Source organism: Salmo salar, chromosome ssa10 (assembly GCF_905237065.1).
Source record: "Salmo salar chromosome ssa10, Ssal_v3.1, whole genome shotgun sequence".
Classification (NCBI taxonomy): Eukaryota; Metazoa; Chordata; class Actinopteri; order Salmoniformes; family Salmonidae; genus Salmo; species Salmo salar.
In genome coordinates, this window is record NC_059451.1 from 74,917,988 (window position 1) to 75,026,149 (window position 108,162).

A 108,162-nucleotide genomic window follows, 5' to 3' on the forward strand; every position below is an offset into this window, starting at 1 on the left:
TGTGTGTGTGTGTGTGTGTGTGTGTGTGTGTGTGTGTGTGTGTGTGTGTGTGTGTGTGTGTGTGTGTGTGTGTGTGTGTGTGTGTGTGTGTAAGAAAAAAAGAAAGTAATTGAGCTGCAGTTCCGAGGTAGAGACACTGACTATTCATAGTATGTTAAAGAATTCTAGTGAAGTAACCCTTTTGGACCACATTATTTGCCACATTGAAGAACTCCGGGTTAAGTGAATTATCACTTCTATCTCTAATCGGCATCATAGGATACATTAATGCTCCTTAGATGCCAGGTCAGGGTTTCACACATTTTCTGTCATGGTCTATGAACCCCCTGAAGTAGCCTTGATCACCCCCTGGCCACCCCATGTATTAAACTCTAGTTCTGCCACTGTGTACAGTGCCTTCGGAAAGTATTCAGACCTCCAGACTTTTTCCACATTTTGTTACGTTACAGCCTTATTCTAAAATTGAATCGTTTTTTTCCCCCCCGCATCAATCTACACAAAATACCCCATCAAAACAAATCAAAAACAGGTTCTTAGAAATGTTTGATTTATAAAAAATGTAAAACTGAAATATCACATTTACATAAGTATTCAGACACTTTACTCAGTACTTTGTTGAAGCACCTTTGGCAGCGATTACAGCATCGAGTCTTCTTGGGTATGACGCTACAAGCTTGGCACAACTGTATTTGGGGAGTTTCTCCCACTCTACTCTGCAGATCCTCTCAAGCTCTGTCAGGATGGATGAGGAGCGTTGCTGCACAGCTATTTTCAATTCTCTCCAGAGATGTTCGATCGGGTTAAAGTCCGGGCACAGGCTGGGCCACTCAAGGACATTCAAAAACTTGTCTCGAAACAACTCCTGCATTGTCTTGGCTGTGTGCTTAGGGTCGTTGTCCTGTTGGAAGGTGAACCTTCGCGCCAGTCTGAGGTCCTGAGCGCTCTGGAGCAGGTTTTCATCAAGGATCTCTCTGTACTTTGCTCCATTCATCTTTGCCTCCATCCTGACTAGTCTCCCAGTCCCTGCCACTTAAAAACATCCCAACAGCATGATGCTGCCACCACCATGCTTCACCGTAGGGATGGTGCCAGGTTTCTTCCAGACGTGACGCTTGGCATTCAGGCCAAAGAGTTCAATCTTGGTTTCATCACACCATAGAATCCTGAGAGTGTTTAGGTGCCTTTTGGCAAACTCCACGTGGGCTGTCATGTGCCTTTTACTGAGGAGTGGCTTCCGTCTGGCCACTCTACCATAAAGGCCTGATTGGTGGAGCGCTGCATAGATGGTTGTCCTTCTGTAAGGTTCTCCCATCTCCACAGAGGAACTTTAGAGCTCTTTAGAGCTCTGTCAGAATGCATTCAGTTGTACAACTGACTAGGTATCTCCTTTCCTTTCTGTCACTAACAAATACAGTCATGGTTGTAACTCTACAATTCACTCGAGAAGAAAGTTCACCCTGGGAAATATGCAAAATCAAGTTCATTTGAACACTTTAAGAGTTGAATGGGGAAGACTACAACAGAGTTCAATCTTTGACACTTTCAAAAGTGTTATTTTTAACTCCAGTTCATTCGGACTCATATGTTCACCGAAAAGTGTATACATTTAACACTTTGAGAGTTAAATGTACATCATTGATTTTGCTGTGCGTGGATCAGCAGACCATTCCACGGTCTTGTGACCATAACGTACGTGTAGGTATGTTTAGATCGTTGGTTAGATGGTTTACTGATTTTTGTACACCTACATCCTTGTCTAGGTGGAGGGAGTCTGGAAGGGCATCAAGGAATCTTTGGGTCGTCAAACAATTTATAGCGCGGCTTTGATCATCTTTGGTTGGGATCTAAGCAAATCATTTATTTTGCGATTGCAAACATAATAAGATGGTGGTCCCATAGTCCAACTTTATAAGGAGAAACATTAACTATAGATCGACAATATCTATTCCACGGGACAAAACTACACTGAACAAAAATATAAACTCAACATGTAAAGTGTTGGTCCGTGTTCCATGAGCTGAAATAAAAAATGTTCCATATGCACAAAAATAAAATCTTTCTCAAATGTTGTGCACAAATTTGTTTATCCCTGTTTGAGAGCATTTCTCCTTTGACAAGATAATCCACCTAGCAGGTGTGGAATATCAATAAGCTGATTAAACAGCATGATCATTAAACAGGTGTAATAAAAGGCCCCTTTAAAATGTGCAGTTTTGTCACACAACACAATGCCACAGATGTCTCAAGTTTTGAGGGAGCATGCAATTTGCAGGCTGACAGCTGCCTCCAAAGTTGTTTTAGAGAATTTGTCCGTACGTCCAACCGGCCTCACAACCGCAGACTGCATGTTGTGTTTATATTTTTGTTCAGTATAGATCCAGGATATGATTGTGGCAATGCGTAGGTCCCGAGACATGTTGGACAAAACCCACTAAGTCGATGATGGCTCCGAAAGCCTTTTGGAGTGGGTCTGTCATGAGATCTCCTGTGACTCTGAGGTCTGACAGGAACTCGGTGAGGAACGCTGTATACGGCCCAGGAGGCCTGTAACAGTAGCTATAAAAAAGTGATTGAGTAAGTTGCATAGATTTCATGACTAGAACCTCAAAATATGAAAATGCAGTCAGTTTTTTGGTCCTAAATGTTAGCAACACCTGCATTTGCGGGATATGGTCACTAGTATAACCAGGAGGAGAGGCCTCATTTAACACAGTAAATTCATCAGGCTCAAGCCATGTTTCAGTCAGGCCAATCACATCAAGTTTATGATCAGTGATTAGTTCATTGACTATAACTGCCTTGGAAGTGAGGGATCTAACATTAATTAGTCATATTTTGAGATGTGAGGTATCACAATCTATTTCAATAATGACAGGAATGGAGGTCTTTATTCCAGTGAGATTGCTAAGGAGAACACCGTCATGTTTAGTTTTTATATAGGTCCACACTTCTCAGTGTTAAATTAACACACTGCTTACCGTAAATTCCTGACTATAAGCCGCAACTTTTTTCCCAGATTTGAACCTCGCGGCTTAAACAATGACGCGGCTAATATATGGATTATTCCCGCTTTCAATTTTTTTTTATCCAAAAAAACACATTCTGTGACGTGCTCAGTTTTTTGGCGGCATGAAGCTTTCATTAGACCAATGAAATTGCCAAACGGGTTAAGGTCAAACAACTTTTTGGTTTACTGTTTAGATTAAATCGAGCGCTCTCAAACTTCCCATCATTCTGATTACGGTAGTCATTTTGTCACCCTCATCATGGCAAAGACACGGAGAAATGCATATGATAAAGCTTTCAAGTTGAAGGCGATTGATCTGGCTGTTGGAAAAGGAAATGGAGCTGCTGCACGGGAGCTTGGTCTTAATGAGTCGATGATAAGACGTTGGAAACAGCAGTGTGAGGAATTGACTCAGTGCAAAAAGACAACTAAAGCTTACTGCTAATTTTTTATTTTTTGTTACAAGCCGTGTTTCGTTAAAGCCTATTTATTTTTGTTACAAGCCGTGTTTCGTTAAAGCCTATTTATTTTTGTTACAAGCCGTGTTTTGTTAAAGCCTGTGTAAAGTTAATTTGTTTCAATGTACCGGTAGGCACCTGCGGCTTATAGACATGTGCAGCTTATTTATGTTCAAAATAATACTTTTTTTAAAATTCAGTGGGTGCGGCTTATATTCAGGTGCGCTTAATAGTCCGGAAATTACAGTAGTTGTAAAGCCTTATCTGGAAATTTCCCAGAGTACCATGCCTTTCTGTTGAATTGTAGTTACCAGTAACCCTGAAGAACGCCTAGTGATGCCAAGACATTGGTGTTTTACCCAATAAATTACTGGGAGTTGATTTATATAGAGTGTGCGACTCACTTTATTTTTCTAGCTTACAGTTTATTCGCCATTAGTCAGCACCTGTACACTAAATAATTTTCTCCGGGTGTGCGCCAGCTCATGCTTTTTATTAGAATTGTAGTTACCACCCATGATGGTGTGCGTTTAGGGACAGAGACATGGTTGTTGCAATAAATAAAAGGTTGTCCTGTGTCTGTCACAAAGTGAGATTAGTAGTCAATAAAGCCTTATTTTGAGGGCCTAGTTGTACCCTAATACAGTGGTCTGAAACTCATTGTTTTCAGGCCTGCAAGTCACATTATGATGGCTTGCAAAGTGATGTATAATTCCTATTGGAATCCAGCCAGAGTGGGGATATTGAGAAGTGTGTAATTGCAGACTGCAATTAGGGGCATTTCTGATACCTGCGTTTCTTGATTGATTCTCCAATTGGTCCATGGCTGTTGTTGACAACTGTAGCATTGTAGCTAAACCTAACCCTTTCCCTAAGCTTAACCTCATTCTCCTAACCTGCCAAGCTAATTCACCTAACCTGCCACATGAATTATCCTAACCTGCGATGTAAACAAGTCTGTGTTGAGAAACCATCAGTCTTATAACACTAGAACTGACCAATGTCAGGCCCAAATGGCCTTTCCTGATTTTTCACAAGTTTAAGGACAATACATTGAGAATGAGGATTCAGGATGGGAATGGACCGGATGAAACGAAGGGCTGCAGATGAAGGATCCTGGGAGTGGACACTGTAGAATTTGGCTTGGAGTTGCAGGTAGACACAGGCTGTGGTAGTTAGGCTACCGTGGTGATGGCAATCCCCTCAGGAGATCCTTGGAAGAACCTTAGAGATAGTATATAGAAGGAGAGATGCAAAACTTGATAAGGCTAGCACTGCAGCGTTGTGCAACGTGACATGCACTGATGAACAAAGAGGAGGAATGTTGGTTTGGTCAGGTTTAAGTAGGGTGGCAGTGGTGATTAAGGAGAGTGAGGACAGGTGTGGAGGCTGGTCTGCAATGAGTTACAGCTGATGCTTGGGCAGCAGGTAGCCTAGCAGTTAGAGCTTTGGGCCAGTAACCGAAATACCGCAGATTTGTATACCCTAGCCGACACGGTGAAAAGGCACTTCACCCTAATTTCCTCCAGGGTACTACTGTAAATCAGGGTCACACAGAGTGTTTCTTGGAGGTCTTAAACAAATCTACTTTGAAACAAAAGTATACACCTCACACACATGGTTATGAGTTTAAAAAAGAAGACACCTGTACCATGTCAGATATAGAGTTGAAATGTATTACATTTTGAGTTTGCATCCCAATATTACACTTCATATACCTCACAGAAGACTGACATATAACAAAACCATTTGACATAGAAACACCAGATTTTCAGCAGGTTTAAAAAAAATAATGTTTATTAATTATGAAAAATATTAATAACATTCCACCAGTGAGGCCATTACAGAGCGATTGGGTGATTTGACTGCAGGAAAGGGGTAGACTACCTGTCAAGTCTAGACACAGCACAGAGGTTACCAGTAACAAAATGTTTTAGAAAACTGAGAACAACGAGTGGCATACATCAACACCGTTACTCATTTGGCTGTAAATATGAATGTCACTCTCATCACTCATCACCCCCCCCCTCTCTTTTGCGCTCAGAACAGTCTCAGTTAGTCGGGGCAAAGACTCTACAAGGTGTTGAAAGCATTCCACAGGGATGCTGGCCCATGTTGACTCCAATGCTTCCCACAGTTGTGACAAGTTGGCTGGATGTCCTTTTGGTGGTGGACCATTCTTGATACACACGGGAAACTGTTGACGTGATAAACTTAGCAGCATTCCAGTTCTTGACACAAACCGGTGCACCAGGCACCTACTACCATACCCCGTTCAAAGGTACTTCAATATTTTTTTCTTGCCCATTCACCCTCTGAATGGTACACATACACAATCCATGTCTCAATTGTCTCAAGGCTTAAAAATCCTTCTTTAACCTGTCTTCTCCCCTTCATCTACACTGATTGAAGTGGATTTAACAAGTGACATCAATAAGGGGTCATAGCTTTCACCTGGATTCACCTGGTCAGTCTATGTCACAGAAAGAGCAGGTGTCCTTAATGTTTTGTGCACTCAGTGTATAGCTGTGCTACATTACATGGGCCTCATGAGCCTGACAATGGCTTATCCCGCTGTCTGCTGGAGAATGGGATGAGAAAAGCTTTCACATACACAAGCCCCTCCCACATTGACTGTCACTCAGGTATAAGTCCTTCCCATCCCTCCTATAAAGCCTCTCACTTGGCTGTGTACATTCAGACTAATAGGTAACTCTATAGCCTTGAAAAAGACACCTAGCCAACTGGATAGATAGATTGATTGTATGCAACTGGGAGCCATTGGGATACATATTACTCTTTTTCCTCACAACCTCCAGGTGAAGTAAAATTGTTTTGAGACTGAGGTAAGTCAGCTCTGTCATTTGAACTTGTGAATGTATCTTTTGTTACTGACTTGTATTAGGTAAAACTTTTTCTTTTTGTTTGCTGAAGTCAAGGCAGGAATGTATAGACAGGGGTGCTGTCTTTGTTGTCCAAGATAAGCAGTTGTTTTTGTGTGTGTATACAGTGGTGCAACTTTCTTACTATATTGTTCTTACTGAAGAAAATAGCCCAGTCTCATCCATTTAGAATGTATGGTATTCCTGAATACAGAGGAATTCTAGCCAATACTTAGAACAGTTTTTGTCCAGCTATTACATTAGGCAAAATGTAACCCTGAAATAAAGGAATGGCCAGGGGCTGGAGGGAACCTGCCTTTTGGACCCTCTTATGTAAGCATGGTATAATCCAGGTATACTTTTGGAGCCAGGAGATTGTCTCAACTACTTGTGGGGAAAGGTGAGAATTGTACTGTTCTGAAAATCATGCTAATTCATTCCATTGCTATTCACAGGTTCTAGCCAATATGAAAGTGGCTCTTCAAACCACCATCTGCTTGTGTGTTCTAGCCACAATTTTACCTCTGGTGAAAAGCACCAAAGTTGGCCTCAACTCCAACTTGAAAAAGAGGTAAGCTGATTGACGAAAGACGAACAGTGGCCACCATCTAATTCAAGAGTGTACAGGATTATTGGATAGGGTGTGTGCGCTGTCTTTATGTCTAGGGAGAACTGGGTTAGTTCTGCATTAACCATGCCTTCTCGTTTGGTAGATTTAGAGGCTGGCTACCGAGTCGCATGAGAGCAGCTCTCCACAGCAGCTCTGCCTTCGACTCAGGGATCCTCAGTGGACCAGGGCAGAGAGAGGAGACAGACTCCTCTGTATTTAATTCCAGGTAATCATTTTAGATTTAAATAATGGTCACTGTCGCTTGTTTTACTGCTATAAATGTCACATTCGACAGGTTTTTGGTCAAGCCCATTTACATTTCAGTCAATCTTTAGAAATCTTCGTAAATCTCTGATTTCCTTTGATCTCTTTCAGGTCCAGAAGATCCATTGTGACCTCAGCGAAAAGACCTGGCTGTTCTCTGGGAACATGCTCCCTGCAAAATCTGGTCCATCGGCTGCACATCCTCAACAACAGGTTAAAGGTCAATAGAGCCCCGGAGGATAAGATCAGCTCGCAGGGTTACGGTCGCCGCCGCCGTAGGTCTCCATGGTCTCTCCCACAGCTCTATGCTTTGCTAACTCTCCAAGCAGGGAGAGTGAGATTAGGCTGGAGCAGCGAGAGCAGCTAAGGACTCCATCTACAGGCCACCCTGCTCAGACAAACTTGAGTCAGGCAGAGAAGAGGAGTGTCAATCTTGTGAATGCCAGGTGCTTTTTTTATGTCTGGCTGAATGAGATACTACTGAGGTCCTATTCCTGAGCATTCCCTTCCTGTGTTGGGGATAGGATGGACAAAGTCAATGGAGCAGGAAATGAATTTCATGCCACTTTGGATGAAAGAAAGCAGCGAAAGAGGGAAACGATAAGTGTCTGGATTTTTTCAGTCCAACATTTCTAGTGTTAATTCAGGTCATAAATTAACTCTTAAGTGTTAAATGAACACTCATTGGTGTAAAACACCAAGTGTTGATTTTAATAACCAGAGTTAAACCAAAACCACGCCCATTATTATCATACTTCCTAGCATGCTCTATTGCAAGTTGATTTTTAATTGTTTGTTTCAATAGCTATGTTTTTGCATGTACATTAATTAATCTTATGCTTCTCAAATATAAATAGCATAAATTTTTCTAATTCAATCTGTTACTTACTTGGTCTTATTGCACCTGTTACTGAAATGGTTGTTCCTTCATATGTTTATCTTCCCAACCCAGCTGTCATTCTTAATTCAGGTTGCAGGTGAATAAAAATTCCAAATGCTGGATATTCCCACTAGCTGGATTCCAATTGGAATTACACGGAACCCAAACTGGCTGTGCGTGTGCGCCATTGTACATAAATGTATTTATGGCAAGCTAGCTAGCTTGCACTTGCTAGCTAATTTGTCCTTTTTAGCTAGCTTGCTGTTGCTAGCTAATTTGTCCTGGGATATAAACATTGAGCTATTTTACCTGAAATGCACAAGGTCCTCTACTCCACCAATTAATTCACACAGACGGTCAACCAAATCGTTTCTAGTCATCTCTCCTCCTTCCATGCTTTTCCTTCTCTTGACTTTATATTGCGATTGGCAACTTTCATAAATTAGGTGCATTACAGCCACTGACTTCGTTCATCTTTCAGTCACCCACGTGGGTATAACCAATGAGGAGATGGCACGTGGGTACCTGCTTCAGTAAACCAATGAGATGGGAGAGGTAGGACTTGCGGTGCGATCTGCGTCAGAAATAGAACTGACTTCTATTTTAGCCCTTGGCAACGCAGACGCTCGTTGGCGCGCGAGCAGTGTGGGTGCAATAATTGAATAACAGTTTTATAAATGTATTTTGCAGCGCACGTGACACGAGCGGTGTAGTCAGCCTGTTAATGTCAACTACTGTAAAAGAGTGGCCTCTCTTACCCTGGGATTTGGGCTGGGACTGGAGCCTAACAGGAAAAGAGGACCAATATAAATGCTATTGACTGACAAATTCAACATATACCACCAATATCAGTTCAAAACTAAATCAATGGTGGTGAGAGAAGCGTTGTACCAGAAATACTGTATTTGGGACTACAAAGATCTACAATGTTTGGTTATCAAGGCCTTGGATTCTGTATTTTGTGCTCATTGATACTGTACTTGAACTTGAGTTTGTGTACATATCGAGAGAAGTGCAATTTAAATACAAGTACATAGTGCATTCGGAAAGTATTCAGACCCCTTAACTTTTTCCAAAATGTTTTAAGTTACAGCCTTATTCTAAAATGGTTTAAATTGTTTCCCCATGTCACGGGCTGGCTCGAGGAACAACAGGAGAGGTAGAGTCAGGCGCAGGAGACAGAGAGAGTTCGTGACCACCCTTCTTTATTTGAAGCACTGTACGTGGTCGACAAGGTATAGGGGCGCAGCCCAGAACGATTCTGCGGTGGTGTACACAAAATAAAAGAAACCACTGGCAGAAGGAAAAACTAAATACACGTTCTTACGAACACACAAAACCCGGACAAGCAACACAATCACGTACAACCACATACATCCTACGCTAACCTAAATAACCCCCCCTTACTAATGACTAACCCAAAACAGGTGTGTGCCTACCTAGACCTAACCAAACGAAAGTGAAACAAAAAGGGATCGATGGTAGCTAGTAGGCCGGCGACGACGACCGCCGAGCTCCGCCCGGCCGAGGAGGGGCGCCACCATCCGTCACTGTCGTGACACCCCACAATCAATCTACACACAATACCCCATAACGACAAAGCAAAAACAGGTTTTTAGAATTTTTTGCAAATGTATTAAAAATAAAAAATGGAAATATAACATTTACATAATTATTCAAACCCTTTACTTTGTTGAAGCACATTTGGCAGCGATTACAGCCTTGAGTCTTCTTGGGTATGACGCTACAAGGTTGGCACAGCTATTTTCAGGTCTCTCCAGAGATGTTCGATTGGATTCAAATCTGTGCTCTGGCTGGGCCACTCAAGGACGTTCAGAGTATTGTCCCGAAGCCATTCCTGCATTGTCTTGGCTGTGTGCTTAGGGTCGTTGTCTCCAGTCTGAGGTCCTCAGCACTCTAGAGCAGGTTTTCATCAAGGATCTCTGTACTTTGCTCCGTTCATCTTTCTCTCAATCCTGACTAATCTCCCAGTCCCTGCCGCTGAAAAACATCCCCACAGCATGATGCTGCTGCCACCACCATGCTTCACCATAGGGATGGTGACAGGTTTCCTCCAGACATGACGCTTGGCATACAGGTTAAGAGATCAATCTTGGTTTCATCAGGCCAGATAATCTTGTTGCTCATGGTCTGAGTCCTTTAGGTGCATTTTGGCAAACTCCAAGCGGGCTGTCATGTGCCTTTTACTCAAGAGTGGCTTCCGTCTGGCCACTCTAACATAAAGGCCTGATTGGTGGAGTGCTGCAGAGATGGTTGTCCTTCTGGAAGGTTCTCCCATCTCCACAGAGGAACTCTGGAGTTCTGTCAGAGTGACCATCGGGTTCTTGGTCACCTCCCAGACCAATGCCCTTCTTCCCCGATTGCTCAGTTTGGCTGGGCGGCCAGCTCTAGGAAGAGTCTTATTGGATCCACAGAATTTTTTTGGTACCCTTCTCCACAGGTGGACTCCAGTCAAGTTGTAGAAACATCTCAAGGATGATCAATGGAAACAGAATGCTCTTGAGCTTAATTTTGAGTCTCATAGCAAAGGGTCTGAATACTTATGTCAATAAGGTATTTCTGTCGGGGGTTTTTAAAACCTGTTTTCACTTTGTCATTATGGGGTATTGTGTGTAGATTGATGAGGGGGAAAAAATATTTCATACATTTTAGAATAAGGCTGTAACGTAAGAAAATGTGGAAAAAGTCAAGGGCTCTGAATACTTTCGGAATGCACTGTACATTACATATCTCATATGGCATTATTTTGAGGCCTAGTTTTACCCTAGTACATATGCCTGACACTCCTTGTTTACAGGCTACACCAGGCCGCCAAGCAACATTATTTTGGCTTGCAAAGTGATGTGAAATTTCAATCGGAATCCAGCTAGAGTTAAGCTATCCCAACCAATAGACTCGTCATTTACCTGCAACCTGAATTTAGAATTACTATCAGAATTAAAAACATTGAGAAAGGTAACTACCCAACTGGAACAAACGTTTCAGTAACAGGTGCAATAAATCTAACTAACTGATTGTATTAGTTTCAGAAAAATGTATGTTATTTATCTGTTGTCATGACGTTGGCCTCTTTGAGTACAGGGAGGACAGTTGACCCCCTCCCCCTTGCACCATCCCCCAACCTACCTCCCCCCACCCAGGCCCTGTGTGAAAGGGTTGTAAAACTCTAAGAGGAGAATCTCTTGCCACATGTCCCATAGAGAGACACAGGAAATTCTTCCAACTGACAGAATTGGGGAACCGAATGACATTTAGGTTCTGGAGAAGGTATGAAAGATTGGTGAAGAATCCAGCTACGAACTGGTCCGCTTGGTACAATTTTGTGATACTCAGAAGAGACAATATAGCCATATTACCATAAAAATGTTTATATAATAGCCTCAGCGATGAGACTTGCATCCACATGGTTGTATAGAATGTATTAATAAGGATAAAGCTATTTGTAATACATTGAGATGCTATGTACTGATGTTAATGTGATAGAATTGTATTTCTGTACCAAGCTTAACTCAGTCATCGGCACGCCCCTAGGGACACAGACAGGACCAGGCGTCATGTGACATGTTCACTATAAAACTATACCCTGATCTACTTTCTTCAGACCAGGCCTCCACTCCATTGCGAGTTGGCTAATAGGTTTTACCATCCAATTCCTCTACTGAAAGTGAACTATACCACGTGGTTAACTTTTAGACTATTGATACCGACAGAATAAGAACAAGTCTTTGATATTAATTAATAGTCTGCAGCTAGAAATTATATCATTGAATGCGAAGACCAACGAAACATCCATTCTATGACGACATTAATGAATGTCGCTTTGAAAGATCCATTCTAACCGAGAGGAGAGAGAGAGAGAGAGAGAGAGAGAGAGAGAGAGAGAGAGAGAGAGAGAGAGAGAGAACTCGCCAACAGAACGACTCTTCAACAAGGATCCCGACGACACACTGAGCGTAAATATATATTGATTGCAATTGTTCCCAAATGAGTGAGCTTTCATGTGCAAAGGATTAGCATATCAATTGTTAATATTAATGAACTCTGTGTGCATCCTCAGCTGAACATTTTATGACCCATTGTTCTACAAGACACCAGCCACGCCTGTTTAGACCACTAGGGCACATTACTCTACCAATTCTTTGTGACGATAATTACTGTTTGTATACTTTCTGTGAATTACTTAGTTTAGTAAATAAATGATTTTAAGACAATTGATGTATGGATGACTCTTAGTAAAGACTGGGTTCGTGCAGATACAACAATTTACCACGTTTGGAATGAGACTGGACGCGAGGTAAAATACACCATTTAAACCAGAAGATAATCGGCCTATACTATAATAGAATAGAATATATAATGTTGTAATATAGGAAAGTTATATTAGGAAAATTATAACTTTGTAATCTGAATATTTTCCTTGGTGCCCCGATCTCCTAGTTAATTACAATTAAACGATTAATCAGTTGAATCGCGTGATAATAATTACAGGGAGTTAATTGATAAACATGTCTTCAGTTTAATGGTACCCCAAAGACACGACAATGTGTATAGCATATGACTTATCATTAACCATGTACATGCAAAAACTGAAAATTAAATAAATCCTAAAAAATATAGCTCCCTGAATGCTGGGAAATATGATAATGATGGGTGTGGTTTTGATAGGAACATTTTACTCCCCACAGCGTAAAACTGACACAATCGCACTCTAACATTAAACCTTGGTTATTAACACCAACAGTGGGGTTCTTTTACACCAATGAAAAGTTCATTTTTACACTTACAGAGATAATTGAACACGTGAATTAACACTAGAAATGTTACACTGAAAAATCAACACTAGGTAATACTGGCCAATTTTCTGTGTATGATATGAATTAGAGTATAAATGCTTTGTAACTTGTATGATTAGCAGTTCTGCAATGTAGTACTGCAGTTTAATGTGTCAATAGCTACTTAGCCATGTATCATGTTTATGTGAAGCTAAGCAACATGGTCAAACATTAAAATATCCGTACACCTAAAGTCATTCGTTTTTTTCCCTTTGCTTCAGCGGTGGTAAACAGACTGTGATGATCCTGCTCTTTGGAGAGTGGCGACATTTGTTTGGCTGACAATCTAAACATGGTTACTGAAAACGCAAGTGAAGAGAACGGGTCAATTAGGCTGCGTTTACACAGGCAACCCAATTCTGATATTTTTTTCACTAATTGGTATTTTGACCAATCAGATCAGCTCTAAAAAAAAAGATCTGATGTGAAAAGATCTGAACCAATCAAATACCAGTCAAAGAACCAATTAATGGGAAAAAAAATATTAGAATTGGGCTGCCTGTGTAAACGCAGCCTTTTTGTTTGGCAGTTCTCAGAAGATTTGGGTTAGGAGCCAGTGGAATTGTGGTGCTACTTTGTGTTATGTAGCTATCTGACAGTAAAGCATGAGGAAAGGCAGCTTGCAAGGGAGATTTTGAGAAGCGTTCTACTGCCATCTATCTTCCTCTGTGACTACTTACAGTAATGTAATTGCGCTTCTTCAGCCATCCTCATGTTCCTGTGTGTTTTGTGAAAAAACCTTGACCCCCATCAATCCACCATCCATCTTTGCTTTTAAAAAAAACAAGTTCTTAGAGACAATCACAATAAGTTCTTGGAGATGGCATGCATTTACTTAATCTGCACTGATTGATTATTAATATGGTTTAAAGATCCCGCACAGTCATCCTGATTTCTATGTAAAATAGCCTTTTGAGTGACCAAAACATCCCCCATAATATTTTTCCCAATACAAATGCTATGAATTTGAGAAAATGTAAGTTCTCTCTCATGTCTAACTATCAGGAAGTCTGAAAAGACAGGCTGAGTGGGAGGGGAGCTCACCTTGACTGACAGTTCTTTGAAACACCTATGTCGAAGAGCAACATGGACACAGTGAGGTCATCTCAAGCACATTGAAATTGTATGCAAAATCCACATCACATCATGGTTTCACAAATTATTTGTGTTGGTTTATGCAATTGTTTGGTTATTATAAAAGCATCAACATAGACAAAATATTGGCTGTTTAAAGTAGCTAGCTTGTCCAAATGGAATTGTCAGCCATGTTTAATCTTGGACTTTTTCAGTAAGAATTGGACAGGATGAGGTCTGGGTACTATATAGACTGCCAGACAATATTCATAAACAATGACTATCAGTGATATCAATAACTTTTATACTTCCTCCATTTGGCATCCAAAAATGTACTTCAGAATATCAGCAATTAGAATTACAGATTTTTCCTATTCATTTAAGGCAAGGATACTTATAGGTCTCCCCTTTCAGCTGTGTCTGGTGAGTTGACATATCTGAGTTTTGAGCGACCCTTCCCCCTCCTTTGTTCCATGCTGGCTGAAGACCAAGCTAACCAGTAACTCACCAGAGACAGCTGAAAGGGGAGACCTATAAGTATCCTTGCCTTAAATGAATAGGAAAAATCTGTAATTCTAATTGCTGATATTCTGAAGTACATTTTTGGAACCAGTAGACTAGCTACCTAGCTATGTAAACCGCGCCCTTCTGTGAACACAGTGCGGCAGATAGCCTCGTGGTTAGAGCGTTGAGCCACTAACTGAAAAGTTGCTGGAGGTTAACCCACTGTTCCCCGGGTGCTGAAGACATGGACGTGGCAGCCCCCCGCACCTCTTTGATTCAGAGGGGTTGGGTTAAATGCGGAAGACACATTTCAGTTGTACAACTGACTACGTTTTCCCCTACAACACGCCTTCTGGTTACAAGACGGTACTTATTTAAATTATGTATGAGAATAAGACGGTACCATTTGTGAACTAAAATGAGACGCTTTATGTGATGTCACATAAAGCCCCTATAATCCCGCCTCCTGAATTCATATTTTTAACATGGGGAGGGGACCAGTAACTTTAAGATCAAACTTGATCAATGTACCAGCAATAGTCATTTTTCATACTTTGGTCATCCTACTTTAATCTGGTTTCATCCAAATATTATCCAATTTAAAGAAAAACATGATTTTGACTATGCAGGACTTTTACCAGTTTATTCGAATTTGGCTAAGTAGAACATTTTTTACTTTAAATCTTATTTTGGGACTTTCAAATAGAGACGTGACAGATAGAGACTGTGATTTTAGTCAGTCAACATAGAACAGCATGGTCACCATATGCCATTATGTTATGAAATGATTACCATTTTATTGAGATTTTTATATTACCCATTGACAATTCAGTGGAGGCTGCTGAGGGGAGGACGGCTCATAATAACGGACGGAATGATGCAAATTGAATGTATTTGATAGCATTCTACCCATTCCGCTCCAGCCGTTACCATGAGCCCGTCCTCCCCAATTAAGGTGCCACCAACCTCCTGTGATTGACATACTCCCTTCTATTTATTTTTAACAGATCTGGGTTGAAATACTATTTACAAATGTTCTAATACTTTTAGCGATTGCCTAAGCCTGCCTGGAGTCCCAGATGGGAAGACTATTCTATTGGTTCCATTGCACCAGGCAAGCTCAAACTATCCCAGCTAAAGTATTTGAAATTATTTCAAATAGTATTTGAACCCAGGTCTGATTTTTTCAAACCTAGTTAGCACATTAGTTGAGAAGGATGTAATTACAGACTGCAATTAGGGGCGTTTTCTGCATTTCTTAATTTCAGGTTACACCCATTGATGCTCGCCATTGGTCCGTGGTCATTGCTTTCGCGTCAGGGACAACAGTTGTTGACAACTGTATCATTGTAGCTACGCCTAACCCTTTTCCTAACCTTAACCTCATTCTCCTAACCCGCCATCCTAATTCACCTGCAACATTAATTATCCTAACCTGCCACATTCATTATCCTACAAAAATCATCAGAGAAACCATCACTCTCAAAACATCGGAACTGACCAATGGCAAGCACCAAAGGATGTTTCCTAATACCAAGGAACGACCACATCAAGAAATGCCCCGAATTGCGGTCTGTAATTACGCCATATTGCATTAGTTTGGGATGACACTAATTTGGGAAAACAATAACTAGCACATTTCAGACAGGAAATGCCACATATTTGTTTAACAATTTATAAGAAGATTAGGCTACAATACATGCAGTACATTAGTCTTGGCGTTAGGACATTAATCTTGTCCTTCGAGCCTGCTCACTGGCAGAGCATACATCATGTAAGATAATAATAATTACAGTCAGTGAACAATGTATGCTATACCAATGCCCCTGACCGAAACAAAAGCAGATCCCAAGCAGGTTTCGACACACAATCAGATTCAGTGAAAATGGGTCTACTGACTAGAAAAATACTAGAAAATACATACACAGAGTCAAGGTATTGGCCTAAAACTGAATTTTCCACACAATATCATCACTTCATGTTTTTAGAACTAGGTTTCCATAACCAAGGAATGATTGAATTAAAGTCCCACATGTTGTAATTAAATTATGTGAATATATGTTCAAGCTATTTCAGGGCCTGTTTCGAAACGTGTTATTGCTTTATGCATTCTCACATTCTTACAGGAATGATCCTCCAAAATGTCAAATGTTCTTTATTCAATATTTTATGGCACCTTGTTTAGTACTGCCTGGGACCCCACCACATGCAGTAACATAGGTAACATAAATATGGGAGGGGCCCAGTGGCTAAACCCTACAGTACACAGGTAGGTTTACTGAGTAGTCTCTTTACATAATTTTTGTAATTACAAAAAGCAAATGTTTGCCTGTTGTAAAAAAACTTCTGATTTAATAAACTAAATAAGTAGCTAAATGATTAAAACATGTTTTTTTAAGTATACAAATCTGATCATAACAAAATTGGACAGTTCTCGAAATATTCTCCCATACCGGAAATGCAGCTTCCCAAACATTGTTGTGTAGCTAGCGTTAGCCTAGCTACTTGCCTTGAGTGGGGCTCTGTCATGAATGAAATTGAAGCATTATTCCACGAGAAGGAAACTTGTAAACTGTCTGAGGGTAAGAATTGAGTTACTTAATATTTAACGTTAATAATGCTAGCGCAAATACCTACAGCTGCTCACTAATGTTTGACAGTTCTAAATGTTAGCCGACAGCTGGCTAGAAGTGCTAACGTTACCTAGCTAACGTTTATCAGTCAAAGAGATAAGTTTGACAACACTAGCTTACTACTGTCGGATGTCAATCGTTTGTTTCGTAAGTAGTTGAATGAACTTTGCTACTGCACAACCTATTAACATCAACCACCACGGAGGGCTAGCAATGCTAATAGCTAGCTAGTTGTCTTTTTATGTGTTTACGACTTCGTTAGCTAGCAAGCTGCATAATGCCATATTCTCAAATGTCTTTGTTTAAAAGGGATGTGCAAATGGTATTCCATCTGCTGTGTACACAACATTGTTACTGGATCAGATGTTGACCTCTGATTTATACATATGGATTGTTGAACTGTCACCGTAATCATTACACAAAACAGTTGCCAAACGAACTAAAATGTCAGTTTCTATTGGACAGGTTCCGCAAACAGGCTGGTACCTACCTGCATCTGTCTAATAGAAACGCCAGTTTTGCAATTGTTTGGAGAAATGATTACAAACGGAAACGCAATCGAGAGTTTATATTGGACAAATTCAGGGGTGTATTCATTCCGCTTAAACAGAAGCAACCGAAACGGGGAGGGACTTACCTGAATGTGTCCAATAGAAACTCTATCTTTGCTGTTTGCTTCCGTATGGTTCTTAAACGGTCAACAGTTTCTGTATTGAATAGACCCCAGTTAGGGCACTCCCCTTTCGATCCATTTTCTCTGTTTGCTTCCTTTTGATTCTTAAACTGTAAATGGTTTCTGTAATGAATACACCCCTGTTACAGCAAGGCTGTTTCACTTTAAACTATGTGGCCTGAGAAGTCAGGCCCTGGATGCTCTCATCAGTAGTGTTGAAGATTGGACACAATGGCACTCTAAAGGACACTAACAAAAAGTGAGTACAACGTACGCCTAATTAGTCAATGGGCACGAAGTAGGGCTTAATAGCCTATGTCCACAATTAGACCAAAGCATTTTATTCGAACAAATACTATATTTTTCTTTCTGTGCTTTCATATCCCCTTTTTCTGTCTCTCCCTGCAGGGCAGCATGTCTTCAGGTCATCGGCTGCGAGATGTAGAGCAACAGCACCCCCTGCTGGACAGGGAGGAGGCTGCAGCGGGTTCCGCAGTAGGGGAGGCGGAACGGGTGTGGTTCATCCAGGACGGCTGTGGCATGGTCTGTGCCTTCATCACCTGGTTCCTCGTGCTCTACGCCGACTTCGTGGTCACCTTTGTCATGCTGCTGCCCTCCAAGAGCTTCTGGTACGCTGTGGTCAACGGCGTGGTCTTCAACTGCCTGGCCGTGCTGGCACTCAGCTCGCACCTGCGCACCATGCTCACCGACCCGGTGAGTGAACTGACCACTGCAGGGCCGCGCTCATTAGGGCCCACCGTAGCAAAGAAGCGAGGATGCGTTGTAATGTTGGGTGACTTGAAAAAGCGAGTGACTTTGAATGGAGGGCAAGACGGACCATACAAGCAGTAAAATAAACAGTCAGAAAGAATATCATAATAGAGCACTCTGATGTTCATGGGCACATTATAGGAACCATGTGTTGTCCTATTAGCAATGAAAGAACTGACTTACGAGGAGTTTCCTTGAAGTTTTGAAGGAGTCTGTCCAAACATGTCAGTCTGCCTGTGTCCATTCTGTCCATCCTTGTCTGTTTTTAGGGAGCTGTGCCCAAAGGCAACGCCACCAAGAAATACATGGAGAGCCTGAAGCTGAAACCAGGAGAAGTCATCTATAAGTGTCCCAAATGCTGCAGCATCAAACCTGAGCGAGCCCACCACTGCAGGTGAGAAAGAAATGTGTTGTGTGCTTTCTGTATTATGCTTTATGGTATCTAGGGCCAGGGTTTTCCTGGTTGAGTAACTAGGCAAAATTCTCTATTTAGGCCAATATGCCGGGTCCTGTTCATTAGTCCACGCCGTAGTAAAACTTTTGCAATGGAAAACAAAAAGGAACATTTCATATTGGAGCAGTCCAAGTAGTCCCTGTCAGTTTCAGTACATTTTCTTCCGTTTGGTGCCTAATGACCATGGTTTTGTTTCCTTCTCCTGTAGTATTTGTAAGCGCTGCATCCGTAAGATGGATCACCACTGTCCATGGGTAAACAACTGTGTCGGAGAGAACAACCAGCGCTTCTTTGTCCTCTTCACTGTGAGTTCCATCTCAGATCCACATTGTTTAAGTCCAGGTGCACAATGGAAATGGCAAAATGCATTTCTAGTACATCAGTCCAATTAATCAACTAATAGGGCAAAATTATGTAGTTTTTTTGCGACTGACATCGCTATTGTGTAGTTTTGCATGGAAACAATGGGTTTGACAAAACGATTGGGCTAACTGTCATCTTTATTTGTGGCATCTTTTCACCTTGCTTATCATAAAAGCCCGTAAACCAACCAGTCCCTGTTAACTGATTGCTACAAGGAAACATTGGTGCTGCTGTGCTTTTTAACTCTCGCCAGATAGGAGAAATCCAATTTATTATAAGGATAGGCTGTGATCATATAGGCTGTGGTCGTCAGGTGGCTTTTTGTTGTGTCTTTATGCCTATGGCTATTGTCAATGCACAATGAATTGAAATGAATGTTTTACCATCAATACTACAGTTAAGTCATAATTCCTACTTTTTTTTTCTTTTTTTTTCCCCCCCCACAGATGTATATAGCGATGATCTCCACCCACGCTCTCACCCTGAGTGGGTACCAGTTTGTAACATGTGTCAAAGTCCAGTGGAGTGGTGAGTGTCATTATATGAGTCGTTGTCTAAATATACTGTTCCTTTTTAAATACAACTACATTGACTTCAATGTGCCCTGTTTAACGACACAATCTGGGACTTTCCTTGCCAAAATACTGTACCCATCATAAGTATTTTGTTGCATAACAAAGTGGGATTGAAATTGATTTAATTGTGATTACTTTGTCACTGATCTATATAAAATACACCATAATGTCAAGGTTAAAAGACAATTTATATAAATGTTTACAAATTTATAAAAAAATAAATAACTCAAATGTCATGGGTGTACAAGTATTCAACCCCTTTCTTATGGCAAGCCTAAATAAATTTAGGAGCACAAATTTGCTTAACAAATCACACAATGTGCCCTCCGAGTGGCGCAGCGGTCTGAGGCGTCACTACAGACCCGAGTTCGATCCCAGGCTGTGTCACAACCAACCGTGACCAGGAGTCCCATAGGGCGGCGTAAAATTGGCCCAGCGTCGTCTGGGTTAGAGGACTGTTTGGCCGGGGGGGCTTTACTTGGCTCTTAGCGACTCCTTGTGGCGGGGACATTGGTGCAGCTGGCTTCCGCATTAAGCAGGCGGGTGTTAAGAAGCGTTGCATGACTTGGCCTTCTCATCTCCCGAGCCCGTTGGGGAGTTCCAGCAATGAGAGAAGTTCGTAATTAAAACATTTAAAATAATTATCAAACAATAAGTTGCATTGACTCACTCTGTGTGCAATAATAGGGTTTAACATGATTTTTGAATGACTACTTCATCTCTGTATACCACACACACAATTATATGTACGGTCCCTCAGTCGAGTAGTGAATTTCAGGCACAGATTCAACCACAAAGAACAGGGAGCCTTTCCAATGCTTCGCAAAGAAGTGCAACATAAAAAGCACACACTGAATATCCCTTTGAGCATGGTGAAGTTACTAATTAGGCTTTGGATGTTGTATCAACACACCTAGTCACTACAAAGATACAGGCGTCCTTCCTAACTGAGTTGCCGGAGAGGAAGGACATTTCAACATCACCGAAGGTGATTTTAAAACAGTTAGAATTTATTGGCTGTGATAGGAGAAAACTGAGGATGGCTCAACAATATTATAGTGACTTCACCATACTAACCTCATTGACAGAGTGAAAAGAAGGAAGCCTGTACAGAATAAAAATATTACAAAACATGCATCCTGTTTACAACAAGGCACTAAAGTAATATGGCAAAAAATGTGGCCAAGAAATTCACTTTTTGTCCTAAATACAAGCGTTAAGTTCGGGGAAAGTCCAACACATCAAAGAGGAGCGCACACTATATTTTCAAGCATGGTGGTGGCTGCATCATGTTATGGGTATGCTTGTCATCAGCAAGTACTGTGAAGTTTTTTTTCAGGATAAAAAGAATCAGAATGGAGCTAAGCACAGGCAAAATCCTAGAGGAAAACCTGGTTCAGTCTGATTTACACCAGAAACTGGGAGACCAGTTAAACTTTCCGCAAGACAACCTAAAACACAAGGCTAAATTTACACTGGAGTTTCTTACCAAGACAAGGAATGTTCCTGAGAGGCCTAGTTACAGTTTTGACTTAATTCTACTTGACAATCTATGGCAATACTTGAAAATGGCTGTCTAGCAATGTACAAACAGCCAACTTTACAGAGTTTGAATAATTTTGAAAAGAATCATGGGCAAGTATTGCACAATCCAGGTGTGCAAAGCTCTTAAGCCTTGTTCACACTGCAGGCCTTAATGCTCAAATCAGTTTTGTTTATCAAATCTGTTTTGGAATACTGACTGTCCAAACAGCAAGTTACAAGTGACAATCAGATTTGTGTGTGTTCAGACAGCAGTCATTTGCTGACATGGCTATGCTAGTTTTCATACTAAAGATGCGTACTATTGTTTGTACAGATGAACGTGGCATTCGGAATTTGCGCCGAAGGATGAACCAGACTTGTGGAGGTCTACAACTTCCAACTTCAACTGTATTCATGTATGTATGTACAGTTGAAGTCGGAAGTTGACATACACTTAGGTTGGAGTCATTAAAACTCCAACTCCGAAAATGTCTTAACAAACTATGGTTTTGGCAAGTCGGTTAGGACATCTACTTTATGCATGAGACAGGTATTTTTCCAACAATTGTTTACAGACAGATTATTTCACTTATAATTCACTGTATCACAATTCCAGTGGGTCAGAGGTTTACATACACTAAGTTGACTGTGCCTTTAAACAGCTTGGAAAATTCCAGAAAATGATGTCATGGCTTTAGAAGCTTCTGATAGGCTAATTGACATCATTTGAGTCAATTGGAGGTGTACCTGTGGATGTATTTCAAGGCCTACCTTCAAACTCAGTGCCTCTTTGCTTGACATCATGGGAAAATCAAAAGAAATCAGCCAAGACCTTAGGAAAAAAATGGTAGACCTCCACAAGTCTGGTTCATCCTTGGGAGCAATTTCCAAATGCCTGAAGGTACCACATTCATCTGTACAAACAATAGTACGCAAGTATATACACCATGGGACCACGCAGCTGTCATACCGCTCAGGAAGAAGACGCGTTCTGTCTCCTAGAGAACAACAGCAAAGGACCTTGTTAAGTTTCTAGAGGAAACGGGTACAAAAGTATCTATATCCACAGTAAAACGAGTCCTATATCGACATAACCTGAAGGCCGCTCAGCAAGGAAGAATCCACTGCTCCAAAACCGCCATAAAAAAGCCAGACTATGGTTTGCAGCTGCACATGGGGACGAAGATTGTACTTTTTGGAGAAATGTCCTCTAGTCTGATGAAACAAAAATAGATCTGTTTGGCCATAATGACCATCGTTATGTTTGGAGGAAAAAGGGTGATGCTTGCAAGCCGAAGAACACCATCCCAACCATGAAGCATGGGGGTGGCAGCATCATGTTGTGGGGGTGCTTTGCTGCAGGAGGGTCTGGTGCACTTCACAAAATAGATAGCATCATGAGGAATTGAAAATTATGTGGATATATTGACGCGACATCTCAAGACATCAGTCAGGAAGTTAAAGCTTGGTCGCAAATGGGTCTTCCAAATGGACAATGACCCCAAGCATACTTCCAAAGTTGTGGCAAAATGGCTTAAGGACAACAAAGTCAAGATATTGGAGTGGCCATCACAAAGCCCTGACCTCAATCCTATAGAATATTTGTGTGCAGAACTGAAAAAGCGTGTGCGAGCAAGGAGGCCTACAAACCTGACTCAGTTACACTAGCTCTGTCAGGAGGAATGGGCCAAAATTCACCCAACTTATTGTGGGAAGCTTGTGGAAGGCTACCCAAAACGTTTGACCCAAGTTAAACAATTTGAAGGCAATGCTACCAAATACTAATTGAGTGTATGTAAACTTCTGACCCACTGGGAATATGAAAGAAATTAAAGCTGAAATAAATAATTTTCTCTACTATTATTCTGACATTTCACATTCATAAAATATAGTGGTGATCCTAACTGACCTAAGACAGGGAATTTTTACTCTGATAAAATGTCAGGATTTGTGAAAATTTATTTGGCCAAGGTGTATGTAAACTTCCAACTTCAACTGTATGTCTAACTTTTTTTTTTTATGTAATAATATATATACATCGTATTTTGTATAGATCGTTGACAAAAAAATTGCAATTTCATCCATTTTAATCCCACTTTGTAACAGAATAAAATGTGAAGAAATCCAAGGGGCTGAATATGTATGATAAGCATTGTAAGGTTGTTTGATTCAATTGTTTGTAAACAAAGTCTTTGTTCAGAAAATGTTACAGGTTTAAAATATGCTTAAAAAGTCCACCAAATTAAAATGGTCAATCATTCTTTGCAGCCATTGCTCCATCTATGAATTTGATAGGGGTTATTTTTCCTTTTTGCCCCCACCCCTCAGCTTTATCGCAAATCAAGTGGCGGGGCAGCCGTTTTGTTGATTTTCAAATTCAGGATCGCAGCTTCAAATATAACTACATTGAGGTCAGTGTTGATGTCATTATGCTGGATGATGTTTCTGCCCCTCCAGAGTGCAGTGACTTTTCCCCTCCGGTGACGGTGATGCTGATGATCTTCCTCTGCCTTGAGGGCCTCCTCTTCCTCAGCTTCACAGCTATCATGTTTGGCACTCAGGTCCACTCCATCTGCAACGATGAGACAGTGAGGAGATTAACAGTATATGCCACTTAGCAGACATTTTTTTATATTTTTTATCCTAAGTAAGTTTCTGCACAGTGATTGCATAGATTTTCAATTTGTGTTATGTGATTTATTGTGGGAATTGAACACACATTAGATATACAATGTAGATTAGATAGAGTATTGTGCATGATTTAAGAATTGTTTCCATGTTATACATTACATTCTCAGGTCCACTCCATCTGCAACAAGACGGTGAGGAGCCAAACTACATAGACAAACCATAGATAGACATGCAGGGCTTATTCAGTAGGGCAAAGGCATTACAGAACGCCATTCTACATTGACCATTTCTATCAACAATAAGATTCTGCCCCTCTGAACAAGCACATGGCCATGGTAGTGAAGTCTCATTTGTCAATAGAATCAGGAGGGAAATGGGGCCTATTTACAAATGAGACATCAGCCTCATTCAGAAAATTGTTAATAATGTAAGAAAGAAGAAACTTAGTGATGTTGATGAGACTCGTGACCTATGACAGGCTAATTTACCATTGTGGTTATTTGACCATTAGCTCAACTTTTATTGAATTCTCACCTTGCGTTGCCGTTTACCCCTCTGTGTGTGTGTGTGCGTGTTACTAGGAGATTGAGCGTCTGAAGAATGAGAAGCCCACGTGGGAGAGGCAAGTTCGCTGGGAGGGCATGAGGAGCGTGTTTGGGGGCCAGCCGTCCCTGCTGTGGATCAACCCGTTTGCCGGTCTCCGACTGCGCCGGCTACTCACTACTAGCTCCCGGAAAGCCGGCGCCGAGTTCTCAGTCTGACCTCTCACATTATGAGCAGCTTCGTACAGGAACTGTCTGGAACAATCTTTGGAACCGGTCTCTGACACCAGGGTCCTGTTCATTTAGGCATCAAACAGAAGAAAACGGACTGAAACAGGAAAGGGACTATGCGGACTTGTCCAATAAGAAACTTACATTTTTGTTTTATTTTGCTAAATATTTTCAATTGCGTGCCCTAATGAACACGACCCAGCTATCAGAAAGACTCAAGTTCTATACAACCGCACGGACAATGGTGCTTCTGACCATCACGTCTACAAGTAGCTGACATGGAGCAGGAATCAAAAGATCAAGAGACCGATTGAAACCTGTTTTAAAGATCAAATGAAAGTGCGCTGTAGTCCTAAAACAGACTGAAACACAACATACTACACAGTCAACATTTACTAAATTGCCGCCTAAAGGGAGGATCCACTGTATCTGAGGACTGTTCCGTTGTTTAGTTATTGACTTCCTTTTAAAGACACTTGTTGTTTTCTGCTCTTCCTCACTCTGGGGGGGGGGTGAGTGAGTAAAGCCTAATTTATACCTCACGTACATACGCAACGCAAGAACTCAATTAGCTACTCAAAATGACAATCTTGTACTTGTTACAAATTGCTGGGCTGCACACGTCTGCGTATTTTGACTACGGAACTATGCAGGGTCGCCATTTTATGTAGCTAATTGGAGATCTTGCATCCATATGTAGGGTATAAATTAGGCTTAAGTGTCCTTCCCTGGCCGTAGATAGCTGCACCTCTGGGAAAAACAATGCGCTGGAATTGGTGTTAACCACTACTATAACCATATCATACTTTTTATGAAAACAGTATATTGCTGGATATATTGCTGGCGAATCCTGTTGTTTTTGCATACCAAAAAAAGTGTGTTTACCACTTGTAGGAGTTCGATGAGTTGGGGTGGGGAAGGAGGCATATGAAATATGAATAATTGATGCCAGCAAGATGGTAGAGAACTACTATAATCAGCAGTTTGAATTCTGCATGAGGCAATCACATCAACTTTTACTAATGTGTCTGACAAATTTGCTGTGAAGTTGACCATTTTTAAAGGCATAGGAACTGGATTCATTAGCCGAAAGTTAGCATCGTGGTTATTTTAATAGGAAGTAAGAATACTATGATTATTTTTTTAACTGTGCTCTAATTTAAAGGTAAACTCAGTGTTGCACGAAGTTAACAGCGATTATTGGGCCATTTTCCGCAACAACTAAGAGCGTTGAAGCACGAGGCTAAACTTTTCTGCTGTTTTGGTGCCGTCGTAGCTACCACTTTAGCAGCGTGAAGCAAACCCGTGCATATTGGCAGATACTCTGTGAGAGCAAAGTCTTGCATCACACTCATCTCAATGTCTGTGGTGCTGGTCGTGGCAACGTCATAACGCAGAGTCTACCTTTTTAAAATTGTAATTTGTGTGTAATGGACTATATGACTCCAGCAGAGTCAACGGTTATCTCAAACAGTCAAATGCTTACATGGTACTGTATGGTATTTACTTTTATCAAGTCTAAATACAGTACTTTACACAACCTTATGAGCTTTCACACAAAAGTATGTGCATGTGCTTCCCTCAAGTATTCAATGCTATACACTCCTATGTTATACTCTCGTATGTATACAGGGGAAGTTCCTATCATGCTGATCTTAAAATAATTCTGATTAACCATTTATAATTTTTTTATTTGATATTTGATGGACTGGATAATGTAATGTATGAGGACTCAGCTGTTTTTAAATGCTCTTGTTATGAGATTATACAGTATGTTATGTACTTCTGTTTTGAACCCTTTCATGCTAACTTTTACCGGGCTCCCATTTAAATGAACTTAATTTCTACCTCTCAAATCCTGATTTCTTTGTCAATATTACTGACTGTATAGAAGATAGCAGCACTTCAAAAAGCCCACTTGGAACTGGTGAATGATTTGCTGTACACAGAAAGCCGTATGTGAAGCACTGGTCCCAATTCGCTCCCTTCCCCTTCCTGTAGCCCTTTGATGTTGGCAGATCTCTAAGGTGGAAGCAATATAATGGAAGCTTCACCTTTTACACTGCTTATACCTGTCCAGACCCTTCAGATCCGCAAACGCTAAAGGGTCATGGCTGAGGGGAAAGGCTAGGGAGGGAACTGGGACCAGCTTAGTCGACGACATATGTGAAGGGACCTGTATTTTCCCATACCACACAACTCCAACCATCATAGGGAGTAGGAGGAAGTTGCCCCTAGACGCTGACCTTGGGACAGTTTTGCACTTCCCCCACTATTGGTTTAGTGTATAAAGGGGGGAGGGGGGCAGATCCTAGATCTGTACCTTGGGGAAACTTCACCCCGGAGCCCACCTTTTTAGTGAAGCAGACGTATGGGTTGTAGTTAATCATTTCTTGTCCCACAAGCCACGACACATCCACACTGGCAGACAGTAGCAACCTGCACGTCATTGCTATTAAAACGTATCCTTTCAAGAGGACCAGCCATGTTATGTGGGGTATCCTTAGTTGTGCTCCTGGCTCTATTGGGTTTGGGGGGTCAGGGTTTGGGTGATCCCTTGGCGGGCCCCCATCCGGGCCTACCAGCGGACAAGGACTTGTTCTGGGGAGCGGACCAGTATGACTTTGCTGTCGTGCTGCGTGCCTCCGGACTGGAGTGCTTCTGGCACTTTGCACATCAAGGGGAGCGCTTCTACTTGACTTTTATGGTAAGACGTTATTCTAGTTTAGTAGTACAATAACAGGATATATTTTTATTGTGCAACATATTTATCTTGTAAAGTTAAGCCTACTAATTACTGCCTGGCTTGGCCTGAACGTTTTATTAAAAGGCTTAAAATGTAGAATATTCAGATAAAAAGTAAATCTGTTCAGGGCTTACTCCGTTGTCATTTACTGAAGCGGTCTACAAAGCCCCCAACATATGGTTCGCAGCACATGGTCGTCCGATATGACAGTGAACGAGATCCATCTGTCTGCGTTTAGGTCCAGTGGGTCACTGGTGTTGGCAACGACAGACACTTATCCGTCACTGTCAACTCTCCTAAAGGCTTGCTGTTGTCCAAAATTGACGAAGCTACGGGTCAAATCAACTTTGTTGCCGAGGAGACCGGTACATTGTTCCTCCTTTTGAACGTGCACACACACACGAGGCGCATGACAAAAAATGTAGTACACCATTTGAAATGTGGTGGAAGTATGTAACTTATTTTTATTTTGAATTCTAGGTTTCTATCAAATGTGCTTCAGCAACTTCCACAACCGATTTGGCAGCATGCAGGTCTTCCTCAACTTTGGGGTGTACTACGACGGTTCTGATCACCAACAGAAACAGAAGGAGGAGAAGAAGAAAGTCCAAAAAGACCTGAACAACACTCTGTCCACCATAGAGGTAATGCTCTATTTGGGGTTTGACTGCATGTACGATCCAATATGTTACGATAACTTTTGTCCATTTACATGGAAATGAATGAGGTCAGTGTACACATGCAATAAAATCTTATTGTCCGATATCACGTATCATATATTGCGAGGTTTAAAGAAGAGCATGGGGAGCTCTGCCTAACATGCAGGTTCTTAAAGTGATGCTCCAGAACTTTGTAATAATTTCAGCCAGTAGTTTTGAAAGTGGTGCTCACGAGCCAAAACAGGTCCCCGTTTTTTGTGTACTACATCATCCAATATGTACAATATGTTACAAATGCTGTGCTTAAAAGTTTGGGTTAAGTGGCAAAATCAGGGTCAGCAACAACTTGCAAGTTTACACATTGTATTTTCTCCTTCTCCACCAACCTCAGACTTGTCGCTTTTAAGCCTGATCAAAGGACAAGGAACACACAGGAGAACGCCATGAACTATACAAACAAAAACAGGTTTTAGTGCAGGTGTAACCGATGTGAAATGGCTAGTTAGTTAGCGGTGGTGCGCGCTAATAGCGTTTCAATCGGTGACGTCACCCGCTCTGAGACTTGAAGTAGGGTTGCCCCTTGCGTTGCAAGGGCCGCGGCTTTTGTGGCGCGATGGGTAACGATGCTTCGTGGGGTGTCAGTTGTTGATGTGTGCAAGGGTCCCTGGTTCGAGCCCGGGTTGGGGCGAAGAGAGGGACGGAACCTACACTGTTACATTGATGCTGTTGACCCGGATCGTTGGTTGCTGCGGAAAAGGAGGAGGTCAAAGGGGGGGTGAGTGTAACCGATGTGAAATGGCTAGTTAGTTAGCGGTGGTGCGCGCTAATAGCAGTTCAATCAGTGACGTCACTCGCTCTGAGACTTGAAGTAGGGTTTCCCCTTGCGTTGCAAGGGCCGCGGCTTTTGTGGCGCGATGGGTAACGATGCTTCGTGGGGTGTCAGTTGTTGATGTGTGCAAGGGTCCCTGGTTCGAGCCCGGGTTGGGGCGAAGAGAGGGACGGAACCTACACTGTTACACAGGTTCGAGAGAAGCACTACCTGAACATTAATTCAACTTCAAATCAAGATCAATCAAATATATTCTCCCAACTTAGACAGCAACACCTCAAACAAAAAAGACGGTATTTAAAGAAACAGCCAATGAAATTACAGGATCAATCAAGAAGGCAGACGCATGCGTGATAAACAATGGAGGCTAATTGTCACACCTGTGACAAACTTGCCCACAAAAATGTTACGTTTCCACACATTGTTTTTGTAAATATAAATTTAGGGCAATTAAGTACAAAACAATTGGCTGAAGTTCTTACTCAAAATCACATTTAAATCAGTCAGTTTTTTTCAAATGTCCCCTTTTTAAATTCGTTATGGTTCAGTCAGTAACAGGCTCATTCTTCACTCTCTGCCCCTTATGTGATTGGAAGCGCTGCAACACCCCTCCGTGTGTTGTCTGAGACCTTGGGTGCATGGCTTTAGCTCCACTTGCTCACTTTTCCTTGGCCCAGCCTCCAGGCCACTCCTCTTACAGACCCGACTCCAGAACACGGTGCTGCGTTCAGTACGTTTTTACGTTACGGGGCTGTACTGAATAACCGGTTGAAATTGCGTTTAGTATACCTGTATAATCATATTGTTGACCTATTATGTGGTCTGAACGTATTGAAGAGGTGTACCATCAGATTTGAATCATTTACACAGATTGACAATAATGTCTCAGAATTCAAAGATCAGCGCAATATAAGAAATACAGTAACGCTTAAAATTTCACAAACCTTAACATAAACAATTAATCCAATTTACCCCAGAGTTGATATATAAACCAAATACTTTAAGTAATGACTGCTGCATTCAAAGAACCAACCTACAGCACTAGACCAAATTTGACTTGAGTCATCCATCTTGTGGTATTGAGAGAAACATGGTAATGCTTTCACTGATTGTACACAAAGGAAGATATTTCTTACATGATGGTGCTTGCTTTGTTATCCAACTGATCTTGTCTCCTTTGTCATCATTCCTGCTGTTGTTTGGGATGTCAGTTCTTGCAACTGGGGTGGGGGCAGTAATAAATAAGGTAATGGGTCAGGCCATAGGTTAGATTTAAATTATAAAGTCAATCTCAATGTGACATGGATTTAAAAGGAATAGTGCCAAGACTGGTGCAACAAAAATATGATGGAAGAAAACTCACCCATGTTTACACCAAACGGATGCGTTTTAACTTTAGTAGTACAGGTACGAAGAATCAAGTTAGCTACCTAGACAATCTTTATCATTGTCATCCTTTCTAGTTCAACTCTTTCAAACACTTGTATTATAACTGGTGGCAGTTTGGGGACCCCAAATTAAGCAGTAAAGATTCAATCTGTTTTTTTTGGTCTCTTACAAAGTATATTAGAGCAAAGTGGGTAGAACGTGTTCCCTTTGTAGATGTGTATGGAAATATGCATGGTCAAAATTGAGTTTTTTTTAAATTGAAAACCATGTCTCTTAATGAGGAGGTGCTTTGGGGCGGTAGTGTGTGGTGGCGCTTGGTACAAAGTCATCTTTCTCTCTGTAAAACTACCTGCAGAAGTCGACGAGTTTAGATATATAATTGTTGTCTGCAGCTCCGGTAGAGCAACATGCAGTAGACTGCCCAGGGGTTATACAGTACATGGCCAGCACAGTTCAATATTATGCCACTCATTGAGACCCAAACCCTGACGACTGCTGCTAAATGTGACACCCTGGCCGAGAGGGCTGTGACTAAACTCAGTTCAGTACCATAGATCCGCCTACACCACAAGGCAGGTAGTAGTTCACCACATTACTCAATTAATGTATTCGGCCTATCTCCAGCAATAATCATGTCAGTTGGTGTTAAATAATAATAACGTTTTAACAACACTACTCTCCAAACCACTTTTAGGAGACTTCCCATCGCGTGGAGGGCTACGTCTTCCACATGTTTCGACATTACAACTTTGGCCGCATGCGGAAAGGCGCCGACTACTACCTCCTCCTCTCCAACTCTAAATACATCACCTGGTGGTCTGCGGTCCAGAGTGTGGTCATCGTCATGGCGGGCTACCTGCAACTCTTCTTCCTCAAGAGGCTCTTCAACACCAAGCCCACTACAGAAGCACCAGAGAAACCTCGCTGCTGAGTCCATGGATGGTTTTAGTATTCAGTGCCCTCATGCGCCCTGGTTGGGATGAATTCCATTTTAATTCAGTCAACCAGTTACAACACCGGGAATTAAATCCGATCGCCCCTTTTCGGCTATGCCCCTTTTAAAGGCAATGTTCCTGCATTTGTGGAGACCGCATTCACGGTAAATGCTGCATATGTTGGCTCAATCACTAATGACCTTTTGAATTTCAAGTGCGCTATTACGCGGATTTACCACTGATCGGATAAAAATCCCAGCCTTAAATTCCATTCCATTTGACTGAATTAAAATAGAATTGACTCCGACCCTGTTGTTAATGTAACTAATGGGACCCTGTTGTTAATGTCACTAATGGGATCTGCTCCTTATATATCTATGTTGGAATTTATTAAAGTCTCACACGTTTTGACAAATGTTGTCATTCCAGTGCATATATTTGGCGTGGATTTTATTTTTTTTTGTTTCTGTGTTCTGACTCTGATGGTTAGCAGCACGTTACCGTTGAGCACCTTTTTTATTTTACACAATTAGGTCGTGTTCATTATGGGACAAGCTTAATTATTAACATTACGCAATGGAAAATGAAAAAAAGCATTTCTTATTTGGACTGGTCCAGGTAGTTCCTCCCTGTTTTATGCAGTTTTCTTCTGTTTGGTGCCTAATGAACACAACTGTGGTTAATCATTCTCATGGGCGTGATACAGTATTGTATAGTCTACCACTCCCAAACAGTATGGGTTTTGTGAGTGTATGAATGCAGACCATGCAAGTTGAGGTGTGGTACTCTGTTCTCGTCATACTCCTTATGGGGCATGGGGGCGGCGGACAAAAGACAGAGCCCCGCTTAGGCCTGAAGGACCACAACCTGTTCCGAGGGTCCGATCGATATGACTTTGCCATCGTGGTGCCAGCCTCGGGGCTAGAGTGCTTTTGGCACTTTGCACACCAGAGTGGGAACTTCTACCTAACCTACATGGTAAGTGCATTTTACAGTTTTCTTTTATTTAACATTTATTTAACTAGGCAAGTCAGTTAAGAACAAATTCTTTTTTTACAATAACGGCCTACCCCAGCTAAACCCGGACGGCGCTGGGCCAATTGTGCACCGCCCTATGGGACTCCCAATTATGGCCGGTTGTGATACAGCCTGGAATCGAACCAGGGTCTGTTATGACTCCTTTAGCACTAAGATGCAGTGCCATAGACCGCTGCGCCACTCGGGAGCCCAAAGTTACATACTGTCTTAACCCAACATCTAGCGACCTCATCAAGAGGTTGGGGGAACAGCTTGTGTTGGGTTGACAATTACAAGGTCCCAAGTTCAAACCCCTTTTCGGGACTACTCCCTGCCTTTGCTAAATGATCTGCGCAGTATTGTGCCAATAAAATGTGCTACAATAATATTGTTTGAAGATGGCTTGTTCCTATACTCTTCATCAACTAAAAGTTATCATATAATAATACCCCAGTAACTTTATGGAACATGGCTTGTATTGCATGACCTTGGACTTATCAGCTAGCTAGACATTTTACTCCTTATCTTCTTATCTTTGCTTAGCTTCAACGTAGAACTAAGATAACTGAATGGAAGACTAAAAATACATTTTGTGATTAAAATGGTAGCTGTGTGTGTGTTTAACAGTAGCTTTACCAAGATCAAGTAGTGCATAAATAACACATTTTATCAAGGGACATCAGGTAATTATGGCTGTGAAATGTTCCATGTGTGTGTGCAGGTCCAGTGGGTGACAGGACTAGCCAGTGACAACCATCTTTACGTGACCGTCATTTCCCCAGAAGGGGCCCTCATGGCCTCAACAGACAACACCATTGGTGAAATCAACTTCCAAACTGAAGTGACCGGTAAAGTCACAGACATCTGTGATCTTTCATTTGTATTATGTTCATAAGTTAATTGTCATGTTGATGAGAATCAACCGTTTGCTATCTCTAGGTTTTTATCAGATGTGCTTGGGGAACTATAAGAACCACTTTGGTGGCGTCCGAGTCTTTCTCAACTTCGGCGTGTACTATGAGGGTGCTGAGGAGATGCAGCGAGAGACAAAGGAAGGAGAAAAAGTCCTCAACAACACTCTGTCCAACATTGAGGTACATGATGTCCCTGCACTAGAGGGTTCTGGACTTTCCCAATTAATCTGAAGGATATTTCTGATGAGTTTGTCTGCACAAAAATATTTACACTACTCGTGTGGTGTCTCCACTGTGCTTGTGTAAACATTCTGTTGTGCAGACAATTCCTGAAAAATATAATGCATCACAACCATTGTGTCCAATGCATTTTACATCAGTTGTACAACCGGAGCGAACACTGAGCCATTATGGCTTATAGTTGATCATGTCAATTTGAACAGATTAGAAAACATGTCATCAATTATGTCTAACCTTTTTCTAGGAGAGTACCAACAAGATACAAGGTCACATTTTACACATGTGGCGGCACTACAACTACGCTCGCATGAGGAGAGGTGCGGACCATTACATTCTCCTCTTCAACTACAACTATGTCACCTGGTGGTCTGCGGTCCAGAGTGTGGTCATCGTCATGGTGGGCTACCTGCAGCTCTTCTTCCTCAAGAGGCTTTTCCACACAGACACCCATAGACCCCGCTGTTGATGAATGATGGCTCGTAAAATGTCACTCACTGCTTGTGTTGCTTTGCGGATCGTGTTTGTTCAACGTTAAAGGGATAGTTCGTCCAAATTACAAACTTAAATTGCCCAAGTTAGCATGTTTAACATTTCCTGCACAAATCCCCCCCAAAATAAAATGAGCTAGGATTTCAGACACTATGGGGTGATGAATAGCCATAATGTGTGCAAAGTCCATGTTCACAACCTCTTTTCAAGATGGAGGCAGGAGCAATTTACTATCCAAGACGCTTATTTAAAAACTGCACAGAAAAAATGTGGTTGTGTTTATGAAGGTCTTAGGTAACATTAGAATACAGATTTTTTTTTTTAAGAACACAATAGCATTTTTATTAGTTTGTTACTGTAGGCAATGGTTAAGCCACCCTGATAGGTATACTGTGATTTGAGGCTTGATCTACTTACAGTTTTCTAAAGCTACCCAGCTTCAGTCAGCTGGCAATTCCATCTCAGGCTTCATCCTTACTAAGACGGGGGATATTGCTTGTCCGCCTGCCGCTAACTCTAGTAGGCTTGAAACGGCGTGTGAGTGTCTCACGGGGATAAGTCGACGAACTGTTCATATTGAGACAATGCTTAAACATCAATAAATGCGGGGTGCCACATTTTCATTTGTGCCAAAATCAAAAATCGAAGAAAAGTTATCTTGCAAATTCAGCAGCCTGTGGTGTGAAATATGCTTGTTAAATTGGCATCTTTAGTTTATTAATTATCGTTAATGGCTTCTTTGGTGTGATATCTTGTACTGCTAGTGAAGTTGCTAGCTAGCAAGTTAGCATAAACTAGCGCTACTAGACTAGTCATTGTCTAAACACCCTCATAACCACAAGGAAAACCACAAGGAAAATGTATGGAGTAAAAAATACATACTTTTCTTCAGGAATGTAGTGGAGTAAAATTTGTCAAACATATAAATAGTAAAGTGCAGATACCCCAAGAAACTACTTAAGTAGTACTTAAATACAAATTCTACCATTTCCCAAAATTTTACTAAAATTATATACGGACATGAAAACAAAGCAGCAGAATGCAGCACATGTCCATTAATTTAAAACATGTTGTATAGCCTATTCAGTGTCATGAGTTGGGTAGATCATATCAACTCTCAAGCTACTCCTGGATGGATATGGGGCTGAGGACAGCGTCTCCTTCACACTGCACATCTTGAGAGAAAGAAAAGTAAACTAATGGGAAAAGAATGATCATATAAAGCAGGTTTTTACATTACCAATGCTTTTGAATGTGCAAAACAAATTCCCTCAAGGGGCAAGTTCTTACGTCAAATTAAATTATGGATAGCACACATCACACAGTTGAGGAGCACAGGGTCAAGCTGCAGTGCCAACTTCCAGTGCAAGTTGTGGGTTAAGTGCCTTGCTTAAGGGCACAATGGTAAGGGTTGTTAGGATATGAGCCCAGCAGCCCTCCACTTGCCAGATCAATTGTGTTGAAGAACCTTTTAATAAAGCTAAAATGTTGAGCCAGTGAATTTGAAAACTCAAGTCATACCTGAATCAATTAGCTGGAATTTAAGCTTGTGGTCCTGGGAGTGAGGCAGGAACTGGAAGCTAGAGCCCGTCAACACAGCATCAACCAGACACCTGAAGAACCAGGCACCATTGGAAAACATTACAGTTCACACAAGGAGAACAATGTGCAGTGCACACTTTCCAATTGGTCCATTAACCCCCTACAGTTTAAGTGGGTGATATTTACTAACCTAACATATGGAACTATTTTAAGATGCTGTAGCTTAACATGACCGTCTAGCTAACATGTGTCCGGGAAACCAGCCTTTAGATTTAGAAGACTTAAAACAAACATTTAGATTTGAACATGCATATAGGCTACCTCCAGCTTCCTGCCGCATCCATGCAGCTCAGACTCAAAGATCAGCCTCTGGGCATCGGCATACTCCCCAGCTGCAGCACAGCCCCCCAGGTAGTCTGATTAATCAGGGTGTAATACAATATTAATTGTTATAGACAGCCTGCTACATTTAGCAAACTTTCCTTACAAGCCAGAATGTTGAATACAAATCACATTTAAACGTACAATAGCTATTGATGGTATTCTCTCATCAATAGCTATTGAACTAAGCTTGCCATGACAATGAAAATGGTATATTCTGAATCAGGGGAGGATGGAGAACAGTCAGCACTTGTGTGAATGTTTTTAGTCGGATTTCAAATCTTCTTGCCTGAGTCATAATATATACTATTGTCATGGCATGTTTGGTTCAATAGCTATTGACGAGAGAAAACTGAATATCCAATTTAAAATAAACTTTACCTCAGTGCCAATCCGAACCATATACCTACTGGCTCTCTAAAGGTTGGGTAAACAATACTTTTCTGAGGATATTTTGTCTCAAGCAGCTATTGACAAACTGCACAGGCAACCGGTAGAGTACGTTTAAATGTACATTCTGGCTTGTAAGGAACATTTACACAATTTTGAAGGTATTTGTTTCAGCCTGTATATACACTACTATATTTTCCAAAAGTATGTGGACACCTGCTCAAATATCTCATTCCAAAATCATGGGCTTTATTACGAGGTTGGTCCCCCCCATACGCTGCTATAACAGCCTCTATTCTTCTGGGAAGGCTTTCCACTAGATGTTGGAACATTGCTGTTGGGACTTGCTTCCATTCAGCCACAAGAGCATTAGTAAGGTTTGACAGTGATGTTGGGCGATTAGGCCTGGCTCACAGTCGGCGTTCCAATTCATCCCAAAGGTGTTCGATGGGGTTGAGGACAGGGCTCTGTGCCGGCCAGCCAATTTCTGCCACACCGATCTCGAAAAACTATTTCTGTATGGACCTCGTTTTGTGCACAAGGGGGCTGTCATGCTAAAACAGGAAAGGGCCTTCCCCAAATTGTTGCCGCAAACTTGGAAGCACAGAATTGTCTAGAATGTCATTGTATGCTGTAGTGTTAAGATTTTCACTCACTGGAACTAAGGGGCCTAGCACAAACCATGAAAAAAGCCCCAGACCATTATTTCTCCTCCACCTAACTTTACAGTTGGCACTATGCATTGGGGCAGGAAACGTTATCCTGCCGCATCTGCCAAACCAAGATTTGTCTGTCGGACTGCCAGATGGTGAAGTGTGATTCATCACTCTAGAGAACGCATTTGCACTGCTCCAGTCCGATGGTGGCGAGCTTTATACCACTCCATGGTATAAAGCTGGTGATCTTAGGCTTTTCTGCGTCTGCTCGGCCATGGAAACCCATTTCATTAAGCTCCCATCGAACAGTTCTTGTGCTGACGTTGATTCCAGAGGCAGTTTGGAACTCGGTAGTGAGTGTTACAACCAAGGACAGACAATTTATTTTTAGCTGCAATGTAAAATGCTGCATTCACAATATCTCCTTGGTGTGTAGCAAGCAATTTTTTAAAGCCATGTGCTTGAACGTGACCTCGCCCATTCAGTAATTTTTGTAACCAACCTCCAGATGGTGCTGGCCCCTGTTAGAATACTTGTGACATACATCCTTCCTTCATTGGTTCCATGAGGTAATGCCCTGTTCATATGCTAGTCGGAACTAGGAAACTCTGAAATTTCCGACTTGCTGATTCTTTGAACGCGGAACGTGTATAACTACAACCAGTTAGCAAGTCGGAAATTTCGGAGTTTCCTACTAGCAAGTGAACGCTGCATGAGCACATTGGATAGGTAAAAGCAAGGTTACAACCAACTTGTTGAAAAAAAGGTTCAATGGCTGCATTTACACAGGCAGCCCTATTCTGATCTTTTTTTCACTAATTGGTCTTTTTACCAATCAGATCAGCTCTGAAAAAGCTATTGGCAAAAGATCTGATCGGTCATAATACCAACTAGTGGCAAACTATCAGAATTGGGCTGCCTGTATAAATGCAGCCTTTGATTAGATGGATGAAATTGTATATGACCTTTTGTATCATTGTCCGTTTTGGTCTGTCAAAAGTAGAACTCGAGTCAACTATTGTCGGACAAGTTGAATATGTAAAAAGACGAACCATTTGAAATGGATGACTCGTATTGAAAAGCATTGGTTCCATCAAATTCTCAGACACAGAATTCCACTCAGCTCCTCTGCTTACACAGGCAGCGCAATACTGATATTTTGCCCAATTATTGGCAAAAGAGCATGATTTGATTGGTCAAAAGACCAATTAGTAGAAACATAGGTAGCCCAATTCGGATATGTAAATGCAGCCTTAAAGATGCACTCTCGAACCTTTGTATAATTTCAGCAAGTAGTTTTGAAAGTGGTACTTACGAGCCAAAAGTGTTCCCCATTTGTGTACTAGGTCATCAAATTGTGTACTTAATTTTTTTTGCAATTTATATGATATGCTAAGAATCCAATTTGTACTATATGTTATGAATTTGTTGTGCTTAAGATCCTGGAGGGCATCTTTAAGCAGGCCATACATTAAACGATTTTAAGCTGTGATTTTGCAACGATTTGGGATCCATGACACATTTCTGGGATTGCAGGTAAATCGTATAGTCGTAGGCTCCAACCAAGATGCCCCACCTGTTTTGAGCCACACATTTTTTGCATAAAAAAAGTGTGTGTATGTATGTATATATATACAGTGAGGGAAAAAAGTATTTGATCCCCTGCTGTTTTTTTGTACGTTTGCCCACTGACAAAGAAATGATCAGTCTATAATTTTAATGGTAGGTTTATTTGAACAGTGAGAGACAGAATAACAACCCAAAAATCCAGAAAAACGCATTTGTCAAAAATTTTATAAATTGATTTGCATTTTAATGAGGGAAATAAGTATTTGACCCCTCTGCAAAACATGACTTAGTACTTGGTGGCAAAACCCTTGTTGGCAATCACAGAGGTCAGATGTTTCTTGTAGTTGGCCACCAGGTTTGCACACATCTCAGGAGGGATTTTGTCCCACTCCTCTTCGCAGATCTTCTCCAAGTCATTAAGGTTTCGAGGCTGACGTTTGGCAACTCGATCCTTCAGCTCCCTCCACAGATTTTCTATGGGATTAAGGTCTGGAGACTGGCTAGGCCACTCCAGGACATTAATGTGCTTCTTCTTGAGCCACTCCTTTGTTGCCTTGGCCGTGTGTTTTGGGTCATTGTCATGCTGGAATACCCATCCACGACCCATTTTCAATGCCCTGGCTGAGGGAAGGAGGTTCTCACCCAAGATTTGACAGTACATGGCCCCGTCCATTGTCCCTTTGATGCGGTGAAGTTGTCCTGTCCCCTAAGCAGAAAAACACCCCCAAAGCATAATGTTTCCACCTCCATGTTTGACGGTGGGGATGATGTTCTTGGGGTCATAGGCAGCATTCCTCCTCCTCCAAACACGGCAAGTTGAGTTGATGCCAAAGAGCTCCATTTTGGTCTCAACTGACCACAACACTTTCACCCAGTTGTCCTCTGAATCATTCAGATGTTCATTGGCAAAATTCAGACGGGCATGTAAATGTGCTTACTTGAGCAGCGGGACTTTGCGGGCGCTGCAGGATTTCAGTCCTTCACGGCGTAGTGTGTTACCAATTGTTTTCTTGGTGACTATGGTCCCAGCTGCCTTGAGATCATTGACAAGAACCTCCCGTGTAGTTCTGTGCTGATTCCTCACCGTTCTCATGATCATTGCAACTCCACGAGGTGAGATCTTCCATGGAGCCCCAGGCCGAGGGAGATTGACAGTTCTTTTGGGTTTCTTCCATTTGCGAATAATCGCACCAACTGTTGTCACCTTCTCACCAAGCTGCTTGGCGATGGTCTTGTAGCCCATTCCAGCCTTGTGTAGGTCTACAATCTTGTCCCTGACATCCTTGGAGAGCTCTTTGGTCTTGGCCATGGTGGAGAGTTTGGAATCTGATTGATTGCTTCTGTGGACAGGTGTCTTTTATACAGGTAACAAGCTGAGATTAAGAGTACTCCCTTTAAGAGTGTGCTCCTAATCTCAGCTCGTTACCTGTGTAACGACACCTGGGAGCCAGAAATCTTTCTGATTGAAAGGGGGTCAAATACTAATTTCCCTCATTAAAATGCAAATCAATTCATTCATTTTTTGGCATACGTTTTTCTGGATTTTTTGTTGTTGTTATTCTGTCTCTCACTGTTCAAATGAACCTACCATTAAAATTATAGACATATCATTTCTTTGTCAGTGGGCAAACGTACAAAATCAGCAGGAGATCAAATACTTTTTTCCCTCACTATATATATATATATGCAAATAATGTCAAAAAATATATATCATTAAGTTAATAAAGCCGCATACAAACAGACAGCTCCAAAATGGTGTTTCAGCCTAGCTCAGTGCTTTTTGTGGTGGTGGGGCCGGCCAGCAGAAAATAGGAGCATTGCACTGTGATTGGCTCAGCATTTCACAGTGATTTGCTCAGTGTTCTGCCACTCATGGGGACACTACGTCACCCACCTTTAGTAAGGGCAGACATCAAGAATATGAGCCCTTTGGGCCCTACCATAGACTTAGATTAGAAGTGCCCTTCCAAGAAGGCTCAAGGTTGTTGGCCACAGATACAATGACATCAAATAACGTTATGTCTACAGTAGCTTTGATTGGACTGATCATGTAAACATCGTACTTTCAAAATCTTAGCTAGCAGTCATCATAAATCAAGTAAGGAAAGGGGGATACCTAGTCAGTTGTCCACCTGCATGAAATGTGTCTTCCACATTTAACCCAACCCCTCTGAATCAGAGAGGTGCAGGGGGGTTGCCTTAAATCAACATCCATGTCTTCAGCGTCTAACCGCAAGCATTGCAACTGGGAAGTCAGACTGGAAAAATACATTTTGAACGGTTATCCAACTCGGAATTGTAAATCTTTCTCTTTCTTTGATGACAAAATTTGCCAACGAAGGAGCCATGCACAACAAGGTGAGTCCAAAAATGTCTTATATGCTGCTGCATAAATTATGTAATATGCCAGGGAGAAATGTTCGGCCGTATCAGCTATGTTTTTTTTAAAAGGCAGTAAACGAGGCTGAATGAACTGTTTCGCTGCCAGACAAGGCTCCGCTAATAGCCAGGTGTAGTGGTGGTAAGGATTAACTCCATTGTGCTGGAAAGAAAGCTCTGTTGTTGGGACAGCTTTATGTAGGCCCTAACAGTTTGTGGGCACCGCTTGTCGCTGTTATAGTGCAATTAATGTATTGTTTAGTGTTGTGTTTTGGCTTTGTTGGCATGCTTCTAAAAAAATGGGGGGGGGGGGAGTTTGCCCCACCAAGATTTACATGGTAAAATCGCCACTGCGTAGGTTGCATAAAATGAGCAGGTCAAAGACATGCGATTATGGGTCTTGCGCTCATAATGGGGGTGCCACCATGCGACTTGTGCAACTTGTACGCAGTCGCTCAGTTACAGCCACAGAGAAGAAAGGGTAATGATTACACTTAGCGCTACGACACATCTGGAAATCGCAAGACCAGAGAGGGGTCTAGACAGGTCGAAATTTGGAGCAAACTCGTGTAATATGAGCACACAGGTTGCAGACTTCAGGATTCCCAAATTACGCAGACACTTTGCTTAATGTGAGTGCTCCCAAAATGTCAAGATTTTAGTCCTAGTCAAATGTATGCCTAGTTTTAGGGTTCCATATAGGACACCAATCCAACTTCAAGGAAGGAAGGAAGGATGTATGTCTGTAGTATTCGAACAAGGCCCTTTAATGATCCACTAATCACCACCCAGCACTGACAATGACTGTGCTCCTGTTTTTGCACAGCACAATAACCTATTTTAATTGTATGGGATTTTAATGAGCTTCATTGTCATAATTAGATCACATCAAACATTAGTCATCATCTGGCCAGCTTAAATGTGGATCTGAATATACCTGATGAGAACATTTTATGAGATTTTCTTTCTCTCTCTCTCTCTCTCTCTCTCTCTCTCGCTCTCTCTCTCTCAGTTCTCACATAATGAGGTAGGCTGCTTCCTACACAACACAGTCATTTCGGGCTGACACTAGGCTGACTGCCGACCGTGGACGGAGAACATACAGAAAAGGACAATTTCATCCCGAAAAGAATACAAGGTGTTCGTTTGATTAAAAGGGACGTTAGCCCACTGTCTAGACTACAGTGTATCCTAATTTGCCCTGCGTATAGGCTACAGTATGGTGGTCCAGAGTATGAATTAGAGACGAACCCGAGTAGCATATCTAAACCGATGATGAGCGGGGTTACTTCGGGCACAGGCTCGGCTTCGTGCCGCTTCGCCCACTACTTCGTGGTGTGTGGATTGGACACGGAGACTGGTCTAGAACCCGAAGAATTAGCAGGTAAATATTGTTCTTGATTGATATTTTCCTAATTAATAGAATTAAAAAATGTATCTTAAACTTAAGAATTAGCTCACGCAATTAAAGGCGAAAACCCCGAGAGATCTTCAATTGATTGATTGATCAATTTATTTATCAAAGTGATTGGGTGACAGCTGAGAGGTTTTTATTTGTGTCTGGGAGCAAGTCCAGTGTCATGTGAGACAACGTTGGGAAAACAGATGAGACTGGGAGCGGTGTTTATTGTTGTCACAGTCACAGCTGAGTGCATATGAAGCCCCTGGTTGGGTACTATGGGGTAACTAGCCCCCCCCCCCCCAAGAACAATGCCTAATTTCTGACACAAAAAGCAATGTTTGGAAGAAAATTGGTATGTGGATGAAGGTCATGCTTAGATGAATAAACTATAAAGGCAAACAAATGGCTACAGTTTACACTTTTTTTATTTATTTTTATTTTATGAAATGTTGTTTTTAGAAAAGGGGTGTTTTTTTAAAGTACCGGTAGGAGATTATGCCATAGGGTTTCACAGAAGTGTCTTCAAATCAATTTAATGAGTTTTATTTAGAAATGATTTTGTAAGTAATAACTACACTTATCTTTTCATTATCTTATTTTAATTATTTAAATAAAATATGGGGGGATTGTGTTGCACATGTCACCATTAATATCCACAGTATGAGGGGATTTGATGTTAAGTCCCTCTTTTTAACTCACCTGTACATACATTTTCTTTATTCTTTCTTTGTTGTTCCTTTTCCTTACAATCCATTATGTACAATTGCAGTAAATATTATTTGAATAATGCAAGATTTTATATATATTTATCCCTTTTTCGTGGTATCCAATTGGTAGTTAGTCTTATCCCTTCGCTGCAACTCCCGTACGGACTTGGGAGAGGTGAAGGTTGAGAGCCCATTCATCCTCTGAAACACAACCCAGCCAAGCCACATTGCTTCTTCCTACACCCAGGAATAAACAAGTGAATTAACATCTCGGACATGTTTATTCTGATCTGCACTCTTCTGTAGCTGGAACAGGGTGGATGCACACTCAACCAGATTAACAAAAGCCGTCTTGCTGGACTCTGCTTGGTACCAAATTAGACAGGGCACTGTCAGGTGTGTGTGGTATCTCGTCTGCCAAGAATAGACCTCTGGCCTTGTGAGGTCAAAGGTGGTGCATGGCGGTTCTAGAGGGATAATCTCCACTGATGAGTCCTGTCTTATCACAGACAACCATTTCCCTGTCCCATCCTCTGGTGTAATGGGTGTGGTGGGTCATGTTCATTGATTATGGCACAAAATGTTTACAAAACGTTGTGCAACACGACACACAAAAAAACAAGCCTTTTTAAAAGGGCCTACTGTTTTGTGCCCTGTAGTGAACACGGCCTACTTCTTCTGTAGCCAACTCCGTTGTGGTTGTCGTAGCCTACCTAGGGGCCACAGTCTTTCCTGGTCAGGTCACTCGGATGCAGTGGATGGCGTGCTTCACGTTGCCATGGCAACCGTGACATTCAGCCACGGTGATGCTTTATTGCCTGAAACCTGAGGGGGAGTGGCCACTTCCAGAGAGTCCCTAGCCTATAGTGTGTAAATGGTATATTGCAGGCTCTTGTATATTGAATTCTCCATACTAAGTCCCCGGTGAGGAGACAAGGAAGTGTGTGTGCGTGCGTGCGTGCACGTGCACATATGCATGTGTGTGTGTGTTCTATTTAGAATAAAACAATTTGCACCATCTTCCCACTGCCTCTCTGTCATTGTTAAATCACAGAAAACACACACACACACAGAGTCACACCCAGTGTTCTGTTTTCCTTGTGGAGTTGGGGGAGAATGACAGGGGAGGGAGTATCAAAGGCAGAATATCCTCTGTAGAATGTAGACTACGTCCACAGGGAACATTGCGGGGTGGTAACCGGACACATTTATCCCTCTGTGACTGTCGTCATGCAGCCTAGCTAGTCTAGTGCTTTGTCTCAGGCTATGAAAATGAAAAACCCCATCCGTACCCCCCTTCACATTCACTTCACCCCCCCCCCACACACCACTCACTGAGGATCACGTTATCCAGACCATGCAGCAAAAGGAAAGGACAGAACTTAGTATTAATTACTGTTATTAGTTATAGTGTGTGTGTGTGTTTCGATAAATGGATGTGTGGGCATGCATGTGTTTTAGATTATATATATATATATATATTGTTTAATGCATGCTCATGGTAGGCGCGCATGTGTGAGTCTTGGTGTAGCATTTCCAAGTAAGGACAGTAGTGATAGCAGGCTCCATGCTGGGTGGGACAGGGTTCTGTTCCCTGCTGGGTGGGACAGGGTTCTGTTCCCTGCTGGGTGGGACAGGGTTCTGCTCCCTGCTGGGTGGGACAGGGTTCTGTTCCCTGCTGGGTGGGACAGGGTTCTGCTCCCTGCTGGGTGGGACAGGGTTCTGCTCCCTGCTGGGTGGGACAGGGTTCTGCACCCTGCTGGGTGGGACAGGGTTCTGCTCCCTGCTGGGTGGGACAGGGTTCTGCACCCTGCTGGGTGGGACAGGGTTCTGCACCCTGCTGGGTGGGACAGGGTTCTGCTCCCTGCTGGGTGGGACAGGGTTCTGCTCCATGCTGGGTGGGACAGGGTTCTGCTCCCTGCTGGGTGGGACAGGGTTCTGCTCCCTGCTGGGTGGGACAGGGTTCTGCTCCCTGCTGGGTGGGACAGGGTTCTGCTCCATGCTGGGTGGGACAGGGTTCTGCTCCCTGCTGGGTGGGACAGGGTTCTGCTCCCTGCTGGGTGGGACAGGGTTCTGCACCCTGCTGGGTGGGACAGGGTTCTGCACCCTGCTGGGTGGGACAGGGTTCTGCTCCCTGCTGGGTGGGACAGGGTTCTGCTCCATGCTGGGTGGGACAGGGTTCTGCAATCTGGCCTTCACCAATCTGCTTATGTAACAGCAGGCCATCCTCGTGTGTGTGTGTGTGTGTGTGTGTGTGTGTGTGTGTGTGTGTGTGTGTGTGTGTGTGTGTGTGTGTGTGTGTGTGTGTGTGTGTGTGTGTGTGTCTGTGAATGGTGTTTTCTGAGAGGTGTGTTTGTGTAGGTGAACAAATGTGTGTTCCTTTTGAGGGGTGTGTGTGTGTCTGTGTGTCTGTCGATGGTGAATGTGTTTTTTGAGAGATGTCGTGTGTGTAATTGGAGAGTGACTGCAGAGAGACAATCTGCTCTTGTTGGCCTCAATAGATGCCCCTTGTGTTTCTGCAGCCCCAATCAAATGTCACATTACGTTCCCGGCTGGAATGCCAGATCGCCGTGGTTTCACCTCCCGGCTGCTCCCGGCCGGCTGACTGTCACACGGAAGGACATTAGTGTCAGAGAGGGAACCCCACAGTGGGCTGTTCAGGGACGCCGAAGAGGGATCCTGTGACGTTGAGATTTGCAGCAGTGTCTCGGAGGGAAGTTTCAGTCCCTGGAGTGGAACCGTGAGACTAAAGGCCTGTTCCAATGCGAAGGAACTGCAGTCTTAATTCTTTCTATCGTTCCTTCCTTCCTTCCTCTGAGTAATCACTGATCCGTCATGGCAGAATTGGTGTTAGCATACATGTACATAGTAGAATCTTGCTTTCACCTATCCGATGGTGTTACTTCTACGTAGGATAAATGCATTTTTGTAGTGTTTTAACATGGCCAGCAGATCTGCTGTGGTTGTCTCTGGTGTGAGCTGAGCTGATTTCACAGTGCTGTGTGGGAGATGTCTAGCTAGGGCAATGATGATTATGATAGTCGCACAGCCTAACCGAGGCCACGTTTTAATCTTTCATCCGCAGAACCAAAACAAGCCACCCTCCCCTCCCCCTCCCTGCTTCACCATCTCTCCTGTTAGCTCCCTCTTTTATTTCCTCTCCTTCCATATCTCCCTATCCCTCTTCTCTTTCTGTCTCTTGAACCCTTTCACTTCCTACGATTTTCTCTCTCTCTCTCTCTCTCTCTCTCTCTCTTTACCTTTTGTCTTTAATGTGGTCAGCAACTTCCTAATATTTGACCTCCATCTCTGACACTAAACAGCTCAAAAACAACAGTGTACCATTCATTCACCAGTGGACTGTTCATTTCAAGTGCTTATGTTTAAAATGCGTCCCGGTACCTTCAAAGAACAGGTTCAGTGAATGGACATGAGCAGTGAAACCCATTCCCAGGCACGGAGTGAATAGAGATTTGACCGCAGGTGGCTGGCAGCACCTTAATTGGGTAGGACGGGCTCTGGAGCCATCTTCCCCTCACCAGCCTCCTGTGGATTTTGCACAGATGTTTGATGTTGCCCTGTGTGTGTGTGTGTGTGTGTGTGTGTGTGTGTGTGTGTGTGTGTGTGTGTGATGTGAACCTACCTAACTGGGTCAGCTAATGAAACGTAGCGACTGACTTCCTCTCCAAGGCCCCGGCAAACTTAATGCCGGCGGAAATGGCGACCATGGCAGCCAGACGTCCCTCTCTTCTCGACGGCTAGGCTCAAGGCTCTTCTGGTTTCTCCCTCCCTTTGCTTTTTTTTGTTGCCCTGAGGAAGATCAAGGCTTGGTAGATAACGCGTCACAGTGTGGTCTTACTGTTTGTCACATCTCTTGAGCTACACTGTTGGTTAAGGGCTTGTAAGTAAGCATGTCACAGTAAGGTCTACACTTGTTGTATTCGGCGCGTGTGACAAATAAAACTTGATTTTGATTTGATCTCTGCATGTCACGTCCCTTGATTATAATACAAATAGAGGACCAGTATGGTAGAACGCTCAGCAAGATAGTGTCACTGTTGAGTTTTTTTGATACCAGCTCTGATTCACTTCCTTATCACACCGATATCTGACATTGGCTGCCCTGTTCTCATAACATCGCATTCGTACAATGGCTCCCACCCACCAGGGTCGTTTTCAATAGTGCACACCATAGCAAAATGTAAATGAGGGTTTCCCCCGCAGGAGGCTGAAAAGATTTGGCATGTGACTGGCTGCATCACCACTTGGTTTGGCAATTGCACCGCCCTTGACCGCACAGCTCTGCAAAGGGTGGTGCGGACAGCCCAGTACATCTGGGGCCGAGCTACTAAGCTATATGGAATTGTTTTAAGGTCACACCAAGGATCATTTAGCTATTTGATTTGGAATGTTAAGACCCCTTGAAGTGTGTGTGTGTGTATATATATATATATATATATATATATATATATATATATATATATATATATATATATATATATATATATATATATATATAAAAATGATTTGGCCTTACTGCTATTAGCCCAATAACATATTCATTACATGGAACAACAGATAGTCCCCCCTCAAAAAAATCGAAAGGAAGTTTGTCCTGAAGTGTCTGTCCTATATCTGAGAGATATAAGAACGATCAGGATATTTTAGTGAATAGGACCCAGCCTGCTTTCATACTACCCACCCACCAGCCTGCTTTCATACTACCCACCCACCAGCCTGCTTTCATACTACCCACCCACCAGCCTGCTTTCATACTACCCACCCACCAGCCTGCTTTCATACTACCCACCCACCAGCCTGCATTCATACTACCCACCCACCAGTCTGCTTTCATACTACCCACCCACCAGCCTGCTTTCATACTACCCACCCACCAGCCTGCTTTCATACTACCCACCCACCAGCCTGCATTCATACTACCCACCCACCAGCCTGCTTTCATACTACCCACCCACCAGCCTGCATTCATACTACCCACCCACCAGTCTGCTTTCATACTACCCACCCACCAGTCTGCTTTCATACTACCCACCCACCAGCCTGCTTTCATACTACCCACCCACCAGCCTGCTTTCATACTACCCACCCACCAGCCTGCATTCATACTACCCACCCACCAGCCTGCATTCATACTACCCACCCACCAGCCTGTTTCAAAGCAAAGCAACCCTCTTAGTTCGGGTGATCCATTTCTTGCCTTCGGCATCCTTTCTGTTCTTGGCTTTCCATGCGTCATTGGAGAAGTAGGTGGAATACTATAATCTGGGTGGATAGTGGATATGCGTCACAGCAAGCGTTAGATTGTAAGACACGTTGTTTTTAAGCACGAGTGTTGCTCTTCCTGCTTTATCACCATGTTTTTGCCCATGGGTGTTATGACAGTGCAGGGATGTGTGTGTGTGTGTGTGTGTGTGTGTGTGTGTGTGTGTGTGTGTGCGTGTGTGCATGTGCGCATCCAAATCCCAGGCAGGGTAGTAATGGGAAGAGTGATGCACTCTAGGGAATGATGGTGTTCTTTCAAAAATGAGGTAGTTTGAGTGTACATACCAGGGTTGTGCTCAATTCTGAATTGAATTGAGAATGCCTCATCAATTCCAATTGAATTTGAATTGAAGTAGTAAACAGGATGCAGAATTGCAATTAGAATTTGAGTGAAAGGGAATTGAATTCAGTCAAATTCAATAAAATGGAAATGACTCTTCTATATTAGATCTAGTCTATACAAATATAAATGCAGGTAAACTATTGTTGAAACGATAGATTTTCAGGACAAACTCTTAATGAATGATCAATGAAAACAACCTCCATGCAAATATTCCAAGTTGTTATATTTCATAAATATTTCATTATTTCATTCATCAAAATAAAACATTTCCCAGAATGCATTAGTTTAACCCTCAAGTTGACCCTAAAGCCTTCAAAAAGAAAACCACAAATATTATGGTCGGTGGACATATGATTGGCTATTCTAAGCACAAAGGTTAAAAGAGGATATGAACATTGTTTCCAGAGAAAAGTGATATATTCTTTGGTATCTGGAAGTGTGACCTGTCAGACTCAATGAAACTCATGTTCTATGACTGAATGGAATTTCTTTGAATTGCACTGAATTAAATTCCACTTCCTGCCACTCAAATTCTACGTCATGTGGGGTGTGGCCAATTTGGAATTTCAACTCATGAGTTGAATGGGAGTCAATTCCTAAATTCTGGAGGGAGCGCAATGCTGGTACACACCAGTGACTTGCATGAGACACACACACACACACACACACACACACACACACACACACACACACACACAGCTATCTGTATGTAACTGGAGCAGGAAGTTGACACAGGAGACAGTGAGAGAGGCAGGAGATGCATCAGGCAGACAAGGTTACACATCAAGGTCAGAGGAAGTGTGTGTCGCTGAATTGTCTTCTTCCCTTCAGTGTATGTACACACACCATACGTGCGTCAGAAAATGTCGTACGGCTGTGGATGTACTTGGCTTTTTTTCTTCATTTGATAGTCTGCTACAACAAACCAAAAACATCCAATCACTTGCTGAAACTATGACATGGATGGCGCGGTATAGTGTGTTTTCTTATTTCCAGCCAAACCAAAGGTCCTCTTTGCTATCAAGCCCCAGTTTCAGCTTGTATCCGCGTACCGTAAACAGTTAGGTTTACCCTGCAGAGCGTTGGGATGCATTCGGTGCATTGCTCCTGCTTCTACAACATCTGGAATCATTCCAAATCTCCCCCTCATCTCCTCTAACCCTTCCTCACTTATCTCCCTCTCCAAATCAACCCTCCTATCCCCCAGGGTTGCCACGATACCAATATTGCAACACCGCGACAATACTGGATTTTCATGAGGCAGACTGAACTTTATGGCCTTTTACAAACCAGCTCTATGTTAAATACTGTGTGATATAGCTTCAAAAAAATGAACAAACGTGACTCTGGGTGACAACAGAAAGTCAACTTAATGTTTTGTCTCCTTGCCATGATACTTTAGAGTATGGCTGGGATCATGACAACCCTACCTGTCCCCCTGTTCTCTCTCTCCTCCTCGATCTGACTTTCTGACGATGGTGCAGTGTGAGGGGATGAGGGTAGCTGCTTTGAAGGCTCCTCAGGGTTGGTCGTTACGTAAGTCTGGACTTGGCAGGGCTTCCCCTCTTCACTGCAGAACCACCCCCATTGTCTCACTTCTCTATTGTTTCACTAACGGTCTCACCCCTCTAGTGCCTTACCCCTCGAATGCCTTACCCGTCTACTGCCTTACCACTCTAGTGCCTTACCCCTCTACTGCCTTACCACTCTACTGCCTTACCCCTCTACTGCCTTACCCCTCTACTGCCTTACCCCTCTACTGCCTTACCCCTCTACTGCCTTACCACTCTACTGCCTTACCCCTCTACTGCCTTACCCCTCTACTGCCTTACCCCTCTACTGCCTTACCACTCTAGTGCCTTACCCCTCTACTGCCTTACCACTCTACTGCCTTACCCCTCTACTGCCTTACCCGTCTACTGCCTTACCCCTCTACTGCCTTACCCGTCTACTGCCTTACCCGTCTACTGCCTTACCCCTCTACTGCCTTACCGCTCTACTGCCTTACCCGTCTACTGCCTTACCCGTCTACTGCCTTACCCCTCTACTGCCTTACCCCTCTACTGCCTTACCCCTCTACTGCCTTACCCCTCTACTGCCTTACCCGTCTACTGCCTTACCCGTCTACTGCCTTACCCGTCTACTGCCTTACCGCTCTACTGCCTTACCCGTATACTGCCTTACCCGTATACTGCCTTACCCGTATACTGCCTTACCCGTCTACTGCCTTACCCCTCTACTGCCTTACCCCTCTACTGCCTTACCCCTCTACTGCCTTACCCGTCTACTGCCTTACCCCTCTACTGCCTTACCCCTCTACTGCCTTACCCCTCTACTGCCTTACCCCTCTACTGCCTTACCCCTCTACTGCCTTACCCCTCTACTGCCTTACCCGTCTACTGCCTTACCCCTCTACTGCCTTACCCGTCTACTGCCTTACCTGTCTACTGCTCTACTGTCTCAGTAATGTCACAAATCTATTGTATCACTTCTCTCTCACCTCTCCTGTCTCACTGATATCTCTTCTCTCTGCTGTTGCCCAACTCTCTCACCTCTCTACATTTTCTACTAGCCCGGTCTGAAAATTACTAGCCTTGGGCAAGCGGGCAAACTTAATTTCCATCTCTGGTCTCACCATGTCTGTCTCACCCCTCTACCATCTCACCTCTGGCTCATTAAAGGTATTCAACACACATAGAGTTTTTAGCTGATGTCAGATGATGGGCAAAAGGTTTTTCTGTCTCCGATATTAAATCCTGACCCTGTCTGGTTACCGCAGTGTTGCTCTCCGCCCTGTCCCCTTATTAAGAATTCAATGCGGGAATGAAGGTCACTTGTCCCTCTGAATTTGTCTGTGCCAGTATTGCAATGCTGACATACTCGTTCTCTCCATCTGTCTGTCTCTACCCTCTCTCTATCTCTCTCTCTCCCCCGACACTTGTTTTCAACCCCTTTCTCTCTTTCCTAGGTGAGAGCTTTGAGCAGAGCCCCCTACGGAGGTCCTTCAAGTCCAAGGTTCTGGCCCACTACCCTGAGAGCACAGACAGGAGTCCCTTCAACAGAGATGCAGTCAACATGGTAAGGCAGTGGGGCTAGGATACATTTAGAGAACGTAGCAAAAGGTTAAGTCAGTCTTTTATGCCATTTTGGCTGTTTTAGCCCTTTATGGAAAGATGGTTGTTGTGCCACCATGTGAAAATGCATTCATTACAAGAAAGTATAGCTTCTGTTGTGCACATATTTTACACAGAATACAAGACTTTACATTTGTTGTTTGTGCACTATTGTTTTGTTGATGGGATAGTTCGGGATTTTGGCAATGAAGCCCTTCATCTACTTCCCCAGAGTCAGATGAACTGGTGGAGACCATTTTTATGTCTCTGCGTGCGGTTTGAAGAAAGTGGCTAACTAGCGTTAGCGCAATGCTAACTAGCGTTAATTGAACCATTTGAAAGTGGTTGGGCAAATGTTTGATTGTTTGGCACTGCAAGAGCCTTAAATGCTGTGCCGTCACGTCTCTTTTTGTTTTGTTCTCCTGTACCAAAATGCGTTTATCTTTACTGCGAATGAGAGAATATTTTCAGTTTTAAGTGTTTATTTTTATGGCACACACTTGTATAAACAAGTCTGGATGATAAAAGCATTAGGGAAGGAACTCAACATAATCTACTAATTCATGAACCAATTAAGTTGTTTTTGGTGAAAAGTTCAAACTTGTTGTGAGCAGTCTCCCTACAGACACTAAAGTACTTTGTAGCAGATAGAGCGCCTTTTCATGGAGCCACACTCTGGTTCTTTCCACAAATAAGGGCCCTTTTAACCGCTAGTCTTTAATGTTGTTTATCAGAATGAAAGCTCTTCAGAATGATTTGACCCCTCTCATCCCTGTTCATAATCACTTGTGTTTGACTTAAGAACATGCTATTGAAGGCAGTTGAGATTGTTCGCCACTCTTTCTGTACCTTCTCCTACCTCGTCTTCCTCTCCTATCTCTCTCTCTCTCCCCCCTTTATTTTCCTTTTTTCCTCTGCTATGTCCTCTAAAACATCCCAACTCGCTCTTCCTTCGACATCTCTCCCACCTCTAATCTATTGACCATCCTCTCACTTCTCTCTCTCTCACTCTTTTTCTCCCCACCTCACCTCCTTCCTCTTCCCATGTCTCTCTTCCTCCCTTCATATCTCTCTCCTCACCCTCTCTCTCCTTTCTTCATCTCTCATTCTCCATCTTCCTCCTTCATCTCTCTCTCTCTCTCTCTCTCTCTCTCATCCCCAGCTCTGCATGCCGCACGGCCTGTCGTTCCGTAGTCAGGCGGACGGCCGCGAGCACCATTTCCACTCCTTCACGGTCGCCCAGGACGACGGTACGCGCTCCTACGGCTTCGTGCACACGTACTACGAAGCGGTGACGAGCGCCCAGATCACCACGGCGATGCAGACCCTTCATCAGATGCACCATGTGGAGCACTACTCCACCTCCTCTTTGTCATCTTCCTCCGCCTCCTCCCCCTCCACATCCAGCACGGACTCTCTGGTGAGCAGCCTGGATGAGTTGGATGCCGACTCCCTGGCAGCGCGCCCCCTGTCGGCTTGTTTGGGCTGCGCGGCGGGCTCCTTCCAGCCGGCCCGGGACACCCTGTACGCCTCCAAGGCCCTCTGCCTCCTCACGCCCCTCCCCTTCCTGCACGCCGCCCGCCACTTCCTGTCCCAGCTGCACCAGGCGGTGACATCGCACACGGCCCCGCCACTGCCGCTGGAGAGCTACATCCACAACATCCTGTACGAGGTGCCCGTGCCGCCGCCCGGCCGTTCGCTCCGGTTCCACGGGGTCCAGGGGCCTATCGTGTGCCAGCAGCCCGGCCCTGAGGAGCTCCCGCTGGGGGACTACCCCCTGGGAGAGGCCTTCTCCCTGCTTGGGGTGGAGAACATGGTGAGGCTGCTCACCTCCGTGCTGCTGGAGACCCAGGTCCTGCTCTACTCACAGGGTAAGGACCAAAAGACCAGGCAGCGTTTTCTGAAAGATCACCAGCCTAGGTTGTGTTTCCATCATTTTTCAAATGTAACCCAAAAGTGTGCACTTGTTAATTTCCCATCATGCGTCTCTCTGTCTCCAGACTACCAGCGGTTGATGACGGTGGCAGAGGGCATCACCAACCTACTGTTTCCATTCCAGTGGCAGCACGTCTACCTGCCCATCTTGCCCGTGCCCCTGCACCATCTCCTGGATGCCCCCGTGCCCTACTTGATGGGCATCCAACGGAAGGATTGCTCCCAATGCTCCACTCTGGATCTGTCCCATGAGGTATTTGAATGATATCTACTTAGTACCAGGGCCATAAACAGACCCAAAAATTATACTTTCATACTTTCTAACATACCAAATTCCTCTGTAGTGAACATTTTTACATTTCTTTAAGCATAGGCCTATTTATTTCTGCAAGAACACACTCATCGTCACAAATTGTAAGCAAGCTAGTTACAGTGCCTCCTAAAGATATGATTGACATTGGGGAAAAGGGGTGGGCTATCAGCTGATCATTGATGTTGATGATTGATGTAAACCTGCTAGTTAGCTAGCTCCATTTCTTTGACTGGTTAAGATTTACCTCTGTGTTTCTGTCTCTCTCTGCTGCTGCGCGTATCAGCCAACCAGACCTAATATTGACGATGATGTAGGCAGTGTTAATCAAATGTTACGCCGCTGTGGCAGTATTGTTGATATTTAAACTAGGTAGCTACACACACATTTAACCGGTGACCGCATTTCTCAAGCCATGCATGTTTTGGATACCGGTTGCATGTGCAATCTCAGTACAGGGCAGACTGGGGGGAGAAAAGGCGCAACCGGGCGTACGAGAGCTACGGAGCGCAGCCAACGGACGGGATGGGCGGGTGGCGGACATGACCACGACTCTGAACAACAATGACCAAAACATTTGTACAAAAATGTTCATTTCGGGGGAATTTCTACCACCACCCAAAAGGGCACTTTGGAGACTGGAAGGGCAAAGGGGCATGTGCTCTGCACAGGTAGAGTCCTATCTGTATATGTGCCTTCTTAGTGCTTTGTGTTTGGAACTGTAGACATGTAACGGAGGCTTTTAAAAAAAAACTATTTTTACCCTCAAAATGCCTTTATTTAACCAGTCAAGTTATTGAGAACACATTTCTTCTTTAAGTACGACCTGACCAAGAGGGAGCACCAATTTTAAAGTCTTTTGAAGTTGACCAGAACTGGAGGTACAGTAGGACAAACGATGTTCTCATGCAATTCATATTTCTTTAATAAGAATGGGAGGTTGCTGAATCCACACACCTAGTTAGTTTTAAATCCACTATTCAATTACAATTCAACTGGCTATACCACCTGGCTATACCATAGACTTTGAAGCATTCTATACTGAACGAAAATATAAACACAACATGCAAACTATTCCAAAGATTTTACTGAGTTACAGTTCATATAAGGAAATAAGTCAATTGAAATGAATTCATTAGGCCCTAATCTATGGATTTCACATGACTGGGAATACAGATATGCATCTGCTGGTCACAGATACCTTAAAAAAAGCTAGGGGCGTGGATCAGAAAACCAGTCAGTATCTGGTGTGGCCACCATTTGCCTCATGCAGTGCGACACATCTCCTTTGCATCGAGTTAAGCAGGCTGTTGATTGTGGCCTGTAGAACGTTGACCCATTCCTCTTCAGTGGCTGTGCAAAGTTGCTGGATTGTGTACAGATCCTTGCGACATGGGGCCGTGCATTTTCATGCTGAACCATGAGGGGATGGCGGCGGATGAACGGAAGACAAAGGGCCTCAGGATATCGACACGGCATCTCTGTGCATTCAAATTGCCATCTATAAAATGCAATTGTCTTCGTTGTCTGTAGCTTATGCCTGCCCATACCATAACCCCACCACCACGGGGCACTCTGTTCACAACGATGACATCAGCAAACCGCTTGCCCACACAACACCATACACGTGGTCTGAGGTTGTGAGGCTGGTTGGACGTACTGCAAAATTCTCAAAAACGATGTTGGATGCAGTTATGGTAGAGAAATTAACATTAAATTATTTGGCAACAGCTCTGGTGGACATCTCTGCTCCTGCTGTCAGCATGCCAATTGCACTCTCCCTCAAAACTTTAGACATCTGTGGCATTGTGTTATGTGAAAAACAGCACATTTTAGAGTGGCCTTTTATTGTCCCCAGCACAAGGTGCACCTGTGTAATGATCATGCTGTTTAATCATCTTCTTGATATGCCACACCTGTCAGGCGGATGGAGAAATGCTCACTAACAGGGATGTAAACAAATTTGTGCACAACATTTTTGAGAAATAAGCTTTTTGTGCGTATGGAACATTTCTGGGATCTTTTATTTCAGCTCATGAAACATGGGACCAACACTTTGCGTTCTAGCAGGCATTCACTGACCTTGCAAAGACATTCCAACAAGCATTGGAACACAATTAACGTTCACTGTAACGTGCATTCTAATAACAGACATTCCATTACGCAATGTAACAGGCAGTGAAAAGAGCTTTGTAACATTTGCCTGCACTAATCCATCCTATTCTAGTTGCATTATACCCCCCCACCCCCACCCCGCTCCTCTGGCGAGCTCCTCCGCTTCACCCTTCTCTCCCCAAATCCAATTCTCCATCCCTCTACGAAAGATCACGCCGTGTCGCATCAGCATTTCGCCAGGTATGCATCCCAAATGGCACCCTATTCCCTATGTAAGGGTGCAATTTGGGACACAGTGATTAGGAGTTTTCTTTGAAGTGGTAGAGCTGGCCCAGAGAGAGGGAGTATGAGACATCAGTAGAGAGAGAGAGGTGGGAGGAGGAAGGCACCGAGCAACACATTTCTAAAGAAATCAGACAACGTGAATAATTAAGGTTTAAGAATTGCACAGTTTATTTCTGGATGTATGTGAGAGGGTAGGAGGGCCACAGGAGGCAGCAATAGAATGCACACTTAGCAGGTTGTAGAACGCATCCCGACCCTATCCTGTGTATTAAATATCTATCTATCTAGAACCCCTTTTTTTCCAGCAGGATTAAGTGCGTTTTATCTGTATCCTTATCCAAAGTCACGGCTTTTTAAAAAGCACATAGCTTTTGATGGCATTTAGCTGATGTGTCACAGTACAGTGGGATGTCAACATATTTTGTCATGGTAAATTGGGTCAACATACTCTGAGGGGGAAGGCGAAGGCGTGGTTTATGCTGCAAGCTTTCCCATGAGAAGTGGAGCGACGATGCTTCAATCCTATGAACTTTTAAAGGCACAGTCTTTGATATTTACAGACATGTTTGATCATTTAAATGAATGACACCCATTGTTCATGCCTGTTCTTGAAGAATATCACTGTCTTTTTTTAAGTTGAGGAGTGGGCCTTTAAACTAGAACTGTAAACAAACGATGGTCTGTGTGAATCTGTCACATCACTTGCAGTTAAGAAAGAAACTGGACCATGGCATAATGTCAGTGCTGAATTTGGACCAACAGAGTGTCACTTAAGCAGAGCACACTGTTGATGCTGTTATGGGATTTCATGGTGTCGGTCTCTGACATAGTCTGTGTCAGGCCAGTGCCTGCTAGGCTTCTTTCCAGAGGTCTACTCATTTCTCTGACTGTTTTCCGCATTGACGAACATTTTGTCAGTGACTGAGGGGATGTGCATGAAACAGTTTCACCTAATTTCTATCAGCGTGTTAAATGTGCAACCAGAGGGAAAAATATTCTAGACCACCTTTACTCTACACACAGAGACGTGTACAAAGCTCTCTCTCGCCCTCCATTTGGCAAATCTGAACATAACTCTATCCTCCTGATTCCTGTTTACAAGCAAAAATTAAAGCAGGAAGCACCAGTGACTCAGTCTAAAAAAAAGTGGTCAGATGAAACAGATGCTAAACTACAGGACTGTTTTACTAGCATAGACTGGAATATGTTCCGGGATTCTTCCGATGGCATTGAGGAGTACACCACATCAGTCACTGGCTTTATCAATAAGTGCATCGAGGACGTTGTCCCCACAGTGACTGTGCGTACATACCCTAACCAGAAGCCATGGATTACAGGCAACATCCATACTGAGCTAACGGCTAGAGCTGCTGCTTTCAAGGAGCGGGATTCTAACCCAGAAGCTTATAAGAAATCCCGCTATGCCCTCCGACAAACCATCAAACTGGCAAAGCGTCAATACAGGACTAAGATCGAATCGTACTACACTGGCTCTGATGCTCATAGGATGTGGCAGGGCTTGCAAACCATTACAGACTACAAAGGGAAGCACAGCCGAGAGCTGCCCAGTGACACGAGCCTACCAGACCAGCTAAAATACTTCAATGCTCGCTTCGAAGCAAATAACACTGAAACATGCATGAGAGCACCAGCTGTTCCGGAAGACTGTGTGATCACGCTCTCCGCAGCCGATGTAAGTAAGACCTTTAAACTGATCAACATTCACAAGGCCGCAAGGCCAGACGGATTACCAGGATGTGTACTGCGAGCATGCGCTGACCGACTGGCAAGTGTCTTCACTGACATTTTCAACCTCTCCTTGTCCGAGTCTGTAATACCAACATGTTTTAAGCAGACCACCATAGTCCCTGTGCCCAAGAACACGTCTGTTGCCATGAAATGCTTTGAAAGTCTGGTCATTGCTCACATCAACACTATTATCCCAGAAACCCTAGACCCACTCCAATTTGCATACCGCACCAACAGATCCACAGATGATGCAATCTCTATTGCACTCCACACTGCCCTTTCCCACCTGGACAACAGGAACACCTATGCGAGAAAGCTATTCATTGACTACAGCTCAGCGTTCAACACCGTAGTGCCCTCAAAGCTCATCACTAAGCTAAGGACCCTGGGACTAAACACCTCCTTCTGTAGCTGGATCTTGGACTTCCTGACAGGCTGCCCCCAGGTGGTAAGGGTAGGTAACAACACATCCGCCACGCTGATCCTCAACACGGGGGCCCCTCAGGGGTGCGTGCTCAGTCCTCTCCTGTACTCACTGTTCACTCATGATGGCATGGCCAGGCACAACTCCGACTCCATCATTAAGTTTGCTGATGACAAAACAGTGGTAGTAGGCTTGATCACTGACGAGACAGCTTATAGGGAGTTCAGAGACCTGACCGTGTGGTGCCAGGACAACAACCTTTCCCTCAACGTGATCAAGACAAAAGAGATGATTGTGGACTACAGGAAAAGGAGGACCGAGCACGCCCCCATTCTCATCGACGGGGCTGTAGTGGAGCAGGTTGAGAGCTTCAAGTTCCTTTGGGGTCCACATCACCAACAAACTAACATGGTCCAAGCACACCAAGATAGTTGTGAAGAGAGCACGACAAAACATATTCCCCCTCAGGAGACTGAAATTATTTGGCATGGGTCCTCAGATCTTCAAAAGGTTTTACAGCTGCACCATCAAGAGCATCCTGACTGGTTGTATCAAGGCACTACAGAGGGTAGTGCATACGGCCCAGTACATCACCGGGGCCAAGCTTCCTGCCATCCAGGACCTCTATACCAGGCGGTGTCGGAGGAAGGCCCTAAAAATTGTCAAAAACTCCAGCTACCCTAGTCAGACTGTTCTCTCTGCTACCACACGGCAAGCGGTACCGGAGCGCCAAGTCTAGTTCCAAGAGGCTTCTAAACAGCTTCTACCCCCAAGCCATAAGACTCCTGAACAGCTAATCAAATGGCTACCTAGACTATTTGCTACCTAGACCCCCCCCAATGCTGCTGCTACTCTCTGTTATTATCTATGCCTAGTCACTTTAATAACTGTACCTACATCGAAACCGGTCAACCCCCACATTGACACATTGACTCTGTACCGGTACCCTCTGCATATAGCCCCACTATTGTTATTCACTGCTGCTCTTTAATTATTTGTTATTCTTATCTCTTACTTTTTAGGGATTTTCTTAAAACTGCATTGTTGGTTAAGGGCTTGTAAGTAGGCATTTTACTGTAAGGTCTACACCGGTTGTATTCGGTGCATGTGACAAATAAAATGTGATTTGATTTGAACTTGGCCTGGTCCCAGATCTGTTTGGCTGATTAGCCAAGTCCAATTTTCCTGGTTGACTATACAGCGCAAAGAGATCTGGGACCAGGCTACGTGAAACTAGTATGCCAAGAGAGACAGGGTTTTTAGAGAGGAAAGAGAGAGAGGAGGTGAAAGGAGAGGTGAGACGTAGGCGAAATGAGGAAAGGAGAGAGTGATCTGGGGAAGAGAGGGATTTGAAACAAGCATTTCGCTGCACCTTTTTATACCCGCTGTAAACTGTGTACATGACGAATAACTTGTTATTTGATCTGTCCCACTTCCAGGCCAACCTGTGCTTTGTGGACATAGACAACCACCGCGTGGATCCACCCGAGGACCTGCCCCTCTTCCCAGACCAGCCCGAGCTCATCCAGGAGCTGAACGAGGTGCTGCTGCGTTTCGGCCTCCAGCCACATGGTGGCGCCACCACCAACCCTGCCCCTGCCGCTCCCCCCTGTCTCAGCAGCCTCGTCCTGGAGGACCTGATGGAAGACAGGCGCAATGGGAACCTGGGAGGGGAGGAGTTGGCCATGCTGGAACGACTGCAGGCACTAGCAAGGAGGTGTGGAGGGATGGAGGGGGGAAAGACCCTTGGACGGGCGTTCCAGGAGGAGGAGGAGGAACTGAATGCAGCCAAAATGAACGTGCAGCTGAGGGAGGTGTTCGCGGGGCGTTTCGCCGCCATTTTCGGGAGGTACGAAGAGTTTGTGATCCACAGCGCTCCTGACCTGGAGTCCTGGCTAGGCAACCGTGACGGAACGAGCAACTTTGATAAGGTAATGGTGAAGATTGATTGACAGTCACTCACTGAAGGAATACCATAGACACACATTATATCCGTAGGCTACCCCTTCACAGTCAGTAATCATACATACATTCACAAGAAGCTCTCATTCAGGATAGAAGCAATATTCTCCCGCTGTTACTGCTTTAACTGGTTAGTGGTATCACCAGGGCTCCTTCCTGTCAGCGCAGCCTGCCCCGCACCTGCACTTCTTGTCCTGGTTCCTGGAGACGGCCATGTTCTCGTCATTCTTGGACAGCAAGGTGTTGTCTCGCTGGGCCGACCAGGAGCCGCTGCAGCGTGTGTTCGACGGCCGCCTGGAGAGGGAGCACCTCTACAACACGTTCGAGGATGACCCCGGCAACCGTCGCTACAGGAAGTGCAGCGTGCTCCACAAGTCAGGTGGGTGGGTGAATACAGGGTGTGGAAATTGGATCCAGGCGTGCTACAGCAGTACTCAAGTTTCCATTATTATTATTATTATTATTATTATTTTTTTTTTTTTCTAACTGCATGAGGTGGGCGAGCCCCCCAGTCCACCTATCTCTGGGTCATGATCATTAGGGCACGCATTAGAAAATGTTTTAAAATCTTTTGTAACGGTAAACAAAAATTAGTTCAGATAGCCCCTCACTCTTGTAGTCTGCTGGTGCCTGATGAACACGGTCCGTGTGTTGTCCTCTGTCCAATGCATAGAGTATATTGAGAGGCAGGGATTAGCTAAAGATCCTAGCGTCACCAAAACCCAGAATGTGACTTTCAAACCGTTATACAACTCGCATTGTATGGGTTAGCGGATTCGTCTTGGCCTTTTTTTCTTTCTACTCCATATATTCCCTCTGTTCCACTGAACGAAAAGGGAAACAAAAGAGGGAAGATTTAGATGGAGCGACTGCGACATAGAATAAAAGATGAGTGATGGACGGGGGATATTTGTTCTGGTGAAATTAGAGGGGGAAATTAAGTTCACTATCAATCTGAGAAAAGACCAAATTGTAAAAAAGGTAGAAACAAGAGGGGAGAGAGAAAAGAGGAGTGGAGGGTAAAAGAGGTAGAAAATGATATATGAGGGGGAGAAAGGGAGGTAGACTGAGAAGGGGATACTTTAGAGCGGTGGAGGATGGGGAGGGGGGGATAAGTAGCATATGATGAGAGGAGGAGGAAGAAAACAGTACATTTTTTACCTATAATGAGAGCCCCAAAACTCTCAGCTTTGAAGTACTGCCAAGTGCTCTGCCAAGCTCTCTCTCTCTCTCTGTTTTACTCTCTCTCTCTTTTTTTTCTCTCTCTCTCTCTCTGTTTTACTCTCTCTCTCTCTCTCTCTCTCTCTCTCTCTGTTTTACTCTCTCTCTTTTTCTCTCTCTCTCTCTTTCTCTCTCTTTTTTTCTCTCTCTTTTTTTCTCTCTCTCTGTTTTACTCTCTCTCTCTCTCTCTCCCTTGGGTTTCCCAGAAATGTGTCTTTCAAAGGGAACCAGATAGAGTTCACTTCCATATCTTGACAACAACACATGACCGAGGTCATGTACAAAGAGCTTTACAGATCATGGACTTACATACAGTATGACACTGATCAAAAATTCTCTATTCGAAAAACAGGCTTATACAATGGTCATTCAATGTAAGACTTCTATGTAGAGGCTTGAAAAGCTAGAAATGAAGAAGTGATAACGCTGCCCTGTGTGGCTCAGTTGGCAGAGCATGGCACTTGCAATGCCAGGATTGTGGCTGAGACCGTCCATACAAAAAAACGATGCACGCATGTCTATAAGTCACTTTGAAATGGCATATATTCATATTATTTTACTGCCCTAGTCTGGTTACACATCTACCAAAGTTTCTGGAAATTACTATGTGGAAGGATAATACCAGAGACAGCACAGTACGGTTTGGGTCAGCACTATAATGTGAAAAGGTTCATTGGCACTGCCTCTCCTACAGCATTATCCAGTAGGCCCCACTCACATCTCCCACTTCTATTTTGCTCTGATCCCTAGCCCAGGCCATAGAACGCAGGCTGCTGAAGGCTGACCACACGGCCATCCACCCCCACCTGTTGGACATGAGGATCGGCCAGGGCCGACACCAACAGAGCAGCTTCCCCAGGCTGCAGGCTGATGTACTGGCACAGGGACATAACACCAACAAGTAAGTAACATACACCCATATATACACACCGACACACACACACACACAAGAATGACCTACACACACACACAAGAATGACCTACACACACACACAAGAATGACCTACACACGCACAAGAATGACCTACACACACACACAAGAATGACCTACACACACACAAGAATGACCTACACACACACACAAGAATGACCTACACACACACAAGAATGATCTAAGCACACAAATCACCTGCATGCACACAAAGACACAATGTACATTGAGTCTGATGCAGTTGCCCCTGTGTGCAGGTGGTCAAGCCGTAACACTCGCAGGAGCGACATTAAGAGACCAGTGACCACTGAGACGACATCAGGACTGGGCAATGACCAGAGAGAGGTAAACACCTGCTTTACCTATGGCCCTGTCCAAAAATCAACCACTAGCCCTTTCCCTTAACTGGTGTAAGCAATATGGTGATGACTTCCCATTTCGTCGCATGACCATCATTCTGCATTCTTCGTTTTTTTTTAAAGTGTAAAAAATTAAATGAGCCACAAACCCAGGATGGGTAGGGGCTAGGCCGGGAAAGGAGTTATTGGTTGTTTTCAGAATTAAACATTTTCTTTGTGTCTGATTGGCTCGTGCTCTCTGGGTTTATCCGTTAGAAGTATTCCACGGGGAGGAGGAGCCTGCACCAGTCCAAGCTTCTTGACCCCTCCCCCTCAGCTGTCACTCAAATCCAGCGGGGGTTCGTGGAGGGGCTCCTGAGTGAATGTCGCCTGAAGGTAAGGGGTCTCCAGACCCACCACAGCAGGGGCACAGCGTCTTTCAGTTGGGAATCGACTCTATAGACAATCACACAGCATATTAGAGGTAGATATACAGAGTTATTGTCCAAAATGGCACCCTATTCCCTATATAGTTCTCCACTTTTGGAGAAATGCAGTGTGAGTGAGTGTGCAGTGCATCTGTAGCTGAAAATTTTTAGTTTTGTGACCTCTGATTCTTGAAATGATAACATAAATCAAGACTACATTCGATGAGGGCCAAGTCCTCCTAACTTGAGTTGCGGGTGCTTAATTCTGACCCTTGCATGAATCATGTATTGACATGCGTCCCAATTCTCCACACTTCTCCTAAAGTGTGCCCTAGCACAGCCCCCGTCACGAACTTAAAATCCTTAAATCAAGTCCACACTTCGGTAGAAGGGTGTAGAATTGGGACGCAACCTAAGAGTAAGAAGTCAGGATTTAGGCCAGATTTAGTGTTTGTTGTGTGTCTCTGTGTCGTGCAGACCAGGCGTATGTTGATGGAGAGGATGGGGAAGGAGAGTGTGGAGTTGGGTCAGGGCAAGGCCAGCATCACGGGCCTGCAGGAGAACACACTGATCCACAGCCTCTGTGACCTGCTGGAGCGGACCTGGGGCCACGGACTGCTACTCAAACAGGTTCGTAACAAACATACACAAACACATGTTCAAACATACTGTAATCACACACTGCTGTTTTGCCGTGGTTGAGTGTGTGATTGAGTGTTTGTACCGTCCAGGGAAGGTCGGCTCTGTGGTCCCACCTGCTCCACTGCCAGGCCAATGGGGAGAAGATGGAGCCACCATCACCTGCCGAGTCTCCAGGTCAGAGCAGATACATACTGGCCTGTTTGTGCTGCCAATGACAATGATCATTGGAATTGAATATACAGCACAAACAGATCTGGGTCCAGGCTAGACACATACTAGGAATGTAGTACAGTAATCTATCTATCTAATCATGCCTCAATCATTCTATGTTCTGGTCTGCTAGCGTCACCTGTCATTAACAAGATAAGCGTTTGTCTGTTAGGTGTACTCTGTCAAGTCTGATCACATCTGCCAATCACTCTCTCTTCCTGGTTACAGTGTCCAATGGGCTGGACAGCATGAGGCTAGAGGAGGGACTTGCACCCCCGAAGGGCTCCTTTGTACAGGATATGAGGTAATAAAGCGCAACATAACCCAAAACACTGCTATCTTTGAAAACCATAGAATTTCTGATAGCATTTTTTAAATATTTCTTTTTTAGGTTTGTCCAGACTATGAGTGAGGGTCTCAGTGAGGTGGGTCGGGCGCGGGCCTGGATCCATCTTTCCCTGGAGAAGAAAGTGCTCTCGCAACACCTCAAACTGCTGCTGGCCAACCAGAACCTAATCAGGTATACACACATATCACATATACCCTCTTCACCCTACTGACCGCCATCATTCCTGTTCCTACGAACTTCATGCTCCAATGACTACCGCCCTGTAGCACTCACTTCTGTAATCATGAAGTGCTTTGAGAGTTATGGCACACCATCAACTCCGCCATCCCAGCCCCCCTAGACCCACTCCAATTTGCATACCGCTCCAACAGATCCATAGATGATGCAATCGCAATTGCTCTCCACACTGCCCTCACCCACCTAGATACGAGGAATACCCATATGAGAATGCTGTTCAATGACTAAAGCTCAGCATTCAACACCATTGTCACCAAGCTTAGGACTCTGGGTCTGAACACCTCCCTCTGCAAATGTATCCTGGATTTCCTGACGGGCCGACCCCAGGTGGTGAGGGTAGGCAACATCACATCGCCACCCTTTAACACAGGGGCCCCACAGGAGTGTGTGCTTAGTCCCTTCCTATACTTCCTGTTCTATCCACGACTGCGGGGCCACGCGCGACTCCAGCACCATCAAGTTCGCTGACGACACGACGGTGGCAGGCCTGATCACCGGCGACGACGAGTCAGCATACAGGGAGGAGGTCAGTGACCTGGCAGTGTGGTGCCGGAGCAACAACCTGTCCCTCAACGTCAGCAAGACCAAGGAGCTGATCGTGGACTACAGGGAACGGGAGGCGAGCACGCCCCCATCCATATCGACGGGGCGGCAGTGGAGCAGGTAGACAGCTTCAAGTTACTCGGTGTCCAAACCATTGGTCCAAACACACACGCACGGTCGTGAAGAAGGCGCGACAGTAACTCTTCCCCCTCAGGAGGTTGAAAAAGTTTGGCATGGGCCCTCAAATCCTGGAAAGGTTCTACAGCTGTACCACTAAGAGCATATTGACTGGCTGCATCATTGCTTGGTATGGCAATAGCACCGCCTTCGACCGCATGGCGCTACAGAGGGTTGTGTGGAAAGCCTAGTACATCACTGGGGCTGAGCTACCTGCCATCCAGGACCTGTATATTAAGCGGTCTGAAAAGAAGGGCCGGAAAATTGTTCAAGACACCAGCCACCCAAGCCATAGACTGTTTTCTCTGCTGCCGCACGGCAAGAGGTACCAGTGCATCAAGTCTGGTACCAACAGGCTCTTGAACAGCTTCTATCCCCAAGCAATACGACTGATAAATAGCTAGCATAATAGCTACACAGACTGTCTGCGTTAACCTTGTATCTTTATTGACCCTTTATTTGTGCACTGTCTCTATGCACACTCACAGGGCCCTATACACACTCACTCCAACACACACACACACACACACACACACACAAACACTCACTCCATCATTTTCCCACTCGCACAGAATACGCACATACATTTATACTGACTCTACACACCCGCACAGCCACTCACATACAAGCTGCTGCTACTGTTTATCATATATCCTGATGTCTAGTCACCTTACCCCTATACATATCTACCTCCATCACTCCAGTATTCCTGCACATTGTAAATATTGTATTGGAACTGACTTAATAATTGTTTTCCTGTATATAGTATGCTTGCTTACTTACTTTATTGCGCATTTTTTATTCAATTGTTATTGATTAATGCATTGTTGGGTTTTGAGTTTGCAAGAAAGGCATTTCACTGTACTTGTGCATGTGCCATTAAAACTTGAGCAGAGCCAAGCCAAGCCGTACTGAGCTGGCTTGGTTGCACCTCCGCGATAGTTGCTAGGACCGTGCTGGAAAGGACAATGTGAAAATGAAAATATTTGAGCCGTCACGATGACGTGAAAAGGGTAATGACCGGTGAATCTTCAGATGTATGCTTCATTTTCTCCTCTCTGTGAGGTAGGTGTGTGTTCACTTTTCGGTCCCCTCCCTACAGGCAGCTGTACAAGCCCCATGCGTTCCTACTGTGTGAGGAGGAGAGGGAGCAGTTCCTGTTCCACCTTCTGTCCCTCAACACTGTGGACTACCTCTGCTTCACACGCACATTCACCTCCATCAGTAAGTCTGGCAGATTCCCCAGAGCTGTGTTCAATGAGAAGTGTTCCTTTTAGTTTTCTGCTAAATGTGTTTATTTGTTGCGGGTCCTAATGAACACGTCCCAGCTTCCAAGATACTGAAACCAGAAATGTTCCTAGAACATATCGGGGGGGGGTTCTCATTGGGTTCCTTATTCCTATTTGGTTGTATGATAACAGTGTGAGAATGTTTTCCTAGTGTTATTAGAGTGTTACAGTTATTAGAATGATATTGCAAGAAACATTATCTTCATATCATAAGTCAACATCTACATGCAGTTCTGAGAACAGTTCTTAGACAGTTCCTGAAACGTTTTAAGAAGGAATGTTTTTAGAACACTGGCATCTTGGATAGTGGAACGTTACCACTAGCGTACTAGGGAACAGAACATTGTTAGCTGGTTTAAACTAGAGCAGGGATCATCAACTAGATTCAGCCGCGGGCCGTTTTTTTGTCTTGAGTAAATGATTAGGGGTCTGGAACATAATTATAAATAATGTGTAGGCTGCAAATTCACCGCAAGAAGCCCAAAACAGATATGTTTGACTAAAACATAATCATTTCAGACCTTGTTTATATTTGTAGACGATCCCATGTCTCTATTATGCGTGGTAATACTTGGGAACAGATTTCTTAAATTAAAATCACTTGGAGCTGATTTCCTGGTGTTTTGACAGTCTTATGTCTGACAATGATTATATATATATATATATATTTTTTTTTAATGTTCAATTTTGGTGGGGGGGGGGGGCAAATAAAACCACCCGCGGGACAAATTCTGTGAGGTTGGGGAACCCTGAACTAGAGGTACCTATAAGGCCAAGGTCCGTAAACATCTAACATTGCACTGAAATGTGAAATGTGTTCACTGCCTCGCTCTAGATTAGATCATCTGCTAAATGACCAAAACGTAAAAGATCTTGTCTCTTGTGTCCCTTCAGGCATTCCATACCGTGTTGTCATAACGCCCATGAAGAAGCTGAGCATTGCCATGACAATGTCCAACCCCTGGGTGTGTGTGTCTGGAGAGCTGGGTGACTCTGGGGTCAGGCAGATCCCCAAGAACACACAGGAGATCTTCTTCCAGGTGAGATGCTCCGTTCCTCTGGGCTACTGCTTTGGGAATTCTCCATCAAACACACATGTGCACACACACACACACACACACACACACACACACACACACACACACACACACACACACACACACACACACACACACACACACACACACACACACACACACACACACACACACACACACACACACACACACACACACACACACACACACACACACGCACAGTTCTCACTTTGGTCTCTCTGTCTGTTTCTGTGTCAGTGCCAGAACCTGGGCAGACTGAGCACCCTGCAGTTGGGGCAGGAGAACTCTGGCCTACTGTCTAAGTGTCTGGTGGACTGTGTGATTGTGCACAACGAGATCACTGGACACACCTACAGGTAACGCACACATACTGTATGGATACACTGTTTTGGTTGTGTGTCAAACCTGCAACGAACTCCACATCTTTTTGACCAAGTTAGTCGGAAAAGTGTTGCTTTAATTTCTGCACTCACCTAGGTCATGTTCATTAGGGCATGCAACGGAAAACGTTTTAAAACGTTCTGCAACAGGAAAATGAGTGTTTATTATTAGACAAGTTCAGGTCGTCCCTCCCGTTTTGTTTGGTGCCCAATGAATGTGACTCTCCTTCAAAATTCTGAATTGCCCAATCCCAAATGACTTCTCGCTTGCCCTATTTCACATCTAACCTCTGACCCCATTATCTATCTACATCCACGCTCTCCTCCCAGGTTCCCGTGTGGCCGCTGGCTGGGGAAGGGTGTGGGTGACGGCAGCCTGGAGAGGGTGCTGATTGGTCAGCTGGTGTCGCCCAGAGGAGAGGAGGAGTCTGGGAGGTGGACGGGGACGCCCCCGGAGCAGAGTTCGCCCCCTCAGAGTGGACACATGGGGGGTCTGGGGTCACTGGGGCGCAGCAACAGTAACAACAGTATGTATGGGGGACAGACACACACACAGTTTGCACCTATAATTGTTAAAACGACAGTCAAAAACAGATATTACACTTTTTATATAAACAGTCAACCATAATATTTTCTTTCTATTGTCATGAGTAAAATATGCCAACATTTTTTTTAAGTCACACATTGCTATACCTTACTTTTAATGCTCTCCTTATTGTCTTTCATGCCATTGTCCATCTTCACGTCTCTTCCTCCTCTCAATCCCGCCATCTCTTCTCCATTATCCTCGCTCTCTCTCTCCTTCATTCAGGACTGTCTTCTGTCCAGGTGCAGGAGGAAATGAGGGAGGCAGTAAACAACCTCGTCAAGCACTTCCACAAAGCAGAGCAGGAGGTATGGGTGGGTGTGTAGGTGTGTGTGAGAGACATTCCAAAAACAGAAAATAGAGAGAGCACAGCAGAGAGGTCTAATCTCTGATGAGAAGAGAGAGTGTGTGTGTGTGTGTGTGTGTGTGTGTGTGTGTGTGTGTGTGTGTGTGTGTGTGTGTGTGTGTGTGTGTGTGTGTGTGTGTGTGTGTGTGTGTGTGTGTGTGTGTGTGTGTGTGTGCGCTGGTCTGCACAGGCCGGCATGTGTGCGCTAGGCTTGGGGAATTTAGAAGTACCTATAGTATGATTTTCAATACCGTACTCTTGTGGTGGAAATTCTACCTTTTAACTAATAATGAGGAGAGGCAAAGTCAATTGTCACGTCTGTGTGTAGGAACAGACCAAGGCGCAGTGTGCGTATCGTTCCACATCTTTATTATATAGTGAAACTTAGCCAAACAAACTATAAACAAAACACAAACTGTGACGACAGAGGTGCAACATGCACTAACTCAAAATAATCTCCCACAAACACAGGTGGGAAAAACAACTACTTAAATATGATCCCCAATTAGAGACAACGATGACCAGCTGCCTCTAATTGGAATCATACAAAAAACCCAACAAAGAAAAATTAAACTAGATAAAACCCCCCAGTCACGCCCTGACCTACTCTACCATAGAAAATAAGAGCACTCAATGGTCAGGACGTGACAGTCAATAATCAATCAAGGTATTACTTTTATTAAAAACGTATTACAATAAGGAGGCTGGTCGCACCACCCACGCAGGTGAAATGGAGCGAGAGCCTGCACACAAAGAGTACAGAAGCCTTATATAGTCAAGCTATCTCATGCAAGCATCTGCAAAAACACGTGACCCTATCTATGTGTGTGTGGGGAGCGACGACTGGGTGAAAAGGTTGCCTCCTTCTGTCGCAACTGAGTGAGGACAATAGGTGCCAAAGTGACAGGAAGTCACTCCAGACATACTTCCTCTAACAGCAGCTCAACGGTTCCCCCAAATTGGGAAAGCAAGCGCCTTTGACTGTCAGCCCAAATGATGTATGTCCTACCCCTAAACACACACAAAACATGAACCTTTAACCCAGGAACAGGCTCCAAACAAAACAACAACTCTGTCATTGGTGTGTAGAATGTAACACTTTACTCTGTCTCCAGTTAAGCTGAGAGGAACCAGTTAGTTTCTGTCATTCTTGGCTGAGCGCCCAGACATCATTCCTTCTGCACACACACAACACAATTAGAACAGGCCTCTATTAATGCGCACTCACACTTTTTTACCTTGTATGAGTTTGTTAAAGAAACAATCTCAAGCCCAATGCCTAGACTTAAAGAAGGATATTTTCTTACACAAGCATTAGTAAGGTTTAACAGAAAATGCCCTCGCAACTCCCCTTCCCCCCCCCCTCCAAATAAATGGCTCTGTACCAGTCTGAAATCCCCTGGATTAGTGGAGGCTGGTGGGAAGAGCTATAGGACGACGGGCTCATTGTAATGTCTGGAATGGAATCATCTTTTTGGCCTTCCTGTGACATCGAGTGCTGTCGGAGTCCTGGAGGGCAGGTAGTTTGCCCCCGGTGATGCATTGTGCAGACCGCACTACCCTCTGGAGAGCCTTGCGGTTGTGGGCGGAGCAGTTGCCGTACCAGGCGGTGATACAGCCCAACAGGACGCTCTCGATTGTGCAGCTGTAAAAGTTTGTGAGTGTTTTAGGTGACAAGCCAAATTTCTTCAGCCTCCTGAAGAGGTGACAGCGCCTCCTTCACCACGTTGTCTGTGTGGGTGGACCATTTCAGTTTGTCTGTGATGTGTACGCTGAGGAACTTAACTTTCCACCTTCTCCACTACTGTCCCGTCGGTGTGGATGGGGGGATGCTCCCTCTGCTGTTTCCTGAAGTCCACGATCATCTCCTTTGTTTTGTTGATGTTGAGTGAGAGGTTATTTTCCTGACACCACACTCCGAGGGCCCTCACCTCCTCCCTGTAGGCCATCTCGTCGTTGTTGGTAATCAAACCTACCACTGTAGTGTCATCTGCAAACTTGCTGATTGAGTTGGAGGCGTGCATGGCCACGCAGGCATGGGTGAACAGGGAGTACAGGAGGGGGCTGAGAATTCAGCCTTGTAGGGCCCCACTGTTGAGGATCAGCAGGGTGGAGATGTTGTTTCCTACCCTCACCACCTGGGGGGCAGCCCGTCAGAAAGTCCAGGACGCAGTGGCATAGGGTGGGGTCGAGACCCAGGATCTTGAGCTTAATGACGAGTTTGGAGGGTACTATGGTGTTAAATGCTGAGCTGTAGTCAATGAACAGCATTCTTACATAGGTATTCCTCTTGTCCAGATGGGATAGGGCAGTGTGCAGTGTGATGGCGATTGCGTTGTCTGTGGACCTATTGGGGTGGTAAGCAAATTGGAGTGGGTCTAGGGTATCAGGTAGGGTGGAGGTGATATGATCCTTGACTAGTCTCTCAAAGAACTTCATAATGACAGAAGTGAGTGCTACGGGACGATAGTCATTAAGTTCAGTTACCTTTGCTTTCTTGGGAACAGGAACAAGCATGTGGGCACAGCAGACTGGGATAGGGATTGATTATGTCCATAAACACACCAGCGCATGCTCTGAGGACACGACTCGGGATTACATCTGGGCCGGCAGCCTTGCGAGGGTTTACACGTTTAAATGTTTTACTCACGTTGGCCATGGTGAAGGAGAGCCCACAGGCTTTGGTAGCGGGCCGTGTCAGTGGCACTGTATAGTCCTTAAAGCGAGCAAAGAACTTGTTTAATTTGTCTGGGAGCAAGACGTCGATGTCTGCGACAGGGCTGGTTTTCTTTTTGTAATCTGTGATTGGGTGTAGACCCTGCCACATATGTCTCGTGTTTCAGCCGTTGAATTGCGACTCTACTTTGTCTCTATACTGACGCTTTGCTTGTTTGATTGCCTTACGGAGGGAGTAGCTACATTGTTTGTATTCGGTCATGTTTCCAGTCGCCTTGCCATGATTAAAAGCGGTGGTTCACGCTTTGTTTTGCTGACGAATGCTGCCATCAATCCATGGTTTCTGGTGAGAGAAGGTTTTAGTAGTCACAGTGTGTACAACATCACTGATGCACTTTGCTAATAAACTTGCTCACAGAGTCAGCGTATACGTCAATGTTGTTGTCTGAGTCTACCCGGAACATTTCCCAGTCCACGTGATCGAAGCAGTCTTGAAGCGTGGAATCTGATTGGTCAGACCAGTGTTGAACAGACCTGAGCACGGGCGTTTCCTGTTTTAGTTTCAGTCTATAGGCTGGGAGAAACAAAATGGAGTCCTGGTCAGATTTGCCGAAGGGAGGGGAGGGAGGGAGGGCTTTGTATGCATCGCGGATGTTAGAGTAGCAATGATCCAGAATACTACAAGCGTGTGTCGCGCATTTGATATGCTGATAGAATTTAGGAAGCCTTGTTCTAAAATTAGCTTTGTTAAAATCCCCAGCTACAATAAATGCAGCCTCAGCATATATGGTTTCTAGTTTACATAGAGTCCAGTAAATTTCTGTCAGCAGGGCCGTCGAGGTGTCTGCTTGGTAGATAATTCGGTCGGCATTTGATTGCAAGGAATTCTAGGTCAGGTGAACAATAGGACTTGAGTTCCTGTATGTTGTTATGATTACACCATGAGTCGTTAATCATAAGGCATACACCCCCGCCCTTCTTCTTACCAGAGAGATTTTTGTTTCTGTAGTGTTAAGATTTTCCTTCACTTGGAACTAAGGGGCCTAGCCCGAACTATGAAAAATCTCCCCAGACCATTATTCCTCCTCCACCAGTTGGCACTATGCATTGGGGCAGGTAGCGTTCTCCTGGCTTCCGCATACCCAGATTCATCCGTCGGACTGCCAGATGGTGAAGCGTGATTCATCCCTCCAGAGAACACGTTTCCACTGTTAGAGTCCAATGGCGGTGAGCTTTACACCACTCCAGCCGACGCTTGGCATTGCGCATGGTGATCTTAGGCTTGTGTGGAGCTGCTCAGCCATGGAAACCCATTTCATGAAGATCCTGACGAACAGTTATTGTGCTGACGTTCCTTCCAGAGTCAGTTTGGAACTCTGTAGTGAGTGTTGCAACTGAGGACAGACAATTTTTCACACTACAAAATGGTATATCATAACCTGCAGTTGAGGAACAATGGGAAAGTAGTTCTGCTTTGAAAGTTGATTAATTTGAAACTCCACTTTTGAGAAAAATGTCCCTTGAATGTTTTGGTATGCCTACTGGAGAGCTCTCCTTTGTCGACACCTATTCAGCATCGTTCACACCCTCTGAAGCCTTAGTCCCACCCATCTCTTTAAGGATTCACATGTGCTAAACAGAGTGAATAAGGTAGTGTAGTAAACAACCAAAGATTTCAAGACTGAAAAGGGTGAAAGTAGTAGCCTACAATAACGAATAACTCCAGGTAAAAATACACTTTATCTAGTCCTTGGCCTATATCCTAATCTGACTTTGCACATTTGCGTAGTAGCACTATCAAAAATAGAAAGTGTCCAGATAAAAAATATTTTATAATTATTAGATGACGCTTACCCAGACACACTTGTCTAAATTGATGGGTCATGTGAAAGAAATGCTATAACCACCCACCAGCCACATCTAGTTAAGTGGATGGGTCACTGTTGTCTAGACATTTACACATGTTCATGAAATACAATAGATGGCTGTAATCACCCCCAGACACACCTGGCTAAGTTAATGGGTCATGTAATCATCTAGTGAAGTGGAGTCTTTTTGTTTAGACATGTAGCTAGCTAGCTATGCATTGGGGCAGGTAGCGTTCTCCTGGCTTCCGCATACCCAGATTCATCCGTCGGACTGCCAGACTGCCCGATGGTGAAGCTAGCTAGCTAAAGAAGGAACCATAATCCCAACCCATACTACTAGCAATACCAACAGATTTTCATAGCTAGCCACTGTGCATGAAATGCTGTAGTATGAATCTGCAGGTACCTAAAGCTAACCAACTACATTCAATGTTAACTAGCTAGCTAACATTAGGATATAACTAGCAATGCAAAAGATTTTTTAGATACTAATAATATTATTACACAGATCATACATGTAACGCAAGCTAGCGAGCCAGCAAGCTAACGTTCCCTAGCTAGCTAACAGTATGCTTTAACTTGCAATGAAAACAACTTTGACAAAATTAGAAACGTATAATAACTGAAAATGTAGCTAGACTCTTACCCGTATACATGGATGATCGCTTTACGGCAGACTGGAACCCCTATTACTAAGTAAGGCATTCTGTGTCGTGTACGTTTTGTTTGTACAGCTTGTTTGGCCCGCGTTGTGTCAAATCACTCCGGTTCACACTGATCGTGTGCAGAAAGTAGTCCATCACAACTTTTTCCCACTGATCTTTGTCGATAGTGCCTGCTAAATTCAGGGCAGCAATGTTGTTGAGAGTAGTATCAACACTTTTGCCGTTTTCCATGGCTAATGTTAGATCTTTAAAAAATGCCACAGTAGCAAGTATCTACACATACTGAGCAGCTCATGTTATAGACAGAAGTATACTACATGGCAGACCAATCCGAACTCATCTCTCGGCATGTCCAGCCTATCCATTATCTCAGCCAATCATGGCTAGAGGGAAAGTTCCTGTCTTTTTCTGTGGCTAAACCAACTAGGCTCATAATTTTAATAATTGTATTTGTATTTACAGATGGCATACAAGTCTGTTATTAAGGCACATGAAAGTTCACATGTTCCAATAGGCATTTCTGCCAAAAAAACACATTGAGTTCAAGTTCAAAGGCCTCTCCTGTGAAGTAGTGACGTGCGACATACGCCTAGCTTCCTGAAACGGGTCACATTTGTGCTTTTCTAGAGCGCATTTAAGTCTGGCAAAGACTATATATATATTGTATTTGTATTGCACTGACCAATCTGCATTAAGGGGAATCACCAATAAGGTCACACTCTCAACTGTGCAACAGTGTAGGACAGATTCATGCTGGAAGAATCTACTGCCATACTGTGTTCGATCTAGTCTAGCCATCTTGTCTCAAGAGGACCACAATGGAAATAAGTCCCAGACTTTATTGTGTGTTAACCTCGATGATTTTATTCATGTGCATGTATGGCGGTTTCAAGTTTTATGTGTGCTTGTTTTTTTTAAATGGTCGAATTAATAAATGAACTAAACTAAAGGGGAAAGGAGAGGGATTTATGGTTCTATTTTTATGTCTTGTTTTTTTGTGGGAGGGGTATTGGAGGACAACTGGAGGTCTACTTAGAGTTAGTATGGATACGTATTTCAAAATGGTGGTAAGGACAGTGATAAGTATCTCAAAATGTAACCCATCATGGTAACCGGTGAATTAAGTAAATCTAGCTATAACTCCAATGGTTTGGCTGATAATAAGAAAGGAAGAGCAGTTTTTACCTGGCTAAAGGGATAAATCAAATCAAATCAAATTTATTTATATAGCCCTTCGTACATCAGCTGATATCTCAAAGTGCTGTACAGAAACCCAGCCTAAAACCCCAAACAGCAAGCAATGCATGTGAAAGAAGCACGGTGGCTAGGAAAAACTCCCTAGGAAAAACTCCCTAGAAAGGCCAAAAACCTAGGAAGAAACCTAGAGAGGAACCAGGCTATGAGGGGTGGCCAGTCCTCTTCTGGCTGTGCAGGGTGGATATTATAACAGAACATGGTCAAGATGTTAAAATGTTCATAAATGACCAGCATGGTCAAATAATAATAATCATAGTAGTTGTTGAGGGTGCAACAAGCACGTCCGGTGAACAGGTCAGGGTTCCATAGCCGCAGGCAGAACAGTTGAAACTGGAGCAGCAGCACGGCCAGGTGGACTGGGGACAGCAAGGAGTCATCATGCCAGGTAGTCCTGAGGCATGGTCCTAGGGCTCAGGTCCTCCGAGAGAAAGACAGAAAAAGAGAGAATTAGAGAGAGCATATTTAAATTCACACAGGACACCGGATAAGACAAGAGAAATACTCCAGATGTAACAGACTGACCCTAGCCCCCCGACACATAAACTACTGCAGCATAAATACTGGAGGCTGAGACAGGAGGGATCAGAAGACACTGTGGCCCCATCCGATGATACCCCCGGACAGGGCCAAACAGGCAGGATATAACCCCACCCACTTTGCCAAAGCAAAGCCCCCACACCATTAGATGGATGTCTCCAACCACCAACTTACCGTCCTAAGACAAGGCCGAGTATAGCCCACAACGATCTCCGCCATGGCACAACCCAAGGGGGGGCGCCAAATCAGACAGGAAGACCACGTCAGTGACTCAACCCACTCAAGTGACGCACCCCTCCCATGGACGGCATGGAAGAACACCAGTAAGCCAGTGACTCAGCCCCTGTAATAGGGTTAGAGGCAGAGAATCCCAGTGGAAAGAGGGGAACCGGCAAGGCAGAGACAGCAAGGGCGGTTCGTTGCTCCAGCCTTTCCGTTCACCTTCACACTCCTGGGCCAGACTATACTTAATCATAGGACCTACTGAAGAGATAAGTCTTCAGTAAAGACTTAAAGGTTGAGACTGAGTCTGCGTCTCTCACATTGGTAGGCAGACCATTCCATAAAAATTGAGCTCTATAGGAGAAAGCCCTACCTCCAGCCGTTTGCTTAGAAATTCTAGGGACAATTAGGAGGCCTGCGTCTTGTGACCGTAGCGTACGTGTAGGTATGTACGGCAGGACCAAATCGGAAAGATAGGTAGGAGCAAGCCCATGTAATGCTTTGTAGGTTAGCAGTAGAACCTTGAAATCAGCCCTTGCCTTAACAGGAAGCCTGTGTAGGGAGGCTAGCACTGGAGTAATATGATCAAATTTTTTGGTTCTAGTCAGGATTCTAGCAGCCGTATTTAGCACTAACTGAAGTTTGTTTAGTGCTTTATCCGGGTAGCCGGAAAGTAGAGCATTGCAGTAGTCCAGCCTAGAAGTAACAAAAGCATGGATTAATTTTTCTGCGTCATTTTTGGCCAGAAAGTTTCTGATTTTAGCAATGTTACGTAGATGGAAAAAAGCTGTCCTTGAAACAGTCTTGATATGTTCTTCAAAAGAGAGATCAGGGTCCAGAGTAACGCCGAGGTCCTTCACAGTTTTATTTGAGACGACTGTACAACCATCCAGATTAATTGTCAGATTCAACAGAAGATATCTTTGTTTCTTGGGACCTAGAACAAGCATCTCTGTTTTGTCCGAGTTTAAAAGTAGAAAGTTTGCAGCCATCCACTTCTTTATGTCTGAAACACAGGCTTCCAGCGAGAGCAATTTTGGGGCTTCACCATGTTTCATTGAAATGTACAGCTGTGTGTCGTCCGCATAGCAGTGAAATTTAACATTATGTTTTCGAATGACATCCCCAAGAGGTAAAATATATAGTGAAAACAATAGTGGTCCTAAAACGGAACCTTGAGGAACACCGAAATTTACAATTGATTTGTCAGAGGACAAACCATTCACAGAGACAAACTGATATCTTTCCGACAGATAAGATCTAAACCAGGCCAGAACTTGTCCATGTAGACCAATTTGGGTTTCCAATCTCTCCAAAAGAATGTGGTGATCGATGGTATCAAAAGCGGCACTAAGATCTAGGAGCACGAGGACAGATGCAGAGCCTCGGTCTGACGTCATTAAAAGGTCATTTACCACCTTCACAAGTGCAGTCTCAGTGCTATGATGGGGTCTAAAACCAGACTGAAGCGCTTCGTATACATTGTTTGTCTTCAGGAAGGCAGTAAGTTGCTGTGCAACAGCTTTTTCAAAAAATTTTGAGAGGAATGGAAGATTCGATATAGGCCGATAGTTTTTTATAATTTCTGGGTCAAGATTCGGCTTTTTCAAGAGAGGCTTTATTACTGCCACTTTTAGTGAGCTTGGTACACATCCGGTGGATAGAGAGCCGTTTATTATGTTCAACATAGGAGGGCCAAGCACAGGAAGCAGCTCTTTCAGTAGTTTAGTTGGAATAGGGTCCAGTATGCAGCTTGAGGGTTTGGAGGCCATGATTATTTTCATCATTGTGTCAAGAGATATAGTACTAAAACACTTTAGTATCTCCCTTGATCCTAGGTCCTGGCAGAGTTGTGTAGACTCAGGACAATGGAGCTTTGGAGGAATACCCAGATTTAAAGTGGTGTCCGTAATTTGCTTTCTAATGATCATGATCTTTTCCTCAAAGATGTTCATAAATTTCTTACTGCTGAAGTGAAAGCCATCCTCCATTTGCAAATGCTGCTTTTTAGTTAGCTTTGCGACAGTATCAAAAAGAAATTTCGGATTGTTCTTATTTTCCTCAATTAAGTTGGAAAAATAGGTTGATCGAGCAGCAGTGAGGGCTCTTCGATACTGCACGGTACTGTCTTTCCAAGCTAGTCGGAAGACTTCCAGTTTGGTGTGGTGCCATTTCCGTTCCAATTTTCTGGAAGCCTGCTTCAGAGCTCGTGTATTTTCTGTATACCAGGGAGCTAGTTTCTTATGACAGATGTTTTTAATTTTTAGGGTGCAACTGCATCTAGGGTATTGCGCAAGGTTAAATTGAGTTCCCCGGTTAGGTGGTTAACTGATTTTTGTCCTCTGACGTCCTTGGGTAGGCAGAGGGAGTCTGGAAGGGCATCAAGGAATCTTTGGGTTGTCTGAGAATTTATAGCACGACTTTTAATGCTCCTTGGTTGGGGTCTGAGCAGATTATTTGTTGCAAACGCAATAAAATGGTGGTCTGATAATCCAGGATTATGAGGAAAAACATTAAGATCCACAACATTTATTTCATGGGACAAAACTAGGTCCAGAGTATGACTGTGGCAGTGAGTAGGTCCAGAGACATGTTGGCAAAACCCACTGAGTCGATGATGGCTCCGAAAGCCTTTTGGAGTGGGTCTGTGGACTTTTCCATGTGAATGTTAAAGTCACCAAAAATTAGAATATTATCTGCTATGACTACAAGATCCGATAGGAAGATGACCATATTTATTGTCTTCAGAAAACAGCACATAACACCCAGTCGCAACTGAATTGCGGTTGCATTTGGCTTCTTGCTAGGAGGTTGGTAGTTATCCTGAGGTTCATTGGGTCTTCATGTCCTCTGGGAGGATGGGAACCCAATTGCGCACAGCCATGTTGTTCAACACACAGCAAGCCATTACAATTCTGCACGCTTTCTCAGGCTTGTACAGGTGTCTCCCACCGCGTGTATCAAGGCACAGCCATCTCCCTTTTAGTGCACCTATTGTGCGCTCCACAAGGGAGTGGATGAGACAGTGGAGCTCATTGACGCGCCTCTCTTGTGCGCCCTGGGGGTTGGTGATCAGCCAGGGATTAAGGGGATATGCCCTATTACCTGGGAGGAAGGAAAAACCTTTACATGATGCAGGGGAAATAATTGTGATTATTTCATAATTAGGCCTGGTAACTACAGTTGATGTTGGAAGTTTACATACACCTTAGCCAAATACATTTAAACTCGGTTGTTCACAATTCCTGACATTTAATCCTAGTAAAAATTCCCTGTCTTAGGTCAGTTAGGATCACCACTTTATTTTAAGAATGTGAAATGTCAGAATAATAGCAGAGTGATTTATTTCAGCTTTAATTTCTTTCATCACATTCCCAGTGGGTCAGAAGTTTACATACACTCAATTAGTATTTGGTAGCATTGCCTTTAAATTGTTTAACTTGGGTCAAACGTTTTGGGTAGCCATCCACAAGCTTCCCACAATAAGTTGGGTGAATTTTGGCCCATTCCTCCTGACAGAGCTGGTGTAACTGAGTCAGGTTTGTAGGCCTCCTTGCTCGCACACGCTTTTTCAGTTCTGTCCACAAATTGTCTATAGGCTTGAGGTCAGGGCTTTGTAATGGCCACTCCAATACCTTGATTTTGTTGTCCTTAAGCCATTTTGCCACAACTTTGGAAGTATGCTTGGGGTCATTGTTCATTTGGAAGACCCATTTGCGACCAAGCTTTAACTTCCTGACTGATGTCTTGAATATATCCACATAATTTTAAATTCCTCATGATGCCATCTATTTTGTGAAGTTCATCAGTCCCTCCTGCAGTAAAGAAACCCCACAACATGATGCTGCTACCCCCGTGCTTCCCGGTTGGGATGGTGTTCTTCGGCTTGCAAGCCTCCCCCTTTTTCCTCCAAACATAACGATGGTCATTATGGCCAAACAGTTGTATTTTTGTTTCATCAGACCAGAGGACATTTTTCCAAAAAGTACAGTCTTTGTCCCCATGTGCAGTTGCAAACCGGAGTCTGGCTTTTTTATGGCGGTTTTGGAGCAGTGGCTTCTTCCTTGCTGAGCGGCCTTTCAGGTTATGTTGATATAGAACTCGTTTTACTGTGGATATAGATACTTTTGTACCTGTTTCCTCCAGCATCTTCACAAGGTCCTTTGCTGTTGTTCTGGGATTGATTTTCATTTTTCGCACCAAAGTACGTTCATCTCTAGGAGACAGAATGCGTCTTCTTCCTGAGCGGTATGACGGCTGCGTGGTCCCATGGTGTTTATACTTGCGTACTATTGTTTGTACAGATGAACGTGGTACCTTCAGGCATTTGGAAATTGCTCCCAAGGATGAACCACACTTGTGGAGGTCTACAATGTATTTCAAGGTGTTGGAATTTTCTTTCTGAGGTCTTGGCTGATTTCTTTTGATTTTCCCATGATGTCAAGCAAAGAGGCACTGAGTTTGAAGGTAGACCTTGAAATACATCCACACGTACACCTCCAATTGACTCAAATTATGTCAATTAGCCTATCAGAAGCTTCTAAAGCCATGACATCATTTTCTGGAATTTCCCAAGCTGTTTATATGCACAGTCAACTTAGTGCATGTAAACTTCTGACTCACTGGAATTGTGATACAGTGAATTATAAGTGAAATAACTTGTACGTAAACAATTGTTGGAAAAATTACTTGTGTCATGCACAAAGTAGATGTCCTAACCGACTTGCCAAAACTATAGTTTGTTAACAAGAAATTCGTGGAGTGGTTGAAAAACGAGTTTTAATGACTCCAACCTAAGTGTATGTCAACTTCTGACTTATATAAGCTAAACTGTATTTAGCTTATATATAGTCTGTTGCCCACACTGCTGTTCATCTGGATGAACGAGTCGTGACTTGAACCGGGCCAATGGTCAACAACATTGGTGAATGTCATTTGTAGATCACAAATCACTTGCACATTGATGGAGTGGAAGTTTTTCCAGTTCACATACGCAAACTTGTTCTCACTGTTGCCATTATTGCAACACGAGGGCAGTCGATCGCCCCGATCACAATTTGGAAAACCTTCCATTGCTACATATTGCAGTTTGTTTTCCTGTTCACTGGCTGTGTAGGGGAACAGTATGTACCTCAGACGAATGATGCCATCCAACACTTGGCATTACGCGGCTGAGGGAGGGCTGTGATATGCCCGATCTGTCACACTATTCCCTCTGAAAGGTCCCTGTGGCTAGGAACCCAACAGTGGTCAAAATCTGTACATGGACAGGTATTGCCTGATTGCGGCGTGTAGGCCATGCAAGCATTTACCCAAATTCAGCACATCGGTCCAACAGAATGGCTCTGGGGAACCTGTATTGGCTCATAAGCCAGTCATCATTGTGGGCAAAAGAAATCTGCTCGTCTCAAAAGACGCTCGCGGAGAATAACCGTGCCAAGATTGCCAACGCAGCCCTGGTCTTTGGATGCGGCTAGTCTAGAACACACATGGGTATATTTATATAAACAGAGGCAATTTTGAGTAATTTCTTGCACCAGTGCAGTGAAATGCATCAATGTTAAATGTTAATGAGTGTGAATTGATTAGCCTATAAAGAATAGCCATAGGCCCCAGTGACAAATTATATTTAACCTATAATGTAAAAATAACTAAAATAATAAGTGACAATAAGAATAATACAAAATAATTATGCATTTTATTTGTATAGCACTATTTTAACAACACCACGTGTATGCTATACATAGGCTTAAGCCTAACAGGATACTGTTTAGTGTGTATTTTTAGCTTCTTGGCTGTGCGTAGGCATGGTCTAAAGTTTGCGGGGAGAAAAGCACATTCTCATGTTTAGTTCTTATAAATTCGAACTTTTTAATGAAAACTGGCATACACGTTTTGGGGTATATGTTGTACGTATGCAATGTTTATAAATGAGCCCCCCCAGGGCTCCAGCTATGCATTTTGTTTGCTAACTTGCTAGGTAAGTGGCTCGTTTGCAAGATCAAGCTTCTTGGTTACAACAGAGACAATCAACCTCCTCCTGGATTAAGATCGCTGCTGCCTAAATTGTTCTGTGTGTTTTTTTATGTTTGGAAAGAAATCGCTTGTGTCCACTGCGGGTAATACCGTATACCCCGGTATGGTACAGGAACTGTATGATCATCTGGATACCGCCCAACCCTAGTGTGTTCGTGTTTCTTGACCTTCACTCTGCAAGGCAGAATCTCTCACAGTTATAAGGCAGACTGGCTTTTTTTCTCTCTAGTCTATGGTCTGCTCTGACCTCCCCTTTAAAAGCCTGCACTGGAGCCGTATCCACAGTGTCTCAGGGTAGAGAATTGGTCATAAGTCTGAGAGTAGACGTTTTACTCCTACTCTTATGGCTAAAAATAAAAGCTATTCATGAAGCCCTTTTAGTCGTAAGAGTCCTACCTATTCAACAGATATTCAGGAGAGCTCGAGCTGTCCTAACCAGTTAGGTTACCAGCAGGTGTCTTGATGATTGGCAGAGAGTCAGTGGGTCCTGCTCCATAGACAGGCAATACTGTATGATTCAGTGCAATAGGCCCATCGCATTATTAAAAAAAAAAAGATTAGGCAAAGTGTTCATGTCAGGTGAAAATTATAGGCCGTTAAATGTTTTACCATTGCAACATTTGGTTCACCTTGGTTTTCTGTAGCGTGCTACAGAGTTCACAGCTGGCAATTCCTACTCACGATTGGTTATTCCCCATGATTGGCAACAACGTCACCACAATCTTTCCTTTACGTACCTCCAACTGCCCTGATTACGAGCCCAGTTCAACTTTTATGGGTTGATTTTACTCCTGGATCAGATTTTCTCTGAGCAGCGTTTTAATATCATCCTGAAAACGTACTCTGAGCCAAGAGGTTTTTTGTTGTTGTCCTAAAACGGGTTTTAACAGGATTCCTAGGACCTTTTCTGAGACGCTTGATCTCCCCTTTAAACACCAAGCCCTGTAGAGACTGTTGGTGAATCACGGTAGTATTGCTACTATGGGGCCTGTGGCTCACCTTAATAACATTTTAATTGGATGACACTTAACCCCTGCCGCCAGGACAACTCCTCTATCAATCAGCTTGAATAAATTACCCTTTCCTTGGCACCGCAGAAGCTGAGGAGCCCTGCAGATTTACACAGACCCTCAGTGAATTGTAAATGAAAGAAAATTGGAAAGAAAGTGCCTTTAAAATCCATTTAATTATAATGTATAAAAACACACCGCTTTAGGTGATTGTGTCACAGCAAGTGCTTTGGATTTGGTTGTTTTAATTCTCAATACGCTGTTGGAACCTGAAGGGAAAGCTGAAGCGTGGTACTTTGAAAGCCCTCTGGAAATGAAGTGTACTAAATACTATTGCCCTGTGTTGGGGTTTGTCACCTTGGCAACCATAATTCAACTCCTCCACACTCCAGCCCGACAATTGTACAACACCATAGGCAAGTCAATAGTGCCTCATTTGCAAGGACACTTTATGGGATGTGAAAATTGGCTACTCTCATACCATTGAACTCATGCATCTAATGTCATCATTGTGGTGGACATCTGGCTTACTAAACCTGCGTTCCAATTTCTGTGATGATATGCCCAAACGTTTCTGAACGCAAGACCTCTCCTCTCCTCAGAGGGGGAACCTGACTGCTCTGCTGTGTGGAGAGGAGGGGCTGGTGCGCTCCCTGGAACAGTTCCTCCTACATGGCTTCAAGTCCTCCCGCTTATTCCAAAGGAGTGTGTTCATATGGGACTTTGTGGGTAAGTGGGTGTGTGTGTGCACGTGGACAGACTATGTGGATTGTAGTAATGTCAGTCCATATAACTTGTCTCAATCTAGTGGCTGGTTAGTACAAGTTCACTTTTACATTATTCATTGTTAGTGCAACACAGCATGATTCATCCAGTACAGTAAACAGCCTCATCTTTGCCTTCAAACAGTTCTTTTCTAGAACAGTACTTACACTTACTGAAATCATAGAACGACTTCTCAATTTGGCCGACTCCTTAGCTCAGATCCTTATTCCATAGTTATCCAAGGGTCATCCTTGCAATAGAAATAAAATTACTAGAATTCTAGTGTAGGAATAGTAATTATTTTTCTATGAACCCTGTCCTTCTAATGTGTTACCTGCTCTGCACCTCTCCCCCACAGAGAAGGTGGTGGTTTCCATGGAGATGGCAGATCAAATGGGTGACTTGCGGGGGTCAACGGAACTGTGTGACTCTCTGTGTCACTATGCCAATGCCATCAACGCCTCGCCGCGGAACATCGGCAAGGAGGGCAAGTTCCAGCTGCTGGTCTGCCTGGGAGTCAGGTGAGAGGTCAAAGTTGAAAGTTCAAACGGCAATGGAGATGGTAGGGGCCAGGAGGATGTAACGTCACATCACAAAACATTCAGATATACTGTAAATATATTTAGTATGTTAGGTTCTAATTTTCAGAGTTCAAACTCAACGGACGCTATGAAAGCTTAACCAAGTTTATTCTTCCCAGAGGGTCAATACAGCTGTATTAGACAAAAACCTTTTCACACAAGCACTGATATTTAACCCTTCCTCCAAGGCTGAGTGTCCACTTACACATCTGTACAAACATTGTCTTTACTGCTAGGCAGGACACTTAAGTGATACGGGCCATAAACTTTTCTTTCTTCCTTAATAACGTGACCTGAGCTGATCTCGAACCCCCCCCTCCTTCATCACGAATCCACGGTTCTCTCCCCTTATCAGTGCATGCCACATGTGATCGCTTTCCCTACACAGCACATTCCAAGCTTAATTGCACACACTATATACCTTCCTCCTACAGATAACTATTAACTTCTGGTGTAGACCCTCTAAACCTAAGCAATCAATATTTCAATAGGATACCTGATATAATGTAAACGTTATACCCTCTCTCCCTCAGTGACATGAATAAGTATATTTCATATTCTCAGAACCCAACAAGTAGAACAGATATGACTGTCATGCAGAATAGGGAATCATTTCAGCTCTGATCATCATATTTCTATCTGCGTGTTCAGAACGCTGCATCCCTCAGAATTAACCCCAGTTGAGACCCCACTTGTGCAGGTGGGACTTGGATAGATGCATTCGAACAAGGCCTTCTAATGAAAATCGGAACGTCACCCCTGCCCTCTGGTGGTTGTGTTAATTGTGTCAGAGTTACACACTTTCCCTCCCCCTGAAGCCCCTGAGCGCTCCTCAGACAGAGTGGCTTGCAGCAGGACTGGGCCCGTATCCACACAAAGTAGAAGATTGGTCGTATGTGCTGAGAATAAACATTTTACTCTTATGAGTAAAAATAAAAGCTTTAATCATAAGTCACCCCTAGTCGACAGATATTTAGGACACCTCATGAGCTGTCCTAACCAGTTAAGAGTTACCAGCACGTGTCTTGATAATAGAGAAATGCAGCGAGTCAGTGGTTCCTGCACCACATGTACTGTAATTTCCGGACTATTAAGCGCACCTGAATATAAGCCGCACCCACTGAATGAAACATTATTTTTTTTTGAACATAAATAAGCCGCACATGTCTATAAGCCGCAGGTGCCTACCGGTACATTGAAACAAATTAACTTTACACAGGCTTTAACGAAACACGGCTTGTAACAAAAATAAATAGGCTTTAACGAAACACGGCTTGTAACAAAAAATACAAAATTTGCAGTAAGCTTTAGTTGTCTTTTTGCACTGAGTCAATTCCTCACGCTGCTGTTTCCAACGTCTTATCGACTCATTAAGACCAAGCTCCCGTGCAGCAGCTCTATTTCCTTTTCCAACAGCCAGATCAATCGCCTTCAACTTGAAAGCTTTATCATATGCATTTCTCCGTGTCTTTGCCATGATGAGGGTGACAAAATGACTACCGTAATCAGAATGATGGGAAGTTTGAGAGCACTCGATTTAATCTAAACAGTAAACAAAAAAGTTGTTTGACCTTAACCCGTTCGGCAATTTCATTGGTCTAATGAAAGCTTCATGCCGCCAAAAAACTGAGCATGTCACAGAATGTGTTTTTTTGGAGAAAAAAAAAATTCAAGCGGGAAAAATCCATATATTAGCCACGTCATTGTTTAAGCCGCGAGGTTCAAAGCCTGGGAAAAAAGTTGCGGCTTATAGTCCGGAATTTACGGTAATTGCTTTGGAGTAGTTAAAAATAATGTTTTGATAATTCTATATGGTAGGCCGTCATTGTAAATAAGAATTCGTTCTTAACCGACTTGCCTAGTGAAATAAAGGTTAAATTAATACAACATTTAGAAAATGTCAACATTTTAAATACATCAATAACCTAGATGTGTATGCAACCTTTGACAATGATTTCACATGCTATACCTAAATACTTATAACAAATAGGCTAATAAATCAACATTTTGATTATTTAATTACATTTACATTACATTTACATTTAAGTCATTTAGCAGACGCTCTTATCCAGAGCGACTTACAAATTGGTGCATTCACCTTATGATATCCAGTGGAACAACCACTTTACAATTACCTACATTGTTATTTCAAGTTGTCCCTTTGGAGCGCAATATCACATTGTATGAGTTGGCTCAGAGTTTGCCTGGGCAGTCTTAACATCATCCTTAAACCTAGCTCTGAGCTTGGAGTTTTCTTTAGTCTTAAAACAGGTTTTATCAGGATTCCTAGGACCTTTTCTGAGAGGCTTTGTGGATACGGGCCCTGGTCTCCAAGGCCCAGGGGTGGCACTATACAGTTTTCACTGGGGGTAGGTAAGGAGTAGCTTGGTCCATGCATACGAGTGCTTGCAATATATGGTACATGCGTGTATGTGCAAGGGCTATTCTAGAGGGGGCTTCAGCACAGTCTTGCCCCTTCCTGGAGCTGCCAAGGCCTCACAGTCACCGACCTGACTCGTTTACATCACACAATGTTATTTCGGTGAGGATTTCGGACTGTAAGTGGTCTGAGGTGCTTTGTTTTGACATAGTACTCTCCTGTATATTGTATCTACATTTTCCTGAGATGGACCACCTAGCTAGTAAATTACCACTACTGGAAGAAGCATCAAATAAAACCCATATCAAATGAGCTCACTTAATTGATGCTGTTGAATTTTAAATAAAATGCCTAACTTGAATCTGAGGACCTAGTCAACAGCTCCGGGTACAAGTTGCCTCTATAGGCACAGATTTAGGATCAGCGTCCTCTCGCCAATTCCAATCCTTAACCATTATAGCATAAATGCAAAACTTTGCTTAGATCAGTTGCCTTAGGGCCACTTTGTCCTTATCAGAGTAATCACGGGGTGTATTTAGAGAGGTGGAACATTCAGAACATTGCAGATAGAAATGTAATGAATAGAGCTGACATGATCCCTCTATTTCACATGGTAGGCAATCAGATTTGTTTTACACAATGTCTGAACGTTAGGTAGCATTGCGCCCTCTTGAACAGGCCTGTGGAGAAAGTTATGATTTGACCTTTGACCCTCTGTGTTGGCAGGGACCAGCTGCTGCCCCAGTGGCTCCCCTTGTTGGCCGAGTCCCACCTGACGGCTCGTCTCTACGAGGAGTCGGCTTTGGTCCAGGACCGCGCCGCCGTCAACTCCCTCTCCCGCATCCTCCATACCCTCCACGAGTTCCCCATCACCCTGGAGACGGCCCTCATTAAGGGGGTTGACCTCTAACCCCACCGCCGCTGAGGACACTGGGATATGGAGTTTTACCCCTATTCACAGAATGCACAACGTACACAGGGTAGCAGGACCTCAACAGAGTCGAGTGACTGCTAGGGCTGGCACAATTACCGTATAACCGTGTAACTGACGGTTATGGATGAAGACTGTCATGAAAATAAAATCACCTTCATAACCATTTAAATTATGATCATGTTTTTTGGGGGGGTGGAATGAACAGCTGACGGGACGGCTGGGCATTTGTGCGGTTGCGTCGGTTTCTGCTGTAACATGGATTCTACAACGGTGAAACTTTGTTGCTCCTTGGTGAAACAAGCAGGATGTTGTAGCAAACTAGTATTCGGTTGCCTAGGCAACTCCCCCCTCCCTGCAGCAGCAGTCAGGAGAAAGAAAATGTGCGTCTTTAAAGCGGCAATCTGCGGTTGAAACGATAAAAAAAAAAGCGCCCCTGCTTTGGTATAAAGCTAAGGGATGGGGCTGGAGAAATGTAACCACTCTCAAATTCATAAACAGAGCTATGGATGCAAAGACTGACCATCCATGATGTCAGAATTATAGTTTTAACCATGTTTTAGGCTAAAGTGTTTGTTTAGAGTTACTTTGTTTACAAACATTGGAGTAAAACAAGCTTATATTTTAGGTTCTGATGGCGTATAACATTTGAACTAAATGAGGCATTTGTAAGTTATATTCTTCAAGAATCAATGGGTACATATCACTCAATCACAAGTCCCAAAATGAATGTAGCAACTGCAGATTGCCCCTTAAAAAAATTAAAAATCGATCATTTGTTTTGCTATTCATATGGTTATATAACGGTGACAGCGGTTATTTGGCTGACTAATTACCGTCATCCAAAATGACATGACCGTCACAGCCCTAACGACTGCCTCTCACTGTGTCCTCTTCTTCCTTTCTGCACCGATCTGAGAAGACTTGACAGTTGTAAGTAAGCAGTGTGGCACAAAGCTCGTCATTGGATCATCACCTCTTCAATCCCGTCCGATCTAGTGTAGAGGAAGGAAAGGAGACAGTGACAGGAAGTTACTTGAAGCCGAAGTCACACGAAGCAATCTGAATGCAATTTTTTTTATGCTTGCAACAAAGTCGCGTCTGGGTTGCCCAATGTGGCAACCCACAAAAATGGCCAGCAACTTAGTTGCATTGCAATCGCAAGTGCTAGAAATCGATCTTATTTCACAAACTGACTGTATGCAATGTCCAATCAGTGAGCTACAAGACTTGTCATATCGTTCTGTTCGGGACTCAGATGTCACTTGCAACCAGGGTTGGGTATGTTTCTTTCTAAATGTAATCTGTTAGTTACTAGTTACCTGTCCAAAATGTAAGGGTAAAATAACTTGGATTACCCAAACTCCATAATGTAATCTGATTACTTTCTCGCTGATTAAAGTTATATGTATTTTATTTTTTTATCCGATTACATGTAATAAATTACTCCCCATGCAACCCTGCTTGCAACTTACGTCTACAACAGAAATTGCGTCCTAATTGCTTTGTGCGACACAGGCTTTAGACTATTGAGACACAGCCAGCAGGGCTGGTCAAAACTAGACAGCTGAACTCTCATGAAAAGAGGAAGTTATTTGTGGGTGGTGTCTGGGAGGGGAAGGAACCCAGAAACAAGCCACTGCCAACCGGCAGCTTCTGCAGGCCTATATTGCCACAGCACAGCAGGCCTACTGCCTTGTCCACTAAAGAAGTCAATGTCATACATACTGTACATACACACAGAAGAAAACAACATGTTTTCTTCTTTCTTTTCCTCTTATGCTTATCTACACTGTGATCTGTCTCTAGGAGGAGTGAGGCGGAGTGATTCCCTTTTACTCAACCAGCTTTGATGTCTCAGCTCACACCGTGAAGAACAAGGGAGGAGAAAAGAGAAAAGAGTTGTGGTGGTAGTGATGGTCATGAACTTTGACCTGCCCACCAGGCCTACTTTGAATCCTATTGCTGTTATGCTTTCCCTGGGAATATAAACCTGACAAATGCATGCATGGCCATATCAGGGGTGTATTCACTAGGAACCAAACGGGCCGAAACGAGGAGGGACGAACTTGTCCAATAAACGCTAATTTCCGCTACCGTTTTCAATGGTATGCACTAATGAATACACCCCTGTTTTTCTCTCTCTGTGGTGTATTCTCTAGACACAGTTTTTCTGCCTGCCAATCATGTGTATTTTTATGGCATTGTGAATGGATTAATTTAGGATAGTTACTCTGCTCAAAAGCTGGTGTACATGTTTGTCCTCCAAATCTTGGTAACACTTTGTAATATCTTTCATGAAAAAAAAAACATCAAATGCTTTATAAAGTATCAATGTTATAAAATATTATGCTTATAATGGCTTACAAATAACACTTACATTTATAAATTGTTTAGTAATGGCCTCCCGAGTGGCGCGGTGGTCTAAGGTACTGCATTGCAGTGCTAGCTGTGCCACTAGAGATCCTGGTTTGAGTCCAGGCTCTGTCCCAGCCGGCCATGAGCGGGAGACCCATGGGGCGGCGCACAATTGGCCCAGCATTGGCCGGGTTAGGGGAGGGTTTGGCTGGCAGGGATGTTCTTGTCCCATTGCACTCTAGTGACTCCTGTGGCGGGCTGGGTGCAAAGCACGCTTCTGAGTTAAGCAGGCATTGTGTCAAGAAGCAGTGATGTTCGGCTGGGTTATGTTTCGGAGGATGCACGGCTCTCCACCTTCGCCTCTTCCAAGTCTGTACGGGAGTTGCAGAGATGGGACAAGACTGTAACTACCAATTGGATACCACGAGATTGGGGAGAAAAAGGGGTAAACAAATATATTAAAATGTTTATGAATGCCTATTCATGAAAGTTGATATAAAGTGTTACCAAAAACTCATGTAATTTTCTCTTGAAATTGTCTCTGTGCAACAGTTGCCTAGTCCTGTACATTGGAAGTTTTATTTTACCTACTGAAGCCATAAGCGGCACGACTCTTAATGTTCCCTGACTTATTGATCTGTGTTGTTCGATTCACTGTTTGCCTCCGGGGTCATTCTGGTTTTGCTGACAAATATAGGTTAGTGAAATATTGAAAATGGTCTTGTGTTAAATGAACATTTTGTTCACACAGCTTTTTTTTTTTTTACTGTGAATGTTTGTTTATTTGAACGTCGCCTAGTAAATAGTTGTCAGTCATCCAATGTTACAATATACATTGTTACTTACAATAGACTTGTGAAAACAATCGGTCAACAAGTAGAAAAGTGTTTTCTGCATTTTCTGATCGTAATATCATGTTGCTTATTTAATCGTAATTGCTAGGTCAAAACACTGAGTACAGAAATAAGCTTCATATTGTATTGATATTACATGCGCTTTTTTTGTTGACAAGGTCCCAAGATACTGTCTCGTGCGCTGTCCTGCAAGCACTATCCTTAGTCAAAGCCACAATGTCCAAGTCTACTAATATTACCTGAAAATAGATATTAGGGTAAGCAATAATGTATTATTGTTACTTTGAATATTTATGAAACGTGTCATTAAAGATTAAAGTCTAAGATAAACTATTTGCTTTGTTTGTCAGGTGATATGATTCCATAAGATAAGACTCCATAAGATAAATAGCCATATGCAAGGACACTATAGCTGAGTTACAGTAATAGGCAATTAAGAAATGTCTGAGAATGGAATTACATTGTAAAATGTATGGATTCACATAAGGCATAAAGCTTAAGTTACAAAGCATTAACAAGCATTACAAGGCATCATTCTAAGCATGGTCAGAGAGAGAGAGAGAGAGAGAGAGCTAGAGAGAGAGAAAAAGATAGCATGGCTTTTGCCCATAGGTCATGGGAGAGGAAGAGGGAAGAGAGTGTAGGTATCTCACCACAGCAAGTCAAGAACAAAAGGAAAAGAACAATGAATCTTACACCCTTTTTATAAGCATCTCATTTGTTGACCAATAGTTTTACTGTAAAGTTAATCTCTAATTAGATATCAGACATACATGATGTAATCACAAAAGAACCTCTGCTTCTCAGAGGTGTGACAATGGGGGTTGGGGAGATCAACACAGAAAAGGCTGAATTCCTGAAAAGAAAAAATATTTTGCATAGAGTGTAGATAAATGTAAGAGTCACTTCGGGGGCTGCCCTACAACAGTACAGATGCAAACCGGTAAAAACGTTGTGCAGGTGAGTTGGAAACCAAAAGGGCTTATATGAAAACCCCACCACAAAAATGCAATATAAGTACAAGAAAGGTATGCTCAATCAGATAAGCAAAGCATACTAATTATTATTTGTGTATGTTTACTCAGTAAACACATTTACTCAGTAAACATGAAAATATATGTTCGTGCTGGTGTGAGTTAGACTACATGGAGGGGGTTAAATCAAATCAAATTTGTCATATGCTTCGTGAACAACATGTGTAGACTAACAGTGAAATGCTTACTTCAACAATGCAAAAACGTAAAAAATAAAATAAAATAAAAAAATAATAAGGAATAAATACACAATGAGTAAGATAGCTTGGCTATGTACAAGGGGTACCAGTACCGAGTTAATGTGCAGGGGTACGAGGTACAGTTGAAGTCGGAAGTTTACATACACCTTAGCCAAATACATTTAAACTCAGTTTTTCACAATTCCTGACATTTAATCCAAGTAAAAATTCCCTGTCTTAGGTCAGTTAGGATCACCACTTTATTTTTAGAATGTGAAATGTCAGAATAATAGTAGAGAGAATTATTTATTTATTTCAGCTTTAATTTCTTTCATCACATTCCCAGTGGGTCAGAAGTTTACATACACTCAATTGGTATTTGGTAGCATTGCCATTCAATTGTTTAACTTGGGTCAAACGATTCGGGTAGCCTTCCACAAGCTTCCCACAATAAGTTGGGTGAATTTTGGCCCATTCCTCCTGACAGAGCTGGTGTAACTGAGTCAGGTTTGTAGGCCTCCTTGCTCGCACATGCTTTTTCAGTTCTGCCCACAAATTGTCTATAAGATTGAGGTCAGGGCTTTGTGATGGCCACTCCAATACCTTGACTTTGTTGTCCTTAAGCAATTTTGCCACAACTGTGGAACTATGCTTGGGGTCATTGTCCATTTTGAAGACCCATTTGCGACCAAGCTTTAACTTCCTGACTGATGTCTTGAGATGTTGCTTCGATATATCCACATAATTTTCAATTCCTCATGATGCCATCTATTTTGTGAAGTGTACCAGTCCCTCCTGCAGCAAAGCACCCCCACAACATGATGCTGCCCCTCCCGTGCTTCCCGGTTGGGATGGTGTTCTTTGGCTTGCAAGCCTCCCCCTTTTACCTCCAAACATAACAATGGTCATTATGGCCAAACAGTTGTATTTTTGTTTCATCAGACCAGAGGACATTTCGCCAAAAAGTACCATCTTTGTCCCCATGTGCAGTTGCAAACCGTAGTCTGGCTTTTTTATAGCGGTTTTGGAGCTGTGGCTTCTTCCTTGCTGAGCGGCCTTTCAGGTTATGTCGATATAGGACTCGTTTTACTGTGGATATAGATACTTTTGTACCCATTTCCTCCAGCATCTTCACAAGGTCCTTTGCTGTTGTTCTGGGATTGATTTTCACTTTTCGCACCAAAGTACGTTCATCTCTAGGAGACAGAAGGAGTCTCCTTCCTAAGCGGTATGATGGCTGCGTGGTCCCATGGTGTTTATACTTGCGTACTATTGTTTGTACAGATGAACGTGGTACCTTCAGGCGTTTGGAAATTGCTCCCAAGTATGAACCAGACTTGTGGAGGTCTACAATTTTCTTTCTGAGGTCTTGGCTGATTTCTTTTGATTTTCCCATGATGTCAAGCAAAGAGGCACTGAGTTTGAAGGTAGGCCTTGAAATACATCCACAGGTACACCTCCAATTGACTCAAATGATGTCAACTAGCCTATCAGAAGCTTCTAAAGCCATGACATATTTTTCTGGAATTTTCCAAGCTGTTTAAAGACACAGTCAACTTTGTGTATGTAAACTTCTGACCCACTGGAATTGTGATACAGTGAATTATAAGTGAAATAATCTGTCTGTAAAAAAATGTCTTGTGTCATGCACAAAGTAGATGTCCTAACCGACTTGCCAAAACTATAGTTTGTTAACAAGAAATTTGTGGAGTGGTTGAAAACGAGTTTGAATGACTCCAACCTAGGTGTATGTAAACTTCCGACTTCAACTGTATATAGTTTGCACCACCAATATTTACATGCTAAAATCACCTCTGCTTTTACTCAAGTATGACAATTGGGTACCTTTTCCACCACTGGAAAGTGGTCAAAAATGTCAGAATAAAGTATACCTGTTTTAGCCACATTACTCAAAGAATTTGTAAAAAATATTATCAATAAGGGTGGCAGATGAACTGGTCACTCTTATGGGCTTGTAGATGAGGGGATATGCCTCTACAGGATCGGTGGGTCCCCCGTGGGACGGTTGAGCTAACGTAGGCTAATGCGATTAGCATGAGTTTGTAAGTAACAAGAACAATTCCCAGGACATAGACATATCTGATATTGGCAGAATGCTTAAATTATTGTTAATCTACCTGCACTGTCCAATTTACAGTAGCTATTACAGTGAAAGAATACCATGCTATTGTTTGAGGAGAGTGCACAGTTATGAACTTGAAAAGTTATTAATAAACCAATTAGGCACATTTGGGCAGTCTTGATACAACAGTTTGAACAGAAATGCAATGGTTCTTTGGATCAGTCTAAAACTTTGTACATACACTGCTGCCATCTAGTGGCCAAAATCTAAATTGCGCCTGGGCTGGAATAATATATTATGGCCTTTCTCTTGCATTTCAAAGATGATTGTACAACAACAACAAAAATACCAAAAAAACACGTTTTTTTTCTTTGTATTATCTTTTACCAGATCTAATGTGTTATATTCTCCTACATTCATTTTACATTTCCACAAACTTCAAAGTGTTTCCTTTCAAATGGTATCAAGAATATGCATATCCTTGCTTCAGGTCCTGAGCTACAGGCAGTTAGAGTTGGGTATGTCATTTTAGGAGAACATTTTTTGAAAGGGCCGGATCCTTAAGAGGTTTTTAAATAGCTGGAGTAAAAATAAGTTGTGTATTTTTTTTAAATTACTGCACTTTTGGAACTAGGAACACAAGCGTTTCGCTACACCCGCATACCAATACAATTTGATTTTGATTTGATAAAAAGTCAGATGTCAGTGAGTGGTTCTCACTTTGAAATAAATGTATGTTGGAGTTACACAGCTACACGAGTCCTTGTCCACTAAACGAGACCTAGTCCAGTTACTAATGTTTTGTTATAACGGCCATTACTCAAGCGACTGCATTTTAACAAGCCATCTGGCGTTCCATAGTAAAAGATTGTCTCCGCCTCTTTGCTTACATTCTTCAACGTGCCATAGCAACGAAAGACGAGCCCCCTGTTCCCGCGCAATGTTCCCATCCTTATAACGCCAGCAGAGCGCAAACGCTATGAAACGTCAGCCGTTTATGCAAATCAGGTTGATTGAAGAAAATCAGAAAATGGAGGCGTGGATGGAGCGCAGGCGCACTGAGTCCACAACTACCAAGTCCCATACACAGCGAGCTAGACATCAACACGAGAGAACGGTATCCGATGCTGTGGAATTGTGAAGAGTAGTTAGGCTACATTGTAACGACTCGTGTTCAAGGTTATTACTTTGTATCAGCTACGTTCGACTTGCATTTAAGGTAAGGATTGTGTTGGCTATTGTTCAGGTCGAGGCTTCTCAAAATGTGCAACATTTTTTTGTGTCAGTTTGCTTGGCTATTGTAGGCTTCAAAACAAGCAAGCTCCGAGTTGTTTTGGCCACTTGAGAAGGCGAACAATTAACGATTTTCACAGTTCGAGAAACAGAATTAATTGGCCTATAAGCCTAGCCTATTTATTCGTTTAACCTTTTTAAAAATATATATATACCGGATTTAATAGGCTAGTTTAAATGGGAATGAAACGATTGCAGCAATATGCCTGTTTGTTGACTTCTGATGGTGAACTAAATAAACACAGTCTGCAACATATCAAAAATGGGTGAACAGCAGATTTAGGCCTACTCATTTTATCCTCTTTATTTCGAGTTATATAGTCTCTTCCCGATTAATTCATTTTTAGTTGTGATTCTTAATAGGTGGATTCCTGAGCCTTTCGTGTACACTTAGTTTGCGATGTTGAAATGTGCATGTTCCGCTATTTATTCGACTGCTTACTGAAGTAAGTAATACCCAAGTTCGAGACCCCATCATGCCTGCCTTCCTACCCGAGATGGTGCGCTTTCAACACGCGGGCGATTGCTCTGTCAACACGGATGCATCTATCACAAAACAAGTAGTAGCCTAACCAAATGATAGCCACGAACTGAAAATCATAGCAAGATTAAACCACACTTTTAAAATAATTTATGTAGACCTACGTTGTCACAGTTAAAAGCCGAAGCTTTGAACTTCGTGCGCATTTGGTGTTTGGAGTTGCACTGGCCAGTGACGCGACGTCGCCTGAATAACAATGTGTAGCCTAAAGATCACATTACACGACTATTCCAAAGCCAAATTGTCTCGCTTTAGAGAGGACTATGTTCTTTTTATGTAAACAGTTTGATAATGCGGTTGTGTCAATGACATAATCGAGTTTATGGACTCAGACGGTGGGTTGAAACGTTCAGTTAAAATGGGTGCGCATATGAGGCTGTTCTTGTGCCATGCTTCCTCGTGTAAGTGGGCGGGGGACGTATCGATTTACAGTAGTCTTTCTTCGGTGCTAAGGTTGTTTTTCCATCACGACCGACTCATTTCGTTTTTAAACATAGGTCGTTTTTAATGACAAACGATGTTAGTCGGTTTTACAACTTCAAAATCCTAAATATTACGCGCATAATAGCACATCACAAGCTCCATTCCTCCCTCACACACACACACACACACCTCCTGGCCCCCTCCTCCACCCCCCCCCCCACGGGCCCCCTCCTCCACACACACACCCCCTGGCCTCCTCCTCCACACACACACACACCCCCTGGCCTCCTCCTCCACACACACACACACCCCCTGGCCTCCTCCTCCACACACACACACCCCCTGGCCTCCTCCTCCACACACACACACCCCCCTGGCCTCCTCCTCCACACACACACCCCCTGGCCTCCTCCGCTCACACACCCCTTGGCCTCCACACACACACCCCCTCTCCGCCTTTGAAGTCTGTTGCCATGTAGAGTTACGTCACGTACTGTATTATCCTGCTACTGTCTGGTTGTGCCACTGCACTGTCAAGAGACCCGAAGGACTGCCACTTATATGGCAAAACAAGTAGACTGTAGGGGGCGCGGCTCACGGTTTTGCCGCATGATTATTTTGAAGGCTTCCACGCATCGTGATAGGGTTTGCATGGCAACATAATATATCCTTCTCCTTTAAATGCAAATGAGAAATAACCCGTTCTTCCACATTTTCTTCACATTTCTTGCACCACGAGGTATTGACACAAGCAGCAGGTCAGATAAACTTAGCTTAGGCCTTGGTTATTTCATTTACTGCGTCGGTGCGTCTGTGTCTTTTAGCGTCAAACCAGAGTTTACAATTTTGTCCTAGCTAAGGATATGTAATATTTGGCCATATCGCTGCGGCAGCTATGCAATGCAAATCTCCGAAGACGATAAGAGCGCGGCAGCAGGGTGACATTATCTGTATGACACGCAGACAGACAGCTGACCTATATTCGCTCCTTTTGGGTCAGGGCATGGCAAGATGCTCACTTTCATCTGCTGCGCGTTATTATTTTTCACCTTTATTTAACGCGCGAGACATCTGAAAAGTATTGCATGTCTATCAACCATTATTACAATAGTTAGCCTATACGGAGGGAAAAAAAGATTGAAATTACCTGTTGTTCCGCTGGTTGGTACACAGGCTGAATCTTTTGCAAATAAATCACTTTTGAACAAAATTGACCATAACCATATCTTATTATAGACCATTCCCTTTCATAATGATTTGTACAATTTTTTTATTTTTTTTTATTTTTATTAAACTGCAAATGCCTTTGCTGTTTTGTGTTTTTGAAAACAGATGTTTGGCTTTCACAAGCCAAAGATGTACCGGAGTTTAGACGGATGTTGCATCTGCCGCGCCAAGTCCTCCAGCTCACGCTTCACCGACAGCAAGCGGTACGAGAATGACTTCACGAGCTGTTTCGGGTAAGCAAGGATTTCTGGCAGTTACCGCGCCCTTATAGCAGATTTCGACATCTATGCATTCTTGCAAAAGTAGAATGACTGCAGGCGTTGTAAAACATAAAAAAAAAAAGAAAAGCTGAGCAGTCAATAAAATATCACACATTGACTTCTGTTTCCATAGCACTCAGTGCATAATTATGCATGGGGCCTGTGCAGCAAATCGGTGGACTGCAGCCTCCAAAACACACTCTGAAAATTAACAAAATATTATTATCCCTAATGAGTGGACAGCTACATGTGAATTACTGTAAAATGGTCAGAAATTGTGTTCCTCCTGGTAAGCTAAATGTAATGTCATTGTGAACATCCATAATATTTACATTGTTCACATGGTCCTGCTTAACCCATATTTCACATGTTTTCCCCACATGTAGATTATGTGAAACTCGGTCTGGAGAAATCTGCAATGCCTGTGTACTCCTGGTGAAACGATGTAAGAAACTCCCAGTGGGGTCTAAGAAAAACTGGAATCACGTAAGCTCCACGTTTTTTTTTGTCTACATCTGCTCCTCACTACTCACCTGCCTGTTGGAAATGGTTAAGAAGGAAAAAAAGTTATGGGAGTGCCTCTCTTCACTTCTCTCTTCACTTTCTTATATCCTATCCTAGGTGGTTGATGCCCGAGGAGGCCCCAGCCTAAAGATTTCCTCCAGGCCAAAGAAACGGAAGTCCCTCTCCAAGAGAGCCATGCCGATCCAGATCAGCCGACTGCAGAAAGAGCTAAAGAGGAACAGTAAGTCCTGTTCAGTGCCCCATAAACATATTAAGGTTTGACCACTTTTAGATCCGTTTTGCTAATTCAGTAATAGATCAATGCAACAGTAAGACCCAATCTCAGTGCTTTTCAGATGTTGAGGCACTGAGTCAGACAATATTTATTTTCATTTCACAAGTACCTTTATAACGTAGCCTAAATTTGTGCATAATCCGGAAGGTTGAGATTTAAACATTGTGCGACATCACCAAACTTAACATACTCCTTCAGTCTATCCAATGATGTACACTACAGTATAGCCTTCTACATCTATGGTTCTACCTCCAGACTCTGATGCCCACAGCACCACGTCCAGTGCCTCCCCGGCCCAGTCTCCCAGCTACAGCAACCCTTCAGATGAGGGCTCCGACACGGAGCTCTCCCCAGGCTCCAGCCGCTCCCCTGTCTTCTCCTTCCTGGACCTCACCTACTGGAAGAGGTAAGGCCGCAGTCCCCTCCAATCAAAACACTGTGTCTGTAATATCCAGCCTGGAAGTGTCCTTGTTCATTTTCACCAGATGCTTTGGTACTCGGATAAGAGAGAAATAGAAAGAAAAAAAGGAAACACGAGCCATCTAAGACTTTGTATTTTATATGCACGTATGCATTCGTCGCTATAACAATAATTTACCAAATCTTGTATGGTCGCATAAACTATCAGTATTACATGAATAATCCCATGTTCCTTTGCTCCTCCTCCAGGCAAAAGGTGTGTTGTGGGATCATCTACAAGGGCCGCTTTGGGGAGGTGCTCATCGACCCTCACCTCTTCAAGCCCTGCTGCCGCAAGAAACGGCAACAGCAGCAGCAGGAGCTGGAGGAGGAAGAAGAAGAAGAAGAGGAGGAGGTTGAGGAGGAGGTTGTGGAAGAGGTAGAAGTGGCGGAGGAGGTGGTGGTGAGGAAGGAAGATGAGGAGGTGAGGTCAAACAGCCAGGAAAGCTCAGAGAGTCCTCAGCTACAGGTCATCATGACAACATCTCAGACCAAAGAGGAGGTTGAGGAGGAAGACTGGCGATATTGCACCACAGTGTGAGCATCTTTGAGGAAGCCTACGGAGTGCTTCTGGTTTACAAGCTCTTACAAGAAGTTACCGCTGATTGCCTTTAGTCAGCGAGCAGCTGAATCCCGTCATTTTGTTTGTTTGGTAACTTATAGACTGACTGAGGCATATGGACTAGTTTTTCCCAATTCATCTGGTCTTGTTGTACTTAGTATTGTCCTGGGTTCGTCTTCATTAGGCTTGGGCATGCAACGGAAAATGTTTGAAAAGGTTTTGCAACGGAAAATGAGCATTTATTATTGGACAAGTCCATGTAGTCCACTCCGTGTTGCAAATCCATTTTCTTCCGTTTGGTGCCTTATGAACACAACCCAGATGTTCGGAAACCTCTCTTGGTGTTTTTCTCCTTGACATAAAATGCTGTAGTTTTGACTGATCGGCAGAATACCTTAATTAACAGGTTACAGCCGTACAGTAGCACTTGTATTATTGTGAAACAAATTCACATTCACACTATTTATCTATTCTGTATATATGGCCTGTATGTATTTCTATATGGGCCGCGGTCGAGAGCCTGTTCACAGCACCAACAGCCAATACACCAGCCTTAATTTAGTGAGGGAAGGCAGTGCTAGTGTTTTGTCAGTGTTGGTACTTAGGGATGATATTAAGGGAAAATGTTCAAATTGAAACTTCATATTCATCATCTCCAGCACCACACCAACATCAGTGTGTAAACTGTGTTTCTTTGTTTTATGTACTCAAAAAGATGCACACCAGAAAATATAATATTATTCATTATCTGGTGTGCATCATGTAATTTTTAACCAATTATGAGTTAGTACTTTTGACCAGATAATGCTCCTGCTCAGACGTTGCATGCATCAACCAATGGTTGCGTGCCATTCTAGCAACTGTGACATCGACTAGCAGATCGCTGTAACATAGGTGGTCCTGTGTGGCTCAATTGGTAGAGCAAGGTGCTTACAATAGCAAATATCATGGGTTCGATTCCCACTGGGGCCACCCACATATAAAAGCGTCTGCTAAATGGCATATGTATAATATGATTATGTGGTTAGCTGATACGTAAAATACCTATCCAGGTGTAAGATCTGGCAGGTGTCAACAACGCCTGGGCAGAGGAATGCGTCCAATTTCAAACGTGTTTCCCGAATGATGTCCTCATCCTTTTGTTACAACAAAATATAGAAATGGGCTGTTTTTTATATACAGTATGTTGATGTTTGGGTGGTGGAGATGACTATGAAGTTGAAAATGGTGAAATGTCCCTTTTTGTAAGGCAATAGTTAGTGCTAGATAGGTAGTTTGAGTTTTCTCCTGCTTATTATGTTAACGTTTGCAATGGAGGCCTACGGTTATCAAAATGAAGTAAAGCAACACTAGTGTGCTTTGCATAAATGCCGAAGAAAAAACCCTTCTCATCCAAAAGAGCTGTAGATCAGATGCATGTGTCAAATAAGCTATTTCATGGCCTTAAAAGCATATTACTCTTATTTTAAATCTTGCTCTTATTTTCCAGACCCAATGCCCCAAAGTATTTTTTATTTATATATTATATAAAAAAATGTCTTCACCATATTATAAATCAGCAAATACAATAGTAACCTGTTCAGATCGTGAACTATTCCTCCTGGAGGCCAATCTGGATACCTTTTTTTGTTTATTACTGTCAATAATGGGACATGATTATGTCATTACCACACACAGTGGATCTACTTCAACAACTTCGACCTGCATTGAAATAACCCACATGAGCACAACTTGATCTGTTGTCAAAACCAGTGGGTTTTTTTTATTCTGGGGAATTGTTATTTTCTTTTCTTTTATATTCTATTTTTCTTTTGTCGGCAGGACTTCCGTATAATTTAAACTTCATGATACATATGTCAATTCTATTGATCGTTATTTAATTATTTTATACTTTTGAGGACTTACTATCATGTTCAAACTTAGGATTCATCATTACTTGGTTAGTTAAGCAACTACGATATACTAGCCTACATTGTCAAACAAAAACCAAAGCACACTTAAATTCATTCAATTTCAAATGCAAAACAGGTTATTTAGGCATTTTATTTGTAAATTGAGTGGTATAAGAAGGACACTAAAATCAGTTTTTAATTATCCATACTATAGGGAAGATTGTATGTATGTATATGGACATATTTCAATGGGGGTTGAGGGCTTTCTAATTAAATGTTAATTTATTTCATATTGACTCGGTACTGGTACTTCCTGTATACTGTTATAGCTATGTTATTTTCTACTCCCTATATACAGCCATGTTTATTTTATTTGTTATTTACTGTATTTATTCCTCATCACTATTTAATTTTTTTTCTTATATTTTATCTCTGCATTGTTGGAAAAGGATCCATAAATAAGCATTTCACTGTTCGTTTGCACATGTTGTCTGCGAAGTATGTGACTAATAAACTTCGATTTTGTATTTGTGCATTTTCCCCATGTGACTATTCTGATGCTGGTTTCTCACTATGTAATAACTTAGATTTCACATTTAAAGTTTGTTAGTTCTGTGATATGGTTAGCATTTAATGTTGTTCTTAAGCAATCAGTCTAGTCTGAAATTCACAATTAACAGTATTTGTGAATTATTGGGGAAAATACTCATTTTTATTTGATCAACATTAATGTGTAGTAATTTATTCTGTAATATACTGTACAAGAATCTGATTGGACCTGTATCTTTGTATCAGGTATCCAGCCTGTTGAACTATGAACTTCAGTGATTTTTTTTTTTTTGAGGTAGCCTATATTCCAATTTTACTTTCCTCTCATCTTTGCCCTGTAATGTTGCATATGACCTGCAAGTTGAATCTTCGCTTTAGTGCTTCATGCATGTATTGTAGCTATGCAATTGCATTTATTTACCAAGTTAGATCTAGACAAAGCAATGTTTTGTGTTTTATACATGATGTACTTTTTTTGTACTAGTCTTTCAATAAAAGTAATTTGTGATTTTGAGTCAGAATCTTCTGTTTTGCTAAAAACCTTGGACTTTTATCCTGTTTTGGGGTAGTTTATAACCACTCCCAAGTAAAGCGTCCTCCCTCCCGGACAAAGCTGGGCCAATTGTGAGTCACCCTATGGGACTCCCGGCTGGTTGTGACACAGCCTGGGATCAAACCCGGGTCTGTAGTTAGGCCTAAAGCACTGCGATGCAGTACATTCAGGCGTTTGGACATTTTTTCAGGTGATGTGTGTGTGACGTAGTGTACATAAAAATACCTTTTGCTGTAAAATTCCAATATAGGCTACTGAAAAAAATAAAAATACTAGTTAAATGGGCTTTAATCTTTTCAATTCTACTGATGGTGTGGTCACAAATATATTGAGTTGTATAGCGAATGTGCCAACTCTACCAAACAATTGGCAGATATAGCCCACATGAGATTATGGACAAAAGAGCAAGATTGACAAAAAAAAACAAATGGCAGCCAATAATCGATCATGTCACCAGAATATGACCCTCTATTTATTGGAAAGGCTCATCACAATGCACTTTCACCACCCTATGAAGTTCATAACTTATTTCATCAGTAGCCTAATAAACTTCATGCATTCCCGAATTGTAGCAATATATACAGTTGAAGTCGGAAGTTTACATACTTAGGTTGGAGTCATTAAAACTCTTTTCAACCACACCACAAATTTCTTAACAAACTATAGTTTTGGCAAGTCGGTTAGGACATCTACTGTGTGCATGACACAAGTAATTTTTCCAACAATTGTTTACAGACAGATTATTTCACTTATCATTCACTGTATCACAATTCCAGTGGGTCAGAAGTTTACATACACTAAGTTGACTGTGCCTTTAAACAGCTTGGAAAAATCCTGAAAATGATGTCATGGCTTTAGAAGCTTCTGATAGGCTAACTGAGTCATTTGGAGGTGTACCTGTGGATGTATTTCAAGGCCTACCTTCAAACTCAGTGCCTCTTTGCTTGACATCATGGGAAAATCAAAAGAAATCAGCCAAGACCTCAGAAAAATAATTGTAGACCTCCACAAGTGTGGTTCATCCTTGGGAGCAATTTCCAAATGCCTGAAGGTACCCCGTTCATCTGTACAAGCAATAGTAAGTATAAACACTGGGACTACGCAGCCGTCATACCGCTCTGGAAGCCACGTTCATACCGCGTTCTGTCTCCTAGAGATGAATGTACTTTGGTGTGAATAGTGCAAATCAATCCCAGAACAACAGCAAAGGACCATGTGAAGATGCTGAAGATGCTGGAGGAAACAGGTACAAAAATATCTATATCCACAGTAAAACGAGTCCTATATCGACATAACCCGAAAGGCCGCCCAGCAAGGAAGAAGCCACTGCTCCAAAACCACCATAAAAAAGCCAGACTATGGTTTGCAACTGCACATGGGGACAAAGATCGTACTTTTTGTAGAAATTTACTCTGGTCTGATGAAGCAAAAATAGAACCATTTGGCCATAATGACCATCGTTTTGTTTGGAGGAAAAAGGGGGACGCTTGCAAGCCGAAGAACACCATCCCAACCATGAAGCACAGCGGTGGCAGCATCATGTTGTGGGGGTGCTTTGCTGCAGGAGGGACTGGTGCACTTCACAAAATGAATGGCATCATGAGGAGGAAAATTATGTGGATATATTGAAGCAACATCTCAAGACATCAGTCAGGAAGTTAAAGCTTGGTCGCAAATGGGTATTCCAAATGGACAATGACCCCAAGCATACTTCCACGGTTGTGGCAAAATGGCTTAAGGACAACAAACTCAAGGTATTGGAGTGGCCATCACAAAGCCCTGACCTCAATCCTATAGAAAAGTTGTGGGCAGAACTGAAAAAGTGTGTGCGAGCAAGGAGGCCTACAAACCTGACTCAGTTACACCAGCTCTGTCAGGAGGAATGGGCCAAAATTCACCCAACTTATTGTGGGAAGTTTGTGGAAGGCTACCCGAAACATTTGACCCAAGATAAACAATTTAAAGGCAATGCTACCAAATACTAATTGAGTATATGTAGCCTGGTTCCTCTCTAGATTTCTTCCTAGGTTCTGGCCTTTCTAGGGAGTTTTTCCTAGCCAGTGCACTTCTACACCTGCATTGCTTGCTGTTTGGAGTTTTAGGCTGGGTTTCTGTACAGCACTTTGTAACATCAGCTGATGTAAGAAGGGCTTTATAAATACATTTGATTGATTGATGTAAACTTTGAAAGAAATAAAAGCTGAAATAAATCATTCTCTCTACTATTATTCTGACATTTCACATTCTTAAAATAAAGTGGTTATCCTAACTGACCTGAAACAGGGAATTTTTACTAGGATGAAATGTCAGGAATTGTGATAAACTGAGTTTAAATGTATTTGGCTACGGTGTATGTAAACTTCCGACTTCAACTGTAGATATGATGGGCACAACTTTCACTGGGGACAGGGGGTTTCATGTCCCACACATTGAGAAATTAGGACCACGCGGACGCCTCAGCTGTTGGGTAGGCTGTTTGGAGTGCTCAGAGGCTGGATTTAAGACCATGTGGACATCACAGAGCGGGCTGACGGCTGTGTGAAACAATGCTTCTGGAAGGCTGGCTGGACCAGCATGGGAGAGTTTAGCATAGTTCAGTGTGTATGTGTGCTTTTTTTTTGTACTGCCCCCCTGTGGGAATCGAACCCACAAGCCTGGCGTTGCACACACCATGCTGGCGTTGCAAACACCATGCTCTACCAACTGAGACTGTAAAACAAACATACAGTCAATAATACAGTAGAAAAATAAGTCTATATACAATGTGAGCAAATGAGGTGTGATAAGGGAGGTAAAGGCAATAAATAGGCCATGGTGGCAAAGTAAATACAATATAGCAATTAAAACACTGAAATGGTAGATTTGACAGTAGATGAGTGTGCAAAGTAGAAATACTGGGGTGCAAAGGAGCAAAATAAATAAATAAATAAATAAATACAGTAGGGGAAGAGGTAGTTGTTTGGGCTACTTATAGATGGGCTATGTACAGGTGCAGTGATCTGTGAGCTGCTCTGACAGTTGGTGCTTAAAGCTAGTGAGGGAGATAAGTGTTTCCAGTTTCAGAGATTTTTGTAGTTCGTTCCAGTCATTGGCAGCAGAGAACTGGAAGGAGAGACGGCCAAAGGAGGAATTGGCTTTGGGGGTGACAAGTGAGATATACCTGCTGGAACGCGTTGACTAATTGTTAATAATAATATTATTATTAATATTAATATTAATTAATAGTTGACTGATGTAGCTGGCAAGGTAACTGCTGTTTAACGTAACAGAAATAAACATAACTATTTTTATTCGCAGTGCTGAGTTAGTATTGTAACTGACATGTAACGTTGGCTAATGTTTCATACCCTCTCAAGTGAGGTGAATGAATACCACAGCCAGGTCAGCTCTAGCCTCTAGTTATCTGTCAGATAGTGATATTTGTTTTGTTCCGTTTCGGGAGTGAATGAACTTGGCAAACTTTCGCCAGTTGATGTACAGAGAGAGACCTTGCCAAAAGTAATAAACAGCTCTATCATTTCAGGCTTCACTTACACCATGACGTTGAAGCCTGCAACGTTAGAGCTGTTTATTACTGTGTCAGTGTGAAAAGTTGAGAATTAGCTATGGAAACTGACAGATCAATAACATTTCATTGCCATACTGACTAATAAAACTCACATTGCACTGAAAAAAACGTCAGAATATAAATATTAAATCGTTTGGCTGATGGTTTCAACGTTTGATTCTGGTTTAGTGTGATTGAGGGAAAAAGAAAAGCTAACATTAGCCAACTTTTGGCCAGATATCTGTCTAACTTTAAATCAACTGGCGAAACCTAGCCACGTTCATTTACTTCTGAAACGAGACAAAACAAATGCCACAAAACCTTTCCATACAAACAAAATCTGTTACACAGTAACAGCCACCTCATATTTCTATCTGACAGATAACAAAAGGCTAGAATTGATCTCAATCAGGTTCATGGCAATATGTATTTAGATGTTCTTGAATTAGTGAATTTGAAAAGATTGTGTTAACAGAGTTTGAGCCTTTTTTGTTATTTCTTTCAATCAAAGCATATATTCTGCCTAGAGGGGTGCTCTTGAGTTTTGACGCATGAGAAAATACATGTGACTAGCCTATTGAGCTTCAGCTACTAACCATCCTAAAATCTCATTAGAAATTAGGGTTTTTTGGTGTAGCAGTAATTTTACAGCCCTAATATTTTATGTTATTATATTTGGTTATGTAACATGCAAATTAATCATTTGGGAGACATTGATTCTTTGATCAGACTTTACTAAACGAGCATTGTTAGAACGGATAATCTATTTGTAATAATACTAATAATAAGTGATGAGTATGACTATTAAAGGCACAGGCAACAGATCTTGATGAAATTTCATTGTAAGCGAAAGGACTGAAAGAACGTTTTAACCGAATGGTGCTGAAAGGACAGAGCCAGGATTTCGCAATTATGTTAATGAAAGATGTTTACCCAAATTGTGATGCTGAAGAATAGTTGAAGGATAGCTCTGCCATTCGGTCAGTTCAGGAACATACAACAATAATTTGCAGTAGACCTATAGCCTAATAAAATAAAACAGAGAAGTGAAGTATTAATTCATAGAATTAATTTGCATAGATAAAAAATGCTATCAAATCAATTGGCCAAGTAGTGAACATAAATCAGTACAATGTAGAATTGCACAGCCATAAAATCTACTTATTGGTGTGGTGTATTCACGCCACAGGAGGT

At 43.1% G+C, this 108,162-nt stretch overlaps 6 protein-coding genes across 15 annotated transcripts; all 6 read left to right on the forward strand.

Moving 5' to 3' along the window:
• Positions 1–6,142: 6,142 nt before the first annotated feature.
• Positions 6,143–8,234, forward strand: LOC106561075 (pro-adrenomedullin). The gene is made up of 4 exons (XM_014124698.2): positions 6,143–6,311; positions 6,803–6,918; positions 7,061–7,183; positions 7,333–8,234. Exons 2-4 carry the CDS (start codon positions 6,815–6,817, stop codon positions 7,586–7,588), a joined length of 483 nt encoding a protein of 160 aa, XP_013980173.1. The 5' UTR covers positions 6,143–6,311; positions 6,803–6,814; the 3' UTR covers positions 7,589–8,234.
• Positions 8,235–16,775: 8,541 nt separating this feature from the next.
• LOC106561068 (palmitoyltransferase ZDHHC7) lies at positions 16,776–26,785 on the forward strand. Of its 5 annotated transcripts, none has more exons than XM_045688094.1 (9): positions 16,776–16,801; positions 17,988–18,097; positions 18,247–18,552; positions 18,879–19,003; positions 19,272–19,368; positions 19,873–19,954; positions 23,983–24,113; positions 24,324–24,347; positions 24,738–26,785. In XM_045688094.1, the coding sequence occupies exons 3-9, from the start codon at positions 18,253–18,255 to the stop codon at positions 24,915–24,917; spliced, it is 939 nt and encodes a 312-aa protein (XP_045544050.1). In that variant the 5' UTR covers positions 16,776–16,801; positions 17,988–18,097; positions 18,247–18,252; the 3' UTR covers positions 24,918–26,785. The 5 variants fall into 5 exon arrangements, with proteins under 5 accessions (XP_045544050.1, XP_045544049.1, XP_013980158.2 ...); XM_045688093.1 differs by lacking the exon at positions 16,776–16,801 and adding an exon at positions 16,843–17,114; XM_045688095.1 differs by lacking the exon at positions 16,776–16,801 and adding an exon at positions 16,906–17,114 and having other exon boundaries at positions 17,992–18,097.
• Positions 26,786–27,184: 399 nt separating this feature from the next.
• On the forward strand, positions 27,185–31,922 carry LOC106561071 (transmembrane emp24 domain-containing protein 6). Its single transcript, XM_014124691.2, has 4 exons — positions 27,185–27,636; positions 27,914–28,040; positions 28,156–28,319; positions 31,247–31,922. The coding sequence occupies exons 1-4, from the start codon at positions 27,415–27,417 to the stop codon at positions 31,481–31,483; spliced, it is 750 nt and encodes a 249-aa protein (XP_013980166.2). The 5' UTR covers positions 27,185–27,414; the 3' UTR covers positions 31,484–31,922.
• A 293-nt stretch (positions 31,923–32,215) lies between these two features.
• On the forward strand, positions 32,216–35,648 carry LOC106561072 (transmembrane emp24 domain-containing protein 6). 2 transcript variants are annotated; one of them, XM_014124692.2, is made up of 4 exons: positions 32,216–32,465; positions 33,226–33,352; positions 33,444–33,598; positions 33,903–35,648. In XM_014124692.2, exons 1-4 carry the CDS (start codon positions 32,244–32,246, stop codon positions 34,122–34,124), a joined length of 726 nt encoding a protein of 241 aa, XP_013980167.1. In that variant the 5' UTR covers positions 32,216–32,243; the 3' UTR covers positions 34,125–35,648. The 2 variants fall into 2 exon arrangements, with proteins under 2 accessions (XP_013980167.1, XP_013980168.1); XM_014124693.2 differs by having other exon boundaries at positions 33,226–33,322.
• A 6,451-nt stretch (positions 35,649–42,099) lies between these two features.
• Positions 42,100–91,900, forward strand: LOC106561058 (DENN domain-containing protein 5B). Of its 3 annotated transcripts, XR_006756994.1 has the most exons (22): positions 42,100–42,448; positions 51,768–51,877; positions 53,075–53,783; positions 53,913–54,100; positions 60,170–60,661; positions 60,840–61,071; positions 62,664–62,814; positions 63,102–63,189; positions 63,459–63,578; positions 64,088–64,240; positions 64,342–64,426; positions 64,691–64,766; positions 64,854–64,982; positions 66,871–66,992; positions 67,952–68,097; positions 68,353–68,471; positions 68,826–69,022; positions 69,307–69,389; positions 84,301–84,427; positions 84,822–84,984; positions 88,151–89,636; positions 90,165–91,900. XR_006756994.1 is itself a non-coding variant. In XM_014124664.2 (21 exons), the coding sequence occupies exons 1-21, from the start codon at positions 42,337–42,339 to the stop codon at positions 88,332–88,334; spliced, it is 3,786 nt and encodes a 1,261-aa protein (XP_013980139.2). In that variant the 5' UTR covers positions 42,100–42,336; the 3' UTR covers positions 88,335–91,900. The 3 variants fall into 3 exon arrangements, 2 of the variants coding, with proteins under 2 accessions (XP_013980139.2, XP_045544043.1); XM_014124664.2 differs by having other exon boundaries at positions 88,151–91,900; XM_045688087.1 differs by having other exon boundaries at positions 63,462–63,578; positions 88,151–91,900.
• Positions 91,901–95,882: 3,982 nt separating this feature from the next.
• Positions 95,883–103,382, forward strand: LOC106561069 (SIN3-HDAC complex-associated factor). Of its 3 annotated transcripts, none has more exons than XM_014124688.2 (6): positions 95,883–96,082; positions 98,453–98,580; positions 98,994–99,093; positions 99,229–99,352; positions 99,662–99,812; positions 100,076–103,382. In XM_014124688.2, the coding sequence occupies exons 2-6, from the start codon at positions 98,453–98,455 to the stop codon at positions 100,404–100,406; spliced, it is 834 nt and encodes a 277-aa protein (XP_013980163.1). In that variant the 5' UTR covers positions 95,883–96,082; the 3' UTR covers positions 100,407–103,382. The 3 variants fall into 3 exon arrangements, with proteins under 3 accessions (XP_013980163.1, XP_045544052.1, XP_013980164.1); XM_045688096.1 differs by lacking the exon at positions 95,883–96,082 and adding an exon at positions 97,721–97,878; XM_014124689.2 differs by lacking the exon at positions 95,883–96,082 and adding an exon at positions 97,910–98,281.
• The last annotated feature ends 4,780 nt before the right edge of the window (positions 103,383–108,162 follow it).

Excerpts from the sequence above, each read along its gene's own strand:
- LOC106561075 (XM_014124698.2), top strand. The coding sequence starts at position 6,815 with ATGAAAGTGGCTCTTCAAACCACCATCTGCTTGTGTGTTCTAGCCACA. Across the intron at positions 6,919-7,060 it reads AACTCCAACTTGAAAAAGAG|ATTTAGAGGCTGGCTACCGA; the intron begins GTAAGCTGATTG and ends CTCGTTTGGTAG. Across the intron at positions 7,184-7,332 it reads TCCTCTGTATTTAATTCCAG|GTCCAGAAGATCCATTGTGA; the intron begins GTAATCATTTTA and ends GATCTCTTTCAG.
- LOC106561068 (XM_045688094.1), top strand. The coding sequence starts at position 18,253 with ATGTCTTCAGGTCATCGGCTGCGAGATGTAGAGCAACAGCACCCCCTG. Across the intron at positions 19,955-23,982 it reads TGTCAAAGTCCAGTGGAGTG|AGTGCAGTGACTTTTCCCCT; the intron begins GTGAGTGTCATT and ends CTGCCCCTCCAG. Across the intron at positions 24,348-24,737 it reads ACTCCATCTGCAACAAGACG|GAGATTGAGCGTCTGAAGAA; the intron begins GTGAGGAGCCAA and ends GCGTGTTACTAG.
- LOC106561071 (XM_014124691.2), top strand. The coding sequence starts at position 27,415 with ATGTTATGTGGGGTATCCTTAGTTGTGCTCCTGGCTCTATTGGGTTTG. Across the intron at positions 27,637-27,913 it reads GCTTCTACTTGACTTTTATG|GTCCAGTGGGTCACTGGTGT; the intron begins GTAAGACGTTAT and ends GTCTGCGTTTAG. Across the intron at positions 28,320-31,246 it reads ACACTCTGTCCACCATAGAG|GAGACTTCCCATCGCGTGGA; the intron begins GTAATGCTCTAT and ends AACCACTTTTAG.
- LOC106561072 (XM_014124692.2), top strand. The coding sequence starts at position 32,244 with ATGCAGACCATGCAAGTTGAGGTGTGGTACTCTGTTCTCGTCATACTC. Across the intron at positions 32,466-33,225 it reads ACTTCTACCTAACCTACATG|GTCCAGTGGGTGACAGGACT; the intron begins GTAAGTGCATTT and ends GTGTGTGTGCAG. Across the intron at positions 33,599-33,902 it reads ACACTCTGTCCAACATTGAG|GAGAGTACCAACAAGATACA; the intron begins GTACATGATGTC and ends ACCTTTTTCTAG.
- LOC106561058 (XM_014124664.2), top strand. The coding sequence starts at position 42,337 with ATGATGAGCGGGGTTACTTCGGGCACAGGCTCGGCTTCGTGCCGCTTC. Across the intron at positions 60,662-60,839 it reads GAACGAGCAACTTTGATAAG|GGCTCCTTCCTGTCAGCGCA; the intron begins GTAATGGTGAAG and ends TGGTATCACCAG. Across the intron at positions 68,472-68,825 it reads ATCACTGGACACACCTACAG|GTTCCCGTGTGGCCGCTGGC; the intron begins GTAACGCACACA and ends CTCTCCTCCCAG.
- LOC106561069 (XM_014124688.2), top strand. The coding sequence starts at position 98,453 with ATGTTTGGCTTTCACAAGCCAAAGATGTACCGGAGTTTAGACGGATGT. Across the intron at positions 98,581-98,993 it reads GACTTCACGAGCTGTTTCGG|ATTATGTGAAACTCGGTCTG; the intron begins GTAAGCAAGGAT and ends CCCCACATGTAG. Across the intron at positions 99,094-99,228 it reads CTAAGAAAAACTGGAATCAC|GTGGTTGATGCCCGAGGAGG; the intron begins GTAAGCTCCACG and ends ATCCTATCCTAG.